The following is a 144,179-nucleotide window of genomic DNA, read 5'->3' on the forward strand; positions in this document are numbered from 1 at the left end:
ATAACTAACATGAATGGGAACTGAATTAATTAACTCTAGTCCAGGTGCATGGCGTCTCGCTTATCTCTTTGGAATTCCAGGTTATTGTTTGACCAAATAACGGAGTTAAAGACAGGCAGGGAAGGAAGTGACTTGATATTGCTTCATAATGAGGAATTTCGGGCAACACCTTTCCAAGTGTAGTGATTATGACGGGGTTCTCTGTCGTTTATTTTCGTCATGGCTGTTTCACTAGTTAGCCATAGGTGATATTATGTTGCTGGCATCTGGGAGAATAGAACAGATCAGTACCAAACTGGAATAGCCCTATAAGCAATGTGGTAAGCGTTCAATTTTTTGCATCATCTTTCTTCTTTAAAGTCAATCACTACTGATCGAAATACGCAATATAATATGACACGTTCCACTGGTAGTTTAGGCAAAGGGAGTTAATGCATGATGCAATGATAAATGTGCTACCATTGATTTTAGAGACGTCATTGTGGTGTGGTACTGGTGATGGTAAGGGAACCATAGATTGCTTTTAAAGTAATGAGACAATCATTGGACCTTTGCATCAAGACCGTATTCCCATCTAGAATATAATGCATGTTCGTGCGGCGTTTTTTTTTTTAATCCTGACGTGGACATTTTTTTTTCTTGTTTTTAATTTAAGAATGTTATATCTAAATTTGTTTCTTTCCCCTAACATTTGTTTTTTGTTGAATATAGAGTTAGACGTTCCGTGATCGAGTAGAAGAGCAGCGATTTAGTTACAGTTTCAATGCATCTTGTTTACCATCTTCTCTGACATTAAATTGATGGTTTTTATATTTGACATTGTCTGTCTATTTGCCAGTTTATGCTCATAAACCACTGCTATAACAACTAATACATTTGCTTCACCTGTCACACGCAATGACATGGATTGCAGTTGTGCATGCAGTTTTCCTTTTGCCACCTCTCGTTTTTCTCTCCCCTTTTCCCTCACTTTGGTTTTGTTATACTGCAGATGGGAATGATTACAATAGCATAACCCAACTTAAAGTAGGAATGAGAACTGAATAAATTAACTCTGGGCCAGGTGTATATAGCGTCTCGCTCATCTCTTTGAAATTTCAGGTTGCCATTGTTCGACCAACGGAGTTGAAGACAGGCTTTATGTTGCTATAGAGGTATCTCGCGCCACATGAATGGAATGCATACGCTGTTTAGTATTAGTAATACACTTTTTCATGCCCATCCCTGCCAATAAAAGTGTGTTTGACGGGGTTCTGTGTCATTCTGCCTACGAGAAAGCAAAGTTTTATTTTCGCCATGGCTGTTTCTCTATGCGTAGCCGTGGGTGATGGGTGTTGTTGGCATCTGGGCAGTAAAGAACCGAGTATCATGCTATAATACCCCCCCCCCCCCCCCCGTTAGGTTCTAAGCGTTCAATACGGTGATATATCTTTCTTCTTTATTATATCGATCACTGCTGATGGAATTACAGAATTATGTTATGACACGTTTCACTCAAAGCTTAAAAAACAAAGTTTATGCACGATACAAGTAATGGTGCATGAGTCCTATAGGCCATTGATTTTAGATGAAAAATTATGATATGCCTAAAGTAGTGGTGTCATTGATTAGGAATTAATGACACGATTAAGCACTCCTTCCACTTCTAACTGTCCCCTTTGAATGTGTGTCGATCACGTGAGATCGTCATAAATTATCATTCACGTATAAGCTTACGTTCAAAGTGTACTCTTAGTTGGAGGAGACCTATAGTTACATGGTTAAAGGTGATGTTTTGCCCTTTTCTCTTTAATTGAGGTATCACTTTCGTCCAGGATAAATCACATTCTCATGTAAACAGACTCACTTGCTCTATATCCCCTGTTTTGTATCGGAGGCTTCATTGGTTTTACTGCTGGTAAATCTCACAGGCTTGTATATAGTTGTAAGAGCTCTCTGAACTGATCATTGTGATAGCAAGATTAGAGGGAGTCATATTGGTTATGTAAATAATGGTCAAAGGTCATGTTTTAAAAGGCCACTGTTAAAGCCAGGATGGTTATAAACACTTAATTGTCATGTTTTATTTGTACGTGCCGAGGATCACTTGGACCCCGTTTACAGTGCGAGGCTCGGCCGCGTTCGGTGTAAACGCGCAAAAGGCCAAATGCGGGGCCAAAATTGGCCTCGCATTAGGCCACGCTCTGGAGGTGGTCTCGGCCGCGGCCGAGCCGCGGTCGCGCCCGGCCTTTTTCTCAGTGTAAGCGCAAACTGGGCTAAATGCGCGGCCAATTTTAGTCTGGCTTCCAAACCCTCGCCTGTACTATTTCGCTATTCAGGATATTAACTACTTCAACGTCGAAAACTAGTATAGTTTAAGGTGGTTTTGTCCTGCAAAGGATTTTCTCCTTCGACAAAGGCCTTTGCCCGAACGGCGACTTCGTCGCCACGGAATTCAGTTGGCAAAGGATCTGAAAACCAGACAATTCTTGCGGTCGGCTACACGTCACTTCCGGTTGACTGGAGTGAAAACAAACAGCTTGCACGCGCTAAGCCTGCATAATGCGCATACTGCATGCTGTGCCTGCATGTGCGACGCGTTTTATGTGCAACTCTACGCAGACATGGGGACCGTTTTTCATTACTAGTATTCATTTTGTCATTTATTCATGAGATACATGCATCATGTCTTGCCAGCAATATTCTAAAAATCTGGATCCTGTCGATCGATCGGTCGGATCCCGGTATTTTGCCAAGTTGAAGGCAGCCGGACTGGACCTGTGCCCGTATGAAATCGCGGCAGGACTCTGGATCAACGACCCGAAAATGGCCAGATGTGCAGTAGAACCTCATTGAGTAGGCCGTACCCCGATATCTACGTTTACTTAGTACCTCATAGAAACTTCAGGTAGGTCTATAGGCCTAACGTTAGTACTGTAGTAGGCTTAAGGTAGGGCCTAATTTAGGGTAGGCCTAGGGCCTAATCCTGCTGCCCGCACAGCTACAGTAGTACAGCTTGCGCTAGCGCTATGCTCGCGGGGCGCCCCGGCAGAAAACACGTACAGCGTTACCCCTCCAGGCTCACGCGACTGTTTGTTTTCACTCCACCGCTATCCATGACCCCGTGACACGCAAAATACCCGGATGTCCGACCATGAGAATACCAAATTGCGTTTGTTTAAAAGGGTAGAGCGCCACTACGACAAAATATTGAAAGGTTCGAATCAAAAGCGCGGCCGAGCCCGGCAGTGTAAACGGACTAAATTGCGGGGCTCGGCCTCGCAATTGAGGTTGTCCTTGATTGCAGCTCGGCCGCGGCTCGGCCCAGCCCCGCACCGTAAACGGGGTCTAAGTTTATGCACTGTAAGTACTCAAAAAGTCCGTAAATCGACTTAGTCGCACACGCACAGAATTTCCACTTAGTTTGTGTGACAGAAAAACAAATGTGATCTGAATAATGTAGGCCCAAAAAAGTTCAACTAAGTATCTCATTAGAACTTCAAGGTTCTGTATTACATTCTTTTCTTTGTCGATCACGGATGACCGACATCTGATGACCCCAAGCGTATCACCTAACTCGTCTTCAGTGTGACGAGTTTCACATCTCGTTATTATTGTTGTTGTTATTATCATTACATGTATATATATATATATATATATATATATATATATATATATACGTGTAACGCACAAACGATGGGAGCCCGCAGTCGGCGATGGGAGAGTCGGGAAGCATGTGACTCCTATGCTCAGTTTGCCTTTAAATATAAAACAAAATCAAAGGAACCAATGTCAACTGACATGAATTCAAATTAGGAAGAAGAAAAAATGAAACTATACAACACGTGCCATTGTGGACACAAGCAAACTGGATTCCATGATGTAAGAGTAATGATAAAATACAACCTGGATTGAATATATTGCGAAGATATTGTAGACAGATTATACTGGTAAGAATGCAGAAGATCGGACATACAAAGAAGGAGAGAATATAGACACAATAAAGTACGATAAAATTATCCTACAGGAACATCTGAGGAGGACTTATGTTTGACAGATTTCGTCATCCCTCCCAAGGAGCAAGGGCTTTATAGGGTTAGTCCTAAAATGAATTGATGACACACCACCCGATAGCAGGATGTTTGCAGCCGATGAGAGGTATACAAATAATGTTCATATATTCATATTTTTGTTCTTTGTGTTCGACCAGAGACATAGATCATCATACTGGTGTACTCTATTGATTTCTTCCACATGACAGGATTTGATGGTTAACATGATAAAACTATTTCGTCATCTTTATCGTATTATACTAACATGATCTATACACTATTCTTTTCCCTCTAATGGCCCATTCGAGCCACCAATATCTTGTCATTTTAAATTTTGGTTGCCAAAAAAGAAATGTGTTGGCCCGAAATACAAGGAAAATTAATGTCCATGGTTCAGTCTCTGCCCGATCAAACCGCCAAAAGATATCTGTACATGCATGACATGTGTATATACTATTTAGGGCTCACACCCATAAATATTTCCCCATGCACTGAGGGATGTGTGTTAAAAATCAAATTTCAAAAAATTCTGTAAAATAGCTGGGAGAGATGAGGTATTTCAGCTTCACTAACCTGGATAAGTGAGATATACCCTTTCATCCATCAAATTTTCAGGGTGGATTCTTCAGTCCAAATTCTGTCCAGGGGTCCGTAAAGCCAGACTACGAGTTCTTGTCACTCAAAAAATCACCTATTTTCCGTACACGTATAATTACCCAATGAAATATAGTCCCCTCAAATTCCATCAGAAAAGCTTTCATCTTCCAATTAAAATACAGTTTGTAGAGGAATTCATACTCAATATCTACAGCTATTCATTTTTTTGCCAAACTACATCATTGAACTTTAATCAATTTTTTCCTTCATTTATTTTGGTATCTTTGGTACGAATTTGTGAAGGGGTCTGGGACATTCCATTGAATTCACGGGTGTGAGCCCTATAGAAAAAACCCACCGTATCACCGTGGTTCGGTGCAATATCTAGTGTTAGAGGTAAGAATGTCAGAAGTAAAAATATCAGAAGTAAAAATGTAAGAGATAAAAATATCAGTCGTCTACAGTAACATAATAAATATTGTACCCGCTTTTTCTCCAGCTTAAGAACGGCTGATCCGCTTTGTTTTCACCTCCCTGACAATGAGTTTGGCTTCCAGTTCCCAGCTTGATGACGGGAATAGCTACAAATTGTACACACTGGGCAATTTGTTACCGATTGCCGATATTACCGGTAATATCACACCAAAATTTGACTAAGACCAAATATTACCAATATAATGTATAAATGTCAGAGGTAAAAATGTCAGAAGTAAAAATATCAGAAGTAAAAATGTCAGAAGTAAAGATGTCATAAATCCATAAATTAAAAAAAAATCTAGCATGTGTTATATGTAATTTGAATCTTTTCTGTCTAATTGTTGGACTAGTGCCAGATCAGGACAATGATCTTTTTTTTTTTTCTGGAACAGCTTTAGTGAAAAGTAAGGGGTTTGGAGAAAGTGATCGGGCCTCTGATACATTATTTGTAGTATTTTGAAATGCTAGGCAAGATAGAAATAGGTCGATAGTTGCTAATGTCATGAGGATCACCTTTTTGAGAACAAGGGTGACTTCTGCAACTTTGCCATCCTTTGCATGTTATGACACGTGCAATAAAACCTTTCCGCGTATTTTCTCGCGCATGTACTTTTTTTTTCGTTTTAATGCCAATAATAACGTACATCATTTAGGTCACGTAATGCACTCTTATCTCCTAATAACCCGATGGATATGTTTCGGATATACCAGAAAGAAGCCAGGTGAGGCGATACGCATTCTACCTGTAAGTGTGGAAAACGAGGGAAATATTTTGTACATGTACGTCCTGGTCGTGAAGGAATGCAGTTTTCATTCTGGACAATTTTTGTACCTGTTCCATTTGCAATAGTTTAGAGATGTGGGGGGGGGGGGAGTGTGGGTGGGAGGTTTGGTCCTTTCCATTAAAACACAGAGGGTCTCCGCGAGAAAAAAATGCAGGAAAGTGTAGGGGAGATCGGGGAGAAATGGGGCATTTTTGCATCATCATGAAAGAATCCTTGTAACTTTTAAGAAATCTTGTAATTAATGATTTGTTAACCCTTCAAATTCGGGGGAAATGGGACACCCCGGGGAGAAATGGGACAGCCATCCATGTACAAAAGAATCCGTAAAATTGTCACAAAGTATATAGACTGGTGGCATAAAACAAACACCTTTTAATAAAGATATAAGACAAAAAGGGAATAATTTGTGAACAGGCTTTCTTAGAAGAGACGTATTAGAATAGAATAATAATTTTTTGAAGATGCCTGTATATTATTTACGAGAAAAAAAATGGTATGGAAATGGTAGGTTTGTAAATTGATATTTGGGACAAAAATTAGGCCAACTCCGAGTACCTTAAGCAAGAAAAAAAATCTTATGTGCGCAATATAAGGATTTTCTAAGCTTTTTCTATTTCACAGCAATATAATTTGTATTATATACACAAGTAGGATTTATAATGTGCCGCGGGGAGAAAAATCTAACACTGTCCTATTAAATTTCTCCCAGTGGTAACAGAAACAATAAAAAATCCCTGCCAATTCTTCATATCTGCATGTCTGTTATCAAGCAATTTTATTTTCAGAAGTTTGCACACTTACTAAGTTACCAGTCAGATAGTAGTATAGGACCTACTAACTACACGCGGCGCAGCACAGTGTCTGGTCAGGCTAAGGACCTACCAGATCTATGTAGTAAGTTTGATATTTTACTGACAAGAAAGTAAGAAACAATGAAAAAGTAAAAAAAGGGTCATAAAACAATTGTTTCTTTTTTTCAACTTACCTGTAGAGCTGTATAGTGGCTAATATGTCTATTTTGAGGTGTACCGAGGCTCATCTTTTTACTGATATAATTGGATTGTTGATCGGCCGAGCATTTTTCTAGTTACAAGAGTGTCCCATATTTCTTCCCTTGTCCCATTTCTCCCCGGTCTCCCATGCTTTTAATTAATGGAGAAGGCACGGAAAGCACTTTTTGCGAGAAGGGTGTCAGAAACATCAAAAAGAATTCTCTCGCACTTTTACCTTTACCATTTTCATCTCTGGCATTTTGACAACTGACATTTCGACCACTGACAACTTTACCTCTGACATTTTTGCCTCTGACATATTTGCCTCTGACATATTTACCTCTGACATATTTACCTCTGACATTCTTACCTCTGACATATTTACCTCTGACATTTTTACCTCTGACATTTTTACCTCTGACATTTTTACCTGGCACCATCACGGTTCCAACCATGCAGCGTTAATGTCGAGCCCTGCGTACTACAAAGCTGTGATTTTAGTATCCCAGGGTTTATCAAGGCCTTTGATAATTCATAGAATCAACCATTAAAAAAAAAAATTCATTTTATTTTCCCCATTTGATAATGAACAGTAGTCAACCATTTATATATATATATATATACATATATATATATATATATATATATATATATATATATATATATATATATAATTTTTTTTCCCATTGACCAGCAGTTGGGGATCCTCGATATTCCAAAGCACTTCTTGTCGTTATGTTCTATAATGTCATTAACCAACCTTTCTGATTTGAATGGTGCTTTATTAGGGTTCGTAATACACTAATGAGGTCAGACAAAATGGGTCTTCAACGATTACGAGAGTGTCGAATTTCGAGCATAGTTTCGCTTTGAATTAAAATACATGCAAATGTATACGAGCGTCACAATTTGTTGTTGTTGTGAAAAGCCTTAATTAATTGGTCATCCAGGGCGTATAATAATTGTCTGATAACGTACATTTGGTAACAGGAAATGACCTGGACAGACATAATGTGATTTTTTTTCTTTGAGAGAGAGAGAGAGAGAGAGAGAGAGAGAGAGAGAGAGAGAGAGAGAGAGAGAGAGACAGCTCCTATAGGAGCAGGCCACCCCCCCCCCCCCCCGGCCCTTGCATAAGATTAGATGCTTGTATCTTTCCATCTTCAGACAAAAGGTTTAAACTCTCATTACACATCAAACGTTTTCTTATTCCAGACGTAAAACAAAGATGAGTCATAATGGTATACATGCAAATATTGACAGAGTGAAGCATTTATATACCAATAGTAATATTGCTTGCTTGCGAAGCAGCGGAAAATTCTATAGGTAAAATAGATACTAGTATATGACCCTCATAAGTTGCGTAACTTCAAAAAGAATGCTCAAAACTTCCCGTTCGTATTAAGAACTTAAGAAGACAAAAGATATAAGACATGTTCAGTTTTCAAACACTGTAACTTTTGTGAGCCATAACTGTGGGGCTTCCAAAATAAGAAGAAAATATCATCCGATGCATGCTACCCAGTTGGGTGCATAATACCTGCAATGTCAGTGCATGTTGGGCATATAAAACGAACCATAATTGGTGCACACTGGCGGAATAATCAGCCAATGGGGGGGGGGGGGGGGTGTCATTCACAAGAGAGAGGCTTGCATTATCATAATTGAAATTGAGCGATCTGGGGTATATTACCTTTGTATATTTTCCCCGAATATTTGCATTTGTCCCATCAAAAAGTAGCAAAAATATTCATAAAGAATTAGGCGAATTGCTTAATAATATATATAGTATTTTCACCATCCACGTATTTACTGTATCCCTACATCTTATCGGAGGTGGGCCGAATGGGAAGGGTTTTGGGTATAGGCGTCCCCCTCCCTCACAAAGGAACTTGATTATATTTGTTATTATCGTTCTTCCTTTTGCCATGATTATCACTGTTATTCTTCTTGTAAAAATGTGATATGATTCAAAAGATTTGAGAGATGTGTAACCATTTCAGTCAATTTGCTGATATTGATTCTTTTAATCAACCTTTGAGGCTAACCTCGATTAGCATAGATATACTATTATACAGCACCCTTTACCAAGATTGTATTACTGGGATTTATCAATTTATGTATTATTGAAATTGGTAATAATTCATTCATTCATTCATTCATTCATTCATTCAGATGCCATGAGAATGGCTAAATCATGGTATCAATGTTCTTCACTGTGTCCCTATGTTTATGGAGGTGGACAGAAAGTGGAGGGTGTATATCCCTCCTCCTTATACACGAAGGAGCTTTTCCATTTTTGAAATGTGCACATTTTAGTGGAATATCTGAAATATTTCGATCAATTCTTTTAACCTTTCGAATTCGAGCAGGTGCGCAGATACAAAATCTGTCAAAATGCTGCAAAGAAAAAAAAAGAAGAAAGAAAAGTATTTTTATGAAAGAATAATTAAATATATCTATCAATAGGTTTTTGATCTGCAGCAGTCGACAGCTACCCTCGCCATTAACATGTTTTAGGAATTTGTTATAGACCTCTGGATGATAATGTCAGCTATACCCACATGTTATGAACTTTATACTGGAAAGGCAGTGTAGGCCTACTATGAAGGATCAGCGCAAGCAAGATACACATATCATTTATTTGGAAGAGAGCACCTGAAGATAACTCAACCTTAATTGATGAACAGGCTCTGTCTTATATTTTCATTTCATTTCATTAAGTTTCCACACAAATCATACATTGTTGCGTTTATTACAACATCCATCCATGACAATGTAAAGCAACACATAATTATGTTATAAGTTATAAGTGCAGTAGTGTATATACAAATAGCATTTACGATACTGAAATTGTTCTCAAGTACCGGTACATTACTTTCATGACGAATAAATAAAACTGTGTGTGGTAGGAACTCTAATACATAGAAGCAGGTGCTTGTGAGAGTAGATTCCCCGAAAGAAAGTAGAACACAGGCTTTTACACTGACACATATACACCACTCTGCACGCACGCAAGCACACCTGGACGCGGACACACACACAACACACTCACACACAACAAGGAAAAGAGAATGAGGAGGAAGAGGAGAAAACACCAACAAGACCGTCAAAGGGATATCATCGGTTTAGGAAAATATAAGAATATACAGTATTAAGTGAGTAAATTACTACAATATTATCGTGAGCTTATACTAGTATCCGTGGCGAAAAAAAACAAAAACTTTAGAGCGAGTTGTATGGAGACCGAGTTATTGGGATCCGTAGGATACCCACTCAGCTCCGCTAGCTCGTAGCTCACCATTCCTGCATATACCTATCATAGAGAATAAATTCCAACAAGTCTGAAGTCGACCGAGTGGGCTTCGTAACTAGCAGCGTGCGTGTAAGCAATGCCAGATCTAGATTGCAATTCACTGGACTCAATTTGGCACTCAGTTTATGCAGATACTGATATAGATATGGATCGATCTGGAATCTGTAAGAGTGTGAAAATCTCGTATTGATAGAGAGTTTGTAGGACTTTCCGTACCGTACGTGTGAACATTCTTCATTCTCTGGTGGGTTTCGAAGCTGTTGAGGAGTGTCTGTTGTGTTCTACGCCATTAGCATTACAGTGGCTGTACAGTCGTATAACAGTGATTGCACAGAACCAGACGCAAGTGATGAATACAGGATCAAAGGATTCGCTTGCGCTCGGACCTACGAAGAATAAAGTGAAGTAAGTAAAATATAGATTTCTCGAACACCCCAGCCAGGCCTAGCCGAGCTAACATAAAGTGTTTTCTGGTCGGCAACAGTTCCATTTTAATAGAATGTCGTAGAAAACTGTCGTAGAAAACGAGTTAATTTACCAGCAGTAAAGTCTAGTCTAGTCTAGTCCGTATAAACTAAGTGAAGGTAGAGTCTACACAGGTTACAACATGGTGCCTTCCCTTGCTTGGTGGCTACAACAAGTATTGTAGCTGGTAGATGGTCACATCCACCTCAACTGCACTGCATTTCTCCAATCATTCAAGCCAGACACCAATATGTTGACACCGAGTCGACCACGCAGAATAGTTCACATCAGCAAACTAGACTACTGAGTAATGAGGGTAAACTTTACTAGGGTGTCTGATCGCGCACCGAGTTGTGTCGCCCTAAATCTCTCCCCATAGGTATTGTGTAGCGCTGCGTGTATTATGAATGGCGAGCGCGCGCATCAAAAAGTGGTCACGGTTTTCCGCTAAAAAATCACCTTTCCAGCAATAGGTTGATCCCAATCAACAATCTCGACAAGTTAGGTATCATCTGAAAGGGCAGAGTTTGCTCCATACTACCCTCTGTCAGCATTTCAAAATTCGAAGTATTTCTGGGGAAAATCGCCAAAAGAAACATAAACTTCGCTGTTATTCCGAGACGGATTCGTTATTTGCAATGCTGACTGAGTGTTAAGAGGTTTCGGCTATCCGGAATCCATTGGTACGGTTAGTTTTTTGCTAGCTCCACGGGATCATATTATAAAAGTGTGCTGAAAGTACCCATATCACTCACTCCCTAGCTCAGCGAACGGAGGAGGCGCGGCTTGCATATTCATCACTTCAGCGCGACAACGCGTAAAGCGGACTGATGCATATGCATTTTACGCGAAGTGAACCACAATGACGCTTACACCGCGAAGATTAGGTCCGCACGTGCTTCGCGTAATGCATACAGAGCCGGCCCGCCCGATACGTGTGAAGTACTTGGCATGCATAACATAGTACACGTAGCACTCAAAAGCGTATAAGGTAACGGAGGTTAAATAGTCGCGAAATAAAACATTGAAAAATGAAAGAAAATAATAAATTCATTAATGATTAGAGCATTTCACGTTATTCTGAATACTTGTTCATTCCTCATGACTGCACTTAGCCGATCAACAATAAACTAGCTTTGCCAAGAATTACGTTTTCAAAGTCTTGTTTTCTCAAGTCTTCGTTTCCGCCTGGAATCCCGTAATTTTTCTTTTAAATCAAATATAACATTTTGATATTTGTCAAAATAATATTTTTACAAAGTAGATAATTTCATACATATCTTGTATTTGTCATTTCGCTCTCCCTTATCGGCATACGCGTGACTTTGCGCACAAAAGGTTTGTTTTTGTTTTGTTTTGTGCTATTTTTGAAAGCATTTATAATGCGCTAATGCGAACATTTTTCAACCGCAACTAATAACTAATTGAAAGAAAAAAAAATCAAGGTATTTGTTTTGATTTACGTTTGTAATCTGTGTAATCTTATTCCTTCAACAGAATTCGTCCACAATTGTTTCTTGCGCAAATGTGTTGCTCAATCGCACGAACAGCTCAATGCAGACAAATTTCTGTTGCATTTGCTTTCATGTGTCGGGAAATCGGAAACCTGATGAAATAGGTAAAAAAACAAAACAAAAAAAAAAACTTACCTCTCCACTTCTGTTACATCGAAGTCAAGTTTCACGGTTCCAAACGATGGTTACTATCTGTTCGAAATATACATTTTCCTGCTTTCAGCGGAAGAATGACTGTCGCATATTCTATAAAAAGTCTGAGGCATCAAGTTTTCATGACACACGTGGACGGAGTTGCGATGTCATGTAGCACTGATCAAACATAAACAAATACTAACCAAACACAATAAATCCCCACAAACACACACACACACACACACACACAAACTCACGCCAACTGAAAAATACGCATGAAGGAACGATTATTCTCCGTTTAGATCCGTTCATAATCATCTGCTTCGAACACGTCGCGACGTAAAACAAGAGACAACAAATCAACCGAAAGACGCAACAATTGTTTCTTTCATAGCTATCTGTTCCGTTTTTTTTTGCTTTTATTCTGATTAATTTCCAGTCATAATTATATTTGATATTCTCATTTTTCGACACTCGTTTGTCCGGCGATAACGGTAGTCGATAACAGCGTTCTGTTTCCATAAATGTTGATTCCAGATCTCACAAATTATACCCAAGAGCAAACGAAAATCGAACATCATACTCGATCAGCAACAGTGCGATGATGGACATATTACTGTTCTCACATTATTTCTTTCCACAAATTTATCACTGTACAATATTTTGCAAATTTTCACAAATAGGCGATGAAGTTTGGATGAAAAAAGATGGAAAACAAAATAAGACAAAATTAACATATAATGAATGAAAGGGGGAATACACGTATGAAAAAGCATTACGAGAGCAGTACAGTTTTCACGGGAAAGAATAGTAGACCACTAGAATCAATAAAGTATACTTTTAAACGGAAAGAGGAAAATGTAGAGAAGAGTTTAAAATGACCAAAAAAAAAAAAAAAAAAAAAAAAGGCTGCGCAAAGTTTGTGCTTGCGCTTCCAAATTTCAGTGCAAAAACAGCTAAAATCCTGAGTCGGTACTCGGTACTGCTCTACAGGTACACGTGTTCGCGTACACTGAGCAATGTAGAAGCCGGCCACGTGTGTGAAAGTGGAATCAAAACGCATATCGGTAAGGTAGACACCGCCGACTCTGAATTCTTGATTTTACAATTTAGGTCAAACTCTACTTCAATATCGATCATACTCACTTTACACACCCTTTCCGATCTGATCAGCGCTGATTTCAGGCTCTTCGTAAGTGTTTAATGCCGGCAGTATGCGTTCGACCGGGCGCGATCTGCGGGCCCATCCCTAGCCGGCCCCGGCCCCGGTGATACAGGCCAGGCTGCCGATGGATGGTTACAAATCCGTCATGGCGAGATAGCTCATACAGCTTCCGTGTTTATGTTGAGTATACAGTACACACTGCAGAGCGGAACGTGCGCCGTACGTTATAGTGGGCGGGACTTAACGAGTGCGTATCCAAGCCGGGAATCGCTATGGAAGGTTGCGTATTAATGGCCTCTGTGCGCTCATCAATTGATCGCACGCGAGCCGGGCTGTGCGGGCAAATCTTACGTGCTCGCACTCGCGCTGTGAACCACTTTTTTTACGCGATTCTGGCCAAAATTGTCTAATCTGGCATCAACTTTCGAAGCTTATATCTCGTGATTAAAACATCTATAAGCCTTGATATTTGGCACATTTCGTATTTAGACATATCTCTTAGCAAATATGTAAGCAAAATCTCGGAAAGACATCTCAAAGCAATATTGCAAATTACCTTCAGACACCCTAACTTTACCACCTACTGTTGTATTGTCACCCTAGCCTAGGATCTGCAGCTTGTTTATTCCAAAAGTATAAAACAAATTCGCCAAATTTTTACCTCAAATATGCCATAAATACTGCAGTTTCGAATGTCGTGACCGTCTTCTAGATTCTGAATCTTCGTAGTGAAATAACGCAATTTCAGTGCATGCGATGCATTTTCTTCGCGCGGCTTGAAAGGGTACCTCACGATCGGCACCCCTGCCATCCATAGGCAATACACGTGAATTTCACAGTCATGCGTCGTTACTGAGCGGATGTGTAATTGAAACGCGTTAATTTTGGTTTGTTAGTTTGTTTATGAGTTTGATTTTTGTTTCTTCGTTTTTATTGTTTTCATAGCTAGTGGCACTTAATCCCACGCGTACCTTTTCATTCTAGAATATGCAAAGAGCCATGGCATGATACAGTGTACGCAGCGTCGCAGGGTGCCGATGTCAAGGTACCCTGCCGATAGGTGATACCCTTACCATAAAAGCCTGCAATTGGTATCAAGCAGCAACAAGCTGCTAGCGGCAACCCAAGCCGACTGGCAAGATTTGATTTGATTTGATTTGATTTGATTTATTCATTCTCCTTATGGCAACATTTACATTTTTTTTTCTTTTTTGCCGACTGGTAAGAGAGTGCAGTTCAACCTTGATTTAATGACAAAAGAAAACAAGGTTCAATGAGTATCATGAACAGTGTACAACAGAACAATTACTGTTAAACTCAGTAAATCATTACTTGATAACCATCTGACTGTACAATGTATTCAATGTATTGTATTCAGATACCCCCATATGTTTATACTTGATGTGTACCTTCACTATATGATTTATACACTCTCTACAGATACCTACATTGTACATCTGTATATCAGCAATCATTGTTTGCCTGCATGAGCACACCACTGTCTCTTGTGACTCAAATTATGTATATGAATAAATCACTTCTTTCTTACACTTGTAACATGACTGTGCTGCTTATTATATGTATGTGTCTATAAACTCTATATAAACATCTAAACTGTAATGAGACAGAGTACTGTAATGACCCTGCGACCTACTTTCATACATACAGTACTGTAAGGCTCCTACATATCCAATCACTCTACCGTACTCACGACGTGCACTGTAGGCACGACTTCTCTTATTCATTTATATCTATGACTGTAACTACGGCCAAAACACACACTATAAACCTCCCGACAATTAAGCTACTGTACATACACTTATTTGCAACTTGTTTCATTACAATATACAGCTTATTCATGTGTGTCTACGATGCCTACTCCGTTTGAACGAACGGCCCGCTATCATATAACGTACATGCAATGCAATACACCAACCACGCAATCTTCATACGCAATCAACTGATTTTCCAACACAATTTTCTCACTCACATATAACTGTCATTTAATGTGCTTTGGCATATCGGATCGGGAATACTTGAAATTTCTGGTAATTTACATCATGAGGCTACTTACGACATTGGGCTTATTGAAACTATTGAGAAATACAGCTGGATGCACGACAAGAAGTCATCTCCAACGACATGTGACTGTAAGCATAAAAAATACAACGCCCTCTATGTGTGAAATTATGAAATGCGCCCAGGCCCTCGCTTCTGACGTCATACGTCCCTTACAAGTATATTAAATAGGGTCTCCGGGCATGGCGTGCATTTCTACATGATTACCTCTATGATTAGAAATCTAATGTGCACTTTACGGCCCTAAATTATCGGTATAACGTTGAAGAGTAAATCCCCAATTTTCGGCCAGTCTATAAAGCCGGACACTTACCACTTATCACAAGCCAGCAAATTCTAGTTTCTACAGTCACAACAAGCACATATCACATCGTTTCACATACTGGCACACTCGCGCTTGTTCACTACAGCACAGGAAAGTGCCCGAGTCACCTCCAAAAATCCGTCTAAAGTCCCAAATTTTGCTGTCTAAAATGCAGAATCACCACAACTTTTCGAAAGCGTGCGCAAATTACGTGTAAAGAATCAGGGTTGCAGAAAAAGCGCAAAAAATTGAAAAATTACGCTGTTTGTTGCGAGAGTTTTTGCCTGTCACAAGCTCAGAGTGGGGCGTCTGGTATATTTTTGCAACTGGAGAAATACACGTCATTTCACACATAAACATAGGGTGAGAGCACCAGTATTCGGTCAGCTACCGGTATTCGGTCACTTACGGTATCACTAGTCACCAGCCAGTACCAGGTAAGTTTAACTGTCACAACACACGCAAATCACATCAATTTACATACTTGCACACTCATTCACAACTGGAAACTCCCTTAGCCCCCTCCAAAAATCCATCCAAAATCCCAAATTTTACCGTCAAAAGTGCAGAATCGGCGCTACTTTCCAAAAGCATGCACGGATTGAGCCCAGTTTTAAGAGTACGGGTTGCCGAAAAAGCGCTAAAAATCGAAAAATATGCTGTTCTTTTGCTGGATTTTTTGCTTATTGCAAGCTTGGAGCGTGATGGTATCCTCGAAAACGCAAAAGAAAAACAAAATTTCTGTATGTGCCGATACAGTGTCTCAATGTACAAGGGTTGAATGCAAGTGCCAATACCCCAGTATTCGGTCACCAATGGGCGCCGCAACGTCGCTGATGCAATTTTGCGCCAACAAGGTAGTGCGCGGTGCACTTTTCAGCTGCCTTGAACACGCATTGACTTTGAACGTGGATACCTCATGACCGAATACTGGTCGCGATGACCGTATACTGGGGAATTTTCAAGGTGATATATTTTGGGGTTTTGTGAAATTTTGTGTGATATTTAACAAAATGAAAATTGAGATTAAAGAAATTTGATATGTACATTGCATTTCACATACATTGCTGTAGATATGATGTATGTATTATTTTAGTTTGAAAAATTTTGCAAAAAAGCTTAATTGACCGAATACTGGGGATGTTACCCTATATCCATAATGTCCATAGTTGACATAATACATGTGCAAATTTCTCACCATAATCATAAATAAAGGTGAAGTTATGAGCAAAGAAAAACAGTGTAATTTTCATCCTCACGCTGTTAAAACCTTGGTGAAAAAGTGGGTCGCGAGCGTAGTGAAAAGTCACTGTCAAGCGCACCCCAGTGGGCGGTGCTATTCACTGTGTTTATCACATTCAAAGCGCGCATGTTTCTATTCAAGGCTAAACGCACATCCTTGTCAGCTAGCACACACCTACAACGTGTACCCAGCTAGCTGCGAGGCCCGCTTCGATCCCGCGGTGCGGCACGCACTCACACTGGTTATCTCTGTGATGTCATATCGTGTCTGCATGCCAGCAATACATACATGGTACTGCGCTAACTACCGTACTGCACTTACGGTTATTAAACTTAAATACTAGCACCTGGGCAAATACAACACAGAAAGTTAGCAACGGAGGTCGTATCCAGAAAAATTTGTTGGTCCGGAGGAATTTGTAATAATTTTTGACATTCACGGTTCTCTTCCATGAGAGAGGATTCTGTGAAGCTAGACGTAAGTGTAGTCTCCTCAGAACATATTCCCGACCACAGACCGATTTACGGTCACTTAATATATCACACGGGTTTACGAGACCGATGACCCAGTATGCAGTACATTCGTAAGCGTCGGTCTACAGCACGGCGGAGTAAAAGCGCACGCAGTAGTAGTAGCATTGCTAGCTTTTGGTCTACAGTAGACGAACACAACGCACTCAGTAGCTAATAGAGATTGCATGGAGATGCGCACATGTACTCACATTACGTATCGGCGGTTGCGCTATGTTGTGCGGAGGCTGAACATTGTACCTATACATGCAAAACCGACTCGACTTTTCTGGAGCTTTGCGTAAGTGCGCGCCGTAACCATGAGTCATGGCGTGTATAGATCTACATGTCAAAGACTTGTAAGCCCTGCCTCGCTTCTATAGTTCCCTGATGCTGTTACTATGCTGACAGGGTATCTTAATCGCTATTTTGCGGGTTGATCACGTTGAATACGCGAAAAACCAATGCTATTTTTGGATTCGGCACCATCGAATCCTTCTACACCAGCCTGGCGAGTTACACAATCGACGGAACAGCCGAGTTATAGCCATGCTTAGGCTTAACTCTGAATTTAGGTAGCAATACGTCTTGATACAATGTATGTGAACTCAACATAGGACGAGAAGAATGAGACCACCACAAGCTTTCATATGATACCAAATTTATGGGGATTTGTTCCTCAGATGAACCCGCAAAAAATGCCTGAAAGGTGACTTTAAGCCAAAATTGTGGGTCCACTTTTCGACCAAACGTGCGCCCTACGTTTGCCCATTGCTCAACATGCACTGAACACATCTGGTAGTCGTAAGTTTATTTGAAAATGCTAGCGCTTTTGTAACCCAAATGTGACTTCCATGATATCATATGTATAGAAAATAATATGATAGATTCCTTTTATTGTAAACAAATGTTTTAAAGTAGCTTTATGCTCTGTAAATGCATAGAGACCTAGGTCAAAGATGACTTGTGAACTTGCGACTTGTGCGTGAATTTTGAAGGGGATGGCAAAGCGCATCGCGCTACCGATGCCCTACTCAGAGTATGACGGTATCCCAAAAAATATGGTAAAACCACACAAAAAACAAAATCTCCGTATGTGCCGATACAGTGAATAGAATGTACAGGGGCTGAATGCAAGTGCAGAGTCCCCAAAATTCGGACACGAACAGGCACTGCAATGTTCCCAATGCAACCTTGCGCCAACAAGGTGTGGTGCGCGCTAATTTTTCAGCAGCCTTGTATGTGTAGCAATTGACATTGCATCCATGTCCGAATTTTGGGGAATTGACAAGGTGATAATATTTGGGGATTCTGTGAAATTTTATGATGTATTTAACAAAATCAATATAGGGAAAAAGTATGTTGATATATTTAACATACATTATTATAGATTTGATTTTGTAAAGTATTATTTGAGTTGAACAAATATTGCAAAAAAGCTTAAAGGGACTGTACAGTACTTGTTGAGGTGGGGAATCATGTTTTGAACATTCCTTAGTGAGATAATGAGAAACCTCTTATGAAATATGAAAGAGCATGTAATTTTAAGAAGGATTCAACGTTTATTTGATAAAAATTGGTTTTCAAATGGCTGAGATATCCAAAAAAGTGATAATACTAAAAGGCGACAGGCCACTCCTTTTATTAGGATCTCTTTGTTTTACCTTGTTTTTGGATATCTCAGCCATTTCAAAAACCGATTTTCGTCAAATAAACTTTTGATACCCCTTAGAATGGTATGCTCTTTGACATCTCATAGAGTGGTTTCTGAATATCTGGCAAAACGTTAAAAGCTAAATCCTCACCTTGACCAGAACTATACACACCCTTTAGGTGTCCGAAAATTGGGGTTTTTACTCTAGTCAGGTATCCTATTACCGAACGAGTGCATTGTCAACGGAAGCCTGTAAAATGGCTTGTATGTATACGCTTCCATTGCACTACGGCTCTACGCACTATTATCTCACAAGGGAAGCCAGTGCAGAAAATTGCTAAACTGCAGCAAAAAACTTAAACTGCAAATTTACCTCAAAGTGTATTAACTAATAACCGCTAAAATTTCGATGTTCCTTATTCTGCAGCAATAACATTGACCGAAAATACAATGGATTCACAATGCATAAATTTCCCCATACAGAGAGCACGTTCGGTAATACAATGTGAATTGCGTCGGTAAAAAGAAACGGCTTTTGTGGAAGGTTATTTGAAATGCAGATTTTGTGTAGTGTGTAGCTTAGTTTTCAAATAATACCGTTACAGCTAAACTCATCAGCATTTCAATTATCTACTAGGAGATCTTTAGCTGAATTAATGCATTGAATTATACTGTTTCCCGTTTGGAGAAATCAAATAAAAATCGTTCGGTAATAGCATACACCTCCATACCTCATTCCCCGTCAAAGAAAGCCTTTTCCCCTGTATTAAAAGTACTAGAAGCATGTCTAGCTAGAGTGCGGAGTATGCATATGCCTAACTGCGAAACACAGCCCGAATACCGGCATTCGGGCTGTGTAGGGAAGGATATTAAGTCACAGTAAGGAGTAGTATCGCAGGTAGATTCCAACTTAAATATTTACATTTTCTTGTAAATTTGAATGCTTACAGATTTGGTCCAATTATTGATAACACTCGCCTGGAATCTGTGAGAATGACAACTGCCCTATCGACGGATTTGAAACCTGTGCGCATGCGCTATTGAACCGGAATGCAATGTAGCCTTTTCACAAGGCCTTCTGGCTGTATTGGGTTGCTTTCTGGGCGAATGAAGAAGCGATATCTCACCCGAGCGCAACAGCGTGAGAGCGAGAGGGCTCCGAAGGCGAAAAACATTGCGCTTTTCATGCATAGTTCATATTGCCAATGCGCTATGTGCCTATGCAAAGGTTGTTTAAAAAAACGAAGGGAGGAACGGGAAGAATGGAGATGGACTAGTAGAAAAACGTCTTTTCAAGATCGTAGGATCAGTAGGATCAAAGTACTGTGAAAGTGGATACTTTCGCACAACTAATTTTTCGCGCTTGGCCGGGTAAGAAGAGTTTCGCGTGTTTTTAATTCTGCGGAATCAAGACATAACACACAGGCACATATAGCAAGCAAAAATATTTGTATGCTTTTATTTTTGCGCTACAAACTGTAGTTTCTGGTTGCGCGAATCACGCGAAAATTTCAACACCGCGAAAATGTCCACTTTTACAGTATGCAAGTGAATGGCAAGTATGAATTAGATAAGAAACACATGTGGAGTATAAAAGTAAGCCTTTTGCTGGTGAAATACGTATCTTATAGAGCTGCGAAAATTTGGGGTTGTCTTCCAACCTTCAATGACAGCACTTTTACAATTCGTTGCGCTCCCACAGTATAACTATGTACAAGGAGCACCCTGGGGTTAGCATATGCCCTGTAGATATCCTCTACTATTGTTTTGTTAGCACACAGGAAGCACTGGAAGATGAAGAGGGGGTAGGCTCACCCCCCATGCTAACAGCACACGCTAGCAAATGAGCAACCGAGGAGTAGCCAAATCTTCAAGCATGTACTCGCGTTAAAGTTAAAAAGTTCAAATACGCGTTGTAGAAATGTTACTTCTGTGCGCATAGTCCGCCACGCCATTACTGAGTGGATAATGGCAGCCCCCATGAAATCTCAGACTCCATTGTATGGTTCGCCCTCTAGTGGTGGAGAGGAGAAAAATATCTTTGTTTCCCGTACGCCAAGGTGATATCCCATGAACCACTACGCACTGAGCAGCAGGTGAGCTTCTCTTACTGTATGGAACGCTGTTTGACAAGTGATAAGGTCACGAAAAGCCCGCCTCACTCAATGTGCTTCTAGCTGCTAGTAGCTGACACCAAAGATCCTACACGGTACATCAAACACTATGCGATCGCAATATCGCGTGACTTTGCTATCCGCAACAGGATTATCAAGCTTTACATTTGTAATGTTACATCGCAGGAAATTGCAATGATCATGGCGCAAAATGTGAGAAAGATGGCAGTATGTCTGTGATATACAATGTAGCTTCCATTTCTGAACATCCTGCCTAGCCACAACAGTGAATACGTGAATATTTTTATGCCTGCGTCATCCATCCTGACCTCATCACAAATCACGCAAACCACCTATGCGGGCGAGGCTTGTGTGTGTGTGATGCACAGCCCTGACGCTGTACACAACTGTGTGCTTCGCACGGCGTCTGGTCGAGGCCGATCGGGCGAGTAAATTGGTAACTGTGTAGATGATATAAACACAAACTGATGAATCGGGATAAGATTTTGGATTTTCTTTTCATTATTTCACAGAAAAATTTCGCCAAGGCAGTGGACATAATGTCCTCTGCAATAGGTTAATTACTGAGTATAGATAATAACGCAGCGTCCATTCATTTAAAATCATGAATGAAGGTCGAAAGTTTACCACTGGTTGTGTTCCTTTGTGTGCCAATTCACAGCACCCTGTTTGTCTCTTCTCAATCGCGCCGCGCAGGGAAGGGCGTTAGAGCAACCATGTGGCGTACTATAAAGTGCTTTCATTGCGCAAACTGACATGACTACAACAGACAGACACTCACACACACACACCCACACCCACACATTTCTCGTGCAATAACCGACTTAATTTTAGCTTTTTTTGATCATTGCAGAATGAATTTTAGCGCCCATGGTAAGTTCTAGTTTGTATTGAGCGGCGCTTCCCCTCAAACGATTTCGTTCAAATTCATGTTTTTTACCTGTTGTGTATATTTCTATGGGGAATGATCTCCGAGTGTTCTGCCGCTGACGTCATAGGACGCCATAATCAATTGCGATTTAGAAGGGGCATTCCTAGGACACTCAGTTACTATCAAATAACTCCAGAACTGATTGATTTTAAGGGAAATAGCTGCCATATTCATTTTCTGGCAGAAAAGTTGTACAAATTGAGCTGGATTATAAAATTTGGGCCATTTAGGCGCTATAGTTCCTTTAAGAATCATTTATCATTTTCAATAGCAAGTACAGGTAAAAGGCTTTTTAAAATTTGTAACAGAAACAAACAATACACATATAAAACCAACAAAAGACTTAAATTTAACAGATTTTTGTACTCTGCGAAATGAAACAATAACAAGCAAAACCAGGGTAGTTGAGGTTATTGAAAGATACAGTGTTAAACCACATGAATTTGGTTTCTGGTAATGGGGCAATAATGCCTAGATCAGCTATTAGATTTCTTAGACAGTGTCAGATAGTTTCTACTCTCTCGGTTTTGACTTTTAATAACAAAGCCCGCGAGTGTGATTTCTGCCCATCATTTTTTAAAAGTTGCTATTATAACGTCAAGTATGGAAAAATCAGTGGTACAAAGTTGTATTCTCAAGCTCTGACGTTGTTTTATAATATATTCTGTAATCCTATAAGCCCTATTTCAACCAACATTATCATTGATGTCACTCCCCTTCACATGTAATTTAAAAGTTCTTGTGATAGTCTGTTGGAGTCTGTTGTGCTAGTGTACTCCAAGGTGGTTCTGCACACTATTTTAGGAAGGAGGAGTTCTAAGAAGATTTAAACTTCTTTGGTATTTCCGCAGTTCAAGTTAATCAGTGCACAGAATGAGTGCATCGTATCAAGAGCATTAGTAGTATCCAACATACACTTGTACAAACTGGTGCATCCTATAGAAGCTCATGTTAAGGCTGTGCATGAATACAGCTTCCTAGTTTCGTCACAGTGAATCACGAGTTCATGTTGTATCAGTCATTGAACAGCTGCCCCCCCCCCTATTTTTTTTTTTTTTTTTTTTAATGCCATTGTTGGTATTGTAGCTCCTAGGTTTGATTTCACGAACTGTGTGTTACTGGTATTCCTCTTTTCATCCTGTTGAGAAGGAAAGATAGAACATCAATGCATATCATGTCGTGGGTTTTTCCCCTGTACGACTATTTATAGCCAAATACTCTATGCATGTCAATACATGTCTTGTCCAATTCGTATGCTGCGATGTGTTTAACATTGAACTATTAGACGTACTGAGACACCACACAGTAAGTTGTTTGTCATATTATACCAGCTTCTACAAGGTAGATTTACGTATTCTGTATTTAGCTGTATCAATAAATCATTTGGATCTGTACTGTATCAGTTGTTTTGAGACTGTAGAGACAGTATGGAACTACAAGTGTGGTGACTAGGGGTATCATGTTATGAAGACTATTAACTGATGATGAAATATTAGTATCACAAATCCGTTTGTAAAGCCGTGACGTATCTGGAGGCAGTTTTTGTGTTCTTTTTGTTTTTGTTTTCAAATGCCATTGAGCAGCACATGTTGATCAAAAATATTTGATATAATTCACCAGTTGAGATCTCTGGCTAAAAAGTGTGTCCTAGGCCAGGGCGAAATGAGTGAGCACTTTGAAATAGAGCCCGAGGTGATTATTTTAACACACATTATATGTTTTATGACTGCTACTCCCTGGAGTATAGTGCCGGAATATGATGTCATAAGCCGCATTTACACCTACTAACAGCGCGATTTTTAAAATCGCGATATTTTGGTTCCACCGTTTACACTTGCGCAAAAGCATGCGAAGTTTGAGCTTCACGAAACAGCATGATTTTTTGGTCAGTAGTGTGCATGTGTAATTTACCTCTCTTCAACGCGGCAGATGAGTGGAAGCGTGGGCTATTCGTATTCACTGCAGTGCAGTCTATTTCGCTCACAGCTAGCTAGCTGGTTGGAACGTTGAGCCAGGGCTTTTTATAAGTCCAATGCACACATAAATTTGTGTTTCTCGAGAGTGTAAACTTACGGTAAAACTATATAGCTTGCTATATTAGATCACATACGTAGCAGGTGTGTAAAACTTCAGCTTAGTATGGGAAAGTTGATAAAAGTAGCATTCATGAGGATCCTGAAATTTCGCTGATATGACGAATTGTAAGAAGTAGGACTTGGAAGTTTGGACTGGTATTTCATTAGGCGACAGCAAGAACTCACACTTGTTTTTCAACACTTGTTACGTACTCCTGTATACCACAATGTCAACGTATACCGAAAGCAGTATAATGGGCATTCCCAAAATCAACGCATTTCTGGGAGAACATTATTTTGTTAAGTCGTTATCAGAGGCCGCGCAAGCGGGGGGGCTGGGGCGGCTACAGCCCCCCCCCCCCCCCACATTTTTTGATCGTGAAAAAAAAGATAAGAGATAAAAAGAAAGAATGGGGAAAAATCGGGGGAAAAGTCACAGTACCCGAAATTCTCACAAAAAGTGCTTCAGATCACTTTATCTTGATTTCAAAAACGCAAAAGCTCCGTACCTCCCCTTCTACCTCTAGACTTTGTACATACACACACATGATGAACACGCGGAATAAGAGCTAAATGTCGTGATTTTGCCATTACTATACACTTTCCTGAAAAAAGTCCAAATTATTTCCATAAATATTTTTTTTGGGGGGGGTGGGGGAGCTAGAAAAATATCAAAGTATTGCACAAAAAGTTTGCACCAGATCGCTGAATGTCAGGTCTGAAAATGTAAAATCACCTTCGTGTGGGAGGAGAAATATCCCTTTTGCATCCTATATACACCCTCGTGAGCATTCCTTTTCTGTTTGATTGCTTAACAGACAACGTTCATGAAATTAATTGTGACAATAAATCAATACAAGAGGTTTATGCTACCACTTTATAGGCAAATTGTTCAATAACAATCCCCGTCAAAATATCCTGCTACCTTAAACAAGTGGGGCCGTTTCAAGTTGATAAAAGACGGAAAAACATGCAGCAAATTGTACCATTTACAACATAAAAATGAAAAAAAAAATTCTCATCGTGGGAGGGGGAACACCCACCTCCCATGCCCTCCCCCCCCCTGTTCCCTCCATGCTCGGGCTCGGTCGCTTCGCTCCCTCGCATAGTAACCACCGCCCCTCCCAATATCACAAGATCATTATCCAGACTACGCCGGTGCATCTAAGCGGGGGTTTCAAGTCGATAAAAGATGCAAAAAAATGCAGCAAATTGCACCATTTACAACATCAAAATGCAAAAAGTTCTCCCCGTGGGAGGGGGGAACATCCCCCTCCCCCTCGCATAGTAACCACCGCCCTCCCATCCTCCCAAGATGACAAGATCATTATCCAGGCTATGCCAGTGCGTCTAAGAGGGGGGGGGGGGTTTGACCTTGATACCCTCCCCCCCCCCCCCCAACTGAAAAACGTTCCGCAGCCCCTGGTTATGGGGTGATGATACGTGGTTGGAAAACTTCAGGTTTGTCACTAGTTTCCATGTATATAGTTTCGTCAGGGAGGTGAGAGACCACGAGCCGAGGATCGTCCCGTTTACCTGTATAGCATGTACCCTGTACTCTGGCCAGCGGCCGACGTACTCTCTACATGTTCCACAGAGGGATCAGGAGTGCGCGAAAACCCCCGTTGCAATCCGATACCGAAAGTCACGTGATGAAAAATCGCGATATTTCTGCAGCTTGGGTTTACACTCGCTAAACTTCGCCTCAAACATCGCAATGTTTCAAAAAATCGCACTCCGGCTGGCGATTTTTCTGGCGATGTTTCGAGGGCGTTTGGGTGTAGTTGCTTAGCGACTTGCCCCCAATTGTCGCGATTTTAGAAAAATCACTTTTTTTCCAAGCAAGTGTAAATGAGCCTATACAGGTGATATAAGTTGATGCTCATTGAACATGGAAATATGTCAAATCAAGCTATTCATAATTGTGCATATACATGTCCATTTTCCCTTGAGCTATGACCCCGTTTACAGTGCAGGACTGGGCCGAGCCGCAGCCGAGCCACGGCCGAGCCCAGCCTCAATTGCGAGGCCGGGCCCCGCAATTTTGTCCGTTTACACTGCCGGGCTCAGCCGCGCTTTTGATTCAAACCTTTCAATATTTTGTCGTAGTGCCGCTCTGCTTGTAAACAAAGGCAATTTGGTATTGTCTGGTTTTCAGACCCTTTGCCAACTAAATTCCGTGGCGACGAAATCGCCGTTTGGGCAAAGGCCTTTGCCGAAGGAAAAAATTCTTTACAGGACAAAATCACCTTAAACTATACTAGTTTTCGACGTTGAGGGGGTTAATATCCTGAACAGCGAAATAGTACAGGCAGAGGGTTTGGAAGCCAGACTAAAATTGGCCATGCATTAGGCCCAGTTTACGCTTACAGTGAGAAAAGGCCGGGCTCGGCCGTGGCTTGGCCGTGGCCGAGACCACCTCCAGAGCGTGGCCGAGACCACCTCCAGAGCGTGGCCAAATGCGAGGCCAATTTTGGTTTCGCATTTGGCCTTTTGCGTGTTTACACTGAAGCGGGGCTGGGCTGAGCCGCGGCCGAGCCTCGCACTGTAAACGGGGTCTAGGATAGCTAAATGCTAACTGCACTACCACAGTCTCACATCCTATTTCATGCTATTCACTGGGGGGTTTGCCTAGAAGATTCAACTGGGAATCAAACCGAGAACACTTGTAGCCTATGAAAGATTTCTTTGATACTAGCAAATGAGGTCCCACTTGAACTTTTTTTTTTGGTTTGGTCTAAGCTTCTGCAGTGCAAGAATATGTTATCATGCATACCACTATGTGCGAAATGGCTCGCAAAACGTTGTTGGTATGCTGACCCGGTCCTGAGCATTTGCTCATGCATGTTCTATTTCATCGAAGCTTTAAATTTGGGTAAATAGTAACTCCATGGATGAGTGAAGGAAACGTAAAAAAAAATGCCCTAAACCCATTGAGAACGGTTTAATTTTGCTACAACACACATTTCCCATAGACACTTGCCTGAGTATACTCGGTACCCGTACTCGTCCTCAATGGGTTAAAGCTCTCTCTAGCTACGGGAAAAATTTGCTCTGCCTAGAGTGTATGACATTAAACCAAATATTCCTTTTTCATGTCTTGAACTAGAAGAAATGAATGTACAGTAGATTAAAGTGTATACAGTGTGTGTTTAGCTCACCTGAGCTGATTAAAAAAAATGCATTGATATGAAGTTTTATTCTTCTAGAATGGAATATATGTGCTTCAGTTTGTTAAACACAGAAAATTGTCTGAGCAGACTGTATCAGCAGGAATGTGTCAGTATTGAGAGGAAAAGGCAGATTTTCAAACTACATGTAGAGCTACACCCACACACAGGCAAAATTCACTTACTGTAAAAGTGGTTTCTTTCACGGTGGTTTTATTTTCACGCTTTGACGTTGAACCGCGAATTTAACATCACGCGTAAATGTTTTGAAAAGTTGCGCGAAATTAACCACGCAAGGAAATGTTTTGAACTCGCCGCTTGTTACAACGCTATTGCGCACATGCACACACGAAGATTCCGTGCATTGAGTGGATTGATGGTCAACACACACACACAGCGATACCGCGCAATGTACATTGTAGGCACAAGCATGTTATAAAGTACTCGAGAGACGGGATTTCAGGTAAGCCTGCATTTAATTTTAATTTCTATTTGATAAATAAAAGAATAATTGGATTATAGTTTAGGTTTTCATGTGCAAAATAGAACAGTTTTTGCCGACTGTGAATTCACAGATTTTGCCGACCGCGAATTTAAACACATGCAAAAAAGTCGGCACCGACGGAAACCATGAAAGTATCTGTACGCGAAAGAAACCACTTTTACAGTACATACCATCCTTGCAGTGACCCCTCTTTTCCTTTATCATAATGTAATTCTCATGACTCATTCTACTTCAAGACTTGAATATTAACCCGTTAAGGACGGTTTGATATTGCTACAACACGCATTTCCCATAGAAGCTTGGCCGAGTATACTCGGGACCCGTCGTCAACCACTGGCGCAGCAAAACCACTAAATTTGAGGGGGGAAGTTTTGGTGAAATCCAGCCAAATTTAAAACTTCAGTGAAATAGGATGTGCAGGAGCAAATGCTTAGGACCATTTCAAATGAAATCTCAATGTCTGCCCACTTTGATGACAATGGTAAAACACATTTCATTGAAAAAATGTCAGTATGTGTACTTGTATTTATATATGATATTCATACCTCATCCATCGATGCATGTATCTCTCGCAAGTAGCAGTCTCTTCGTTATGACATAAAGTACCCATGCATGGGTCGTTGAATACTTCGCAGCCAGTAAATGCCAAAATCACCAATCTGTTCCTAGATATTGTGCTCCTTGCATTACAAGGACTACCTTAAAGTGTCCACGCAGCACAGGAGTATGAAACCTCAAAGTTTGTGGAGGGGCATTGCCAGTTGTAATCATTTGTGATAATAGAAGTGCTAATGTGGGGGGGGGGGGTTAAGGTGGATTACTTTTTTGTGTATAAACCTCTGAGCCGCTGACAATTCCTTATCCCTCCCCTACGATGCCCTTTTTAGTGTCATCAATCCATTTTGAACAGATTTGACAGACGTCATTTCAAACTTTAAAGGTACATTTAGCGTGATACCTGAAGGAATTGAAAGCTAAACGTGCGTACATCCTACATGCATCATAAACTGTACATGTTTTCAGGTATATGTGTGCATACAAAATCTACAGTATACTGGTACAGTAGCCATTCATTAACTGATGTCATCAGTGAATTGTGTAGCACTTGGGGGAATCAGGACTCTGGCTATTGCACAATGTCTTGAGTGTACATGTATCCTTTGACAGGTATTCACATACTATGTCACAACTGTGCATGATTTGTGTTCCTACACACACTTACTGTTTGCACTGTCTGCAGCAGTTCTCTTTGTTTACACTATATACAAATACATGGCTGCACTGTATGACGTGTTTGAGGTTCATATTACATGTATCTACTGTTGTGTATGACAATCGGTGTTTTACTCTATAAATTATAAATTGCAATTAAAAAGTTGACTTTTGACTTGATAACATTTTACCATTGGCATTTTGTCAAATGCATCCTTTTTGTTATGCATGACTTCATAAAAGGTAGGGCTCGACACTAACTCCTTTCTCAGGTGGCCTGTTTGGAACCCCAAAATTTTAAAATCTAAAATTTTTATGGCCTGAAAAAAACAAAAATGTATTGGTTCGGAATAAAAGGAAACTTAATAGCGGTTCATTTTGAATCTTAGTTGCCCGATCATTCAACCAAAATATAACCTTTTTTGTGACAATTTTGGTGGCCAAACATCCCTTTAGTGGCCCTAGGCCACCTGGTCACCCCTAAATGTATAGACCTCACTTTAACACACTGTACATGTAGGTATGTGGAGAGGTTGTTATCTCAAATCTTTTCTCTATTTTTGATTGCACAAGAGCATTACTCCAACATGGCACGCTGCTGTTGTTGACTGAATACCAGTCCAGTATTTTTTTTTTCTGTTGCTCATTACGTTATGTGACCAGCACATAGGCCTACATTGTAGTATCTCTGCCCTGTATTTGACCAATATATATTTTGTGAATGCGTGAAAAATCAGACAAATTTGTGATGTGTACTGTGTAGAGCTACAAATGTACTGTAAAACTGCCATTTCCTGACGCAGACCGAAAACTACTGTGGGACATGAGGGCCTTTATTACAGGAATTGGGCAAGATAGCTTTTTTCTTCATCGTGCAAGCCCATCCATGTTAGAAGGCAGCGAATTGGTCCAATCGTACATGTTTGATGATACAAAAACAGGACTGATTATTAGAACTTGACTGGGGCTGACTCAGATTTCTGTGCCAGAATGTATGCTTTCAGTTTCATTTGTGTAAAAGCAGTATGTTTTTCTTTTTAATAGTTTTGCAATATTGGACACAAAACTATGAGAGAGAGTGACTGTTTAGATTTGTCTTTCTGTGACTGAAAAGCCAGTGCAGAACAGCAACAGTACAATGTAGTTACATTTACATGTTGTTCCTAAACTTAAAGTTTAGGCTGAAAACTTAACTCTCGATGTTGGTGTGGACGCACTCGAAATTTAGCAATCTTAAAGTTTAGTCAATGATTATAACCACTAAACATCTTAGGGTTTGCGCTCTATCCATGAGCCAAGGGGGGTCCCCACTCATAGTTTCGCTCCGTGTGGACACCAGTCAACGAACTGTGAGTTGGCATGAATCTTGCCTCTCGTTTGCTTCAGGGTCAACCTCCAACTGTGCTAATTTGTATGAGTATAAGGTCATAAATGAAGACTGTGCACTTCCGGTATGATTATTGAGGGAGATTCACTTATAATTTGTACAATGTATTTTAAAGTTTAGGTGTGCATGTGAACCCGTGTTGTGCATGTGAACCCGCGTTGTGCATTCACAAGTGGAGCTAATCATGGACTGTTAAGTTCGACAACTGCGTATAAACGTAACTGGTGTACACATTGCCTTTCCTTTCCTTTTTTTTTCCATTGGGTATTGTTCATGACAGGATTATCATGTGTTGGTAGCTGGAAGGCCTATCAGATAAAAGAACTGCCAGTTTGTGTATCATTATACAAATCTTGACTTGGTTTGCTGCCATTCACTAGTGCCAAGGGAATAACTCCCCCCCCCCTCCAAAAACAAAAAAACAAAAAACAAAAACAGCAAACAACAAACCAAACAAACAAACAAACAAAAACAAAAAAATCTCTGAGCTTGGCTGCAAACTATGCATGCCTAAACAGTGATTGGAGCATGACCCTAAGCACTTTTCCCAGGGTTTCATGTGACAAGTTGGATCATGAGATTTGAAATTTAGAAAAAATAAATAATAATTCATGCACCACACACACATTGTGCAAATTATTGATTAAATAAAAAACAAAAAATCAAGACAAGCTATTTCTAATGTGATGCAGATAGCAATTATAAGGGACCATAGTGTGTGTGTGTGTCCTCAAACAAGATTTATCTGTTTTTGCATCGCATTTCAAAATTCAAAAGTTGCATTTTATAAACTGTTCGATTTGGGTGTGTGCGAATGGGCCTGAAGACATGTAAAATATCAGTTGATGGCAGATGCAAAATGTCTGTGGTCTGTGTGATTCACAGTTAGATAACAATAGTTACGTTCAGACGGGAGCCCTTAACCTCGAAGTTAGGAAACTTCGAGGTTAGAGCTTGTAGTTAGGGACCGTGAAGACGCACTCGTAGTTAGCAAACCTCGAGGTTTGCTCGATGTTTCGAGCCACGAGAAATCTTATGGTTAGCGCTCTAACCACGAGCCGCGGGGGGTCCCCACTCGTAGTTAAGCACCGTGTGGACACAAAAAACAACGAACTCGAAGTTAAGAGTGACCTCGCCGTAAACTTCAGCCCCCACAATTTCCCTCTGCTTCCGGGTCAATCTCCCAAACGTACACCACAAATACGCTACACGTGAAAAACCTATGACGCACGACACAACAACATCATCTTTTCTTCCCATGCGCTTGATCTCTGAAACTGAACACGTCGAACTCGCTACTGTATTTTATATTCTTCTCCGACGCTAAAAAAATGTTTTCGACGAATATCTTCATAAAGGCATAAAGTCATCAGTGCAGTGCTATCTCTGCATACCATGACAGAGAAAAAGAGTACCTGTAGTGTAAGCGAGTCCGACAGGGTTGGACTAAAGAATAAATAGACGCCTTGTTAGCAGTGTGGGCTGAAACTTCCGGTTTTATGGTTTTCAACATCGAGTGGGACCCACTCGTAGTTACGGGGGGCAGAAGCTTAACCTCGAGGTTTCGTAACCTCGAGGTTAAGATTCGTCGTGTGGACACACGTCGTAGTTAGGGGGCAAGAGCTAAACCTCGAGGTTTCCTAACCTCGAGGTTAGGGCCTGCCGTCTGAACGTAGCTAATGCCTACAGAAGAAATTGTAATATCCTCCAGGTGCTGCCATAATCTACCCAGACACTTTTTTTTTTCACAGCTCCAGGACAGTCTTATGATTTTCATGATCTCATTGTTAACTGGAATGTGATGACGCACCTCTAGACACCAGGCAAGCTCTTCGATATCTTGAAAATCTAGCACTAAAATCTTGTCTTTCCTGTTTACCTTGATTCTAGGAAAGCTGAAGTCAGTAGGGTAACAAAAATTAAATGGCTGGTTGAGGAGTACAAAGCCCATGATGGCACAGTGTTCCCATCTTGCAGTGAGAATCGAAGGGGTTCAAACTGGGTGGATGACAGTCGCAGCGGATGGGTACAATTATCTCGCCGTTTTCATTTGATATTTGCTACTTTGTATGACCTCACTTTCCCCCTGAGTGAACGCGTTGCAACGAGTAACCACTGGAAAAGTGTCACAGCAAAATTGCCGTAACTCTGCTCTAAGTTCATATTTTGTAATGATTTTTACTTTTAATTGAGTAGGAAAAACCTCATTTTGACTCATTATTACATTACATTTTTTGAATAATGATGAAAAAATATTCAAAAGTGGAGCAAAACTTTATTTTCAAAAAGGAAAATGATTGTCAGAAATAGTTGCTAGAACTTCACATTTTTATGATGTTAACAACAAAATTCTCACAAGTATGTTACTAAGTATGTATTTCTTTACGCAGCTCTTAAGAAATCATATTTGAGAAGTCATGCGTCCAGATATGTCTGGAAAAGAACGCCGCGCCAATATCCCCAGCGTTGCTACGGCGCAAGGTCTCGCATGCGATTGGCTGGTGCGTCGCACACATTTACATAATTCGGCTTTCGGAGACACCGGTTGCAGCGTTTGGGGAATGCTTTGTCCACGCGTGCATGATTACATGCTCCATTGTTCTTGCTATAGTGGTTTATACGCTGTAGTGCGTGCTCTTCGTTTGGCTTTCTATCCAAACTATTCTACCGCAATGTTCGACAACGGAAGTGAAACAAATATCATTTAGCACGACATAATTGTGTGAAAAGAAAAAAACAATAGTCTATTTGTACATGTAGTAAAAATTATGACAGCAGACTGACTCAAGGGAAGGTAGATGAGAGGAAAGGAGAGGTCACATGAAACCAGTTATATTCAAATACTACACATCAAGATCGCACGAAACTAACGAGTCGTGTTTGTTTGTTTGTTTTAATATAATTAACACCACCGAACAAGGCAACATATGCACGGCTTGTAAAAGCAAAACAAACAGGAAGCGTGACCTTTGCCAGCACTGGCATTTTTCTGCCTACAAAAGGGTCGCCAATGATAAAGTCAAATCAGCAACAATGAAAACGCGATTTGTAAATGTGTGGATTCGCCACCTGCTCCTGTTACATGCACATGGTCATGGCGTGTGGATGCCATTGCGTAATGCGTGCACCCATACACATGTACACCATACATACAATTATCGTATCCGCCATCTTGAAAGACGTAATGGTAAAACAAAGCGAACCGCATCGTTTTTCGGCTCCATACGATGAGCTCCTAGGAAGGGTGCCCGGGAAATTTGACTCTCTCAGTGAGCCAATCAGAAGGCGATGTGGTTGCTAGAGGTGGAGCTTAACATCGATTGGCACCATCGTACGGATGGGTGATTCTCACCTCGCATCGCCGCTCAGACATTGTCTTTGAGAAACAGGTGAATCTTCAAAGCCCGTTTTCTCGCAATTTTGTCAGGCTAACAACTTAAAAAGTGCATTTTATTTCGCTTTCCATGCCCACTTATGGTGCCAAAGAATGCAAGTGTTTTATATCAATGCAAAGCTTAGGAAATGGGCAATGTGATTCAGTGAAAAAATGAATTTTCAAAATGCCCGACTTTTGCCTGAAACCGTTATCGCCGGTCACATATTATGAATACACCTGTACTATGATCATAACTCGGACCGGGAACTCATAGTCATATTATTAGTGCGGTAAAATCTGTGTGAAGTCAGAATGATCCAATGTCATGACTTTACAAGTGGTATCATAGCTGGTGGATATTCTCATTTTTTCTTCTATTTTTAGGCCAGTTCTGATAAATTAAGTGCTTGTTTATGAGGTGTGAAGTACTCGGTTGTACTCTGCTACTACATTGACACCCTGCAGCCCGCACTGAATATACTGTATACTACAGTAGGCACTCGCATCGCACAGTAAGTGGCATTGACCGGTCAGCTCGCTGGATCGGTCGGTGTGGCATTGAAAGTCCATTCATTGCGCAAGCACAAATCAATTTTTCATAGAATATGACATCATTCTCGTTTGCTGCTTCCGCACGATTTGAGATTTCTGACAAAATACCTTATTTATTTTCACTTGTAACTTCAACAATAGGTCTTCGGCAAAGCGAACAGCACTCTGCTAACATCCGCACATGTCTTATGAATATGTATGTTAAGTTTCATGAATATTTAGTGGTGCAACCAGATGTGTCTGGAAATAATCGGAGGGTAGTTTTCTCAGACAGTGAAACATAAAATGTTAAATAACAAAAAATACTTTTATCGTTTCACATTATATACATCAATACTGAAAGTTCCAGCGATTTTGGTCAGCATATAGTGGAGATATGAGAAGGTGAAATTTTGGTGAAAATATGAACGGCCGATTCGGAGTGCCTCGATGACGGTTGTAAATTCAAAACGTTTTTTTGGGTTTGGGGGAGAGTTAATTATAGTTGTTCGCTGCGTCTGGATGAGATGAGCTGAGGGAAACCACTTGGCACTGTTTGAAATGATATTAGCGGGCAACTTCCACACAATTAAAAGAAACAAAAAACAAATTAAATAAACATAATTGACCATTGCAGCAAGACTTCTAAACTCTTATCGGTAGATGCATTCACTTTTATAGTATGTTGTACTGTAGTATTGAATATCATGGTTAATTCGTTAGCATCATTATCATTTTAATAGATGCTGCAGTAATTTAGTTAGTATCATTCTCATTTTGGTAGGCACTGCGCATTTCGCATATTTTCTACCAGGAGAAGACAAAGTGTGTCAAGTCACATGAGAAATATGAAGAAATAGAAGCATTGATAGAGTTTTGGCTGAATGGTAAATGAGTAATGAAATACCAAATCAATGTCTTTTCTGTTTCCGTACACAATCACTTGTGTGCACACACAATACTAGCATTGCACTGACTTCTAGACAGGCTTTGCACACATCAGGCCTGGCAACCAAACACTGCCGAAATTTATCTTTTACCTGTTTGTGTATCCCTAACTTTTGACACATTCCGTTGTGAAAAAAGGTTTGCCGGAAACGGGACTTTGTGGAACATCTTATACTGTCAAACCATGAAGTTTCCTGGCATTAGACTTTCATGGATTGGGGCCGACAGCCTTTTTGGTAGCATAAAACTCTTGCAAATTGCTGACCATGCAAGAAATTGTGAGTACTGGTAGGCCCTATGTACATGTACTAGTAATACAGAAATTAATCTAACTTTTGCAAATCTGGGCTCCTCACAAAATTTGTAAAAGTTTCACGCACACAAAAATTTCTGGTTTTACAGTATTTAGTGATGACATCTTCATGTCCCTAAACTTCCACTTGCACATGTGATTGCAATTAAAGGGAGTCGGTTGTCACTTATTATGGTTCTTCGATTGATTTGATCTTAGTTCACTGTCCACGTTATTGGTATTCAAAAACCACAACTAGTGCAGACCTGCTGGAATAGAATTGCCTGTCAAGGAATATGCATAATGGTAAACTCCAATCAAGAGAGTTTCTTCGGCTACATGTGTATAAAGCTGCACACAATTCGTTTGAAATGGGGATTATGAGCCAAGCACAATTATACACTTGTACCTATTAAATCGAGATGTACGCACAATGCTCAGGATCCAGCTGAGCAATTTCCACACCAGGTACAGGCAGTTCGAATCTGACAGTAAACCATTTGTTATTCCCTGCAAGCTTTGAACACATTTAGTTTTACAAACTTCAGTATCCTACTAGTTTACTACTATTTGAAGCAAGGGAATGAATAAATGTTTGTTCATTGTAATATTCACAATTGACAGTCTTTGATATCATTGTTTTTGTGAAAAATTCCATGAATCTTTTATTTTTAGGTCCAATTTTTGCTGAATTATCTGGTTTCATATTTGGCTTTTTGTTATTCATAGCCAACGTAAGAATATTTTAGAATTACACTTTTGAGTTCATAGAAAGAGTTGCAATTTTGAAATCAATACTTTAGTATCAAAGACTATATCAGATCATGTCTGTCTGTGTTTATTTTCAGTATCCTCTTTGGCCATTTCTGACTTCCACCTTCGTATGTTTATACCTTTTTTTTTTACAAAGCAGGTAGTGTTGAAAATGTCTCTTCAGTAATCCAAACTATCATGTTCCTTCCTGTTTGATTTGAGATATCAGTTTTGCTTGATTGCACTTCTGTCCACCCACTCAAGGCTGTTTCATGACTGCACAGTTCCCAGTTATTTTTAGGTACCACATGCACCAAATACAGTCTAACCTCATTTATGTTGCCATCTCCCAATCTCTCTATTCTTCAGACATGCAAGAGCATGTGATTGTCTTGATACTCTAAGACTTATAAATACTAGGCAGTAAGAAAGTCTGGGGTGTAAAATGCCAAACTCTATTGATTCATATTTGATTTCATGTCCACATCATTTGAGCTATAAAACATGCAAATATCATGCAAATCTTTAGGCCATTTTCACACGGGTTGAGAGATGTAATGCGATGCTAAATTACAATTACAATCAGAATTATTGTCTTTACACGTGGCCAGGGAAGAGTTCGCAGAATCTGCGGTTTTGAATTTCTGAGCCAAGAAAGGAGGTGTGGCTTCTTTCCAAGTTCCCGTCAATCTTTGAGTGGTAAGTAGTGCTTTGACTGCTTGTCTCATTTTCTCTCTTTGCTTTGCCAAGTCAGTCAGGATCACACAGTTCTGCTTTAGCTTCATGGGCATTTAAGGAGTGCGATCTTTCTGCAGAAGTGGTTGAGAGGTCACTGTATGCACTACCCCCCAAAAATTTTCAAATTTTCAAATTTCAACTTTAGCTATTAAAAATTAAAATGATTAGGAAATCCACTTGTCTTGCCATATTGAAGTTGTTCGTAAAGTTTTGCGTAACTTCACAAACAGCTTTATGAAACAGGCCCTAGTTAGTAGTACTTACAGATGTATGCTCGGCAGAACATGGTCCCAATGTAGCCAAACCACCAATGAAGATATGATCGACTGAGAACCAGAAGGGCTTTATCGCAATTTTGGTGGGCATTGAGTTATTATGCCTCTGCCAACGAAGTGGCCGGAGGCATTATGTTTTCAGGTCGTCCGTCCGTCCGTACGTACGTCCGTCCCGTTTTGTTTTTGTCGATATCTCAAGAACCGTGTGGTGGTTTTACATCAAACTTGGTATGAGGGTATATCCTGGGGGGATAATACTTTGTTTGGATTTTAGGGTCACGGGGTCAAAGGTCAAAGGTCACAGGTTATTTTGTGAAAAAAAGGTTGAAAATTCATGTTTTTCTCCATATCTCGCAAATGGTTCAAGGTATCTTCATGGAACTTAGTATATATGCTTGTTCCAATGGGCAGTGATTATCTAGGGAAGTTGGGGGTCATGGTTCAAAGGTCAAGGTCAACTCCTCAAAATATCACTACTTTCCTTATATTTATGCAATGCCTGAAGATTTTTTTTTTTTAACTTGATGTATACATGTATTACCCAATATATATTCTGTGGGAAGTTCTTGCCAAAAGGTCAAAGGTCAAAAGGTCAAAGGTCAAGTGAAAGTGCTGAATTGCACTTTTTCCTCCATATCTCAAAAGTAACTCAAGGTATCATCATGAAACTTACATATTTATGCATGTTCAACCTAACAGTGATTCTCTTGGAACTGTGAGGTCAAAGGTCAAAGGCCAGGTTTAGATAATGCTATTTTCCCATTTGATACTGAAGTTATACTTTTTCTCAATACCTTGAAAATTACTCAATGCATAAACTTATAAAAGGGTCAAAAGTCAAGTAAATATCATCAGTTCCACAAATACCTGCACTCTGACATTTTAATCATTCATCCAATTGAACCTAGTTCTAGGAAAGTGAACATTCAGCACATTTGTGTCAAACCTGTCATTTTAATATTTTGCCAATTGTGTGAAACTGTCATCACACATTGTCAAGACATTGTACTATAGACCTATGGAGAACCATGCATTATGGCGGAGGCATATCAGTCGCCGTAGCGATACATCTAGTAGGTATTATGTTGTAGAGCTCGATCTCTTTCTACATTATGGTGTTGATTTTGAATTATTTTAATTTTTAGTAAATGATGCAGATTGATACTTTGTACCACAAGGGTGCTATTTTGCCCTGTACAATGTATTTAGACTAAACAGGGTTCGAAATTGGCGATGGTCCGCTGGCCATTGGCCACCCAAAATCATGTCGGACTAGCTAAAAATCATAAAATTCTGAAGTTACTAGTCCGTCTGGCGAGCCAAAATATTGCTTCAGTGTCAAAATTGATTCTAAGTAGTCCGCCTGGCTAGTTAAAAAAAAAAGTTAAGTGCGACCCCTGCTAATGCTTATTAAAAAATACCTACTGATTTTTATGCCTCCGCAACGAAGTGGCCGGAGGCATTATGTTTTCGGGTCGTCCGTCCCGTTTTGTTTTTGTCGATATCTCAAGAACCGTGTGGTGGTTTTACATCAAACTTGGTATGAGGGTATATCCTTGGGGGATAATACTTTGTGTGGATTTTAGGGTCACAGGGTCAAAGGTCAAAGGTCACAGGTTTATTTTGTGAAAAAAAAAAAATTGAAATTTCATGTTTTTCTCCATATCTCGCAAATGGTTCAAGGTATCTTCATGGAACTTAGTATATATGCTTGTACTGATGGGCAGTGATTATCTAGGGAAGTTGGGGGTCATGGGTCAAAGGTCAGGGGTCAAAGGTCAAGGTCAACTCCTCAAAATATCACTACTTTCCTTAAAATGCAATAGGCTGAAGGTTTTTTTTTTTTAAAACTTGATGTATGGCATGTATTACCCAATATATATTTTTGGGGAAGTTTCTTGCCAAAAGGTCAAAGGTTAAAAGGTAAAAGGTCAAGTGAAAGTGCTAAATTGCACTTTTTCCTCCATATCTCGAAAGTAACTCAAGGTATCATCATGAAACTTACATATTTATGCGTGTTCAACCTAACAGTGATTCTCTTTGGAACTGTCAGGTCAAAGGTCAAAGGCCAGGTTTAGATAATGCTAAATTATACTTTTTCTCAATACCTTGAAAATTACTCAATGCATAAACTTATAAAAGGGTCAAAAGTCAAGTAAAAATTATCAGTTCCCCAAATACCTGCACTCTGACATTTTAATCATTCATCCAATTGAACCTAGTTCTAGGAAAGTGAACATTCAGCACATTTGTGTCAAACCTGTCATTTTAATATTTTGCCAATTGTGTGAAACTGTCATCACACATTGTCAAGACATTGTACTATAGACCTATTAGGAGAACCATGCATTATGGCGGAGGCATATCAGTAGCCGTAGCGATATATCTAGTTATTTCATGAAAATTGATTATTTCATTTTTATTTATGCTCAAATCTGGGAACGCGATAGCGCCTTTCTGGTCCTTAGCTGGCGATAAAATGATACTGTTGATAATGATAAAAATAATAGTCATGCTTGTCTATGTTGCATTATACAACACCTATTTAGAATGTAGCTATCCGATTGGTCGATTGCCCATCATGTGACATTTAGTGAAAGGTTCTATTGCACGCTCTGGCTGTCTCAGCGTGCAATTTTGGTTCGATCAAAATGTTCTATTGCACGCGCTCTGATGTCACAATAAACAAACATGTGCCGCGCGCACTCAACAACTACAAGCGCGCTTACAAGCGCATACTTTTGTCACTCATTTTTTGTAAACAACTTAGTTTCGCATACGTACGTACGTACATGTTAACATACACGGTGACTGCGACTGTGAGGCTACTCATTCGTCTTTCATGGAAAATGGTTGCCATTTCTGTGCTAAATTCAAGAATCTGTGAGTACCAAATCCGTTGACATTCGAGGTGTTGTATAAAACAAATAGTGTATGGTCTTTACTCGTGCAATGGAACGAGATTTCGCACTCGGTGAAAGATGAGGCGCACTATCCAACTCGGCTTTGCCTCGTTGAATAGAGCGCCTCTATCTTTCACCTCGTGCGAAATCTCGTACCATTGCACTCGTGACCATTCACTATTTGTATATTATATTTTATGGTGTCTTTGTTTTTGCAAATTTTTGTAGTTGACTGATACTCTCAAAACAAAGTGTGAAGATACATTGCATGTATTGCCTCCTGTATTCTGAACACAAACGTGCTGTATATCATCTCCAAGATTGGATATCTCCAAATTTTCCTTTGAAAAGGGATATGAGAGTACTTACCTCTCACTCTGTTACTGGTTCTTGATTGAAAAATAAACCACTCGCAAATTGTGTTACAAGTCCTAATTAGCAAAATTTATATGGCACATCCATGTGCTCTGCTAACCGTTCAATCATACTGTAATCTGTGTGGCCATGTGCAGCTAAAACTCTGTCACCATTTGAATAAAAGATTGGTCTACCTGAAAGGATTAATTATTCTTAATGCATTATAATATTTGCTGTGATATTTTAGGTTGAGATAATGATTTCAATGCATGCATACCAAATGAATGGAAATTGCTATGATGTGTACAGCATACACTGTATCATTAAGTATTCAATGAATTTATCAATAAAGTTTTATGTGATTTTAAAAGGGAAGAAAAAGAGACCCCCTTAATCACTTGCTATTGATTATTTCCTGATCTTCTTTGTTGAAGAATATACACTGTACTTTTAGTAAAAGATCATTCTTCCTGAGGGGGTATTGGAGAATATTTAAAAAGTTAGACATGTAAGTGGTTGCAGTTGCTTATTTCACAACTGATGTGGCAAACCTGGGCCCCGTCTTATAAAGACTTGTGATTGATTCAAATCAATCACAACTTTACGATTGAATGCAAATCCATCTTATAAAAAAGTTATGATTGAAATTTAGATGGAGAACTGCAATCAGTCAATCACAGGTTTCAAGAGATTTGTGATTGATTGATTTCTATCACAAGTTTATAAGACAGGGCCCAGGCACACATTTTACATATCGCGAGTTACAAGATTTTGAAACTTCTGGCTGCAGTGTACTTATAGATAAGTCTTCTTTAACTCTTCATGTGCCATGGTGGAAACCCCCTGTGTGCCATATTATTTTGAGACACGAAGGTAGTCATGCTTTGAGAAAGAATTCTGTTTTTCCAATCTATACAAGTAACTTCTACAAAGTTCTGTTAAGCTGGACATAATAGTGAGCAAAGTTGAAGAGGAATGCCTAGCTTTGCTTTGATATAGATTGTATGGCAAATCTATATTTATTTTTTTAATGACCAGTTGCTACATTATACCATAAAGGCATGACTTTTGCACATGAAACCGTGAAAGAAACTTATAATTTACACGCAAATTTAGTTGGGAACACCGCTTGATAATCAATCACTACATAGAATGCAAACTGTATGGAAAAGGAACAAAAGTGCGAGAAAAGCTTTCATTGTACCACGGGATTAGATGATTTATCGTTCGGTTTAAGTGGATTAGTACGTTTGAGCGGAATATGCGAAGTTGGCATGCCGTCGACGGAACGGGACGTGCGAACATGGCACATGTCTAGTGTTAAGCATTTTGGTTTAAACAATCAGAAAATTTTGAATTCTGCTGACTGAGGTAGGCTATGTAAATTTTATATGCCTGAAGAAATAGTCTTTTTTTTTGGACAAATTCTTGAAATCATGTTGTCACTCTCATGTTATTTAAATGAGTAAATGCCACTATACTATTAGATAATTTTCTTTTCTCCCCCTTTTTTCCATGACTTCATTTCAGTCCAGTACACTAGCCCCTACTTGATTGGGAGGGGTAGGGCAACAAACTTTTCTCCTGTTTATGAGAGGGTTCCCCACTCAGTCAGTGGCTAGCATTGGCCCTTGTAAGTTGCCCTATGTCTATGAAACCCAGTACCGGTACTATGCACAGTTCAGTTGTTACCAATTGACATGTTTGATACAGCACTTTAAAAAGTATTGGTACACAGGCGGAAAGACACCCAGACATAAAATAGCAATAAGAAATGACACACCTACGTATCTCAAAGTTTGGTGGTATTCATCGTCTAAGAACCTTATTCATTTTCTGCGTAATAATCCTCTTCAGAGATTACAATACGCATCATGTTATGATTCATATCATGTGTATGACCCTGCTGATACCAGGAAATGGGCCTACATGTTCAACACTGTTACCCTGAAAGTTTTTGTTACATTTTTGGGGTGAACAACATTAACACTGTGAAACCTAGCGACAAACACATTTTTTTTTTTCCCTGATCAGTACCATTTTCGTTCTCTATCATACACACAACACACACATCCACAAACACACTCACAATGCATACGGATGCACACACAGGAAGATATAGGACGCATGTCGGGTTCAAAGGTGACTCTCCGATTGCGTTGAAGTGCATGTATGAATAGAAGCTGATGGCACTCCTTGTGACTGCAAGTACATAAGTGCCACCCTAATGTAGTCTTACAAAGTATGTATGTATACAGTAAACATAACATGTCCTGCTGCCCAACTGTGTATTCAGCAGAATCTGTCCAGAATTGGTTAGAAAACATATTTTGATATGAAGGAAATTAAATCCTTGTGTTAATATCTAATTTAGTATTCTAGCTAAAAAGGATGTCCTAATTCTGCTTGTATTCTGAGTGAAAATGATGTCACATCAAAGTTTGTTACACTTTATACGCAGTGTTCCTGCTTAGCAAAGGAATGGGAAGTGGGCTTCCCATTCCTTTGGTGAGCTCTGCATGACATTCATGCAAGACAATTTTTGTTTTCTCCAAATGTAATGCAATGCCTAGCTTTTTATGCTCTTTTTGAACTTGTGCACTGCACAGTAAAATCACTTTTGATACCAAAGTTGGTGAAACTTGCCTCAGGAGCAATGGATGATGTTCAGGCAAAATCTGTCTTACTACCGTGCCAGAACTTGCTATTGCATTACAGAGGTGGCCATTACCCTTATGCCCCCCAAGTTTCTAGTTTTTACTGCAGCACCAGAATTCAGGAAGCAGAGCACGGGGTCTGGCAAGCTTCTATTTCTGGACGTCTTTATTTTGGGATTTTCCCCAGTCAACAGTTGGCTGAAATTAAACTAACTCTCAGGAATAATATTGCCTCTTCTGAAACAAGTGTGCAGTGAATTGTCTCCAAGCTTGGAAATCATTACCTCTTCTCCTGGAAAAACAAATGTTCATTTTTTTTAAAATGAAAAGTACCTATTCTGCAATGCATTTTCTACTTCCTGCATTATGAAAGAGGTAAGTCAAGTGCTCTTTTGTTGTGAAAAATGAAATATATGTTGAATTCTCTTTTTATTCTCTTTATAGCATTGTCCTTTGGTGATGTCATGAACTGTTGTAGTCATCTCATCCAGCTTAAAAAAAAATTAAAAATTCAAAACTTTTGAATGGATCATGTGATTTTTTTTTTCTAACTTCAATGACGTGTTCTTCTAACATTGCTGCATTCACTCAAACCACAGATGTGTATAATTCGTCGCTTGGGCGACAAGACCTTGTATCTACAAAATGTCAAATGTTCAGGAGAGCCAAAAAACATGGCGGCCAAAGCACTACAGTGAATGGGACAGCCTTTCCTTTGACATGCCGTGGTGGCTTCATTTTTGGAGTAAGACAGTTGGGATTTGGACGGGACATCACTTAACCCATTATTTGACCATTAATCCAAAAAGGTCATTTTCACCAAAATTGCAGATACAAGGTATTGTCACCCCAGCGACGAAATGTATCATCCCCTTTAAAATTCAACAGAATTCAATGAAACAAACTTAAAAAAAAAACCCCAAAAACCACAAACTGTTATTGTGGCTGAAACACTTCCATTTTCCCAAATTGATGTCTAAAAATGCTAACTAAATCCATGGAAATAAAATTACAAGTACAGAGATTTCATTCCCACATGAAAATGGTTATCTCCTATTAAGCAATCATGGACAGATTTCACAGACTGCGCACAGTTGGAACACTTGCTGTTCGGTTGTCAAAAGGGAAGTACTTATTGTAGTAGGTGGTAGAACTCAGTAGGTTGGCATTGTATGGCTGTTGCATCGAGTGACGTCAGCTTCTACTCCGTCATGCCATGGACTTAGGAAGCATGTAGGTCCATGGTCATACATACCTCTGTGTGGGTTTGTACTTGTAGTATGTGTTGGGATCCTATATGATGTGAGAAAATGCTTTCAAGTTAGCAGTGCTGCATACCATTTCCTGGCTTTGACAAGGTCATGTTCATTTTAACATGATAAGTATTGTCATCTCTGAAGAGGATCACTGTGTCGGACTAATTAATGAGGTTTGTTTCTGTGATGAATTTTGCTATGACACTGCTGTGTCATTTTTGTTCTTTTTCTTTCCACTTTGTCTCAGTGTTGTACACTGTAGCACGTGTTTACTTGGGGTGCTGTTCGTTACTCCGAAGGTTCGCTGTTCCGAAGGTTCGTTATTCCGACGGGTCGTTAATCCGAAACACGCAAATTCCCTATACCTAGAGGTTCGTTAATCCGAAAATGAAAAAGGGTTCGTTAATCCAAAAATTTGTGGCGTTATTCCGAAAATTTGTGGCGTTATTCCGAAGGTTCGTTATTCCGAAGATTGGTTAATCCGAAAATGAAATTCGGAACAATGAACCTTCGGAATAACGAATCTTAGGAATAAAGAGCTTTCGGAATAACGAACCTTCGGAATAACGAGCTGTAACCGTTTACTTGTTGCCATGGATATCAATGGGTGAAATAAGTGGGTATCCTGTGGGGTGAATTGCATGGGCTAATACCAGCCAAAGCTTAAAGGTAAAGCAATTTCCATGTGACTGCAGAAACTGCCAATATTTACTGTAAAGTGGGGACAAAATGCACAAGAAATGTGTGAAGTAATGGTGTAGTAATACAAATTCAGTTTGGTAACAAAAAAAAGAGCAATATTACCCAAAAAGTATGCCGGAAGTAATGCAATCTTAGGGCATACCAGATTGTTGTTGCTAGTGATGTTTTACAGTGTGTATTCGATTGCATCGATTACCGTTTATCAGGCCATTGGAAAAAACTTTGGGAAAAAATGTAACACTGAATATTTTGAATAATATTTCACTTCAACCAATATACTGTTACTGGATTTGCCCATCATATCAGGCCATTGGAAAAAACTTTGGGAAAAAATGTAACACTGAATATTTTGAATAATATTTCACTTCAACCAATATACTGTTACTGGATTTGCCCATCATTTGTCCGTACAGAATGTGTGTATTTAAAATGTAGGAGTTTCTTCCAACAGAGCTCTGCTGATCCGTCATGATTTTCGCTACCAAACACCAGTGGCTGATTTTTGTAATTCAAAGGGCTAAATGCCTGTTTCACGATAGTCATTTGGGTGATAGCCCAGAAGATTCAATGGAGTATCAAACAGGGAACACCTGTGAGAAATTTTTTTCATACTAGGAAGGGAGCTTCCACTGGAATTTCTCTCGCCAGCTCTTCTGCAGTGCAAGTACACAGTGTGGTGCATGCACTAACGGCCAGCAAGACATTATTGGTGTGCTGACCTTCGCTTTTCACCCAAGAGTTTTATCGTGATGCCTTTCATGCTATGTCCAGCATCACCTGAGAGTTCTCAAGAAGTCTCGGGTGAAATTTGCAAAGCACAAAAGGTTCGTTTGTTAAGAAATATGGGGTGTGTTTATGCTCAATTTGCGAAGGCAGAATCAGCGTTTTGAAACACTGATTCAAAACGCTGATTCAAAATGCCGTTCACGGGAGCACTGTTTATGCTCACTTTCTTCGAGCCTTGGCAGAGCGTTTGCGATTGCTTCGCTGACCTCAGCAGAGGCAGGTCAAATTGGGGCGCGCGCTGGCCTGGGAGAGCAGCTGGGAAAGACATGCGTATACACAGTACATGGGAAAATTGCACAGGCCAGGGTAGCTGGCTGGCTGGGCGCGCGCTTTTTCACGTGAACAGGAAAGGCGTTTCGATGACGTCACTCTAAACGCGTATAGAAACGCTGTTGCGTTTATGCTTCCCCGTCAAATGTGATTAGTCAGAAACGCTGATCGTAAACGTACATTTTTGTGCGTTTTGGATCGGCGTTTTGAATCGGCATTTCTATCGAAATGAGCATGAATGCAATGGCGTTTTGCACTAATCATGTTTCAAAAGCCTGATTTTGGCCCCCAAAATGGAAGCATAAACGCACCCTCGGATGGGTCTCCAAAGGCTCTTTTCCTTGGGCTTATCTCTCTCTACTAGTGGCTTGATTTCATCCTATGCGACGACCCTCTGTTCATTTTTCTTGCAGTTGTAAACTGCACAGTACAGCAAGAAGGCCTTTGACAAAGGCTAAGGGCCAACATGTCTGACCATTTGTATCTAGCCGTGCAGTTTCGCTTATGGCTGGCCCCTAACACATCGTTTGTACTGCACCTACTGAATTACAATTCAGTGTGGCCAGTCAGCAGCACATGAGCAGCTCACATTCTGGTACTTTTTCCATCAAGTGGACTGGATTCATTTAGTTTACTAGCAGCTTTATTAACATTTATTTGATTATCATCAAAATACATAAAGTTGTATCTTTATTGTAAATCTTATGATTTTTTTTTTTGCACATATAATGAATGCATAGATATTTAGTGTTTTAAATACAATAATTACTGTATCAATAGTCAACCTTGCCTGAAGTCAAATCCATTTGGACTGACGAAATAGCTTTGACTTAAGAGAAAATTAGATTTATGAGGAATTAAAATCTCAAGACTATAAAGAGAAGAGGACTTGAAAAGACCGTCGACTTAGGTGATTATTCGACTTATGCAAGGTTGACTTAACCTGTTGCCTCCCAAGTGATGCATACCCCATAGAACACCGAGAGCAACACACACACACTTCCTGAAGCTATAGGTTAAGCATGGTTGACTGTATTTTGCTTCATTTTGCTTCATTTTGCTAAACAGAAATATGTTTTCTCTGGATAATGATTTTCCCCCGTCAATGTGAACAGTGTGCCAATTTGGGGTTTTTTGGGTGAAATCGCCATGAAGTCCAGTCCAAACAAGGAGTTGTAACTTAAAAAGTTGGTGTGTATATTCAAGTGTCATCTTTGAAGTAGTTAATATCCCCCGAGAGATATTTGTAGTACTTATGGTGGACTCCCACGATAGAAGACTACAAGTGAAGACTGCACTAGACTTCATCAGCTGTTGACTATTCACATTTTTCTGTTGATATTGCTAAGAATATGATGTGAGTAATCGTGGTTGTCAAAACTGTTGGGTCTTAAAGTGATTTTGTCGTCCGAAATCCACCTGTGCTCGTTGTCAACTGATACCATGCATGTTACGAGTGTAGAAGGAAGTTTCGGGCTTGTTGTTCCGGTTTTTACAACTTGGCACGTTTGTTTGCTTTAAAGGAATCCATCCCATGTCAATATCGCTGGTGTGCTTTGTCAAGAAAGGAGAATGCCATTGTTTCATTCATGCCAGGTATTTGTCACTTTCCATCAAAACGTGCAATCTGAGAAGTTTCAGTTTTCAATCTGCCGGTTAGTCATGTCGTGTGTGCATCTATGTACAACGTGTATGTGAGCATCGCAGTCAAATTGTCCACGGTGATCAGTGCCACAGCTCTCGTTTAGGTAATAGATGGATGTACTGAAATGCTCAGCCTGATTTTAATATCTCTGCCTGCAGCATACTGGAGACACTTAAATACCTTTTAATTGTTGCACACTCCACCTTTGTTACTTATATTTAGGCCATGATTACGACCTGTCACTCACCTTGTGGCCTGCACCTCTGAGAAATGGTAAACTTGTTAACTTTTCGTTTTAGTCGTGTGTCAATGTAAATTATTTTCTTTTTACACCATGGTCTGCCGATTTGTAAAAACTGAATGCAACATTAGTTTGTAACCCTATAAAAGTGTACATTTAGTTTATCGACCTTGTATCGTGGGGACACCATGCAATGGAAAGGATGGCGCGACTTTCTAGATATTCATATTCGGGAATTCCCATAATGAACTGTGCACGGTTTTATCATGGATCTCTATGTGAGTACACAGGCTGCTGTAGACAGAAGTTGAACGTTGCTGATGAGCCACCTTGTGGCCTTCACCTCTGAGACATGGTAAACTTGTTAACTTTTCGTTTTAGTCGTGTGTCAATGTAAATCATTTTCTTTTTACACCATGGTCTGCCGATTTGTAAAAACTGAATGCAACATTAGTTTGTAACTCTATAAAAGTGTGCATGAGAATTTACTTTATCGACCTTGTATCGTGGGGACACCATGCAATGGAAAGACTGGCGCGACTTTCTAGATATTCATATTCGGGAATTCCCGTAATGAACTGTGCACGGTTTTATCATGGATCTCTATGTGAGTACACAGGCTGCTGTAGACAGAAGTTGAACATTGCTGATGAGCCACCTTGTGGCCTGCACCTTTGAGACATGGTAAACTTGTTAACTTTTCTTTTCAGTCTTTGGTCAATGTAAATCATTTTCTTTTTACACCATGGTCTGATGATTTGTAAAAACTGAATGCAACATTAGTTTGTAACCCTATAAAAGTGTACATTTAGTTTATCGACCTTGTATTGTGGGGATACCGTGCAATGGGAAGACTGGCGCGACTTTTTAGATATTTATATTCGGGAATTCCCGTAATGAATTGTGCACAGTTTTTATCACAGATCTCTATTTGAGTACACAGGCTGCTGTAGAATCTTGACTGAAGTTGAACGTTGCTGATGAGCCACCTTGTGGCCTGCACCTTTGAGACATGGTAAACTTGTTAACTTTTCTTTTCAGTCTTTGGTCAATGTAAATCATTTTCTTTTTGCACCATGGTGTGCCGATAAAACCAATTATGCAACATTAGTTTGTAACCCTATAAAAGTGTACATGTCCTGATAGACCTTGTAGCGTGGGGACACCATGCAATGGGAAGGCTGGCGCGACTTTCTAGATATTTATATTCGGGAATTCCCGTTATGAATTGTGCACGGTTTTATCCCTGATCTCTGTATATTAAGTACACAGGCTGCTGTAGAATCTTGACTGAAGTTGAACATTGCTGATGAGCGTACGCTAAAATGTATGTACGCTAAAATGAGCGTACGCTAAAATGTCATTATCGCTGACAGGCAATATATGTACTGTTCTCATAGGCCTGCACTATTCATAGTTTTGGAATATCCCTTGTGGGCAGTGAAATAAGATTGATTCAGTCGGGCCACCATTGTCGCCGCACACTACCAGGTGCCTGTCTCTTTATAGATAAAAACGTTACTGTACTGTTAAAGTGGAAATTTTCGCGGTGCTGAAATTTTCGCGCATTTTGCGCATCTAGAAGCTAGTGCAAAAATAAAAGCACGCAAATATTTTTGCGTGCCATATGTTCCAGTTATTGATGTCTTGATTCCGCGGAATTTAAAACTCAGGAAACTCTTCTTACCTGGCCAATCGCAAAAAAATTAGTCACGCGAAAATATCCACTTTTACAGTAACGTGTGTTCTCCATGGCTTCGGGATGAGCTACGTCAAGCGCTGTTTTGATGTTGCTTGACTTTATGAATTTTTGTGGAATTCATTATTTCATGATGTTTACATTGGTCTTCATACTGCCATGACTTCAATATAAGGAAGTTCCGGTCATGTTAAAAGTTTGATAAAGATGAGTAAAATCTTATTAGTACAACACTGAAAATTTGATCGAAAGTGGATAAAGATTAAGAAAATTATGAAATTCTCAAGCTTTGCTAATTTTCACAAAATTCTTGTCAAACAGTCTGTATGAATATATGCAAGTGAATGAGTTGATGAAGTCTTTCCCTTGCAACTTGCCATATACTATACTGGTAATTAGTTAACAAAGTCTTGAAATTTTCGCCCTTTTTTTGCAATTATGCATCAAAGTTAAATCTAATATCAGATTGATGTCATAATTCTGAAGTTATACAGCCAGGTAGGATATTATGTTTTTTAACTTTATAGCAGATAAATTGAATTCTCATCATTTTTTTTTTTCAATTGATCAATGGAAAATTGTGAGGAAATGTCATATTCAGCTCACTCATATGCATGGAGATTGTCCAGGAACTGGTTTGCAAAAATGTTGTATTAAATTTCCCCAATTTTTATCTAATTTTGATCAAATTTGCACTGTTCTGCTTTTAAAATTTTACTCTTTCTTGTCCAACTTACTTTTAACTGGGCTGGAATTCCCCTTTTTATCAGTGTGAAGTTTTATGAAGAGAGGGCAGCACATGAATACAAATTTGTAACTGTTGCATGGATTGTTAAATTTTCCTAAAGATTTCATTAATTGTTTCACCAGCGTGTCTACATTTGCTGAATTGACATACCTGTACATTTTAAGGAAAATCCTTTAATTGTTAACTTTCATTGTGAAACCATTTATGTATACTATGTACACGTTGGTGACAATGACATGTACAAAATATTGAAAAAGATTAGGGGAGTACCCCACAACACTCACATGATTTGCAAATAAACATTTCCTTTTGTTTTTCAAATACAAAAACAAAAATTTGTAGCTTTTACATCAAATTTTTTGAAGGGGTTATTGTGGGAGCTTGGGATTTTTTTTTTTTTTTTTAATAATATGTTCACACTGATAGCTGAGTTGTGAGGACTAATAGCATTATCAAATCTAATTTGTTTTGATGATGTGCTTGGTATCAACTGTTTTGTGAAGCATGGGAAACTTTGCCTATTTACTGTAAAACAAGAAATGTTCATGTTCATGTTAATTTCGCAAATTTCATGAGAGCCAAGATTCACGAAATCAAAATGCACTCAAAAGTTCTTATCTACACTATTGCACTGTATGCCAGTGGTGATTTGCACAAATGCTGTGAAAAAGGCTGTTGGCTCCAATTCATGAAGATTTCATGCCGTGAAGTTTTTGGCTACTTCTCATGAGATTTTTGCTGTTCATTTGGCTTTTACGTTCTGTATAAAATCATGTTAACTTGAATATACTTAAGTAGAGTTTTCCTTTAAAACCAGCATCCTCTCTGTGTTACATTTTGTGACCCCCAATTTCCAGCTGAATAGCATCTAAAGCCTGGCTTTGTGATACAGTATAGTGGTGCAGCACCGAGTGTTCTGTGTACATTGCATGGACTACACGAGGCACGACCTGGTAACCCATTCCTCTCACAGCATCTATATGAATGATGATGCTATTGCCTATTTGCAGCACAACATGCTTTTGTTTTTATAATATAGCAGAACATGCTATGTGAGCACTGAGATTGCGCAGGACATTTATTTTGAGTGATAAGCGCACAAATACTGTATGAGTGCTGGGTAATACATGTATAGTGATGCCTACTGTCATTATCAAATTGCCTTCCAAGGTGCTACTCTACCATGTTTATGAGGAAGGGAATTCCCTACAATGATTCAGTAAACTGGCAATAAGCTACGACATGCTATGTGATACGGTGTGTGCAGTGAATGTACTGTGTGGTACCAGTATTCAATGCATGAACATAGGCCTAACTTTCTCAGGATGTGGCCAGACAGTGTGACATTCTCAATTGCGCATGTACATGTAGTGCCTATTTGCAACAACCCGTGTGGAACACTGCTATTGTGATGTGAAGGATCTAATATGGAACCCTGGCCCTCTTTGGTTAATTTGGAGGACTGGTATCTGGATGACGGGTGTCATTTATGTCGCTGGATTTCTCTGAGGTGTAATTCAGGAACCTGTTTCACAACCCAGTGCCCACTGTCGGTGGCATCCATAGTGTGTGGATGGCTGCTCTTTGGTGTAGGTGGCAGTTTACAAAGAAACAAGAATGTGATAACACGTAACAGGCAAGTGTGTATGTATGATGAAAGTGCAGTGTACTCTGTAGTAATGCCACTATTGTATGTGGTCATGGTGTGTTGTTGTGGCTGCTCATGTCTGCCAGCATGCAGGACATAAATCAATTCCTTTATTTGCTCAAGGTTGTTGACAGCTTTCCAAGGAGATCGAGCTCAGGGAAAAACAGGGCTAGGAAACATAATCTGATCCACTCATGAGTTGGCTGTGTTAGCAGACCTTTTTAGACCTTTTGGCCATTAGTTCGGCTTATGTAGTAATCTTTAGAAGTGTTCTGTTATAAAGAGACAGGACATGGAATTTTATGAAAAACTAAAAACATTATGCAGAGCTACCAAGTCTCACGCATTCTGCGTGAGACTCAAGTATTTAGGGTCTGTCTCACGATCTCACGCATGGCACCCATTTTTCTCACGCATCTGGTGAAGTCTGCAATTTGGGCCAAAAATAAGGAGCATAGCTCAAAGGATTAGAGTGATAGTTGCAATTGAAGGTATATTTCCCTTTTGCCTTTCTAGTCACTTAAGTATGCACCAGATCGCATCATTAAGAGCTAATAATTTTAAAAAGCTCCCTACCATGGGAGGGGGACACCCTCCTCGTTTTGCGCGCGAGCGCCGAGACTCCGAGTCATAAAAATCTCACTCATAAAAGTTTTTTGAACTTGGCATCTCTGCATTATGCTGGATTTGCCATGGCTTGTTGATTGTTGATGATGCACGTACAAATGTATGTGTAGCTACTCGTGTTCACTGTGATCCAGAATTCTGCAAAGTAGAAGTGATTACTATGTATAATGGTATTGACAGTGATCTACTGTACAAATGGAGAATTGACCTTACTTGTACTAGTGTGTAACTAATACACATGGTGTTGTGAGCATGCGATTTGTGTGGGTATTAGTATGGTAGGTGTGCAACACACCGACTGGGTCCATATGAACCGACCGCGCTCTATAATGGCATTGCGCGTACAGAAAGAAAATGTACGCATGGGATTACGCAACGGTGTTCGATTCTTCACTGGGTGCTACCGAGTTGAGGCAAAAACATTCGATTCTTCACTGGGCTACGCTACCGAGTAAAATGAGGCAAAAACAAATAAGTATTCCCTCTAAATTACCAAAATTTAGCAAAATTGAATGAGATTTATCGTGTAACTACATATAAGTAGGCCTACCTTTGCTGACTTGTTGTTAGATGTAAAGTATCCTTCCGTATAAATTTGACGATTTTGACCGCAAAATTGTCATTATGCCGCTCTCTAAAACTCCGCTGCTTGTACGATCGTGCACACACGTTACACATACACATGACATAATTATTTTGTCGCCCGTTACGACCGTACGAGTTGAAGCAGAAACGAGAAATGAATGTGAAAAGACAAACCGACTCATCTAATTTATTTCAATTACGATGAAAAGTTTCCTAATGAAAATCAATTCAAATTCATCAAACAATCCTTCAAAAGTACTATCGAAGGATTCAAAATATATTCAAATATTATTGGGGAAAAAATGACAGCTAGAAAAAAAACAGCAGCTTGTCGAAAAAAACGCATTTAAGTGCGCTTTATAAGTATTGTCAGGGTGGTCGGTTTAAATGTACAGGGCAACTGAGTGCGGAAAAAATGACACCCCACGCGTTCGAAGCCGCCATCTAGAGCGCGTACCTCAGATCGCATTTTCAGTGCACGCTTGTGAATCCGGAGTATTTTCTCCACACGTGAATAAAATTTCAGGCAAATTGTGAGAATTTTCACGTTTCTATTGATAGAAAAACGTTAGGTGGTCGGTGTGATGAACACCCAACCATACCACCTCCCTACCAGTGTGTTTATGGTGGACACGAGGTGTGTGTGACGACGTGAAGATGTGATCGTGTTGCGCGGCGGGTGGAGACAACCAAGCGTGATTCCCACTCCTATTCCTCCCGTGCCTGGCCCGCTAGCCAGCGCTGATCCCCGTGGTGTGTTTCGGTAGCGTCGTGCAATTATTTAGAGCTCTGCAAATCTGCCATCAGTAATCATCGCAAGTTTGTGTGGATTCTCATTTCCAATGGATTTACTCGCATGATCTAGAGAACCTGATCTTTTAAAGGGAATTAGTTTTGGACATCGCTGTGCTCGCATTTGTAACTGCCATGTGCAAAAGTTTAAATCAGGATTGACTTTGGATTATTCACCTGTTCACCATGTTGTTCGCACCCCTTCTATCTGACTATGTACTTCAGCTATACACTTGGAGTCGTGGCATTTGGGTAATCCTCACTATCATCCTCAGTGACTGGATTCATTTTAGATCTACATTGCATTAATGTAGCAACTGTTTGTTACTGTTTCTCCAAAATCCAAATGGCTATACATTTCTTTAAACTGTTTGTTCAAAGATGTGTCGTACTATACTAGAGGTACATACCGTACATTTATTATGAAGCTAAAAATCTTTTTACAGAATGGTCCAGATTGCATGATTTTGAACCCCCAAATTAAAGAAAGTCCACACTATTAGAGGGGTCTAGCCCCCCTCCCCCTCCCCCTCTTTCTTCGTCACATGTAAATTGGTGACTGCAACAGCTAGCCCATTTGTGCATGCAAAATAGTATGCAAAAGTCAGTTTTGTTTTCCATTGTTCACCCATCAGCTAAAACCTAAACTCAGCGGTGAGCTAAAAAAGTGTTATTGCAAACAAGTTTGAGATAGAAACGCGTTTCTGTGGAGATGATAAAAGCAAAATCATTTTGAAACACGTTATAGCTTGGACCTGTCCATGCCAACCACTGCCAGCTACACATCTTCGCTCCTCAGGTCAAACTGCGCAGTGACAAGGCCTCAATCTCAACTCATGATAGAGATCGTAAATGCATAACAACCTGAGAAATGAAATCCGAAAGGCCTTGCAAATGTGTTTTGATAGTGAGTATTGAAACATGCTTCAAACATGAGAAAGATGATACATGCTGACAGTTGTGGGAGTACAGTATTAAACAGAAAAATGCGTGTGTGCATGTCACAATCCTGTCGAGATCAGAGTGAATATTTTCGTGTGTCTTTAAATTTCCGAATAGCACCTGACTCAGGGAAATTCACGAAAATGACAACCTCGCAAAATATTTGACACGTACAGACATACAGTAGTTCAAGTGTTAAAGGGGAAGGCTAGTAACTGATCAGTGGGAATCAGTGGAAATGCTGGGAGATGATTGCTCCAATCCTTATGGGATTCATTGAAGAGTTCATTGTATATCTATTGTTGTGTGAAAGTGATTTGCTTCAGAACGGTCTCATATTCAAGTAATGTGCAGATTAATGTTCCGTCACTGACCAGGGACGCTAACCTGGAAGCATTAAACTGCACATTACTTGAATATGAGACCATTCTGAAGCAAATCATTTTCACACAACAATAGATATACAATAAACTCTTGAATGAATCCCATAAGGATTGGAACAATCATCTCCCAGCATTTCCACTGATTCCCACTGATCAGTTACTAGCCTTCCCCTTTAAGCTTTTAAAAGCAAACTAAATTGTGCACAAATGTGGGCAAAATGACTAAGCATACATTTTATATGAGTTACTGATACCCCTCTCCCTTTTTTTTTTCTTTTTTTTTGTCATAGGAAATTAATAACAAGGAGATTGGAAATGCAAACTGAAAGGATTTTTTCCATACCATAATGCCACCAAGTTCAATTCAGGATTTCAGCATTTCCTCTGAAATATGATCTCTTATGTTTTAAGCAAGAACCTCTTATTTGGTCCCCTTTTTTAAACTCTTTGGCCTGAATTCACGAAGGTGGTACAAATGAAGCCTTGGTTTAAACCATGGACAAAAACCATGGAGCACCAAGTGTTGCACGGAATATTTCGTTACGAAATTTGTCATATCGTCGGCAAAATGACCGTTTCGTTAACGAAATTATTATTTCGTGGACAAAATGTTCATTTGGTTACAAAATGTTGTCATTTCGTTACAAAATAATCATTTCATCGACGAAATGACTGATTTCATAATGAAATATTCCATGCGACACTTGGCGCTCCATGGTTTTTGTCCATTGTTTAAACCATGGTTTCATTTGTACCACCTTCGTGAATTCGGGCCTTTGGGAGAGCAGCTTGGAGCATGGACCGTCAAAATCGCTGGACTGCTAAGCATCCAGATGTCATGTGATAGAGGCTACACATAATTTGCTCAAATTGCAAAGAGATTTGACTCATTCTCTGACACCTCCCTAGTTGAATTGTGGAAAAAAAAAAGGCTGTTCATGAAAGTTTAAGTGGAGCCCATGTCACTTTTGTATTGCCCAAAATAAGAGCCACATTAAAGAAGGCCAGCTTTTCTTGATGCATACTTACATGTATGTCCAACAAAGTTTGACCAATTCAAAGTTACAGTGTTGAATATCATACTGTTAGTCACAGGAAAAATCGTGTCTTTTTATTAATCCTGAATTGAGAAATCAATGGCGTATTACACCAACCAATCTTGAAATGTTGTTTCATCATTTGTTTGCTAGACACTAAGTGGGTGAGTCTTGTTCTACTTAACATTAAAACGCAAGTATCAGAGTCTTCCTGTAAATCTCACAATACAAACTTGTATCACATTACGTTGACGACTCCCGATGCACTCTTCCTCGTTATTCTGCATACATGTCTCCTCACCACATGGGTGTATGCAAGGGGGGGTCGGGAGGGTCGTACGACCCCCCCAAATTTTCAAAAGGTCCACTTTTTGTAAAAGACATTTTTGTTTTTCGAGGGCTTTTTACCCATTATACAACAGGAAAAAAAAGTGACCAGGTGGTGTTCCAGCAAATTGGCAAAAACCTCGTAGATTTCATAACTTAGTTTTAATATGCCATACCTTATTTCTATTAAAGCCGCACTGCCATGCCAAAAAAGTCACTTTTGTATGCACCAAATGGCCCCATTTTAAGATATAAAATTCAAAAACTCTCTACCGTGGGAGGGGGGACACCCCCCTCCCACACCCTCCCCCCGCTCGGTCGCTTCGCTCCCTCGCAAAGGTAAAGGTCCAAAAAATTGGATTACGACCCCCCCAGAAAAAATCCTGGATACACCCCTGTGATGTGTGCGGTTTTTATGCAGTGTGACTAGTATAAAGTGCTTATTCAAAGCCAGAGAAGTTTCAGTGTGGGTGTATGTATATATTCATATGTCATGGTATAGATAAATGAGTGGTGTTTACATACTGCAGCATAACAACGTGGATAGTATTCGGTGTCTTTCTCTGGCATCTACTTGTATAATTCTCTGAATTTTGATGATTTAATGAAAACAACAGAGTTTAGATGACTGTGGTGACTATTGCACTTTCTGTATCCCTGAAGAATTTTGCCTCGTGTGAATTATACATAGACATCTAAGAGATACAAATGAAAGTGAATGATAAACTTTACCTATCATATTGTCAAATTAAAAAGGGAGCAAAATGTCAGACTCCGTAGTGTACTGCAACAATCTGTACCAGCAATTTCAGCAATGTAAGTGTCAATAAAACCACAGAAGCACATACCACAGTGATATTTGCATTGTATGTGGGCAGAGATTGAAAGTGCTTCTAATGTCGCACCGCAATGCACAAATGGTAATTTTATGACCGAGATTAGACCATAAAGTGGAATCATACATGTACCTGTACTGGGTACATTTGTATGTCTGTAGATGAAAGATCAGGACCAGTAATGTCTTTTGAGAAGTGATTCAGAGAGATTTAAAACTGTTTTTTCAACGTGTGAAGTTTACTTTCATTTACATTGGATTGAGTAAATGTAGCAATATCCATAGAAGACATTTATAAAGTGAAAGTTAGGGGAAAAGTGGGCAATCTGTTCACAACTATATGAATTTATTACATTTCTGTGCAGTCACTGCTGGATGTTTTCTAATCCAGCGATGACATCACTGAAACTTCAAAAATTGATAGCTTTTAAATGGATTGTCAGATTTTCCTTAGACTCTCACTGATATTTTCTGCTGATATTGCTGCGTTCTCTCAATCCACTCGTATTAACTTAGGTGAACTTGTCCGTAGAGACTGGACTCCCTACACGTAAGTTTCATTCATATTATGGCATCACAGCTTGAAAGCTGAAGAAAATGTAGATCAATCTAAATATAGGCAGGGTTTATCAACTTTCCTGTGTTTGAATTCATTTTCAATACCCACTATCAAAAGGCATAGATTTGTAAATGCCTTCAAATCACATTTCTCTGGTTATTGCATTTATCACCTCTGTCTTGTGAGTTGCTTTGGAGGCCTTATCACTGTGCAGCTCCATTGCGCGTGTTGAGCCTGAGGAGTGGAGATGGATACTGTGTGTAAATGTCAATATATTTAGCAAGTCTAATTTTTCACGAATGGGGACTTTCGGACAATTTTGCGAGTGGTTAAATGCATGATTATAGTGTACAGTACTGATGGAGAAATGTATGCATGCACATCACATTCATGTCTGAATCAGGGTAAATATTCTCTCGTGTTTTTAGATTTGCGAATAGCACCCAATTTGGGAAATTCGCGAAAATAAAAAACCTTGCAATGTAATCGACATATACATTTGTACAGTAGTTGGCAGTGGGTGGCTTACAGTAGGCAGATCCGAGCTATAGACACATCTACACTGTATCAACTCTACACAAGCACATTTGCGATCGCACTTTTTTCGAATGCCACAATCATGGTGTGGAACCTGGTCACCAATGGCAACTGATAGACAATACGATGCAGAATGCTAACCCATTTGCTGTGCCAGCCAGGGGCAAGTAAAACTCACTGTCAAGCGAGGGATATGAAAGGGCATTTTTGCACAGTTCTCTGTGTGGTCCGTGTCTTAATGTCCGTTTGGTCAAGGTAGAACAATATTTCCTGTAATGCCCTCCGGTTATGAGCTATCTAGGTAGATATCATGTTGCACTAACATCATCCGGCTCGGCACTTCAATAACAAATGGGGCGTGGAATTGATAGTTGCTATACGGATATCGTGCCAGCAAATTCTTACAAATACATTGTACCTTTAGATCATTGGAATGTAGCTCTAATGGAGATGTATGTTCATTTATGGTCAAAGAGAACAAGGATCACTCTACAGTATAATGAAAAAAGACATTTCTAGTGTACATAGAATATGATGTCATGCTTCTCAATTTGAATGACTAGATTGTTCTAGTGCATTATGGATGAATCTCTCTCATGAAGGAAATTGCTTATTTTCACTCAAAACATTGTTAGACTGCACTCATCTGACAGGAGAAAGGGAAATTACCCAAATAAATTTTCATTGACATCTAGCTGTCTGTGCTATGTGAAGAGGCAGCAACGTTGCACTAAAAATATACCGCTGTTTCAGCGAAAAAAAGACAACAATAATCAACAAAACATCAGAAAATCCCCCAGCGGTGTTGTTTTTTGGATACCTTACAGTAGCGGTGCCGATTACTAGAATTTTGTCCACATGTTACATTGCATTGTCCAGAGTTGCTTCGTACATAAAATGTATCAGTATATGTACGTAGCTACAATACATTGATATTCTCAGAGAGAGGGATGTGACCAATAATACGTGAAGTTACATTCAGCATAACCAATATCATTTGCATGTTTGAAAGCATAATTTGATAGATTGTTAGATGTATTTATATTCATGTGCAGGCGTTCGGAATTTGCAATTCATGTTGCATACATAACACTGATTTTGTTCGCATGGCCAGATGTTAATATTGTTTTGGATCACAGCTGGGTTGGTGGCCCAGTCCAACGCTGAAAAATAGGTGTCAACGATTGACTGGAAAATACCAGTGGGTAGGGCCTACATTCTCTGATAGATGCATTATATTGATCTTTTACACATATTTCTATGATGATTGTCTTGATAACACTTAATTAGTCATCCAAAGTGGTATAGAGTCATTGATTTTTGATTGCTGGTATTTGTGATGTTTTGGCTTTGATACACAAACAAGAGTGACTCATCTTATTCAAACTGAAATGTTGCAATAATCCATGTCATGGCAGCAGGCATTAGCTTGGAATGCATAGTGTGTACAATGTAGGCTGGACATGAGTAAAGTGAAACTGTCTCTATTGATCATGCCTTGTCCTTTAAAACACACACCACACACGACAAACACACACACACACACACACATACACACTCACATGCACGCACGCACACACACACGCACGCACGCAAAGAAAGAGAAAAAATAAGTCAAACTAAATCTTCTTGAAGGCTGAGACAACCACCAGTTGTACTATCATTGTTATCACTGGTTCTGAAAGTTGAAAGTCATATAGAGCATCCACTAGTGCAGTACACTTTCAGATCTTTATGTCTAATCCAACACTTGAAGATCTTGGTCTAAAATATAGCATTATGAAAAAGAAAGAGTTAAAAAAAAAACAACAACAGAAGTATCCCCTCTGTAGTCCATGGGCCAGGTCAGATATTGGTACCACCTGAGGTGGCAATACCTTTTTGGTGTCATTTTGTTTGTCGGGCATGGATATGCTTATCAAGCTATGATAGCATTTCCAAATGAGTAGCTTAGTCATATTAAATGAATTTTAAACCAATTTGGTCTGGTTGTTATATCCCTATACTTCTGAATTGAGACCAACCGCTATACAAAGAAGAGCACTGTCTTCTGTATGTTCACAGGTGTTCTGTTGTAAACGCGGCGCGCTTAGTCTTTATTCAAGGCAGCGAAGGGAACATCCAAGGGTTATGATGTCCACAGCGTTTAGTCTAATATTCAAGACGGCGAAGGGAATATCCAAAGCTTATAATACCGTGTATATCCCTTTATCTAAAAACAACAACAACAAAAAAGCAATTCCTCGTGAATTTTACTGTATTTTTCAATTATTTATCATTTTCCGGTGAAAACGCTGCGGGGAAAATGCTAATACCACGCCAATGTCGCTTTATTTCCATCCAACAATGAAATATAATGCAAAAACAATGTACCGGTACACTACAATACATTATAATAAATAATATTGTAAATGAACAGAGTGATTTTTGTTTAAAACTGATCGTCTACAACAGAACACCTGTGGACATACAGAAGACAGTGCTCTTCTTTGTATAGCGGTTTAGTTTCGATTCAGAAGTATAAGAATATAAAAACGAGACCAAATTGGTTAAAAATTCATTTATTATGACTAAGCTACTCATTTGGAAATGCTATCATAGCTTGATAAGCATATCTATGTCCGACAAACAAAATGACACCAAAAAGGTTTTGCCACCTCAGGTGGTACCAATAACTCATTTTTCGGGTCTTGGCCCATGGACTACTGAGCTGAATGTTAAAGGGATTGTACAGTTTCGTTTGAGACCTAACTTCAGATTTATAACATTTTTTGGTGAGATAATGAAAAACCTCTTATGAAATATGAAAGAGCATGTAATTTTATGAGGAATTCAACGTTTATTTGATGAAAATTGGTTTTGAAATAGCTGAGATATCCAAAAAGAGCAATTCTAATAAAGTGTGGGACCCACACTTTCACACAATCGCTTTGTTTTACCTTGTTTTTGGATGTTTCCGTCATTCCAAACCCGATTTCCATCAAGTAAACTTCGAATTCATCATGATGGTATGTTCTGTACTATTTCATAAGTGTTTTCTTGGTATCTCGCAAAAAGTTAAAAGCGCAATTCTCACCTCCACCAAAACTGTACTATCCCTTTAAGTTTTCCTACTTGTCCAGCTCAATTATCCAGCGATATTGGGACCAACAGCAATCTGTATAATTGATATTGCCAGATTGAGATATCTATGTACAGTGAGATATGCCCACCCACAACACTTCCTAGCAAGTTGTGTTGGGATTATGTATCAATTATTAAACAGCACTGTTGATTTAGTGCATGTAAGTAGGGCCTTTTCACTACTAGTGATTTACATGATATTTGCATACATGTCGTAATTCAAATGATGTTGAAATGTAAAAGTATGAGTGAAAATACACTATCCTCTTGGTCTTTGTTCCTTCTAGCAATGTATAGTTGAGGTAAAAGCATACATTGTCTTGTATTGTATACAGTAATCAACATTTATGTCCCGCCTGTCTTTACAATATTTCTTTTAGTATTTGTTAGAGGGTCAATGCTTCTTTAAACTTGTGCTTTAGATAGTAAAGTTTCACACAATATGCCAAATGCAAATTGCAATTGAGTCCCAATCCATGTCCATAAGATAGCGAGATTTGGGAAAGAGATCAATGAGGTTGGACGGTATAGAGAGCTGATGGTGGGTTTTGAATGTGAAATGCAATGATACTTGGTAGGGAAACTCTAGATATGAGCGACAATACTCAGAGCATGGAATTACAGTAGTGACCTACAAATGTATGCATTAGTACTATTATTTTGTATTCTTTGTTTGTTTGTTTGTAAGAAGGCTGTGTGCACAACTTTCCGTTTCATTTTTTTTGGCCTCATCACGTGATGATGGTACCTTTCACTACCGGTATGCACAATTCCTACAGGTATTGAATATTAGGTGTCTTTCACGCCTGAATTCGGCCTTGAGCTGAACAGCACTATGAAACTTCCTTCACAAATTGGGAGTCAGGCGTGATGTAGTCAACCAAACAAAGCCACTTACAACATACAGTTTAGGACACTTGTGTCTGGGTTTTTCATTGCAATTGAAGCTCAACTATTTACCACACAGGTACGTGGTAGTGTGAAATGTTTGTTTAGCTGTTGACTTAATCAAGAAATGTAGGACCTCTGATATACAAATGTATTTAGAAGCTAGCAGCAGACCCCGCAACCTTTGTGCACATGTGTGCAAGGAAGCTACAGGAGGAAGTTGGCTGCATAGGATTTTGTCTGTACGCTGTATTGTGTAATGGTATAGCAACCAGTTTCAATAGGTAGGCCTACAATCGCGTAATATGCTAGGCACCTTTTTCATTAGTATTGAGTCATGCATTATCCTGGTTATGGCACATTTCCATAAAATTTGTTTTTCAATAAAAAGCATACAAAAACATTGTACACTTGTAGATAGAGCTAACTCCCTTGTTTGAACGTTTGACCTGAAATTTAGCATGTGAGCCAACATATTTTTTAGATGTGCAAGGAGCATCTTCTTTGAATTTTGGAACAGTGGATTGTCATTTCTTTTCTTTTTTTTTTCAATGAAAGGCATACAAAAATATTGTGGATTGAGCTAACTTCCTCAGTTCTTAGTGGGGGTAAAAATAACGTTCAGTAATATTTATAGTTTGGATTTTTTTTTTTCAATGACTAGCAGTAGTATGTCCATATTGATAACCAAGATCAGGTGTCAGGTTTCCTGCAAGGAAACCAATTCCCTCGCCGCCACCCCCAGTCACTGTGCCCCTCCACTTCTAGAATCAAGAGACCCATGGTTGTTGTGCTTTATAGGGGTTGCATACATTTGTACTTTGAGAAACATATGACCCTACACATCATAATAATACCACATGATTTGTTTCAGGGACACTTTAATGAGTTTGAAGGATATTTTCTTGATTCAGCTCTCTTTACTCTCGTTTCTCTGCACCATGAGCCATTAAATGAATTACCGATTTTTGATTGCTTCCTGTGTAATTCATAGAACAATCTTTAGCTGTGCTGTCGGAAAATTTCTGCAGTGCATAAACATAACATTGTAAGTCCATGCAGATAGTGTTTAGCAGAGATCTGTGTGAATGCAATGACCCTCATTATTTTTTTGACGACTTCTTTTGTGATGTGGAGTGCTGCACTTGCCATTAGATTTCCTCAATGTGTTCTGCCAGCTACATTGATGGATTTTATATCAATTTGCTGTGGAGGCATATATACATGTATCTTTAGAAAATATGGCAGCCTCTTAATTGATGGTTACAGCGCCCTCAGTCTTTTGACTTCTGTGGGCAAGCAGATTCATTTAGAAGGTTGTATTGTGTATGCTCAGACCGCTTCAATTTTTTCTTTTTGTTGATAGATTTTTTTTTTCAAATTAATGTGTCTTCCTGTAGTGTGCTTGGGGTAAGGAAAAGACATGTAGTTGGGTTTTGGTGTCATTGACTTCTCATTGATTCACCTACCTCTTACAGGTCAAAGGTCACCTTGACCAGATGAACCTGTGCAAAAATGCCTACTTCATGTATGGATGCAACAACTTGGTTGTTAGTCAGTGAGTTTGATCTTTCAAATTATTTAAGACCTGGTAGCATGGAGAAAACAGTAGTTACGTTCAGACGACAAGCCTTAACCTTGAGGTTAAAGGGGATGGCTAGTAGCTGATCAGTGGGAATCAGTGGGAATTCTGGAGGATGATTGTTCCAATCCTTGTGGGATTCATTTAAGAGTACATTGCATATATATTGTTGTGTGAAAATTATTTGCTTCAGAATGGTCTCATATTCAAGTAATGTGCAGTTTAATGTTTCCAGGTTAGCGTGCCTGGTCAGTGACGGGGCATTAATCTGCACATTACTTGAATATGAGACCGTTCTGAAGCAAATAATTTTCACACAACAGTAGTTATATAATGCACTCTTAAATGAATCCCACAAGGATTGGAACAATCATCCCTCAGCATTCCCACTGATTCCCACTGATCGGTTACTAGCCATCCCCTTTAAGCTTGTAGTTAGGGACCGTGAAGACGCAGTCGTAGTTAGCTATTAACCTCGAGGTTAGTCGATGTTAAGAGCCACGAGAAATCTTATGGTTAGTGCTCTATTTAAACCACGAGCCGCGGGGGGGTCCCCACTCGTAGTTAAGCACCGTGTGGACACAAAAATCAACGCACTCAAAGGGGCAGGAATTTAACCTTGAGGTTTCGTAACCTCGAGGTTAAGATTCGTCGTGTGGACGCACGTCAAAGTTAGGGGGCAAGAGCTTAACCTCGAGGTTAGGGCTTGTCGTCTGAATGTAACTAATTGAGTGGGAAGACTGGCCTGGCACAGATACTTGAGAATCCCTGTAACAACTATGTACGGCTCTATCTCCGATCTCTTTCTACTATAGCCAAAGAATATCAACTGGAGTCGACCATTGCCGATGAGCTTACTGTTCGATGCATGCGCATCTTCGCCGACTAGGGCTATTTGTTATATTCGAATGTATCCCAGTAGGCAGCGAATGAATCGGGCCACCCCTGAATTCCGAGTTCCCGACACCCACGAATCCTGCCGCCCATGGTTTGAAATTGAATCATGTCGCTTCCGTGTCTTCTCTGAGTGTGGAGGTGTGTGGTTGGTAGATCCAGGTTCCCCATGTTTCAACATTTTTTGGCTTTTTTTTATGTCACATTTCTTGTGTGACCTAATCTTTACTGGCCACATTTCTCAAGTCAAATTTCAGGAAATTTTTTTTTTGAATGGAGGTTTACAAGTACTACGCCAAATGTAGCAGACTGTCATTTTTTATGATAACTATAGTGCTCTCATTTGTGCCATGGATGCTTCCTTTTTTCTTTTCTTTTTTCTTTTTCTTTTTTTTTTGCAACTGTGTGTGGGAATATTCTTCTTGGTCCTGGGGACACAGTAGTGCTTCGCTTTGTTCAGCAACGAACATTTCTAGTTTTTAGTGCTTGGGTGTTGAATGATTAATCTGCCAGAATACCTTCCGATTCTTCTTCATTCAGGTACTTGAAGCTACCTATTAATAATCAATTCTGTCGCTGTGTCTTCTAAGTAGTTCCATTAGTGTGCTTCGTGTACCATTGACTCCATATGATTTCCTGGCTCATCACACAATTTATAGCTATTACAGCAGGATGGGTGTTGCGACAGGTTGATGACTTCACTTAAGTCAACAGGGGTAGGATAGGTATTTTTATACGGGAGGCATCTAAGAGGATGAAAAATATCAAGGAGCTTCAGAGGCTCCTTGAAAATATGAAGCATATTGCAGGGTGCTACGCAACTTTTTTATACCACTTGCCCAGTCAGGCATGCACATTTTCGAATTGATGCAGACCACTTGCCCAGACATGAATTTCACTTGCCGGAAAGGAAAGCCCAAAGATATTAAAAAATTATAAAGAAAATCGCTTGTTAGTCGAGGGCTTCATAAAACACAACTGTTTGAATAAACAGCACATGTTGATTTGCATGCTTGAATACATTGGAGTAACAAATTTGGTTCGATTGAGTGTTTGTGTTGCATTTCATTGGGACTTCTTTACATAAGTGTTGGAAAGTTGCAGAAATAAGATTATGAGTGTACCAATAATACCTTGGAAATCAAATTTGTGTACAGCTAGAATACACAAACACACACAAAAAAAAACAGCCCTAATTCACCTGTGATAGCCCATGAAAGTATACCTATTTTGATAAATCACATCATATCTCTACACAACAATTTTAGACTGGTGCTCCATGCATTTAATATCTGCTCCCTAAGCCGTGGTACGTGTGAGCTTGCTGGCCATATGCATACACTTTTACGGATAATATCAAGATTCTATGTCGATTGGATAGCAGATTGCATGCATGCATTGCTTATCACTATCATTGAAAATGTATTTGGAAAAAAAAATGTTGATAAGCACGATTGTTCGATTGAAAGAATGGGATGATCGACTGGTCCATTTCAAGTTGTTTTTGTTTTTTGTACTCTCTAAAATTCACATTTACACCACTGAATGAAAATCGGAGTGGCAAAAAAAAATCTAATATTTTGCAGAGGGCATGTCTGAAGTATATTCTACAAATATTTCAAATGTGTAATTTTTTTTCTCTGTTTTCAAAAGTAGCATGCTGGAATATTTTTGTCCCTTCCTACGTAGTTTCCATGGAAAGTGCAGATTCATGCACTGCCCGGATTTGGATCACAAGGAACCCTTCCATCAGCATGTCATACTGTGCATTCTCTGTTGAGTTCTGTTTGTAAGGGTCAAAGAATTGGATGGAATTGGAAAGGGTGTGTTGGTAATCATTTGTAACAGAATATTGAACAACAAACATTGTAAACATAATATGAAAAACAAAGCATTCATATTGGAGATGGTTTGATGCCAATTCCTATGAAACATTTGCAGTTATAGTCATACAGATTGTAAAACAGTAACGTATTAAAAGCACAGAGACACAGAAAATGTGTGGTTTTTTTGTTTTGTTTTGTTTGTTTGTTTGTTTGTGTGTTTGTTGTTGTGTGTGTGTGTGTGTTTTTTTTGTTGTTGTTTTTTTTTTGTTTTTTTGGGGGGGACATGTGTTTAAAGGAAGACAAATCTTTTTGTCATCCTCCCCCTCCCCCTCCCATCAAATGCTGTCTAGTCTTACTTGTTTGGAGAGGAACAACAACAACAAGAGTAGAAATGTGGCACTCTGTGTCTGTTTTGTCCCATTGTCACAAGTCTTGTGTTTTCCTTCCTGCAAGACTCCCGGATGTCAGAGTTACTAGTACTCACCTCGCCTGCCACTGCCACACTCCCATTGTATCCGGCAAGGCTGTGCGTGATGGCACTCTAGATCTGTGGCAATAGGGTGCAGCGCACTGGTGGCTTGCCAAACTGCCCACTGCCTGATATCGTTGAGGAACTGCGCGTGAAAAATAATTTTTCAGTCATAACCAAAGCTTGGTTTAATGATTGAGTGCTATGTGGGGGATGTGAGATTCATGCTGTTTGTTTTCTGCTCTTGGACTGTGCCACACTATTCTGTGTGCTGTGCCCACTCTATGAATTGTCTTGGTTTCAAGTACATGTACAAGTGTAGGCCCTACAGTGTATCCATTGTGATTAGCAATGGCCTTCATCATCGTATTGTCCATGGGAACATAATTGGAATATGAGGTATGGTTTTGCATTGTATGACATCTTGAATGCTACGTGAGCTGCGTCACTAAATGCATGCCACCTTCGCGTCAAGATCATGAGGCTTGCAGCCATTAGTAGTGAGTAATGCACTAGTCATAAAACTTTTCATTCTTTAGGCACTTGGTATTAAAGACACACAAATTAAGCTAATGCATGTTCTGATTCTCTAGGATATTTCCCTACAGTCTAGGTTTGACACTAATCATGTTTTTTCCTTCCTGTCTTTTCATAGAATGGAGTCTACTATCAAGTACGTTTTGTTGTGTGGGACAGTACTGCTCTGCTTCATTACTTCGGTAAGTTTCTTTCTTTATAGGAAATTGTATAGACAGGAGATAGTCATAACTTCATCAAGGTCTAATTTGGAATTAGTTTTCTTCTTCATTTCTAATGTGATTTTGGGCAGATATGACTGGTATGCACACATTTTTGCGTGAATGTTGATGATAATTCACAACAGACAGCTTGATGTTTATTTAGGTTCCTAATGGAGGCTTCTTACTACAGTAGAATACCATTCCTCTTTGAATATAAAAAAACACAGTATCCTCAACATAAATTTGCTTCATTTTTTTTCCCTAGCAAAAATTCATTTTTTTTTACATTTTAGCATCAACTGACTATGATATCACATATTTCCTCTTACAGTGCTATTAAATAGAAATGTAGCATAATTTTGAAATATTAATTTCCTATGTAAACAGTAAAAATAGACCAAGAATATTTCTGCGTCATACCCCCATTCCACAGAGATTTTCTCTCATTGGTCACTCACCGGAAGCAAAGTTTATCGCTTCCGGCCAACCGCCGAAGTGTACTGGATTGCAGTCCGATAGATCCGACTTGAGTTGGTTGACTATCTGGGGGGTGTTTCATCAACGTTTGTCAGTGCTAAAAGTTGTCATTGCTGACAATCACCATAGTAACAGTCAGTGACCAGAGCATCTCATCCAATCAAAACCACAGATTTTGCTGAAATTGTCAGCGCTGACAATTTGTCAGCGCTGACAAACGTTGATGAAACACCCCCCAGGTCAGTGTCAGACATGTCAGGCATGATCCGATCAGGCAAGATTGTCTGATGAGGATCACGCACGACATGTCTGACACTAACTAGATAGTCGACCAAGCAAATCAGATTCGTCAGCCTGTGATCTGGAGGGCGTTTCATCAACGAGTTCATCGGAGGTTTTCACCGACAAATTTGCTATCAGCCAATTAGATGCAAGGATTTCAGTAGCTCCTTGCGTCTGATTGGGGAGGAGGGAGCTGTATGTCACAGGAAGAAATAACCTATAAAGTTTTGAACACTTCCTCAAATAGCATACATTTTGATGTTGAATGCATTCCAATTGTACACAGTAGTGTACCATGGTACGTCAATTGTGTTTAGTGTCCATGGTAACAACCATTGTAAACCAACGTTAGAACTCCTCTTGTTTCTGAAGCCATAGTGTTTGTTTCTCTTTCAGTGTTTATAATGGTGGATTTAGTCAAATTTATTCCTTTTCTCTGCAGAAATATTGCTTTTCTTTACTGTTAAGGATGATTTCTGATGTCTTTTAGTGCTTGGTCACATATGTGTGACACAAAGCCTTTGAGTTGGACACATCAGTTATTATTACTGTATACCGATGAATAACTCCTGTATATGATGTTTGTGGCCTATTGATAACCTGTATCACACAAAGTGAGTTCCACTAATGCTATTGGAGGATGTCACACAGGGAGGATGATCCACTAAATTTTACTGTATATGTATGCTATGTGCAGGTTAGCGGGCAATGTCGGCCTCCAGACTGTTACCTAAATGAGGCCGGTGAGCCAACATCCTGCCACACATGTGGCATTGGCCGTGGAGTTGCTGTGCGGGGCACGGAGTTCCAGGAGTGCCAGTCATCACCAGTACCACGCAATACAGAGTGCGAGTCATGTATACCAGGTACATCATATAAAAGTGTGCATTAAACGATAGATTTCATTTAAAAATGAACATTAAAAAAGAAAAGGACAACCAGCAGTTGAATATCAGATTGTGTGGCAAAGATCCTCCTAGTCATAAACATTAAAGGGTGTGTACAGTTCTGGTCGAGGTGAAGATTTAGCTTTTAACGTTTTGTGAGATATTCAGAAACCACTCTATGAGATGTCAAAGAGCATGCGGTTCTAAGGGGTATCAAAAGTTTATTCGATGAAAATAGGTTTTGAAATGGCTGAGATATCCAAAAACAAGGTGAAACAAAGAGATACTTATAAAGTTGGGGCATGTCGCCTTTTATTATTAGCACTTTTTGGGATGTCTCAGCCATTTGAAAACCAATTTTCATCAAATAAACGTTGAATCCGTCTTAAAATTACATGCTCTTTCATATTTCATAAGAGGCTTTTCATCATCACACTTACGAATGTTCAAAACATGAATCTCTACCTCAACCAGTACTGTACAGTCCCTTTAAAGTGTTTGCTGTCTGTGCACCATTGCATCTTCAGATGTGCATGAGTTGAAGGGGATTTTGTGAAATTCAAAGTGAAGAAAAAAATCCAAATTAACAAAAAGAGAGTCATATTGTCCCATAGTACAATGTATGCAATACTCAGTTAGTGAGCAGTACCAATGAATATTGCATGTAACATGATAGGTCTCCAAATGTAGATCTAATAAAAAATGCAAACATGCAGTAGGTCAGAACAATTCTCTATGTATGTAGATGAATAATTTCTGATCTCTTATTATGGAACAGTTGCTTAATTGGGACAAAGTTCTTACTCACTAGTTGTCTGAACTATGTGGTAGTGACTGCAGTTGGTTTTCATTTGCTGTGGGTCTACATTTGATAATCATGAGTTGGTAAGCACTACAAAATTGTTTTACAAATCCCCATTGGGAGAAAAACAAAACAAAACACAACAAAACAAAAACTTGTCCACAGAATATGATATGGTTATGCAGTTTCCACTATAGCAATTAAGCATGATGTTACTATCAGTCAAACAATTGGACATAATAATCTAATTTTTGTGATGAAAATTCACCAAGCAGTAGTACATTGTCCAGAGGGAAACAATTGACAAAGCATGCATGCTATACTTATGTAGTGTTAATAGATTAAACTTATAGTATAGAAATGCAGAGTTTTGAACAGAAAAGCTCATCCATTGAGAGATATCTCGGTTAAAGCATGACTGTTCAGTGAGCCGCCCCCCCCCCCCCCCCCCCCTCGACGTTTTATGCAGTGTGTCGCCATCGCAAAAAGCTGTTGCCACAATGTTTCATGACTTTTTTCTTTCAAGTCTCCCACATCTTTTGACACCAAATTTGTGACCCCTGGACTTGTAGTTCCGCAGTTATGCATGAATATGTACCTGCGTGTCAGACCAAAAATTTTTCAAAAGCGTGTTACTGAATTCTTGTGCAATATCAAATTGTGCTTACTCAAGTTACTGTTAAATTTCATAAAAGCATGATTAATTTTTGCTTTTATTGATCAAAATCAATTTATAACAATATTTTCATGACTGCAACAATGTTGCGAACAAATTTCATTAAAAAAAGCAATGAAAAACAGAAAGGCATAAAACAAGGAAATACATGAGAAATTCGGAAAAACAATGAAAAACTTCAAAAAATTTGATGGCACAATGTTTTTTACTTACATTTGTTAAGGACACTAGACAGAATATTTACACAAAAATGTGCCTGATTGGAGCTTTATTTAGTGATTTATAGCAAATAATCTGATTTTATGCATAAATTAGCATAACTTAGCATGAATGACAATTAGAAAAGAAATCAACTTCACATTTGTTTAGATTACTGTAAAAGTGGAAATTTTCGCGCATTTCGCGCAACCAGAAACTAGCGCGAAAATAAAAGCACGCAAATATTTTTGCTTGCCATATGTGCCCGTGCGTGATGTCTTGATTCCGCGGAATTAAAAACACGCGAAACTCTTCCAACCCGGCCAAGCGCGAAAAATTAGTCACGCGAAAATATCCACTTTTACAGTACATCAGAGGCAATGTGTGTGTCAATTTTCGTCGTGATCGCGCAGTCGATGGCCGAGATCTGAAAGGGGAGCCTGGAAGGTCCCCCTCCGACTCTATCATCTACCAGATAGCACGGCCTAGTTAGGGTTAACAATAAATGTTTGCAGTGTTTGCATGGCAGCAATATCCATCAGTATTTCTGGTCTCATCCTACCTCGATCGCAGGTGTGAATTATTCTGACGTAGATGATGGCCGAAACAAGTGCCGGAAATGCGTCCCATGTAACGAGGAGACACAGGACACTGTGGAGGAATGCACCGTTGAAAAAAACACTGTCTGCGAGTGCAAGCCAGGGATAGCGTACTATGATGAGGAGAGGGGCACCTGTGCCCTTTGCCATGAGTGTCTTCAGGGCGAGGAAGAAATCAGTCCCTGCAACAAGACCCATGACCGGCGGTGTGCAAGGATAATTATCAATCCACCTGAAGAAACCACCACGGAAGCAGATAATACCACCACGCCATGTGTGTCCTCGACTTCAGGTAGTAAGAGTCTTGTAGAAATTATCAAATCAAGAAATGCATAAGTGAGCCAGTGGCAGGGTAGCTGTAATTCACGATAAACCTTATTTGATTTTTCACAATCATACACCTCCGCCTGCAGTGGGCGCTTGAAGTAAAATGACATCTGAGGAACCTTGTGAAATGTCATGTAAATGTGGTGACCTCCTTGTGAACAGAAGAGTCTTTATGATTCTCCTCGTATTGCATTCTCTGAATTGTGCCAGTGAGCCTCACAACCACATGTATTTCTAGCTTATTTTAACTAATTGTCATCACACACAGCAAAATTTTTCCAACAGCAAACAACATCTCCATGTGTTTGATGGTTTTTAAGTAGGATATTACTGTAAACATCATTAGGCGCGGTCAGACTGGCAAAAGATCGAGAAGTTTAAGATCACAAAGTTTGGGCCATTCGTACGCGCACAAGAAAGAGTGCACCGTCCGATGGCTAGTGATTGTGACGTAACAATGCACATCTGTGCATGACAATGGCCTTGCGCTTCGGAGACATCGCCCGCAAACAGATCGAGAAGTTTCGCGGGAAGTTTTGCAGGAGGTTTGCGGTCACACTGGCAAAACTTCGAGATCTTAAAGATTGCGATCTTAAACTTCTCGATCTTTTGCCAGTCTGACCGCACCTAATGATTAATTTTTCCTGCTGACTGGCTCAAAAACATATCCGTGGGTTCTTGAATTTTGCGCTGCTCAATTGTCAACTTGTTCAAATATGCAGAGAAACTTATGAAGATATTTATGCAGTGTTTGAATTTGCGCTAGCTAAAAGTACTTGTGAAACACGCCAAAATTAACGTACTGCAAATATTTCTGCGTTTACAGTAGTCAGTTACAAGTTGGTATCCATCAGAAAGTAAATATGCTTTGGATCCAACTACAAAGTTTGAACTGGAATAATTTGCATAAACTGAATCATGTGAATGTTGTATGGAAAAGTGATGAGTAAGCTGAAAATGTACAATGCGAACAAGAAGTGCTGAAAAGTATAAGGCTTTATGGTACCCTTTTCTGCACATTCAATCCTCATGCCACAAACTATCACTTTGCCAGCCAAATCTAGTCCAGCCTGATTTCTTCTCGGTCTCCTTGTCATGATGTGTGAACGTGTTTTTATCATACTTGCTGCTTTTCCATGTGAAATGTCCCTACAATTTGTCATCCCTTTATGTTACTTGTTGAAATAATCCCAAAACTGCAGCTCTGTTGAAGCTATGTGAAGAGGACAAATTTAAGGGGAAACACGAACTTGGTGACGGTGGAAGTCCCAGAAATGAAGGTTTAAATTAACAATTCACCATGTGCAGTGAGTTAGTTAGTTGTGATACATGCAAATCAGTGTGAATGGGAGAACGGGACTACCAGTAGAGCAAGTGTCTGTCTGCAAGATAGACATGCATACCTTCTTATGCAGGGCTGAACATTAGCAGTTAACCTTGAGTCCACTAAAAATTGATGGTAGGCCACCAAATTTCCAAAAAGGCTTTCTTGTGATGATTCGATTGGGCAGTTAAATGTTGAAATGCATAATAATTTTTCTTTTTTAAATCAGACTACCACATTTCTTTTTGGGGCCACCTAAATTTCAAATTCAATTTCAGTTGCCCAAATAGGCCCTCAAAGAAAAAGTTAGTGTTGAGCCCTGCATATATAGTGGGTGTGTGTGTTTGTGTGTGTGTGTGTGTGTGTGTGTGTGTCACTGCAGTACTTTAGCTCATACCATACTATTGAAAGAAGTATTACATCTATAATGTGTACTGCTTGCAGATAAATGCATGAGAATTTGTGGTTACTGTTACAAATACATTAATTGATACATCTTGTTATGCATGTAGAAAGACACTACCTTTTACCTTCTTTTTGCTTCTGAACTCATCCTTGCTTTTTTTTTGTATCATTTAGACATGCCTACTCCAGTACCACCTTCTGAGACAGGTGGAGAAGACAATACAAAGGAAGATGGGAAAATCATCAATATTTTAGTACCTGTTGTTGGTAAGGCCACCCTCAATCCTGGAAATATCATTGGTTGAGAAAGATGAAGGTGTTAAGGTGCCACTATTAAAGCCATGGGGTTAGTGGCACCAATGCCCTTATCTTTCTCAAGCGACTTTATGTTCACTTGCCATACAGGACCATTAGTTGTACATCAGATAATTGTAATTGTATACTGTAGAGATATGTGTTTAATATCAACATTCAAACCAGACTATTTCAGAGGCTTGCAAAGTTTTTTGTAAGGTTGATTTTTTTTTTCTTTTTGTTGCAAAGTGGAAATATTTCTACAATTTTTGTAGAAATCTTAATGTAAACCAATCCTTCATACAGTGCCAGATTGGAAGTTACTACTTTACTCATTTACTCTTTTTTAGTAGAGGAAAAAGATTGAAATTATCTTTAATTTGATAAATGTAGGTGAGGGCAAGCTTCAGTTGATGCACTAGTTGCAGTGGCTGCTAATATGAAAATATATGTGTGAATTGGAGTATGTAGATAAAGTGGATTTTCATGTAATGTTGATCTAGCACCTTTATTAATGAGTCGTGATGACATTCAGTGCCTTGTCCATAGTCCTGTCAAAGGATATTTTGTTTCTAAGACATGTGTAGTTACTTTCAAGTATGAGTAATAGAATTGTAATTGTCTCTTTGTTACAGTTGCAGCGTTAGTTGCAGCGTTAGTTGCAGTCTTCTGTGCAATGTACCGCAGAGCAAGGCAGGTCAACCGTTCTGGTGAGGAGTTCTCATATATTTTACAATTTTTAGTATCGACAGAAAATTGACACAATAAATACTGAAAGTGCCCCAAGTTGCAGAGAATTTCATCCATGTAACCTGATATTGTGTTCCCTTCGCTGCCCTTGGCAGACTCTTCTCAAACCTACTAGAGTAGCGGACCCAGTTAGCGGCAGGTTAAGGCCTTTTCAAGGGTATTTAGTGGTATTCTGGTAAAACGGGCAACAGAAATTAATTTTTTTTTTTTTTTCTAATTGGAAGAGGTACCAAAGACCTCTTGACACTGTATGACAAGTTTGCATGGTAGACAATTACCCTAATCATGATAATCAAGTTTATGCAGAAAATTTGCAACCACCAAGAGGACCCGGTTTGCAGCAGGGGGGTCCAGTTTGCAGCACCCCACAATAAAATGTCCCCTGATTTCTTCAAACATTAAAATTTTGCAAAAACCAAGTATTTTTTGATGGTCCAACTAGTTTTCAGCTTGTTAGAACACTTTATTTGGATTCATTATCTTGATCCTTCACGATTTCATAGTTTTTCAAGGTCACATGTATTTCATTAATTTCCACCCATTATTGTCGAGCCCACCGGAGGTGAGGGGAGACTAAGGGATCGCCTGTGGCGTCTGTCTGTCCATCGTCCGTCCGTCCGTGGTCTGTCCGTAATGCTACAAAAACTTCAATAACTCTTTACTCTGGGCTTCAATTGCAATCAAACTTCAAGGGAAGAGGGGCCATACAAAGTTTCATATTTTACTATGCATGAAGGTCACCTCAAGGTCAAAGCTCACAGGCAGGGGTCAATGAACTTTTAGGGCCCAATGTTAAGTTTTTATGGCACGTTTCTATTATGGGTCATAACTTTTGATCCATAGGTCCGTTTGTGACTTATCTTGGATAGTAGATGTCCCTTGGGGAGTGGATGGTCACCACAAGGTCAAAGGTCACAGGCAGGGGTCAATGAACTTTAAGGGCCCAATGTTAAGTTTTTATGGCACATTTCTTTTTTGCCATAAATTTTTACCCATTTATATCTCTTTTTATCTGTTATATCTCTTTTTTTAATCTGTTATATCCCATTACCGTTCAATTTCTTGTACGTGAATGGGCGAGACACATCATGGCACTTGCCTTGTGACATGTAAAATAGCGCTATTTGTGTAAATCCCATAGGGGTGCCGCAAACTGGTCCTATCCCGGACATTTTGGTCACTGTTGCAATCCTCAAAACTGACAGAGGAAATGAATTTTTGAATATTTATCACAGTTACACAAGGTATCCTTACCATGCCAGGCCTCTTTTCATAGTAAGATTTTGTATAAAGATACAAACAAGGGATGATGGTGGTTGCCTAGCAACAGAACAAAATCTTAATGTTTTGTTAAAGAAAGTCATACTTTTTTCAAAACAGCTTGGCACAGACGATTTAAATTAGAATTATGAAGGCCATCATCCGAGTTATTTCATGATTCTGGTATCAAAAGAAAGCTCTTCATTTGCTCTTCAAATAAAACAATTTAGAAAAAAAAAATACCCTTCTACTTTTGAAGATGTGGTTAGATATTTCTAGGAATGCGGCAAACTGGACCCCTGCAGCAAACTTGTGCCCCGACTCTACTCTAAATTTTTGTCGTTTTTTTATTTCTTTGTGCACACGCGCACGTTTCGGGACACCTGACACTATCTTGAAAATAAAAGCACACAAATAATGTTTGCTTGCCATGTGCTTCTGTTTTTGATGTCTTGATTCTGGGGAATTAAAAACGCAGAAAACCTGTCTCACGCAGCTGAGCACGAAAAATCATTTACAGCCCCTTTTACAGTGTACTTCTAGCAAATTCTGATAGGAATCAACTGACATACGCAGTCACCTTTTCCACTATTTTTCACATGGATGCAATTCTGCAACACTTAACCATGACTCCTGTGAAGATATATAATTTATCCAACGGCTAATCACTAAGAGTAAATTGTCTTTGTTGTCCATGCGTCCTTATATCCTTACCAGGGTATGCAAAATCATGAGTTCATTTGCGAGCATGTTTGCTCTATTTGAACTATTGACTTTATTCCATTCATATTTTGTGTTTAAATGCTCTTCTCCCACAGGCCATCGGAGGCTCATCTGATTCCCAAAATGCAAAAATGTCAGTGTTAATGAGTTCGCTAATGAGCTCTGAGCCGACAAGCTTCAGAGACTCACATCAGTACTCTCCAAGGGTGATACCAATGCCAGAAGAGCCCTAGACAAGGCTCTTGTCCTCTTTTTTTTTTCTTTTTTAGTCCTTATCGGCCTCTCATGTCGCCCTCTTGTGTTCACTATCTGCATAAGCTCACACAAAAAAGGGCAAGGCAACTTTGGTACTGCCGCTGGTTCTAATGAGGTTCATTGTCCCCGCCCACTGGCCTGTCAGTTACACGCTTTGGGTTCAAATTTGGCTTATACGCGTGAGTGACATCGTCTCATCTCCGTACACATGCTGGAGCAACCTCAGCGCTTCTGACGGAGTTTTCTCCAACTGTACCAGAAACGTCAAGTTTGTTCGTTGCTCTGTGCTCATTGCTGAACGACCTGAAACAGTGGATGTGTGTATCAAATCATGCAGAAAAAAATCTGATGGCTGCAGAGAGCTAGGATCACAGTTACATACTCCAAATAAATTGCTTTGAAGGTGAAACCTATTAGTTTGAAGTTTGGGTTTGAAATAAATCTTTTATGACTCCAATCCTGGAACTTTTCTAACACACCTCATATATTAGCCTGTCCACTGACACTTGGCAGACTGTTATAGGACATCGGCTGGACATGCCTGATATTACACTGCCTGCATCATCATTTACCTGTCTTTCCCCTCTCACTCTTTTTATCTCCCTCTCTCCTCCTATTGCTGTTGCTACTGCAGGACAAGATGGACGTACATCAGCTTTTTCCGTGGAATGTGGTTTCGTCAACTGCTGTGGAAAAGGTAAAGGCTGATGCTGCTTTGTTGTCACTCATTCATGGTTTCAAGGCACACATCTGCTATCGCTCAGAGTACCTTTCCAGAGGATTGAGGCCTCTGACAGAGAGAAATCTTTTTCATTTAACACTTTGGCAGAAAGAACAACTTTGCTGCCCCCTTCCTCGCTCTCCTCCTGTCAGAAAACCTAAAATGTGATGATGATGTCCAATAAGTTGTGTTCTCGTCTGTTATCCGAAGAGAGCCAACAGCTTTGTGGGCATCTGAAGTGTATGCAAATGTCTTGCAGAGGGTACAACAGCTTTCTTGAACCCGATCAAGTTCAACTTAGAATATAGTGACACGCATCCTAAATTTTGATGTGTTGGTGTACAGTGACAAGAGTAGAAATAGTTCTGAGTGATACTGTTTAGTGTTTGTTTTGTTTTTCTTAAGAATTTTTTCATGTTGAATCTAGTGAGTATTTAGCTGTGCTGTACGTGTACACTAGGCCCTCCCATGCCTGTTTTATGTTGTGCCTTGTGTTTGCTCCTCAGTTGTTACCAGACCAGACACGACACGACAGGTGTCAACCGTCAGCTCACAGACCCCAAGTCCCACAACCTCGACTCCGAATGGGACCCAGTTGGAACAAATACCTTTTCTACAAAATGGAGGAGTTGCCAACGGAGGGCTTGCCAACGGAAGGGTTGCAAACGGGGGACCACATGCACCCAACAGTGCAGAGCACCATGAAATAGTCATGAATGGACATGGAGCACTGCCCACGGCACCTCAACCGATGAGCCACCAGATGGTTAGAAATTTTCCTGCAATTAATTTTTTTGTTCTCGACAGGGTAAGGTGACTGTCACAATTCGCATGTTTTTGATATCACCAATAATTGAGCAAACACTTAACAGTACAACTCACTGCCTGCCATAGCAGTTAAAGGGTTTTGACAGCATATTTGACCACCCAGCTCAAATCGCACAAAAAGTGGGCAAAAATGAATTTCCACTCTTCTGCATAGTTTCGAAGATGAAGCTCTAGGCTTTGAAATGAAGTAGGGTAACTTAGGGATTATCAATCAAAATGTATTTCATTTTGCAGCGTAAATATAATGTTAAAAAATAGGATCCAAAGAAAACTTGATATCTTAGATTGATTGTATGGTATTTGTTGAGATGAGAATTCAGCCTTTAACTTTTTGAGAGATACTTAGAAACCACTATACGAAGTGTTAAAAAAAAATACAATTCTAAAAGGAATTCTAAGTATCTTTGATGAAAATTGAATTTGAAATGGCAGAGATATCCAAAAACAAATGATGTGTAAAACTCAGAGCTCAAAAATCTTGAAAGGCTGGGGCAAAACCTTTGACTGCTTTAAAACTATTGTGGAAAAATAAAATCGGGGTGGGGGGGATTTGATTCAGACCCCCCTCCCCTCCCGAGCCATTTTAGCGTTAAATTAAATTGTGTGAAGCAAATCACTAAAGTTTGTGTCTGGTGTCTCTTCACAGGAGGAAGTCTTCCCCGCAAGAATACGCAGTGATCTTATCACAGCGCTCAATGCACCAGACACTGATCATAGAGATTGGAGAGTGATAGCCCAAGACTGCCTGGGGGTGACTACTCGGGATTGCACTGCATGGGAACAATCCAATCCCGGTGAACGTCTGCTGCACACGTGGGAGTCGGCTGGCAAAACACTGCAAGAGTTCAAGGACAAGCTGCACAGTATGCACAGAGATGATATCATGGAAATTTGTGAGAGAGTAGAAGGTGAGTTTGTGGTGTACAGATATGGACTGCTTTTCGGGGCATTGTTGATATTACTGTAAAACCAGAAATTTTTGTGTTTAATGCTAGTGGCAATATTCGCAAAAGTTTCATGCTGCCAAGATTATTGAAGGTAAAATGCATGTGCTTGTTTTTGTCTGCACAGTGCATTTAATGCCAGTGGCAATATTCATAAAGTGTCATGCTGCCAGAAAGGCTGTCGCCTCAAATCCACAAAAAGTTTTATTCCATGACTGTTTCTGGTTTTACAGAATTGCCCCAAGGGCATAGCATGGAGTTGAGATCTTGAGGTGTAACAGTATCATTAGTGCCCCAAATAATATCAGCCCATATTTGTTTTATATATAATGTATATATTTATACACACACACACACACACACAATGAAATTCTGCTTGGTCTATCGCAGTTGCGCTCGCCATTTCACACATCTGCACTGCCATTAACATTTGCATTGTGATAGCATAGTGCAAGAGTCGCCTCTTGTACCATTGGAAGCCAAGTATTTATATAAGATGTACATATGTGCAACTACACACCACAATAGGGTGGAGCACTTTGGGTACAATGGGGCTGAAGCCAAATGTTGAATATATGCCTCCAATTTCAATCGATCAGAATTGAGGATTCATCACAAGAGGTATACAAACTGAAAATGTGGACAAAAAAAAAAACTTCCTCAGTATGTACCCTCTCCACTTCCCTCTCTGCTACCCTTTGTTCCCCATCTCCTCCTCTCCACTCTAGACAGCTCAGCTTGGGACAAATAACTTTCCAAAAGTAACTCAAATTGTGACCAAAGTTGGGTCAGAGGTGCACCTGGGGATTTCCTAGACCGATAAATCCATCTCCCATTTGGTAGCCTCTTGTTTAAAAATCTACGGTCTGCAATACAGTTGCAGACAGGTATCTTCCATTCACTTTTGCTGTGCAGATTGTGCGATCTATCTGCGCACATGTATTTACACGCCGGTTCAGCGATTTCTCGCCGATGTAAATGAGCAGAGTTTGAAGGCTGTTCTACGCGATAAAGCACGCAAAATGGCATATGAGATGGATAAATCATGAAATTAGAGAGCTTGACTGGTTTCTTGAGTACATATAGGTATGTATTCCCATTTTTCGTGCTCTTTTCTAGCGGAAAAAGGGAAATTCTACCCTGTTTCCTACTTGCTGCTTTTGGTAAGTCCGCACAGCAGAGTGAATGAAGAATATAGATGTGTTGTTTGGGGCCGACTGTATTACCGACCACACAGTTAACAAGAGGCAGATGTATCGGTCTAGGGATCTCCATGTTATAGTGCTGTCTAAAAGTCACACTAAGGTCAAAAGGAATTTCATGTGCCATGTTAAAGGACAAGTTCACCTTCATAAACATAAGGATTGAGCGAATGCAACAATATTAGTAGAACACATCAGTGAAAGTTTGAGGAAAATTGGACAATCGATGCAAAAGTTATGAATTTTTAAAATTTTTGTGTTGGAACCGCTGGATGAGGAGACTACTACAGCTTGTGAGTCATATGCGTACAACAGTATAAAGAAAATGTAAAGAAAATTCAACATATTGTCACTTTTTTCGCATAATAAAAGAGCACTTGACTTGCCTCTTTTTAAAGGCAGGGGGGATAATATTACCCATAACATTTGTCGGTAACGAGTCGGGGGAATGTGTACTTTTTTCAAAACATGACATTTTGTGAAATTCTCTTTATATTTTCCTTATATTGTTGTACGCATGTGACATCTAAGTTATTCACAGACTGCAGTAGTCTTCTCATCCAGCGGTTACTGCACAAAAACTTCAAAAATTCGTAACTTTTGAACGGATTGTCCGATTTTCCTCAAACTTTCAATGATGTGGTCTACTAATATTGCTACATTCTCTCAATCCTTATGTTTATGAAGGTGAACTTGTCCTTTAACTTCCAACACTCAATAGGCGTGTGTTCATCAGACCAAAAATAGCCAATATTATGAATGTGTGTCTTATTAGTTCAAAAACATGCCCAGGGGGGAAATTAGCCTCAAATTGACACATTATGTACTTTACATCAACACTCAGCTCAGTATGCTGTTCAAAAGTAGTTTCTCCAGTATGATGGGATTGAGAAAGTTACGGGCTGATGGAGACACAACCCAAATATGACCTAGACTAAGATTTGTGGGGAAATTTTCCCTATTACATAGCTCACTATTTGCATCTTCATTCCACATCTATAGGGTTAGTTTGACATCGGACTAATTTCCTAGGCACAAACATGCTGTTTCTAAACTTCGGTCTGACGAAGACTGGCGTAATGGTAGCAAATGATTATACAACCTGGGAACCATTACCCCAGGTGTGATGAAATTTGCATCAGAGATGCATGTGGGATCATCACGTTATGGTGGTATCCATGGTCAGATGCTTGGGTCAAAGGTCATTAAAATTCACCCGAAAGATTCTCTTGCTTTTAGCTTTTCATTGCAGTGACCAGTGGCAACAATATCATACGTGTTATAACATTCCCTCGCAGTGGCGTATTGTTGTAATGAATGTAATTTTCCTGCATTAATTCGAGATTTTGTGTACAAGTCAGAACTTATACCTTGTTTCACTGTTTGTATTGTTCATATTTTGCTTTTTTCTTTTTTGCATATGTCATTCATTCATATTACTTTCCTGTGTGATTAAAGAATTGTCTCAAGTGGGCAAGACACAATGTTCCCAAATACTTATGAAGGAAGTGGAAAGAAGTCAGACACCAGACAGAGTTGTGGGGAAAAAAGACAAGAACAAAACCAAACAAGTCAAAAGATGGCTGTAAAATTTACTCCATGCTTTTTTTGAGATCAGTATTTTGTGCATTGTGTAGACACTGAATGAAAGAATGAACACCTCTCCCACCAGTAACACATTAACTTATTCTCTTTGTGATTTCTTCCCCAAGGCCATCAGCACTTAAACGGAAATGCCGTCTGAACAGAGGGAATGGGTCATTTTGGTTCCTCAAGAGGGAACTTTGAATTGAACTGATGCAACCTGTTCTTTTGAACATCCCTGCCATTTTTAAACAGACTTTTGGCCGTGCAGCAGCACTCATGTGACATTTTCATCAGGAGATGCAGGTGATAAACACAACGCCAGTGACTGCATTGCGAACGTGTCGTGCCAAGCTTGGCTCAGGCTGCAACAGCATTGGGTTTTGCAACTGCAGAGGCTAGAAATGGGTTTTTCTGACCATAAGAACAAAGAAATAAACCTCAGTGATGCATCAGCCATGCATCAGCCTTGCATGTGATTTGCAGCGATGCGTTCTCATAAAGGAGGGAATCCTTTGCGAGTTGGGTCAAATCATGCAGGATGCCAATCTCAAAGCTTGCGCCTGACTTTTCAAGAGACTCCATAAACCTTGTGGCCAGTAACGTGCAAAAAAGAACAGAAAAAGAAAAGAGGAGAGCATTCTGTACGGGTTGGTCCTGTTCCTGAAGCTTGAGTTGAGATGGATCCACATGGACATGGCAGGAGGGTGCCATCATGCCTACCTGGAGATTGAAGAGGCAATTGTCAGGACCCCAACACAGCAAAGAGACTGCCTACAGTCCAGACAACTTTGCTGAGTGTCACTGGGATGGACCCCCAGGGATTTTGGTGCTAGATGCCAAGGAGTGGAGCCCATGGAAGAATGTTTGGTACACTTGTCCAGGTAGTGATTGGAATGTTAAGTCTCCATCCTCCATGCACAGCTGATGGCGGTGCGCAAGTCCTGTTGCCAGGAGTCCACTGACGGTCAAGTTGAACTTTCTGGCCGCCAAGATAGAACTCACTGCCAGAATCACAGACTGAGCATACTGCAATAATTTTGGGGTTGGCAACAATGAAATATCGAATATATCATGTCAGTGATTCACAAAGTGTGGTTATTTTGATCTTTTATTTTTTTGGATGAAAACCACTTTGTTTTGTTCATGTGACTTCTTTTATTTTTCAATATGATTTCATGTATATTGATTTACTGGGATGAAAAGATGAAAATCTGTACTGCTGTATCCATACATGTAGCAGCATGTGATAGTGGTATGATTCTGATGGCTGGTAGGAAGATACCGCGCTGGATGACCCTGTCAGCTGTGGCTATGGGATGTTGCCATGTCCGAGGAAGGGGCAAATCCCTTTACTGTAATTCTGCAACATTCTTTTCTGCCAGTTGCAGCATGGTAGATGCTTGACCTCTCAAATCCTGTGGTAATTTCGCAGCAAAAAATGTTCATCTTTTCCTGTTTTGATGGGCAACTCTGAATTTTGTGGCATATCCCGTATTGAAGAGAAATTAAATGGAACTGCTTAACGGAATGATATAGATTTGATGAGATTAGGCTCCAGGTTTCCAACTTTTTTTGTGAGATAATGAGAAACCACTAATGCAGTATGAATGAGCACACAATTTTAAGAGTAATTAAAGGTTTATTTGATCAAAATTGGTTTTGAAATGGCTGAGATATCCAAAAACAAAAGATGAGACCCACCATTTACGACCACCTCGTTTTACTTTGTTTTTGGATATCTCAGCTCTTTGGAAGTCAATTTTCATCAAGTAACTTTGAATTGCACTGTAAAAGTGGATATTTTCGCGCTTGGCGGAGTCTGAAGAGTTTCGCGTGTTTTTAATTCCGCAGAATCGAGACATCAAGCACAGGAACATATGGCAAGGAAAATATTCACATGCTTTTATTTTCGCGCTAGTTTCTGGTTGCGCGAAATGCGCGAGAATTTCAACACCGCGAAAATTTCCACTTTTACAGTATTCTCTTTGAGTTGTATGCTCTTTAACATTTCATAAAGTGGTTTCTGAGTATGTAAGTCAACAGCTAAATCCTCATCTCAGCCAGTACTATATATCCCTTTAAGTTGTGAAACTTGCACAAATGGGGAAAAAGACAATATCTTTAAAAATCTGCCAATTTAGAAAACAAATATTGGCTGTATTATTCTCAAATGTGATGCCAATTTGAAGGTCAGCTATGCAATTAGAAGCTTTGGATAATTCTGCAATGAAAAAAGGCACTGGAATATGACCAAAATATGACAATTTCGTATGTCAGCTTCTGAAATACTACAATGAATGATAGCAATTATGAAAGAAAGGTATATAAATATGTGGGGAGGTTTTCTTTCTCTCTCTCTCTCTCTCTCTCTTTTATTATTTTGTTTCATACACATCACTCTACATAAATCTCCTACAATAGATTTGAGAAGGGGTACAATGATATATAAAACCTGCTATGAATTGGTGAATCAAATCATATACATGTATATCCTTTTATATATTCACCAACTCCTGTACAAAGCATGAGTAGAGCATCATGTTATCATATTCTTTGTATGACAATAACACTTGCAGTAGTATCTACTTTTTCATATGCATTTAGAAGTGAGTGCATGTATATTTTCATACTTCTGAGATAGATTTCTTATCATACAGTAGGTGTCATGATCCTTTTGTAGTGGACAGCTCAGTGTGAGTTTTGTGCGAGGGAATTTTCATGGCAAAGAGCATGGTGCATTAATTCCCTGGACAGTGGTCGATACAACACAAAGAAACACACTCACGCAGGGAAAGACAGGTGCATGATGGTGAACTGCACTTGGTTTACACCAGATGGTTAGTGGTATTGGAGTAACAGGCATCAACCAGGCACATTGTGCCATGGGGGAGAAGAATATAATTTCAAAAGTTCTTCCACAAAGGGGCTTTCAATTTTCTTAGAATTACAAAAGTTTGCATACTGTCTGTCTGTCTGTCTGTCTCTCTCTCTCTCTCTTTCTCTCTCTCTCTCTCTCCTTATGTACTCATACACATATTATTCACATGTGTGCATATTTTTCTGTAGAATTTTGACGTCTGGCTTGTATATTGTGCAAACTATTCTTCTGGGCATTCGTGTAAAAATCTTTAACTGGTGCTGTCCTTTACTCTTTTGTGTCTCAACTCATTGTAAAATGTAGTGACTGCTATCAACTTTTTTTTTTCCTCCCATCACGTTCATCTTTTCCTTATGCTTTAGTTTCTTATCATTGTCAACATTTCATCATTATCTTCGTTCAGACTGATTAATCATGTGCTGTATGTACAATAACATTGCTTGTTCCAGTATTTTATGATAACTCGACAGTCTGGAGCATAGAATGTAATAGATCAGCTATCACCACAGGGTGATTGAAATTTCAAGAATTTGCTGTGTTGCCGTGGTGACCAAGTGATCACCTTGCTGCTGTTGCTTCTGTTGCTTGTGGGTCGAGTGTTGCAAGACAAGCATGAATGGAATTGCATAATGTTTAGATTGTGCCAACAGTAGTTAGATGGTTAGTCCAACTATTGCTACTTGAACTGGAGCAGCTGTCTAGTCAGACCCTATTGTACAGAGTCAAAGAGCTGATCGTATTGTGCGTACTCTCATAAAATCTTTCTAATGCCAATTTAAATCTTTTCCTATGTTTTTTTTTTTTAATGATTTTTGTACATGCTTGTGCAAGTGTATTTACAAATTTATTTGTGATATAGTTAGCAAGTATATATTTACAAACAGAGGCTATTTGTACATTTGCCCATCGCAGACTAGACATGAATAGTCCAGATAGTCCAAAACCTGTAGACCAGCATGATATACAGGGGAAACTCGGTATAACGAACACTGCTATAACGAGATATCGGTTATAACGAGGAAATTTTCTCGGTCCCAAATTTCCTTCCACACAAGTCTATGTAAAATGCTACTCTTATAGCGAGATCGGCTATAACGAAATAACTGCTATAACGAGATAAATTTTGTGACTTCCAAACAAAGAAAAACATAGTAAATCAAACCTGCTATAGCGAGGTAAAGCAAAATGCCTTCGGTAAAGCTTTATTTCGCCTGTGCTATCATCTTCCGAGATTGTAAAGCTTGATGCGCCAAAAACTGTCTTGTACACACATAATCATTTTCTTCAGTGCACTCCAGCTAGCACTGCATGTTGTACGTGTGAAGTGTGTGTGTGCACGCACACTGATACATGCAGAAAGTGTGGTGGGACGGCCATATGTATACATGACATCATCATGACGTTTAGCAGGTGTGAAGCAATCTGATGCTGTGATTGGCCTTCTACTTAGGGAATTCCCCGTCTTCACACACACACACACGCAGTCATAATGTACATGCAGAATGTGTCACATACACACACAGCATTGTGCAGACCATTTTCAAGCTTTCCACACAACACACACCCATACGATAACCACATACCAATCCACAGACGATCTTGATACAATCGCAAGCTATATAAATTTACAAATTCAAACATCTACTATTAATAAGAAACACATTCTTGATATTGGATTTCCTTGGCAAAAAACATCTTCTTACCCATAAAGGTGAGTAATTCCCTCACACACAATATCAAGTTATCAGTATTGATTGAAATATGATGGGTATAGTCCCACATGTGCAAATTAATGTCTTTATTTTATGCCTTCTTTTATGCCTACTGATATAACGAGATATCGGCTATAACGAGGAAAATGACTCGGTCCCGACCATCTCGTTATATCGAGTTTCCACTGTAATAAACTCTGTGAAATAATTGTTTCTACTAAAGGAGCACTAGAGCAAATTTGTGTAACATGCTGGTGTTTGCAAGACACCCAAACTTTTCTTGCGGTTGCAGTTTGTTGCATTGTTTGTTTGTCAGTGCTTGTTTGCTTTAGATTTCGTTTAAAAATACTTTAGGGGAAATTCTTTGTGAAGAGGTCCTTGATGCTGGGGAATTGTTTTCTTTATGAGAGGAATTTTTATGACAACAGTAGCCAAAGACAAGTTTTGAATAAAGAAAAAAGATACATTGGGTATGCAAATGGTTTACAGAAGAGGCTATTTTCTATTCTCCATGTTCTGGTCTGCAGATCGTGTGCAAAGAGCTATCATACAGGAAAATGCTGTGTATTTTCAGTTGCTAGTCATGAGAAGTTTCTAATGAGTTGTCTTAACATGTGGTAATGCAGGAATTCATCAGATTGTGAATGTTGTAAATCATAGTGTACATATCTATATCAAAGATTAGCCCATTATTGACCTTGATGGCAAATGGTTGAGCAGAGAAATGGTACATTGTACATCTGATACTCTTTGACCTTATACTCAATTTTGTATCTTTTTAAAGCTTGACAGAAACTGTAGTTTTCAACCCAAATATGGCATTCTAAAGCTTCCACCTCTTGTCATTTAGAGGACTCGTGTTGTAACAGTCATCTGCCCTTGCTGAAGATCTTTTTTCTTTCTTGATTGCTTAATAGGGAATTCCATTCCTTGATGGCAAATGGTTGAGCAGAGAAATGGTATAGCAGAGAAATGGTATTTGATGATATGTGCCTAAAATTCAAATTTTGTACATTGCTCATTGTGGTCTCTGTGTACATGTACATTGTACATCTGATACACTTTAACCTCATACTCAATTTTGTATCTTTTTAAAGCTTGACAGAAACTGTAGTTTTCAACCCAAATATGGCATTCTAAAGCTTCCACCTTTTGTCATTTAGAGGACTCTTGTTGTAACAGTCATCTGCCCTTGCTGAAGATCTTTTTTCTTTCTTGATTGCTTAATAGGGAATTCTACTCCAATTAGTATGATAAGGGAGAGTAATATATCACAAGCGCATCGGTGAAAATTTGATCAAAATGGATGCAAACTACTGGTAGAAAAGTTACGACATTATAAAATGAAATTTTGCTAAATTCTGCGGAACAGTTCTCATACTGTTGACATGAATATGCAAATGAGTGAGCTGATGATGTCATCACCTCGCAGTCTTCCATTGATCATGTGAAAAAAAAGGATGAAAATTGTATAAATTTTCTGCTTTTAAAGTGTTAGACATAATGTTATTCCTGGCTCACTACAGTACTCTCAAGATAATAATCAGTCAGATATATCAGGATTTGAGACTAGGCTATAATTAGCATTTGATTAAAAAAGAAAAAAAAAATGATTCTATGTGCATTCTGTATGGCAAATTGTAAGGGGGATGACATCACCAATCCACTTCTTGCATATTCATATTGACTGTTCAAGAACTATTTCATGCGATTATTAGTGAAACTTCATAATTTTATAACTTCCTTAATTATCATCCAATTTTGATCAAACTTTCACTGTTGTGCTTGTTAGATTTTACTTCTTCATTACAGATATCTGGTGTAAAAAAAAAAAAAAAAAAAAATTCCTATATGAGCCTAACTTTAAAAGAAATGGAAACAGTGTAGCTGAATGATTCAGCAACTCTCAAGGTAACGCCACCTCTATTCTGTCTGAAAATGTTTCTACATGTTCAAATTACTCTTGTGTGATATTTGTATAACTGTTAGCAAATTTAAACAAATCTGCTGTTTCTTTGCTGAAGGAGGGAAAAAAAAGAGCATTAAGTGTGATCAAGAGCCTGCCTTTGGACTGCCCTTTGCTTTCTTTTTCTTTGTGTGTGTGTGTGTGTGTGTGTGTGTGTGTGTGTGAATGGAAAATAAGACAGCAGTCCAGTATTCTCTTTCATGTCAGAGGTACCAAGGTCAGAGAGGTCAGAGAGCAGCTAGTTCATGGATGTTAAATGTGGGTCCTAGATGGGGCGGCCGTTCCATGGTAAAAGTTTCTATCTTGAGAAATGTTACTTCGGAGAATAACGGGTATAAAGTTTCGTGTATTTGTATGTCTGCCTCTGGTGTTTGTAACGAGAATGGCTTGTGAGTGTTATGTATTATGAAAATATAAAAAATGAAATCTGAAAAATACACCAAACTTTAAACCCGTTTTTCTCCGAAGTAACATTTCTCAACATAGTATTTCAGGGGATTTGGGACAAGAATGATGATAGAGGTAGACTGCTACATGAATGGCAAACTGTTTGCATATGTTGCATTTAGCTATGAAAACTTATCAAATGCTTCACAATTGAGTGCACCCGATCATGTTATTTCAATTACAAATAAGGGATGAGAAGGACTCTATTAAAGGCATAAGACTTGGCAGGTCTGTTATGTGACTGTGTACTTAGTTGCCTTTGTGATCCTCGGCAAGTTTTTAATGATGCCACTAGTTTGCTTCAGTGCATGCAAATAATTAATTTGCTCAGTCATTTTTGCCCCTCGAGTCTCTCTTAAAATGTAGCCAGATTCTGTGTGAGAAGACTTTGTCACAAGGGTATGTTCAGCTTTAATAAAGTCGACACAGTTTAGTAGAGTGCACTCCTGTTGTAATGAAGTCCTTGGGACCAGCATTTTTGTTTGTTTGTTTGTTTGTTTTTGTTTTTTGTTATATCTCAATTTTGTTATAACAGGATATGAAGATGTGTAGACAATGATTTTTGAACCCGAATTTTTACTTTGTTGTAGCAAGAATTTTGTTGATAACTGCGTTCATTATAATGGAAGTGCGCTTTACCATTGTAGACTCTCTTGCCTTGTGGGTTTTACCAAGTTCAATGCAAAGTGAAGCATGGGCCCAATGATGGTGTGAAAGATGCATTGTAATTAGATGGAAACTGTGTGAGGAAACTATGATAGGGTGTTCATATTGATTATGGTCTCACTGTCCATGCGTGTGCAGCATTAGGCTATTGATGTGTCACGGTGATGGATCTTCTAACCATTGATTGACATTTATCTGTGCACCTGCATGGGCACATTTTTTTTTTTGTTAAGAAGCACTGTTTTGATAATGTTGAATTTCCTGTCCATAATCAGCTGAGGAGAGTTTGTGAAATAATAAATCTGGCAAAGAGCATGTGCTGCTCATAAAAATGATGTAACTGTGGATTCCTTGTGTCCTGTCATTTTGTGTGGGTCTGTGTGCACTTAAAGGAAACAACAAACCCAAATGTAAACTTGGATTTGGAGAAAAGAGCAATATCAGTGAAACACATTAACACAGGTTGGAGGAAATCAAAAGTTATGAATTTGTAAAATTTTGGTGGCATAGTTAGTGGATTAAGGAGACTACTACAGTTCATGACATTATGGATAATACATTATAAAAGAAAATATAAAGAGCATTTTACATATTTTCACTTTTGTAGCATAATTAAGGATCACTTGACATATCTCTTTCAGAAATCTGGGGAAATATTAGTACTCTTATGACATGTCAGCAATAAGTTGATGGAATGTGTACTTTTTGTGAAAAAAAAAGTAAATTTTGGATTGCTCTAGACATCACTTTGTATCCTGAAATTAATCAATTCAATTCAAATCATTTAATTCAATTCAATTCATTCAATTCAATACAATACAATTCAATTCAATTCAATTCAATTCAATACAATACAATTTATTTTTCATATTTCTCAAGAAGGAATGTACTTCAAATATAATTAAAGGAAGTGAATCACAATATCCGGCTATAGGATGCACAGTAAATTAATGTAAACATATAAAACATGCCGGTCAATCTTCGTAAGTTTGGCTCTATGTATAAATGCTGGAGAATATGGCTGAAAATCCTCCGTAATTATTCAGTCACAGTTCAATAACCTCTGATATTTTACCATGAGGGCGTGAATTGTAGCGGATATTCCTCAAATTTTACCGAGTACTCCACGAGTCTTTTTATGTTCGCTCAATGTAAGTTGGGGGAAAAATCAGAAGGCTAAATACCTACCGGTAGATCAGCTGGCAGTGCAGTCATCGATCTGCGCTCTATCGGCAAGCGAGCAAATCGCGCGAAACTGAGTCGAGGTCTTGGAGATATCAAGGTATATCAGTCAGAAACAAGCCCCTGTGATGCTCCCCTCGGTTTCTCTCGCAATTATTGTCGACGATTACTAAAGTGAGAGGGCTTCCGAAAAAAAGGCTATCCGGAAAGGTGCACGATACGTGAAGAGTTCAAACCCCAGAATGATTCGTCCTTGTCACTTTGTCTTTAATGCTGATCGAACAGTACAATTTTCCGTAACATTCGATGTAGAATCTTTCATTTTATGTAGAATCAGAATCAGAATCAGAATCACGGCATCGACATATGAATAAACTGATGACTGTAAGATCCTGACAACGACGATGCCAATAATTAAAGAAGAAGGAGAAGAAGAAGAATGATAATGATAATAATAATGAATAACATTTATATAGCGCTTAATACTGACGTTTCTAAGCGCATCAATCCGGGAAAAAAAAATATATAACGTAAAAATAAAATACAGCATTATGTACATATTATGATAAAACAACAGCAACAACAACAGCAGCAGAATTAAGGTTGTGTAAACAGATAAGTTTTCAACAATGACTTAAACCTATCAACATTTTCAGCGTTACGAATATAGAAAGGGAGTTTATTCCAAAGAAGTGGGGAAATAACAGAAAAGGCCCTATCACCATAACGGTAATAGAAGGCATATTGTTATCAATATTATGGATGATAGAAATCATTACTATGTATATATATGACTGTGATTTCATTTTTCAACACTGCTTCTGAATCTGTGACAACTGCTGGTCCTTTCTAAACTGCTAAGTCCTTCTACAGTCAGATTACGGCTTCAGTCACAGTTTGAACTGTAACATTACAACATGGCAATACACTGTATCAATACAAGAGAGTTTTTTTTTTTTCTTTTGAGCAAAAATTAGAGGGAAATCGTTTGGCTGATATAACAATATATTTGAGAGCTTCTAATGTACAAGTTTCCGGGCGAGGGGCGTGGCTGTCGAAAAGAAATCGACGTGTCAGTCGGAATTCTCAAAGGTAGTTCAAATCAGATCTATTGCAGAGGATTTAGACCATGGACACTAAACAGGAAATACATTTGTTTTGTCATGCGACACCTGAGCATTTTCAATGCCCTCACCAATTTTTCTTTCTCAATAGAAGAAGAGGAGGCGGAGGAGGAGGAGGGAGAAGAAGAAGAAGAAGAAGAAGAAGAAGAAGAAGAAGAAGAAGAAGAAGACGAAGAAGAAGAAGAAGAAGAAGAAGACCCCATCCAATTTCATATTGAAGATTCATTCATCACTATAAATAAAAGTCATTGATATTTGAAAGAGACATCAACAAAAGAGTAATATAAATCTTGCTGTGATACTACATGTATAGATATAATCATTAATGCAGGAACTAAGCAAAGAATAATTGTTTATATAGTAACATTGTTCTCCAGTGTATCAATCAAAGCATGTTTTGTATGTTTCTGAGGTTTGTTGGTTTGTTGCTGTTGTTGTTGTTGTTTTTGTTTTTTTTTTGGGGGGGGGGATGAAGTTATTGCAAAAGATGTCGTAATTTGGCTTGATTGGCTTCTACAGTACCTCATTGTTTGAATTTTATTTGACGCAACAAAGTTGACTGAAATATCCAACAGTCACAGTACGATAGATTTTCGGCACAAAAATCTTCTGTAAAGTGACGTGAGGAACAAGAGCAGGAATGAAAAAAAAAAAACCTTCAAAGTTACGTATTACAAACGAAAAAGTGTCATCCCCACTGAGTTGTAAGTGCGTTTAAGGACACGAGATTTATTTTTCCCTTTTAGTTGTATTAAGGGGGTTGTTAAATATTACGTGAAATTTCGTGTAGATAGAAAGGTCATCATCTTCAGCACCTGACACTAAGTAAGGTGAAACGTTTTCTCTCGTCATTTCTCAGCTATGTATAACTGCGCTCTGGACAGAGTGGACGCAGAATAGTAATTGGAATAATTGGTTCGTAAGTGGGCAACAGTGATTATTCCATGGGGATAAAAGGGGGAAAAAAAGAACCAGAGTGAGTGCCAGACACGGAAGTGACAATTTCAGTTGAACCCGGCGGTGAATTTTGCCAACGTAATCGCGGTGGGGGAGAACAAAAAACGAACAAGAAGAAAAAGAAGCGAGGATCAGTGGGATGTAAGACGAAATGATAACCTTCAGGACAATTTACGTAAGCTGAAAGACCCAGCGAAGTTTGAGTATATAAAAGATCATTGCACTTCGAATCTCACTCCGTGTCATTCCTGCCTGAATCGCGTCGACTGCGCCTGTACCTTCCTCTGCCGCGAAAATCCGAGACGATCCCTTGATCCCTTCCTCGCGACGCCACGCCATATAGGACACACGTGAAATCGTAAAAAAAGGCGCCGCGTGTGTCAAGTTGTCCGTCCTCTTTGCAGCGGAGGAGAAGAAAAAGGAAGAGGAAGAAATCACGCCAGTTGAATTCCGTTAAGTCCCACAGGCTGTCTCAAACATAACATCCGTCCAAAATGCTGCAGTACTTGACTATGTTAATCTGCGGTCTCCTCGTGTGTCAACAAGGTACGTGACAGATCATGTTGCTTTGCATGATATTCAAAGTTGCTGTTTATGTTGTTTTCTCTTTTATCTGCGCACTTATTTCCTCCCATCCCATCTGTTGGTTTTTCTTTTTTTAAGTTCTTCATGAAACAAAGCAAATGATTTGTATGCACATGAATGTATAGGCAACAAAGGCCTATTTTACACACCTCTAGTTTTTTTTTAGTTTTTTTTTTTTACGACAGACTAATATTGCCAATCACTGCCAATGAAGAAGAATAATGGTCCCTTGTAAATCTTTCGTCCAAGGTTTAGATTAAGCAGAAGCAATATCGTAATTTCTTTCTTTCTCAACTCCCAAGAATATCTTAGTCTGTGCATGTTCCATGGTCAGCGGCATGGCTTGAGAGGGAAAAAAACTGCTACAATCAATGAAAAAAAGAAAAAGAAAACGATTTCTTACGCCACCTCCGATGACGGTCAAGATTCTTTGATTCCCTAACGCCGCCATCTGGGGATCAATAATATACAGTTATTGAAATTAACAGAGCTCTTTCATGCGTACTTATGCGAAACAATAACGAAAGAATATTGATTGTTGTACAGAGTTTGAAATTTTGTATACGTCACGCTGAGTTTTAGAAATCCCACTCACAAAGAAAGTATATTGCGACAACTATTAGGCTGCTTCGATCACCTCGAGTTTGAAATCAAATACTGAATTTGGTTATCATCGACACTACTCGAGAGATAATAACTTCACATTGGCGTGATTATAAAGGTGAATTATTGAATGTTCTTTGTTTAATCTCTGGATTGCATAATTATCATTATCCGAAATGAAAATTTCATAAAATTGATACATTATCGAGGCTTTTAATTTGAATGCGTTTCGATTTAAGAATTTCTGACAATCATCCTGCCGTAAAACATGGCGATTTGCATCAGATCCAAAGCGATTTTTTTCTTTTTAGAATTACCTTCGAGTTATTTTTCGACTCCTCATTTTCTATAATCTGTTCAAGGGGGAAGTTTTCTCAAAAATATCTATTGCGTGCATGTAGTAATAACAATTAGGTAGTATACACATCAGTGAAGTTTAAGGACAATCCGTTGAAAAGTTATTAATTTTGAAAGTTTTTGGGCCTCAATCGCCTCATAAGATGACTGCAACAGAACAGCGACATAAAGAAAATATAAAAAGAATTTCACAAAATGTATTCCTTTTTATGAAAACTAGACATTCCTTTGGCTTGTCACTTATATTATTATGTAAAGGGTGATATTATTCCCCTGTTTACTAAAAGGGGTAACTCAATTAGTCTCCTATTATTGGAGAAAAAAAAAGGAAATATTTTGCCAAAATCTCTTTGTTTTCTGTATATCGTTATTCTGTTTTATGCAATGATTGCATCAACACTGTACAAAATTACTAATTTCTGAATGGGTTATCAGATTTTCTTCAAACTTTACTGATAAAGTGTTATACAATAATATTCATATTACTTTCATTCAATCCTAAAGTGCATTTGGGGAAATTCCACCTTAAAAAAAACCCAACAAGATCGTCAAAGTTGTGTCGTGTTTTGGTGTGTCTCATGGCCAGTAAACGTTGAATTGTTATGCATTTTCCATCGCTTTATTTATTCTTTGCTACTGTTGCTAAGCATGCATTGATTTCCCGCTGCTTGAATATCCGTACATAATATTTCGTACATGTTTCGTGACTTGTACTTTTTTTTTTAATTGCTCAACAATATTGGTTGGCAAATTTGTATACTCTGTATTTTGCATTGTACTTTTCTTTTACGGAAATAAAGTATAATTGAATGGAATGGAATTGAACTGAATAATATTTGCATGAGCATATCAAAATGAACATCAATGAATGCCACTTTTTATTTCACGGAAATTTTCCGTTAATTGGTGTTATATTTCGGTATAATTTCAGGCTTTGATTGGTGATGTAAATGATGTCTTGATTATAACATATAAAATGGTTATAACATATAAAATAAAAGAAAGAATTCTCTTCCGACAAGATCACTACAACAAAATAAAGATCTCAGTGATGGTAATGATCACAAGATAAGATGATTGCAGAGTCTGCGCGTAAGTCGTAAAGCACGGCTCAACATTATAGCGGTGGCTCTAGCCACTAAAAATTCATCTTTTGATGGCCCGAACGGGCAACTAAGATTCAAAATGGATTGCCACTTTTGCTTTTATATCGGGTCATAATGAGATTTCAGATTTCAAATCATAGTGGGGAAAAAAATAAGTGTCGATCCGTGTGTAAAATTTTCTTTGAAAGAAATGTTTGTTAATGTAGATTTCTTACGTCTGATCAGATAATTGCACTACAGAAGTTTTATATCCCCTTTTTTCAACGTGGAAGAAAGAAAATCGTCGCATGGACTGTGTTTTCCCAAACACAGTCGTCTTCGGTTGTTGTGTACTCCCCTATTGTCGTAGACGTATATCGCCGCTTATTTTATTTCACAAAAAGAAAAAGATCGCTCTGTTTTAATATTCGTGATAGAGCCTACGGTATGTGTGACATTAAATGTATTTATCTTACGGAGGTCTCTGGTGTCAGGTTCTTTTCAGATCGAAAATTGAGTTAGTTTCAAGCATGTTTTCAGTGATATATTTCATTTTAGGGCACATCATTTTCTCCGATTATTTTATAGGAACCTAAGTGCCTCAACATTATTTCCACTCCTGAATCGCCGAGTTCTTTTTTCTCTCTTTGACCTTGTAAAGTGCTTTCATCTATTGTAAATCAGTTACGTCGGGAAACTGCAGCTAATGGATTAACAAGGACGGGGTGAACGAAAGGGTACTCGGGAGGGGGATAAGAATAAAACGAGCGCAGTCGTTGAGCTCTCCTGATTTTTCTGGGTTTTTTTTTCTCTCTCACTCTTTTCAAGTCACAGTTTGAGATCTTCACCATTATAATAAAGGAGCTTCTGAAGCTCCTGGATTGTATAGTCGACAGCTTGCTGATTAAGCGTGTATAATGTGACCAATCTAATAAAACATTCTTTCTACAGGCATGATTATTTCACATTTTGGTTACAGCTCTACATAGATATTCAGATTGTTGTTGTTGTTGTTGTTGTTGTTGTTGTTGTTGTTGTTGTTGTTGTTGTTGTTGTTGTGTTTGCCTTTTAGGATGACTTCCAAGACGTTAGTCTGATCTTACGTGCTCACGTTTGTTGTACACACTGTTTTTGCGCCATTCTGCAGGATACGCCAATCAGCTCCAGCAATACACGCGCAACACATACGGTTACGACATCTTAAAGGTACTACATGTACTGTATACGCTATAATTTTCGCGTACATAAATTTTCGCGAATTGCCGCTGTCACACATTTTCGCGAGTGGTTAAATTCGCGATTGGGGGACCAGAGAAAATATGAAGTGACAAAGAAAGTGTGAATTTTCAACTTACTAGCAAATAAGAATGATACTAGTTATACACTGCATGAAAAAAACTTACCAAACTCTGCGAACTAGTAGGTTAGAATTCAACATTTTTGAAGTGGTTAAGTCCATCACGCTAGATTTCTGACGAGTGGTCCCCTTGCGATAATGGATTGGCTCTCTACAGTATTCATAAGTAGACGTGGACGTGCGTAAACAAGCTTAGCCAGTATGGTCTGTACGGTAAGCCGTGACATGGTATACTAGTACAGTGTACTGAAATGTTCGTATCATCAAGGCAAGGGATTCATTTTGAAAGGTAATATTTTCGCGTGTTGTTAATTTCGCGAATAGCTCCCGACTCGCGAAATTCGCGAAAATAAAACCCCCACGAAATATATAGCGTATACAGTATTATGTTTGTGATCTTTCTTTGTATGAAGTGTTTACACTTGCTACCCTTTTGATGATATTGTGAATTGAACAGCCGGGATACTTTATAACATTACCTGCTCCCCTTAAAGGGACTGTGCAGTACTGGTATGGGGATTCATGTTTTTAACATATAAGAGAGATACTGGGAAACCTCTTATGAAATATTAAAGAGCATGTATTCAATGTTTATTATTTTGATGAAAATTGGTTTTCAAATGGCTGGAATATCCAAAAAAGTGATGATAATGAAAGACTACAGGCCACGCCTTTTATTAGGATCCCTTTGTTTCACCTCGTTTTTGGATATCTCAGCCATTTGACACCCCTAAGAATCGCATGCTCTTTGATATCTCATAGAGTGGTTTCTGAATATCTCGCAAAACGTTAAAAGCTAAATCCTCACCTCGACCGGAACTATACACACCCTTTAAGATATAATGTACAGTAATTTTATCTACTCGGATACTTTTTATAAAAGATGTTAGCTTGTTACGATAACAACTTAATGTAGTAACAGAGAAAAAGAAGCTGGATTTTTGTCTTGTCATTACTATAACTTGCCTTTGCAGCAAGACTTGCTATCATAATCATCAACTCTTCAAAGAAAGGGGAGAACACTTTCATTGCATATACATTGGAAGTATATATGAAAATGGATACATTTATCAAAGCATACCAATGATAGAAATATTACATTGAAATACAAGATCTAAAATTTAAAATAATTCTCCAATTTCTCAAATGTTTTACTCAACTAACCTCACTCAAATTTCACCTTCATTCAATTTAACACACACACACACAAAAAAAAAGATTAATTGCCCAACAATTTGGTCATAGTAATGTACAAGTTCAACATTTACAACTTATCATTAAAAAGATCACAAACCATTAGGAGAGTTGTGAATAAATGTATTGATATCATCATCTCAAAATAATTTGCACAGCCCAATTGCGGTTGTGACTAAAATGAGTATTGCGCATTAAAAATATAAAATCTTTAACCTATACATCTGATACCGATGAGACTTTTATAAAGGACGGATGCGTCTTCACTTGAGATAAAAAAAAAGACAATGGAAAGGAGAAAAAAAAGTGAGAGAGCGAGAGAGAGAAAAAGTACACAAACAAAATGAATGGACGCAACATCAACTGCAGGTGTTATAGTGCAATAAGATCACTAATCATGATGACAAACTAGAAAGATTTGGAATACAGGTAGTAGGTAACAGAGAGTGAAAATATTGTAGCGACTGTTTTCACGTCTTATCAATGCCAAGTACATGAATTGGACATTTGGTTTACGGACCGGGAAAATTAGATGTGATTTAAAGACCCAATTTCTTCAGGAAGGTGAATTATTAACTTTCACTTCACAGTCCGTTGCAGGATCGACTAACCGTCGATGCGGTAGTCTTGGAAAATGATGATGCTGGCATCTTCAAGGCAGAAAACTATGCTAAAGTTCCGGTGATATATAGGTTAAAGAAACAACACACGCACACACACGAAATTTTCGAGCCACAAACCCTTAGTTAGGGATTCTCTTGTAAGTTCGTTGGAGAGGTTGGCTTTTCCGTGATGCTTGTTCACTCCATTTCCTTTGTTTCTTCTTTGTCGTTGTTGCCCCCCCCCCCCCCCCCCCCCCCATCCCCTCCCTCCAGTATCTAGCCGAAACACTTGGTGATCAGACGCGGAAACTGGAGTCCATCCCCGAGGAGGGGGAATCCCTGAACGATGTAGTTAAGGAAACCGAACTGGAGCCCAGTAACGATAGCGACAGAAAGGTATATATACATTACCTTCAAAATAGTATTATTTTATGTAGCAATGCTCCTATCTTTTCTTTGTTTAAAGGTTCGATGATTGGCATGGTTGTTTGCATAGCGTAACTTCTATCAAGCGCACTGCGACCTGTACATGCAATTCCTACATTACGTTTGCCACTGCCACCTCCAGCCAGTATCGCAGGGGAGGCGAACGTGATAAAATGACCGGTTGAACCGGTGGTTTGGATAGTTCTTTCTCATAACATTAACCAGGTCAATAATGGATATGCTTTTTACAGGCATAGTGGAGGTATCTGACGTATTAATTAACATATTTTCATTAAGTCGTACATCAAAAATTAGAAGATGATATCAGTGATGTGGCCGCCGTGCGTGCTATCTACAGAAGATATCAAAATAACATCTTGTCACAATGACTTGATTGTTCTATATTGTCATTTGTACTGAATTTTCAAAAGAGATATCTAATGTCAGAGGATATATGCATGACACGGTTTCAAAATCACAAAGTTATGCACGAAAAAGAGTCGTCATATCATAACATTTCGTACTAGAATCTTATTAATTGCGATTTCACAAACACATGTCACAATTACAATAATATGCAAATATAGAATGAGAAAATGACGTCACGACCTCGCGACTTTCCCAGCGCATATTCCTTTGTGTATAAACAAAAGAAGCTCTTGTTGATCTAACTATTTGGCAGCCTTCGCTTTGGAAAAAGTCATATTGCTAACTCTTTGATCATACTGTAAAAGAATGGAAGCATAAATACCAGTAGAAGGTGCTTATGGAATACAATACTTGGGATTGAATTAAACTTTTGACTTTTCTGGTTGATTTGATTTCATATTATTTCTGTCAATTTTGGCATAGTCACGGAGTTTCACTTTAAAAGACTGTGGAGTTTCTCTCTAATAGTAAAACTCCGAGCAGTCGGTGAAGGACAAAAGAAATGCGAGGAGTACACATGCACACACTCACTTCCTGTATGTTATGTCTGTCTGGTTTTTTTTTCTCTCTCTCTCTCATTGATTCAAAGTCCGTAATTACCTTACGCATTGACACGAGTGTTATTCTTTTGAAGGCTTTGCAGGAATTCGTGAACGAGAAGCGGACGGGGGACGCCGCCCTGGCCGACCCCTGCGTGGAGGTCATCGACCACGGACGGCTGGTCAACATCCGCAACAAGGAAAACCAGCTCAGGGACTTCGCGCCCGATTTCAGAACGGACGTCCACCGCTGCTTGTCCGTCGGATCGCCCTGCAATCACTTGCAAGGCAAGTTTGTGACATGATTTTGTAATTCGTCTCCCTCTATCTACTCGAAAGTACATTGTATGATAGAAGAAAGCAGTATTGATAATGCTGAAGGTATTAGAGATCAAGTAATGTAATCGATGATTTCATTAGCGAAAAAAAAAACCTTTAAACTTCCTAACACGTCTCTCTCCGTCTACTTTTTTAACTGTACAAAAGATAGGGATAAATCGTCAGTTTATGTATATTGAGAGAAATTTATTGATACAATGCCTGAGTGATGACAAGAATACTAAATCATATACGTGAAGTGAACATGTGCTGGGCCATGCTAACTTCAGGATAGTCCGCCAGCATCCTGTATTATCTACTTAATCTATAGAGAGCTTTAATTTCATCACCTCTCGCTTCTTAAATCCAATTTCCTCTTAATTCCTCCCCTTTATGGTTTGATTAATCTCATCGTATAGTCGCACCTGGCGCCCCGTTTTTCATGGCCGAATGCCAGCAGCGTCAGTCTTGGATCTTGGCGAGGGTCGTTCCGGCGGCTTCGACCCTCAAGAAGGGTGCTCTGAAGACGGTGTCCTACGAGATGGTAGGGGTGCCCCGTGGGTGTTTCTGCAGCCTTCGACCCCTTTACAGGCCCGCCTCCAGGCTATAGTAGGTGATATCGCCACCGCCTGAGCCCCTCCACCCAAGAAGTACCGTATGCACGGACTGCCGCTGATGGCCGGATTTGACTTAGTAGGGAAGAAGTGCGTTCCCCTCTGGTGAACACCTCAACTACTTTCAGTCTTTAGACTACGGACTAACTGTGAACGAATGCACAAAGTTACAGCTCAACTGAAACTTGACGCGCTGATTGAGGGATGCCTATGCGACGTAGTGAAAATAGTCCAACAGCAACGTTGTATTTCTAAAGCTAATTATAGTGAATGAATGGCCTTTTTTGTTTAACGTCCCCCATGAAATACATGTATTCGTCACTGGTTGATCTTCTTCTTTTTTTTTTTTTTTTGGTCTTCTGCCTTATATGAAAGTACTGTACCATAATCAAACATGAAACACTGTTCCACTGCTGTACAGACAGAATTATATTATTGGTGGAACGATAGCTTGGGGAACACTTTATTTGAGTGAATAAAAAAAAGTGAACATCATAAAATTATTCCTTTGATCTCTCTCTCTCCGTGTTGTTGGAACTGTTTGAAGTTGTGCGGTTTGTGGACAAGTACATATGTGCATGGTATGTCTGGAGATGTGTATTTTTCTTTCTCGATATCTGTATTTTTCCCCCTTTTTTTATGGGGCGGGGGGAGGCTATCATCTGTAGAACTTTACATTAAAACAGATACTATTGCCAGCAAATAGTAAATGAAGCCTGTATTGTCAGTAAATTGCTTTTAAAAAAATCATATTTTGCTTCAGTGGACACAGGAACCAATGAAATATGAAAACAACATAAGGGATGTTTATTTAGCTTCAGGACATGTCAAAATGGTCATACACACACTACTACCAAAAAGCCAAAGCACACAATTTCAATAATGTAAGTGTGTCATTAATGTTCTCTGACAATTATTCAGTTCATTGACTGAATATCTGCTCAGTGAACTGATGTTCTACTTGCACTCAACAACCATGAGTAGAAACGCTTCACTTAAAATGATAAATACAGTACAAACACAAATCACTGAAAAATACTGTTACATGTGCTGCCGATGAAAAACTACCACAAGGCATAAAACATCCAGATGTCTCTCCTCTTAATCACGATGAACTCAGTAGGCATATGTGCTGAATTCTATTGAAAATGGATAGACTGACATTGTCAGTGGGTCAATGTACTTTATCATCAAAATCTACATATCTCAATGAAATACATGTACACACTCGAAGTAAGGCCAAACAATGAAAGTGCTGGGGTACCAGTTTCTGAGATGCAATTCGAGTCCAATACAGCGCACTCCTGTTTTAACCCATGATTAAAACGAAATTCCAGTTATAATGAAGTAAAAATTCAGGCTGCAACATTAACCACTCTATGAATTTTTATTGTCTATTTGTTTAGTTATATCAAAATTTCTATATAACGAAAGAAAACTGCTGGTCCCGAGGACTTCGCTATAATGGGAGTCCACTGTACCCTTTAGTTTCATCAGCTGGTGCTGCTGGTAATGCACAAGGAAATGTACATTAAAGGAACTATGTAATGCAAATACATGTTGTCTTGTGTTGATTTATGATAGCCTAAACATCACTTATATGGCCAAATGAATATCTAAAGATGTGCCATATATTCTATGATATTTCTACTATCTTTCTTCACATTACTTGGATACACCCCCCCCCCAAAAAAAAAAAAAAGGAAAAAGAAAGAAGAAGAAGAAAAAAAAAAAACTTCCACATCAAGATTCTGCCAATGTCAACTTCTGTCAGTCATTGTTAAAGTACTGCATGTCATATGATTAATGAACAGCATGGGAATGCACCTTTCCCTAGACTGAGAAATTCTTGCATATTTTCATGTTGTACAGCATGATGGGGTGGGACATTGCTGGTAAAAATTCAGGTATTTTTTGTGAGCATATCCAAGTATTCTGAAGAAAAAAAATAGAAATATTAAAAAAATGGATGGCACATATTTAGATATTCATTTGGCCACATAATTGCTTATTAGGATAACATGAATCAATACAAATCAACATGCATTTGTACTGCATACTGCAGTCCCTTTAATAATCACCTGATCTACAGGTGAAAGGGATTGAAGATTTATTTCTGTGAAAATTCACCGATTTCTGAAATTTAAAATCCTAAATTTGATCTTTTTCTACACACACTCAAACACACACCCTCAATATAATTTACATGTATGCATGAATGTATAACTGTTGACACACCTTTACAAACATGTTCATAGAGATTACAACAATAATGTAAATATACAGTATGTGCTTTGGTGTATTCAAAATGACAAATAATATTAGTCTGAGCTCCAGATTGATTTTAGTACATTTATTTCCAGCATAATCACATATTGTAACAAGGTTCAAGATGAGAAAATCTATGACAATAATGTGAGAACTTTTGTTCAGAATACACATTCTCTTTAACCCTAATCAGGCAAGGCTTTTTTGGCTATGCTAAAACTGGAGGGGGAGATCGATTTTAGTACATTTATTTCCAGCATAATCACATATTTTAACAAGGTTCAAGATGAGAAAAATCTATGACAATAATTTGATAACTTTTGTGCTGAATACACATTCTCTTTAATCTTAATCAGGCTGGGCTTTTTTTTGGCTATGCTAAAACCAGAGGGCGCAGATTCCGTCCCCCTACAATCTCGGCCATCAGTGGTGAGTTGCGACAAAATTTGGCATGCATGACACCCACATCGCAATCTACAAGATGGTGTCATAATATTTTTTTCTTCAAATAATTAATTTCTAATTTTAATTATCTCATTATGTAAATCAAGCCCAAGAACATATTTTAGCCTAATCAAAAGCACTGAGAGTCTACTTTTTACTTTGGTTTGTAAATCTGTTTGAACATATTCAACATTTGTAAATGATAACAAGAGACCCTGGGGTCGTGCGCTCACCCGAGTATCGCAAGTTCACCTTTCACGCAGTCACTAATCTAAATTACACGCAGCTCTATCAAAATTTGACCAGGCATTCTCAAGTAGAAGATGGAAATGCACAATTAGGGCCCAAATCTGCACCCTCCCCCCCCCCCCCCCCCAATCATAGAATCAATTTTAGCTCTATCACTTCTGGTTCTAGAGAAGATCTTGTTAAGATTCCTTAATTTCGGGGGATTAGGGGCCCCCTGGGGCCACCTTGATTGGGGCATGGTGCCTTGGATGCCAGTGGCAATTTGAACAAATTTCATGCCACAAAAATTACTGTTGCCTCCAAAAATTCCATGCCATGAATATTTCTTGCTTTATGGTAAATTGATGTGGTCTACAAGCTGAGTTTTGCAGGGTCTCTGGAGAAGCTCTTATGAAATGAACCCTGAGATAATACCATACTTATAATGTCCATTCAGGAACCTCAGTCAACAAGATCAGTCCCATTTCTTCTCTCCTGCATTTCATCCACCGAGATTCTTTCTGTCTTGAAACAGATGTAGACATTCTGACTGCACCCTTTCTCATTCCTGAAGGCATCAACTCTTCATAAGAGACTTTGTGGTTTTGTTTCAAACTCCGTGCCGACATGACAAATGCTAGAAACGCATTCACACTGAAGGGGTGACAGAGAATGAACTTTCACCAGGGTCTAAGTTGGAGATCACTCGTTCCGGCTGCCAACAGCCTAGTTCAGACTTCCTTGGGGCAGAAGCTGCCATTGTAGCTGTCGGTCAGTACACCAAAGCTTTGCCTTTCAGCACCGTCAGGTGTAGGAGAGTAGATTGACCTCATAGCTTCCATCCACCTGGCATGCAGAAATATGTACCAAGGAAGCACACAGTTGAGAACAGTACAGAATTGGAATATTTACTGAAAATCTGTCCAAGTACATAATTTAGGTCACCCTCCATCATTGACATATATATATACATGTATATAAATAATAATGATAGATCAATTAAAAAGAAATAATACATATTTACTCTTAAGACGAAAATATTTAACATACAATGATTTCTATTCATTGATAAGAACTCCTATATTTCCTAAAAAGCAGAAAAATGGGGTTCCACTTCATTAAATACTAACAATTTGTAAAAGATATAATAAAAAGAGACAGTATCAAACCACAAAAATGTGTTTTTGGAAGGACAAAATTGGTTAAGCCTCTAAAGAAATGTGCCGCAGTAATGTAACTCCATCACATGAATCAATAGTTATAGTAAATGTGTACACAAGATGTTTATCATGAAGACAGACTTTTTTTTTTTTAATCTCTGCATTGATGCGACAGATGACAAAATACACAGATAAAGGGGTATGCATTTTTTTTTGTGGCTATTTTGGGGCAGAGTACAATTTAACCACTGGTAGTAGAGAGGACCTCTAGATCAGACAAGCCATTGGATGTCTTTGGATTAAAAAACAAACAAACAAACAAATAAACAAATCCACCATATCCCACAAACATTCCCTTGTTAATGCTGTTTCTATTAATCATAAGTTGTATCATTTACTACTAGTATTTCATTAAGTAGAATAAAAACTTCTCATCCATTTCAGCCCCATTTTGGTCATTTGCTCGAGGGCAGATATTATCTAAAGCCTCTACATCTCTCAATCTAGAGATGATTCTGAAACTGGCAACATATTTTAGATGAATAAAGTTCATGTTTCTGTCTCTAATTTGCTAATTTTTGTACCTTTTTCTGATTTTGTGATGATTCAATGAATTCAACAATGCCCATCTAATCTTTCTCTGGTGTAGGACATGCAGTAAACTTGCCAATTTAATAAGGTTGCCAATCTAATAAGGATGAATAAGGAGTGAATAAGGAGTTGCCAATTCAATGAGTATTATTTTCACAACAAAATTAACCCAGGAATTGATGAGCAACTCCACACTTTGTTCACACTGAGAGTAAACTTAAAGCACAGAAATCTTTGACATACACTTCAGAAAAAAAAATTTGCCGTTGTACGCCTTCCATAAAATTCTATACTTTTATTTTATAAATAATTAGAAGTGACTTTTCCACTGGGGATATAAAGGCCTTTGTTTCCACACAAATAAACTTTGTATTGTAATAATTCGTAAATGCATATCAAAGAGAATCGTAAGGGGATGACACTGCCAACTGTCTAATTTGCGTATGTGATTGTAATTTACATCAAAATTTCACATACACACAAAATGAAAAGATCTTTAATTTTCAACAACTTTCTTTTTCTTTGTGTCACCTCAGTGAAATTTAACTGTGTTGTGCGCTTCACTTTAAAATTAGTAATCTTGTCAAAGTCAGCTAAGAAAATAATGTGTGTGGTATTTCATGTGGCATATTTTGCTTGACTTACATCAAATCTGCCAAGAGAGGTCTCTGTCTGCTCTCCCTGAACCTTGGTGGTCAGGGCCCACAGTCTCTGCAAGCCTGCTGCTATCTCATCTGCTGGTAGGGAGCTCTGCAGCAAAGTGAATGAATGAATGAATGAATGAATGAATGAATGAATGAATGAATGAATGAATGAATGAGTGAATGAATGAATGAATGAATGAATAATGAATGAATAATGAATGAATGAATGAATAAAATAAAATAAAATAAAATAAAGGGCATGCCTTCATTCAATGAATAAACGATGTTTCAAACCAGAGCTGGTGGTATCAACTTACAAACTTACAAATTATGACCCATTTTCAGTTTTTGAATTGACTTGTCTTGTGGACATGAGGTGCAACCCGACAGCTGTTTGGATTTCTTTGGTTTATTGCTGTTGGATGCAACCAGTCAGCAAAAGGCATTGGCAAAGATGGAATATCCAGAATCTGCACAAACTACTGTATATATGCTTTATATTGCTTTTTATTTGTCTTTATTTTTGCAAATCTTGCAAGTTGAATAGTATTGGCAAAATTAACGTTTGGCAAGATGAAATGAAATGCTAAGGTGGGAAATCACTATATTGTTTCTTTCAAAGGGATGATAGTCATTTTTATTTCTGTCAATGTGGCTCTTGTCAATGGTCCACGGGGGGGGGGGGGGGGGGGGGGGCACCCCATATCCATCATGAACAAACATGAAACTAAAGTTACCTAACAGCACTATTTAACTAAGCTCTTTCACTTCTGGTTCTAGAGAAGAAAATTTTGCAAAATTACATAATTTGGGGATATGGGGTCCCTTGTACTAGCTCACGTATTTCAGATGTAATGTACAGCTGTGGCATGTTTCAGGTTAAGGTTGATGAAGTTGGGTCATATGGGGGTTTGAACTTTTACTAGGAGAGTTAAGGACAGTAAAAATACCAGTTGGATTATCTCATTACTTGGATGCCCCTAGCACAGCCAGATGTTCCCATCTACAAAGGTTTTGTACAAGCAGCACACTTCAAAACCAATTCCACTTTATGAATTCCAGGTTACTCACCTGGGCCCCTGGTTGCAGTCTCTCTGCCATCGTGTGTTGGTGCTTTTCAAGCCATTCTACCACAGGAGGTACAGCAACTTTCTGTGTGACAGCAGACCAGCAGCAAGAATTATACGACATACAAAAACTAGATATATCGCTATGGCGACTGATATGCCTCCGCAATAATTCATGGTTCTCCTAATAGGTCTATAGTACAATGTCTTGACAATGTGTGATGACAGTTTCACACAATTGACAAAATATCAAAATGACCGGTTTGACACATTTAATGTGCTGAATGTTCACTTTCCTAGAACTAGGTTCAATTGGATGAATGATTAAAATGTCAGAGTGCAGGTATTTGGGGAACTGATGATTTTTACTTGACTTTTGGCCCTTTTATAAGTTTAAATGCATTTAGTTTCAAGGTATTGAGAAAAAATATAATTTCAGTATCAAATGGGAAAATAGCATTATCTAAACCTGGCCTTTGACCTTTGACCTCACAGTTCCAAAGAAAATCACTGTTAGGTTGAACATGCATAAATATGTAAGTTTCATGATTATACCTCAGTTACTTTTGAGATATGGAGGAAAAAGTGCAATTCAGCACTTTCACTTAACCTTTGACCTTTTGACCTTTGGGCAAGAAACTTCCCACAGAATATATATTGGGTAATACATGTATACATCAAGTTCAAAAAAAAAAAAACCTTTAGGCATTGCATAAATATAAGGAAAGTAGTGATATTTTGAGGAGTTGACCTTGACCTTTGACCCCTGACCTTTGACCCATGACCCCCAACTTCCCTAGATAATCACTGCCCATCGGTACAAGCATATATACTAAGTTCCATGAAGATACCTTGAACCATTTGCGAGATATGGAGAAAAACATGAAATGTCAATTTTTTTCACAAAATAACCTGTGACCTTTGACCTTTGACCCTGTGACCCTAAAATCTACACAAAGTATCATCCCCCAAGGATATACCCTCATACCAAGTTTGATGTAAAACCACCACACGGTTCTTGAGATATCGACAAAAACAAAACGGGACGGACGGACGGACGTACGGACGTACGGACGGACGGACGGACGGACGGACGGACGGACGACCCGAAAACATAATGCCTCCGGCCACTTCGTTGGCGGAGGCATAATAAAAGGATCCATTCTTGAGGTAAAATATACAATTGATGCAAACACAATCACAGCAACACAAATGCACATATTCAAGACAAACATTGTAGGATCACTGCCACAACCACACTATCCTATTCTATGCACACTATACAGTACGCAGATAACTCTCGCAGAGAATAAATGACATGTTGAAATCAAATTACCGGTACATGATTTAAGACATATCATTAATATTACCATCAGTAAGTTTGGGCAGTGAATTGAGTATCTATATTACCTTTTGAAAACAGTGGGAATATTCAAAGATTTTAGTTGTTTTTTATTCCTTTTTGGCATCCTGCAAATTGGCTTTCAAATATTCTAGCATTAGTTTGACAGCATTTGAATACATGTAAGTATTCCTTTTCCAATGAACCTTCCACTCATTGTCTCAATGAGCACTCAGGTTCTGCATTTGTCCAAGGCACATACATAGCAAGCAAACACTGAAAAATATGTCAGTCTATGAATTAACAAAAAACTGATTTGTATAACTGCATTAAACTCACAGATTCATGGACAAGTATACAGGGTCACTGACATAATAAATCCTCTAACGTTTTATGGATGAGAATTCAATTCCACTCAAGGGTATTATAATTTATGACTTGGGGGAAAACAATCCTGCCTAAGTAAGACTCATAAAGATTAGCAATCATTTTCAGAGAGAAACTACCTTTCTTACCCCTCCTCTGGCTTCTGCAATGTAAAGGGTAATGTACGAAGACTTACGTTTCAAATTTTGAAGGTTTATTGGGACAAAATTTCTAATCAACTCACAGGAATTCATAACTTTCAATAAAACCACATCGACAAGATGGTTACAGTTCGTTATTCCAAAGGTTCGTTATTCCAAAGATTTGTTATTCTGAAGGTTTGTTAATCCGAAAATGTGATAAGGTTTGTTATTCCGAAGGTTCATTAATCCGAAAATGAAATACGATGTACTAGTAAGGTTGGTTATTCCGAAGGTTGGTTCATCCGAAAATGAAACAAAGCTCGTTATTCCAAAGGTTTGTTACGGACCCTATTTCATTTCGAATCAACGAACCTTTGAAATAACAAACCCTATTTCATTTTAGGATAAAGGAGCCTTCAGAATAGCGAACCCTATTTCATTTTTGGATTTAGGAACCTTGGGAATGACGAATCTTCGGAATAACACCACAAATGTTCGGATTAACAAACCCTTTTTCATTTTCGGATTAACGAACCTCTAGGTATAGAGAATTTGTGTGTTTTGGATTAAAGAACCTTTGGAATAACGAACCTTTTGGAATAACGAACAACACCCTGACAAGATACGCCTTAGAATTCACAAATAAGCCAGTTTGGAGTTCCAGTTTGAGCATGAGCAGAAAAAAGTCATTTGTACCGAGGCAGATTGGTTTTTAATTTCACTGAGATAAGCATCTGTAATGCTATGATTATTCATGGAATACTTATAAATGGTGCCTGCCAGTACATCCACCTGACAGCAAGCCTGGTATTTGGCAATGTTAACACAAAAAGTTTGTTAATGTATTCAAAACAGCACAATGAAATAGATGCTTCCCAAAGTGTTGACTGACGAATCATTCTGGTCACTTCATCTACACAGGTTCATTCTTTGTTTACAGAATACGAGTTCCATAAATTGCTATGTTGGGCATGCTGCTGCATTATGTCGCTTTGAATTGAGTTGAGGTGCCTAACCAACTGAGAAAATGAAAGGTCATTTGTACCCATATGCACATGAGCTATCTCCAAACTGGCTTATTCTGTTCTGGACCATTTTCAAGAGCTAAGAGGGAAAGAACGAGGAAGAAACAGAGGCAGAGAGATAATACAGTTCAAGCCAAGCAGCCATCTTGCCTCTTCATTGTACTCTGTGATTGTGATGTTGTCCACCCCGAAGCTCGCCCACACCGTCGATGGCTGCTGGAGAATCAGACGCAAAGCTGTCACTCGGTCTGGGGTCACCAGCATCTGTAGGTTGACACGACAACATGGGGTTGAGGAGAGAAAAACAGAGCATAATGTATTACATTTGCATGCACATTCACCTTGTTTGGATCATGCTTTTCATATGGAGTGGACCAATTTCCTTCACCATTTTCATTTTTCAAAACCTAACTTTATCCCACTTTTCCTTCATCTAATGTCATTCTTCCCTTCACTATGGAGTTGTCAATATTCTTCCACGTTCTGAAATATTGAGAAAAAGGTTATCTGACCAATATCTGTGTTCCATCATCCACTTCCTAATTCCTACAGTTGTCTTGGTTTCTCATTACTTCTCGCCATCATGCATGGTACCATCAATTTCTAGCAACAGCAGTGAGTCAACTTTTGAAAAATCTTTTTTATGTCAAACTTTTCACAAAACGGTCAAATAAAACTTACCAGTATATTTACCCTTTCTATTAAAGCATAAAATGCTAATAGACTTTTACCCGCAAACTATTATTGGAATACCAATGCCAGGAATTCCATGTGGTAATTCATAGGGCAGATTTTAAATTCATGCAAACAGAGAAGTCAAGAGATGAGAGGGTAGGTAGCTTTGCGGGGGGGGGGGGGGGGGGGGGGGGGGGGGGGGGGGGGGGACTGAGATAACATTTATGGACCCTTTTACAAGCTGTTGTCTTACCTGTTCCCTGGAGATAGTGAAGTAGTCTTGAGAACAGACATCACAATGGACATCTGGCATCAACTGCACAGGTTTGACACAGGTCAGCCATTTTGATTCGCCTTTTGGTTGTAAGAAGGGAGAAATTTGGACGAAATATTACCATTTTGTGTTTACAACAATGCAAAAATAAATTGATGAGGAATGTAATTTATCAACTTCTGCAGTACAATGTACTTAAAGGTCACATTGCATCTAATTCAGTGATCTGTTGCCATTTCCCCAAGTGTTTATTTAGCTCTTACTGGTAAGATAAGGGCTGCCACCAGTCTGCAAAATGGCAGAAAATAAGTTGTTGACTTTACTACTTCATGAACTGGAACTAAGCCCTCCCGACATTGCCATACATTACATATACTGTCACAATAACAGCTAGCATTCAGGTACATGCATGCAGATGCATCTGATCTGAGCAAGATTTCTTCTGACACTTTTAAGGATACTTCCATTCTTCAATACATCTACAATTAAGAAATCAACATCCTACTGTTTTTGTAATTGTAGGAGAACAGTGTCTTGATATCTGATGACATTTAGTTATTATATGACATAATTTACCAACTAATGATGAAATTAAAAAGACAATCCATTCAGGACAATTGTTGCCAAAGAAAACGAGAATGGATTTTTTGGAGTTACCCTTTACTCATGCATTATAGCTCAAATATTAACATGTTGAGGACCAGTCCCTAGTATGTATACTCGGACAGGCGTCTATGGGAAACGTGTGTCGTAGCAAACTCAGTCCGTCCTTAATGGGTGAATTATCGTACCTTGTGTCTCCTTGGAACACTTCAGCTTCATGGACAGAAAGCCAGTGTAGTTGTTCCTAAAGGTAATTTCTCCAATCTGCACACAAAGATAGTTAATTTTAGTGAACAGAAAATCAAATTTGAAAGTACTGGTACCTGCAAAATGAAAGAAACCATTTTCATTAATTTTGATTGTTTCATTGTTGTTGTTTGATTTTGTTTTGTTTTCCTCAAAAGAATAACTTTTTAATACAGTAGTCATCTCTACAAAAATTTCCCATGCACAAAATTGTAAACAGTTTTGGCATAGTAAACAACATTTGTGTGTGTGTGTGTGTGTGTGTGTGCGCGTGTGTGGGGGGGGGGGAATTAGGGATAGTTGATTCCAGCAAATTACACTGAGTACTATAAACTGCAATCATTAACACAAACAATCAATGTACAATACATTGGTCAAAATGCTTGAATCTGGTACTTGAAAAACAACAGTTAATCAAATTCAATTTCAGGATATCAATACATAGAGATGCCAAGATCTTTACCCAAGATTTGTCTGTTGTTAATAGGAGGAATGTACCAGTAATTGTTACTTAAAACAATCTGTACATGAAAATATTGATAATTCTCATTAACATGACATTTTCTTCTGCACTGGATTACAAAATAATAATAATAATAATAATAATAATAATAATAATAATAATAATAATAATAATAATAATAATTATGATGATAATAATGATAATAATAATAATAACAATAATAATAATAATAGTAACTAGAGAAGCACTCAGAGAGCGCAGACCTCCGCCAAGCAAGCAGCTCATTTCCACCACTGATCTTGTTTTTCCATAGAGGTATCAGTGATTTCCACCCATACGTACTTATAGCATTGTGTGATGATAGTCGGCCGATTTCCCAATATAGAAGCCTTTGTTAAGTCATAAACCCTCAGCTGCACGGCATGCCTCGCCCTAGCAGAAACTAGAGCACGCACTTTAGTGCGCGCATGCAAACCTCAAATACGCGCAGCCTGAACTTCCAAGTTCGTTGACCCTACCTGCCAAAATATCAAAAATCCTTCATAAATTCCCCCAAAATTGTTGGATCACTACCAAAGTTTAATCATTTGTTACTGGTATCATTCTATTAAACCTTTCCTGCAAGTTTCATCCAAATCCGTCAATTCCTTTTTGAGTTATTTTGCACACGGACAAACTAACTAACGAACAAACTAACCAACGGTAACGAAAACATAACCTCCTCCCTTGGCGGGGTAATGATAATACTACTACTACTACTAATAATAATAATAAATAAACAAATAAATAACAATGATAATAATAATAATAATGAATTATGTGGATGCAAACTGTTAAAAAGGCTTTTCAGCTACCATGTGGTTGCCTAGCATTCTTGATTATTACAAGCAAGAGAGAACATTCTTTTGTCATCTATTTATTTTTCTTTACTATGCTAATATAATTTCTTTTATTTTGTGCTGATGATCGATCAGTACGTTTGGAAACTTTAAGAAGAAAATTCCAGAGTTGAACGCATCCCTTTCAAGAGTAAAAGGACACATCAGTGTTCAGAGAGCTTATAAGTACACATAAAAACCATGTCAGACAAATGGCAATGGGTGAGAGGGTATGACGATATTAATCACATAGACCAATGCAATAGATCACTTCAGTTTGTGCTACACAATATCAACTGTTATTGCTGTGGCTTTTATACTACTAGTACCGGTATACTGTAGTATGGTAGGTGTTCAACCCACCGACCGGGTCCATAACGACCGACCGCGCATTATAATGGCATTGCGCGTACAGAAAGAAAATGTACGCATGGGACTACGCGCAACGGTGTTCGATTCTTCACTGGGCTACGCTACCGAGTAAAATGTGGCGAAAACAACTAAGTATTCCCTCTAAATTACCGAAATTTAGCAAAATCGAATAAGGTTTATCGTGTAACTACATATAACTAGGCCGGCAGTGGCTTACCTTTGCTGACTCGCGTTGTTAGATGTAGAGTATCCTTCCGTAATAAATTTGACGATTTTGACCGCAAAATTGTCACCGCCGCTTGTACGATCGTGCACACACGTTACACGTACGTACACATACACATGACATAAACATTTTGTCACCCGCGCGCTACGACCGTACTGGATGCAGAAACGAGAAATGAATGTGAAAAAACAAACCGACTCATCTAATTTATTTCAATTACGATGAAAAGTTTCCTAATGTAAATCAAGTCAAATTCATCAAACAGTCCTTCAAAAGTAATATCGAAGGATTCTAAATATATTCAAATATTATTGGGGAAAAAATGACGGCTAGAAAAAAACAGCGGCCTGTCGAAAAAACGCATTTAAGTGCCCTTTATACGTATTGTCAGGGTGGCCGGTTGAAATGAGCAGGGCAACTGAGTGCGGAAAAAATGACACCCCACGCGTTCGAAGCCGCCATCTAAGAGCGCGTACCTCAGATCGCATTTTCAGTGCGCGCTTGTGAATCCGGAGTATTTTCTCCACACGTGAGTAAAATTTCAGGCAAATTGTGAGATTTTTCACATTTCTATTGATAGAAAAACGTTAGGTGTCCGGTATTATGAACACCCAACCATACTGTATATAGTATTGACATCAAAATATGAATTAAGTAAATGATGGGGTTATTGTTGACTGTAGATATTCTTCATGTTAATTTCTGTCCAAAGTCGGACTCATAATAAAATCAGAGCATTGACAGCAAGACCGAGCTCTATATTTGTCACTGTGTTATCATATTTGACAGTGTACTGCGCGTGTCACTGTCAGTGCCATCAACAAGACACAGCTACAGGGCTGCCAACTCTCACGCATTGAGCGTGAGACTCACGCATTTTGGTCCTTTCTCACTCTAAAACTTTATTTCATTTGCATGCATTTCTATTGATCTCACTTATTTTGACTCCTAAATTATAGCATTGGCCAATGGGAGTCTCACTCTCAACTAGTTTCCAGTGTTAATCGGCAGCCCTGCAGCTATCAAGAACATTCTTCTAATATCAACTCTCCTGATCCTGTGTGTCAAATGTGGTGTTGACATTTGTTGCCAATACATGGCATGGTACTTCATCTAGTCTGTCTTTATAATACTGAAAAACATGTAGATATGAAGGACATTTTTTTTTAAAACTCCTCAAGCCTTCAATCATTACTATTATGATACTAACCATGTTAAAGATAATTCTAATGTAAAAGACAGACCCATCAATTGAGGTATTTTTGGGTGAAGGTGCATGCTTGGGGTTGGAGTCTCTGCTACAATTATAGTACCAGTCAAAAAAAAAAAAAAAAAAAATCTTCAAAGATGTAGATCTAGACCAAAGACTGGTTGGGCTGGTTCTCGTTCAAGCACAGTATGCCTGCAAATGCATGACCAGCGATGACACTTACATCAACACTATTGAAGTTAGGGAATGTGATGTCAACCACCGAAACACCACATGTTGCTGATGAATTTCTGTCAGATGGCGGTTTTGCGATCAGATCAACTGGTTTCTTCACAGTGCAACTGAGCGTAGTTCCACAGGCACTTCGATTTTGACTTGTTCGATGCTTCATAAACATTGTTGTGTCTGTCCTGCCCTCTCTGAACTCTGTAAGAGTAAGAGTAAGACTGTGCCCTGTGGCAACAATCAATGTCAATCTAAGAAAGACCGCCACACGTCAGTCTGCTAGTTTTATTACTCGATTATCAGTCAGCAGCTCTACTTTCAAATAGCAGTTAACGATACAGAAGCTATAGTGCAGGCCTATCTGCTGTGATGAGGCGGCATCATGCATCACGTCCACCGTGTCGCGGGATGGCACCCGGCTGAAGGACCGGGAGCGGAGGAGCTCGAGGAGCAGCGCCGACGCGCCGGCGGCGAAGGCAAGTCAAGTTTCCACCAAATTCCACTACCGGCTGCCGGTATTCTGTAATTTACCCCACGACCGCACTGAGCTACTATTACGCCGTTCGTCCGATCCGAGGTTGACGGACATCGCGAAAGTAAAAATAGATATAGAATACTAATTGTCATCATAAAGGAATTTTCGAAATGCATATAAGTTAAAATTTGTATATTTATTTATTTTGTAAAAAAATAAATTATCATGCATTCAGTTCTCAATATATCATTACAGACATACTTGTCATCATCGCTATTATATTTAGATTGGCAATGCAGCACTGGCGCTGTACTTGCTTCCGGCTTTTGTAGATGTGGACGGGTGCTTAGCAACAAGGAAAACTCCCTATTGTCGCTGTCAACATCATTCATCTACGTAGCAGCATAATAGCATACTGTATACACACTGTATCACATCGCACCGAACTGGCGTGTCGACCGGACCGAATCTTGCGCATTCAATCTAGTCTATAGATAGTCAGCATTTGAACACTTGTCACAAGGCTAAGTGACTACCGAGTCACTTCAGGGAAACAGACGATAGTTCTTACTTAGCTACTTTCTAATTTTTAGCTAGTAGACCGTAGAAATTCGAGATCTACAATGGAAAACCAAACGTCAACTCAAGCCCAGCAGGCCCAGGTATGTTAATAGGTTCTACTGTCTATAGTCTAGTACAATTGACACTGGAACTTGAATCAGGAGTGAGTGTAACAACTCAAGTTAGAAACTAACACTATACTAGTATAGTAACAGTAGTTAGAAGTAACGTTAGAACTCTATTATTAGTACTATAGTAGGCTACAGTGTATTAAAGTAGTAGTAAAGTACAGTGTATTTAACTGTTAAAAAGTTATTCACATGTGTAGGGTCTACGTAGATTCTACTTTCTAGAACTTTTCTAACGTTAGACTCCAGACTTCTGGAGTCAAGAGGAAGATCATTTGTAACGTTAGAGCTAACGGTTAGGTTCTAGAGGTCTAAAAAGTGTCTAACATACAATATGTTGGAGCTTTTCTAGGAAAATATTGAAGTGCAGCCTGATCTGAAAACGGATTGTTGTTTTTTTTCCCATAACCAACAGATGGACACTGAGAGGACAGAGCCCAGTCAGCTTCTTGCCACATCGACCCTAGAGAAAACTTCAGGAGAAAAAACATCAGAGTTCTACCGTACTGAAAATCTTCCTCATAGATTTGAAAACCCTGGTAAGTTTTGCCATTGGCAATGATGGTAGAGTTTCTATTTGGCAATGAGTGCAGCTGAATCAGAATAATAATAATAATAAAAAACACCACAAGACTAAAACTGCCTCTTGTTGAGGACCTGCCAGACTTACACAAACTGTAGGCCCTACTTTGTAACACTAAAATTTTTAACACAATTTTTAAATTTGTTATTCGTGGTGGAATTGAACAAATAAATTGAAATTGAATAAATTGAATATTTTATTAAGATGAGGTATATCTACATGTAGGTACGTGTACTGACAGTACACGTACCTGCATGGATACCTCATCTTAATGAAATATTCAATTTATTCAATTTCAATTTATTTGTTCAATTCCACCACGAATAAAAAACTAAAAGTCTGTATCTCTATGGTATATCTAGAAGCTCTACTACAGTTCACAGTGACAGTGTTTTTATTTTCGACAATTTTGCACATCAACAAATATTTGTTTGTCACAATGAATTTTGAAAAAAATGTTTAAAGGACAAGTTCACCTTCATAAACATAAGGATTGAGAGAATGTAGCAATATTAGTAGAACACATCATTGAAAGTTTGAGGAAAATCAGACAATCCGTTCAAAAGTTATGCATTTTTGAAGTTTTTGTGCAGTACCCGCTGGATGAGAAGACTACTGCAGTGTATGAATAACTTAGATGTCACATGCGTACAACAATATACACAGTAAGGAAAATATAAAGAGAATTTCACAAACTTCCATCTTTTGAAAAAAGTACACATTCCCCTGACTCGTTACCGACAAATGTTATGGGTAATATTATTCCCCCTGCCTTTAGAAAGAGGCAAGTCAAGTGCTCTTTTATTATGCAAAAAAAGTGAAAATATGTTGAATTTTCTTTTACATTTTCTTTATACTGTTGTACGCATATGACTCACAAGCTGTAGTAGTCTCCTCATCCAGCGGTTCCAACACAAAAATTTAAAAAATTAATAACTTTTGCATCGATTGTCCAATTTTTCTCAAACTTTCACTGATGTGTTCTACTAATATTGTTGCATTTTCTCAATCCTTATGTTTATGAAGGTGAACTTGTCCTTTAAGGAAATATAGCCTCCCAAATGACAAATGAAAAATGTGTTGTAAACCCAGGCCTCTATCATGTACCCAAGATGGAAATTCCATACTTACAACAGATGTCTATGTCGTTCTTACTTATTTGCAAAATTGTTTTACAACTCCTGATTCACACATTGTACTTGCAAAAGAGACTCTGTATCATTAGGACCAGGGGTGTATCCAGGATTTTTTCTGGGGGGGTCGTAATCACAATTTTTGGACCTTTTGCGAGGGAGCGGACCGACCAAGGGGGGGGGGGAGAGGGTGTGGGAGGGGGGTGTCCCCCCTCCCACGGTAGGGAGTTTTTGAATTTTATATCTTAAAATGGGGCCATTTGGTGCATACAAAAGTGACTTTTTCGGCATACTTAGAAAAGAACCCATTTATGTTAAAACTGGTGATAAAACCCGAGTTGGTCCAGGGGTGTAGCCAGGATTTTTTCTTGGGGGTCGTAATCACAATTTTTGAACCTTTACCTTTGCGAGGGAGCGGAGCGACCAAGCGGGGGAGGGTGTGGGAGGGGGCCCCTCCCACGGTGGGGAGTTTTGAATTTTATATCTTAAAATGGGGCCATTTGGTGCATACAAAAGTGACTTTTTCGGCATGCTTAGAAAAACTCATTTATGTTAAAACTGGTGATAAAACCTGAGTTGGTCACTTACAAGTTTGTCAATCGGTAAGTTGAAAACTGCATTTAAAAAAAGTTGCTGACTAGCTACACCTTCCTTTTAAATCCTAGAGCATATAGTAAAAAGTTTTGCGGACCATTTAATACAAGTATTCCAGAGTTGACGATACTCCCAGAGCTAGTCAATCCTGCCTAACTTTGCCTCCAAATGTAGTAAGAAAGTAGAATATGCACTTCAATCTCAATCCAAAAGGACAGGAATTGAAAACACGAGTATGAATTATAACATTCTCCTTACAGGACAATATAGGTTAGGCCATAATTCAAAGGGCCGCGGTTGTCATAGGGTAAGGCGCGAGTAATAAGGCCGGCTGTAAGTGTGTAGTCTAGGCAACTAGTTCGATGAGTTGCTGATGGGAGACAGGAAAATCAATAAACATGGCAGCGCGGCTTAAGCCTAAGAAATAAGTTATGGCAGATTAAAACTAAGTTACGAATTTTACGACGTTTTTGACAATTTGCTAGAACACCACCTGGTCACTTTTTTCCCCTGTTGTATACAGGGTAAAAAGCCCTCGAAAAACATAAATGTCTGTCACAAAAAGTGGACCTTTTGAAAATTTGGGGGGGTCGTACGACCCTCCCGACCCCCCCTTGCATACACCCATGAGGACTGCATGACATATATATGCAATCGTTGACAGGTGACTTTCTTTTGATAAAACTGAAAATAATTCTCACCTTAATTCCTTCGTTTTATAGGAAAATAAAATAATAATACATGTAACAGCAAAAAGGAAGCATCAAACCACATAATTAGAGGATATTGTATGCCTAAGATACATTAACTCTTAGGATGGCATAACACCAGGGTAAAAGAAGAGTGCAGCTTTATTTATGGGGGGTTAATATGGGAGTGTGCCAATATTTTATCTGCATGATTATTATTGATATGGAAGGGCTGTATATTGTTTTTAAAATGACAAGAAGTGGAGCCAATTATATGCTGTTACTTACCCTCTTACCTGTATAGCAAAGGAAAACTTATGAAGGATTCTTGTATACCTTTTCAGTTCTCCTAAGATTTCTGAGGGTGAAATAACAGTTAACTGTTTTATTCTTCACCTTTTGTTTATTTAGATGTCTTTGAAGGCTACAACTCCAAGCCCCAGAATCCATTGTACTACACCACAAACATGAGCTACGGAAGCATACCACCTTCTGTCCATACCGTACCAACATGCTTTCATGCAAGAACCAACAAATTCACAGAGGTGAGTAAATTAATGGCAACTGATCTTCAGTCAGAGTACTCATATGATGATGTTTTCATTTGTTCAATTTTCTCTTTCATCCCTAGCTTTTAAATACCAGGGCCCCATTTCATAAAGAGTTGATTTGATGACAACTCTTTGCTGGAATGACAATTGTCATGGTAACGATAAGAATACAGCTTCCTGATTGGCTGTTTGCTGTGGGAAGTTGTCATCCTAACACCTAGCATTCATAAGCAAGGCATAGTACTCTACAAATGTGACTGTGTTGTTATAAGATATTATACGAAAATGGAAAAAAGTATCATGAAAATTTATTGGTATGACTTCCATGCAACTGTATGATAGGTATGATCATGTCAGAATTCTTTTTACTATGTTTTGTAATGCAGCATTAAAGAGTACAAATACCGAACTAAAGATTATTAATACAAACTCTTTATTTCCTTCACTTGCAGCCACTGCTTAAGGTTGGCATGGTCCGATATGAGGGTGTCAACACCAGCACAAACCCAAGCTGTTTATGATGTAACAAAAAGGAACGACTCTGCTGCAAGCATCAAAACAAACAAGACCAGCATCCTGTCCCGTTCATCTGCAGACACCCTCCTCATCTGCATATCTTCAAGCCACATGTCCTTCACGCAGCATCTGCGGTGACCCAAGACAGTTCTAGGGATTATTCACAAATTTTTCACATGGCAGGAAATCTTTATCAGCTACTACAGGGATATATATGCAGTGTAGACAGCTGCTGTTTTGAAACATGAACTGGAAGTTGCTGGCAGCATTTGAGTGTTTTGTAAAATTGACTCCGTGTAAATTTGTACATAGCTGAAATATATTAGAAGTGTAAAAATTAAAAGTGGACATTACTCTCTTATCTTGATTTGATATTGAGTGTTAAAGTCATATTCATACATGTATTTCTTTTTTTTTTTAGGCACATGGAAACCACTCCAGGACATTCATACAATGTATCTGTATTCCATTTTGTTATTTTCAAACTTAAATGCAATGCAAATCTTTGTGATATAATGCATTTTTAATGTCAAGGAAGAATGATCATCACCTGCATGTGCTTGTGTAACATGGTCTGTAATCATTTGAGATTTTGTAGATAAAGCTCAAGTCCTGTAGATTCTATGCATCGAGACTGGATCAATGACTACATACAATGGTTATGGCAGAAATGATCAAATTGAATGTTTTCATGGCTTCTACAAGATATTTGTAACTAAATCTGCTTGAGAAAGAAGTTAGGGGCATTAAATTCATTTGCATGTGTACCTGGTAATAGAATTCAGTGTTATACTATGCTTTTGTCTGGATGCACTCAATATATGTATGTTACTGCATGTAGCAACAGTGTGTGAATTATTTGGCCAATGAGAGTCGTTATAAGCTTTCAAAGGATCTTTGGCTACTTTAACACATGCTAACCTGACAGATGTGTTTCAATAATTACTGAAGTCTGAAGGATTTGATAACAGGAGAAAACACCTGTGACTGAATATCAATTGGTATCTACAGTACACAACGGTATTCAAACCAGTTGGGAAATAAAAAGCACTGAAGGTGTTGTATGAATACAACTTACATGTATCTTCTATTGTGCCTGAAATGTTTTGCATTAATCCAAACATCAGAACTCATTTGGGTCAAGTATATCTCATGCATATGATCAATTTGTGTTTTCTCTTATGTTGTGCATGTCTTAAATTTAAAGAAGTAATAAAACTTGTATGGATGTATGAATTGCAATGAACTGGTGTGATGCACTTAAGTGTTTAGACTGATGTACAAGTACAATTGTGTGAATCATTGTGCGGTAAGAAGTGTGTACTGAAAATGTGTTTATAGCTCAAACCAGTGACAAAGTCATGTGTGGAATGTGCTATGCAACTGGTGTTTGGGAACTTATTGAGCAGTGTTAATACATTTAACTATATCATTATCCACGGTAGTGTGAAACAAGGGGGTGAAACAAGGCAAGTTCTTTTCACATAGTGTAGACATTCACATACTTATAGTAATTTGTTTCTTACGAGTCTCATTCATTGATATACAATATTTACACAAACTGGATAAAGCACAGTATACATTGCTACATGTATACACACAACGTTGAAGCCACGAGAAGTAGCCAAAAGTATATGGACACACTGTACTGTACGCATGTGCTGGAAATCAACAAACTTATTAGGGTACCATAACACACAAATAATGCACATTGACACATATGCATTTCTATGAAGACAGCTAGATTTGTCAGATGATTATAAGTGTATGTACATAATATTATGTATGTGTGTGTGTGTGTGTGTGTGTATGCCTGCAAATATTTTTTGAGAAAAACTACTGTGGTTCATAGAAAAAAACTAGATATATCGCTACGGCTACTGATATGCCTCCGCCACAATGCATGGTTCTCCTAATAGGTCTATAGTACAATGTCTTGACAATGTGTGATGACAGTTTCACACAATTGGCAAAATATTAAAATGACAGGTTTGACACAAATGTGCTGAATGTTCACTTTCCTAGAACTACTGTAGGTTCAATTGGATGAATGATTAAAATGTCAGAGTGCAGGTATTTGGGGAACTGATGATTTTTACTTGACTTTTGACCCTTTTATAAGTTTATGCATTGAGTAATTTTCAAGGTATTGAGAAAAAGTATAATTTCAGTATCAAATGTGGATATAGCATTATCTAAACCTGGCCTTTGACCTTTGACCTCACAGTTCCAAAGAGAATCACTGTTAGGTTGAACATGCATAAATATAAGTTTCATGAAGATACCTTGAGTTACTTTCAAGATATGGAGGAAAAAGTGCAATTTAGCACTTTCACTTGACCTTTTGACCTTTGACCTTTTGGCAAGAAACTTCCCCCAAAATATATATTGGGTAATACACGCCATACATCAAGTTTAAAAAAAAAAACAACCTTCAGGCATATTGCATTTTAAGGAAAGTAGTGATATTTTGAGGAGTTGACCTTGACCTTTGACCCCCTGACCTTTGACCCATGACCCCCAACTTCCCTAGATAATCACTGCCCATCGGTACAAGCATATATACTAAGTTCCATGAAGATACCTTGAACCATTTGCGAGATATGGAGAAAAACATGAAATTTCAATTATTTTTTCACAAAATTATCTGTGACCTTTGACCTTTGACCCTGTGACCCTAAAATCCACACAAAGTATTATCCTCCAAGGATATACCCTCATACCAAGTTTGATGTAAAACCACCACACGGTTCTTGAGATATCGACAAAAACAAAAAGGGACGGACGGACGGACGACCCGAAAACATAATGCCTCCGGCCACTTCGTAGCGGAGGCATAAAAAGTGATTGCTAAGGATTTGCCTGCAATCATGGTAAGCACTTGTACACAAACCAAAACAAGGGGATAATGAACTCTCAAAGTACATGTGTAGGCTAGGCTATCAGAAATATATAAAAATCTGCAAGGGAGTGGGTAACACTTGGTTATAGTCTGAAGTCTCATGCGTAGTGTGTTGAGATTAGTTGTGCACGATTTTTGTGAAATAGCCCTGACATGTCATGTAATGATTGATCAAACTGACACTGCACACATCACTACAAAGTACACTTCTTTTAGTGCCGACCACATCCCATTCTGAAATGGCTTTATTGCACAAATAATATTCACATAGATACAATGATGGACAGAGCTCATACAGGCAGTACATCAATAAATGCTGTCCATGGAAAAATAGCACTTGACAATTACTATGAACGCCTCATGCAGTGATAATTCACCATGTGTACACTGACATGGATACAAGTACATGTAGTACATTCCATATTTCATACTCTGCTTTAATACATACATGTATAATTATGAGTTACTGTTTGTTACATATCCATTTCAACTTTATTGTACTGTTTACAATTAGCTTTTATATATTTCACCCAATATCTCAATAAATAAATATACTTTACACACATACACAGATAAATCAATAACAATTAAAGCCCTTGCTGTACATGTTTGTGATGAAATAGATTCTTGAGGTTCATTCACATGCTGGTATGTTTTACTGACTTCAGAAACGGCAGAATAATGCACAGATAAACAAAAAACTGCACATACCTGATAATGCCCAGTACTGGGCATTGAAAAAAGTGAATAAATGGTGATCTATGTGGGATTTAATTACATCAGTAAATCCACATAACCGACACTTTTTATATTGCTGTGGATAAACATGATCCATCATGGATAAAGTTTGATCAATTTGCAACGTGACAGACTTGTCACATCACATATTTGACAGCTAGACACTGGGATAAAATACGCAGCCATGATGAATTCACTACTACAGAGAGGACACAGGTTTTGAATCTTAGACTGAATGAGCCTACCTTGTGTACATTCATGAGGGTTTAATTTTCATGAATTTCGCGAATCACAGTTGGTCTGTGAATTTAGCAACATGCAAAAATGTTGCCATGCGCTAGGGGGAATAGTGCACTTATGATAGCCTCTGCGTCAATTCACGAAAAACATCATCTTGCAAGCATGTCCATGACTTGCTCATTCGCGAAAATATCTGCACGCAAAAATAATAGCTTGTACAGAATCATGGCAGCAGACCTGTGAAGAAAGAATATGTACAGTCAAACTAAAGTATGCCAACCACTACAAAGGATATTATCAGGGTGGCCTTTACACACAGATGGCCACTACAGACAAGTTGGCAGTCCATTTAGCTTTCTTACACGTTCTCACAGATATTTGTCCATATCACAAATGTCGACAACACAAATGGCAGAGGAAATTTACACAAGACTACAGTAGTTGTATCTCAAAAGTATTATAGTGAGTGTAAGAAGATATTTTCATGTATTCATGGCTTACCATTTCAGTTGGCCCTCATAAGCCTGCTTTGTGAGATTCAGAAACACTTGCCGAATGAAAGGTAAAATGTACTTTAATTGAAGATACTAGCAGGTAGGGATAAACCTGTATTGTAATCTGCGACTGCTATACACACTGAAATATTACCCACAGGTGAGAAAGTAGATGGCTGCTAAATGTTCAACTCTGGTGGCCACATCCAGGCAAAATTTTCTCTGCACATCATTCATGTCTGGGGAAGTTTGTACTGGCTGCTATAGCAGGTTTAACTTGGATTACTGACTTGACACTGTACGAGGAGTAATATCCATCCAGTGAACATGTTGGAATAACCATTTAATTGCCTCCTAGTCGATAACAATATCACTCAAACACACAAGCACAATCTCTCCTGAACAAAACAAAACAAAACAAAGATAAGTTATGAAAGGAAAAACTTCAGGAATTTCATAAGAATATTACCACTCTTTCCAAAGCAAAATAGTAAATCAAAAAGAAGATAGTGGAAAATTTGGTCATAAAAACATCACCAGAAATGTTAGGTTTGTGTAGGTAAACATCCCTTCACCTTATATCTGATATGTAATGCAAGATTTTGCTCTAATCTATCCAAATACCCTCTAAAAATGAAAATGCAACATAAGGTACATAAATACTATGAAGAAAAAAAATAGATATGTGCCCTTACAAGTGTTTCTTGTTCATTTTACCAATTTCCAAACTAAGCTAGGTGATTGTCTTGGCAATTTTGCTTCATCTGTCTTCAGCATATAGTGCCCAAAATGTTAAAACTGAGGAAAAGCACACATGCACAGGATTATTTTGTCCATAGACTGTCTTACAGACAAGTTTGGGCAACTAAAAAAAAAAATCAACTTTTGAAGTTATAAGATTTGCTTTCATCCCCCCCCCCCCCCCCCACCTCTCTCTTATTTTCGGTCTACTTATCTTGATCCTTCCAGATCTAGTTCTATTCCTTTAATAGTTCCAATGATGTCTTGTCATATTTTCACCTTGAATTCTGTCTTTGAATCTGTATTGAGACAGTAAGACTCATATTTATCAAGTGATTTATCTCTTTCTGTTATCATAATGATGCTTTTACTGACTCAGAATGGATCTGCCTAATGTTTTTAATTTCTTTTTCAGCATCTTTGGTACAACACATAAGAGCAATATGGCTTGAATAGTATCATTTTATTTACAGGGGATGAGGCCATGTAGAAAGCATTTGTCACTTCTTTTTCTGTCTGTTTACAAATGAGAAGGTTCAGAGGAAAAACAAATACTACACCTGTACAAGAACTGATTTCAGGGCCTCAATATCTTATCACCCTTTTGATCCATCTTTGAGACATTTCAAAGTCATGACTACCTACCTAATTTGCTGCTATGTATTTTTGCAAGGAATTTAAATCCAACCACAGACAGACAGACAAAGAACCCTGGGACATCCCCTCTCAGGCACTACCACAATGCAGCGATTAATCAGGGATTTCACAATGTCCCACACTGACCAAAAGGTGTGGTTAACTGTACAATAAACTTGTAGTTTAGATCGTAAACTGAATTGTCGATGATTAGCTCTACTTGTGAATTCACAACGCGGGTTCACATGCGCACCTAAACTTTAAGACACAACTTACAAGCGAATCTTGCTCAATGATTACAGCAAAAGTGCAGTCTTCTCTGTGACCGATAAAATGACCACACAAAATAGTGCAGCTGGAGGTTGACCCGGAAGCGAACAAGAAGCAAGGTTCATGCTAATCATTGAGAGTTAAGTTTTGGACCTAAACTAAGTTTAGGAACCAGTGGTGGATCCAGTTACAACAAAAGAAAAAAAAAGGGAGTTGAATGCACCATGCCCCCCCCCTTTAATTTTGTAAAGGCACCCCCCCCCCCCCCCTTTATGGAATTCCTGGATCCGCCCCTGGGAACAGCGTGTGAACATGACAATTGTATCAACTTTCTCTAAGAGGCCAGATGAAAGGGCCAGGGAAAGAGGGTCAAGGTACTTGTAGTACTTTTTGTTTGATTTATCACATCAGTAGTTTCTACAACACAAAATATACAATCAGGCTTCAATAATATGGACTGCAAATACTACACGTAGCACTTCTGAAGTGCTCACCAATGCGCATTCAAGTAAAACAAAAGACATTTCATGAATACAAACAGCGATATACATAATAAATTTCAATGTATACACTACATTCACCGCTACTTACTCTTGCCTTGTTAATCTATGACATTTTCAGGATTCATCACATAGACACCATGAACAAGGGATCTCATAAACGCCGGTAATACACTTTATCGGCCATGAAGAATACCGATACACAAGTTTGCCTGAAACATGCATTTGTACTACAGCACAGCCATTTTGCACATTTGTGCTATTAAACTAATGATATTTGGATGAATATCACACATCGACATGTACACCCTGTGTGAGGGTCACTACTTGTGTCAGAGCTCACCTTACGCCGTTGTTTGCATTGCACCGATTTGCAACCTTACCCACGGTGGTTAATCACCCTACATTACACATGGTGTATACCGATGATATAACAGTGCTTAGCAGTCCTATGCTGACTTATACATGTCACATATTCCATGGCAAGGGTTTTGTAATGCCCTACACACTGCACATCCACCAAACTTAGTGCTAATTGTACAATGTGAAAAATGTGCATTCCATTTAAAGCAGGGATGCCAAGTTCAAAAAATTTTTATGAGTGAGATTTTCATGACTCAACGTCTTGGCGCGCGCACATGCCCACGGGCGAGGGTGTGGGAGGGGTTAGTAGGGAGCTTTTTCAATTTTTAGCTCTTAATGGTGTGATGAGGTGCATACTTAAGTGACTATTTTTTACTTATTTTGAAAGACAAAAGGGAAATATACCTTCAATTGCAACAATCACTTTAATCCTTTGAGCTACGCTCATTATTAATAGGCCCAAGTTGCAGACTTCACCCAATACGTGAGAAAAATGGGTGCCATGTGTGAGATCGTGAGACGGACTCTAAATGCTTGAGTCTCACGCAAAATGCGTGAGACTTGGTAGCTCTGTTAAAGAGGCTGGTAAGAAAGAGTTTGACAAAAAAAAAATCTGAGAAAGGAACATATTGATGTTGATCAATTGGTCTCCTCTTACCATTCCTTTTCCATCCGTTTATTTTGAAACGTCTGGTTCTGCCTGTATTCAAAAGCCTCAACCTAACCAAGAAAGTGTTGTCCATTGCACCTTTTTTAAATTTGATCTATGACTTTTGAGCCAGCAAACCTCAAATGTTTTCAGTGGTCCTAGTTTTAAACATGTTATAACACCATTTATGCTGACAAATATCATTCATAGGTAGATCCTACCATGGCCACACACAGTGGCAGAGACCTGAATTCACTTGAGCATCAACCGTCACAATATACTGACTTACAAATATATGATTTAAAAAATGTTACACTTGGGCAATTAATTTGGCAACTAACTGTAATTCTAGCAGGCTGACTGTATCTCAAGGACAAACTTTCACGATTCATTAGGAATTCATTTGCGAATTACATTAACAAAGCTGTGCGAGTGTGTGTGTGCATGGGGGGGGGGGGGTCAGTACTTAATTACAGCATTGCACTGATGCAAATTGAGTGAGGTGAAGTGGCAACATCAAAGCCATTTTCTGCCACAGGTAGTTGTCGGTATTTGATGACATAGGGCCTGTGGGGAGCAGGCCTGGCAGTGTAGGGCCTACGTACTGTTTTCCCATAAATTAGCCTCACAACTGAGTAAAAAGGTAATCACAGTAACATAGGTGACCAGTTCCCATGAATTAGAACTTCACATACATACACTTAAATACCCACTAATAAAAAGAAAAGAAGAAAAAAAGAAGAAAGTAACCAATTTCCACCTGATATACTTTCTCACTGAAAGAGTTAAAATTGTACATTACTTGGGTAAGCCATAATCAGGCCTGATACCATATCTAGCAGTACGAAGGTCCTTTTGGTGATATCAATCATGGGGGAGAATGGCATTTGCAAATAAATCCATATGCTTTTCATGTTTTCACAGACAGAATGCCATGTGAAAACTCATTATCATGATAGTGGCCTGCCACTGTTTAAAAGGAATGAAAACAAAAACAAAAGCTTTCGCAAGACAACACTGCACTTGTCTAACTGTGACTGGTGCAATACATTCCTAACTCAAGCAATTTTGAATGTCCCATCCCCCCCCCCCCACCCCCACTACAAGCTAACATCATGTTCCTCAGTGTTTGTCTGAAAATTGCACAAGATGTTCCTGGTGCGGGCAATATATTTCTATATCCCTCTCACAACCAGCCAATATCATATTCTTATCAATATAGGCATCATGCTATGTGTAAAATCTCATATAATTTTGTTTTTATGGCTTAGCCTCAATAACATGAACACAACAATCACTTACAAAAGCAAAAGGAGCACTTTTAATAATGAAAGTCCAAGTGATATGCTCAACATAACAAAACCCACATACAAGATACTACCCGAGAGCAATCATGAATGTGATCATATTTGCTCACAAACTGTCTATACCCTGCAGTAACATCATGCCCCATTTGCAATCTGTGATGTCATATTACTAACTTTTTTTCAAAAATGGATAAAGAGTATAAATTTTTATCTGACAATGGTAAAAAGTTCGAATTTGCATGTTAGGTTTGGGGCATGTCAAAAAGGATCAAATATCCAATATGATTCAACATGGGTACAATTTGTCTGCAGTCTTATCGCAACCAGGTGGAAAGTTGTGTGTGGGCTGAGTTGTGGCTAATGACATCACGTATCTTTTTATACAGTTATTGTATGTCAATCTATGATGACTACAGTGCTTCAAGCATGTAACAGATAATTGCTGAAACAAGATCCTATTGAACCATAACTTAACAAAAACAAAGAACTGCAAAAATATCCGTACTTTAGACTAGAAAGAGAAAACATCTAACAGACGGTCCACTTGCAAAACCGTAATCATATCTCAACTTGTTTGCTCAATAAACGTTCACAATGCTTCCACATGTAAATACAATGTCAGTACTTTTTTACAAAATCCACCGAGAAACAATACATCTATAGAGCAAAAGCAATGCACTTTGCCTCAGTAGATACATTATCTATGCTGAATACACACAATATCAACACATCTATACAGCTCACTGGTGTCTGCTTAGTCCCACATATACACTCTGAGGATGGGAGAGGGGACACTGGGCATGCTGACAAAACATGGCAACTTTTTCTCTATCACAACAAAAGACAGAGAAAAAAGTGGTACAGCTATCATGGTAATAAAAAAAGAGGGAAATATGAATGGCAATGGCAGTGTTAAACTATGTGCTTCTGCATTCATGGCAAGATGTAAATACAACAATTTTGTCACTTTTGAGGAAAAGAACTATTACTGGTTACTTAAAAAGTAACGTATTATGTATGTGTTGTCAGTTAATGACAGCCATTCTGAGTTTGCTCTTCTGAGGGGAGTAGAAATTATCAAAACCTCATGCAAACAGGCTAGCAACACCACAATGAGGATGATGACACAGCTCCTCCCCCGCCCCCCATATGTGCTGCTCATCAATCCTAAAGGAAATGGAATGTACAGTTGAATCCAATCTTTCTCAAAATGAAAATCTATGATAATGATGGAGAAATGTCACATGATATCTTAAGTCCAAAACCACAAGGGTGTCAATACTGTATGTTCGAGGGAGTTATCCCACCCATCTGCTAATAACCTGACTCTATCCAATCCCCCATCCAAAATGTTACATAACTGAACAATCTCTACCAGGAAAGTTGAGCAGTTTCACCAAAAAAAAAAACCCCAACAAAACAAAACAAATAATCAAAGAAACAAAAAACAGACGAACGAGAAACCCAATCTACCCCAAACATAAATGTAAATGTCACTACAGTAAGTGCGCATCACTACGTCTGCTTCAGCTATATCCAGTTCAGCACAAGTGTTAAAAATGTAAAACTAAACATAAAAAAAAAAAGGAATAACACCACTATGACACATTTGGCAAAAGATAGAAGGAGTGGAACAGCTGTGCAACCACCAGCTTTTGCTGATCACAAAGCGGAGAATCTCTGGCCAGTCACATGCTCAAAAGGAATGCAGATCAATAACATTGAATTACTACCCAGCAAAGGATTATCACCATACACGCTTGCTATGCATGTGCTAAAAGTGCAGTGGGTTTTTTTTTTCTCTCTCTCTCATTCTTTCTTGTCAGCATGTAATACTCAACGATATGATCATACCAGCATTTATTCCCAAACCACATGATCTAGTGAATATGTAAGTTGTTTGTGTAAATTTTCTGCTCTGACAGCCAGCCATAAAGAATTATGGCACTACACTTTCAACATGAGTAGTCTTACATCACAAATGAAAAAAAAAAGAATGTACATGAAAAGTAGTACGCTATAGATTGTTACAGTTATTCTAATATATCAGTGAGATTCATCTCTACAGGGAGGGGCCTTTGCACATAACAGACAGTGTGTCACAGCCAAAAGAAATAGTATAATGATATGAATAATGAAACATATCAGATGAGAAGTCGCTTGAGTTTTGAGGGAGGATTTCACATATGCCAGGGGCTGTCAAACTTGGTGTACTAAAAGGACAGAGTAAATCTGCATCATTCTACTATCCCACATTCAAAATGTAGTCTTCAGAAATCTGGTCATTGCCCATGCCTGGAGTGTAAATAATGTAGTACTGATTTGATCAATGCTGCATTTAAATCAATGGTTAGTACTATTTCCTGTAGGACTGCACATATATATGTACACATACGGTATACAATGTATTATGTCATCACTTGATACAACAATGAAGTACATGTATAAGAGTACCAGTCATGTGACTTTGACCTCGCAGCAGAACACAACTGAGCCAATCACTACACAACATGTATCTAATTTAAAATGTCCGCAATTCAGCCTGCGGGCTGCAATGGATGTCATCCAATAAAAACCTCTCAATTCAAAATCTGCAGTGTGCAGGTGAAAAAAAAAAAATGAAATCTGTCACAATGTGAACACCACTTGCCCAAACTGAACAAAAGTTCTTGTATGTGAGGAGGCCCCCATTTCAATACAAGAATTGTGATGTCAAGAAAGCGGGCTCACAATGAATGTTTTGCAACCATATCATGAATCCATACAAAGCAGACCCACTTGCATGGCACAAAGTGGAGCATAGCATGAAAAGATTTTACTATTTGTAGATAATGCCCAATCACTGCACCATTTGGAAAAAAGTGCACAGTCATGACAGATGCCTAAGCACCCTACGCGGTGCATCAACTTGTATTACAGTCATCTCTTCTATACATGTTATAGGTTATTGTATTGGTTATATTTCATCTACAGGAGTTAGTTTCATGTTGTTCTTCTACCTACGCTCCTCTCTACAACATAGGCCTCTCAAAATTACAGCAAACAGGAATTGTTAGGAACCACACTGAAGCAAATTGACGGGAAATAAATGACTTAGCATGTAACAAAATTTAAACCATACATTTTACAACCAGAAATAATACTTTCAATGAGAAGGTTGGCTTAAATACATGGAACAAAACATATCATAAGACAAGTCAGGACAAAAAGTATTACAGACAGCGAGATATGTGCCGTGATCAGCTTGAGAATACTTAGCAGGAGCCTTGGAAAGTGGCAGCAGCTGACCCATTGAGACCCGACACCCCTCCAGGACCATCCTTGCCCATGTCCTTGGTACCTACAACTTGGACCTGGGGCTTTGCTGCCTCTGAGAGCAGGTACTCTAAGTAGAGTGCCCTGGAGTGATGGAGAACCTTGCCCAGGTGGTGTTTCCGAACCATGCGGTCAAACAGCATGGCCATTTCATTGTAGTCCATCCGGTTGGCCATGATTCGCCTGCTCTGTCCCAGCAAGAGGGCTGCACACACAAACATCATGAAAGGATTCCCTCCCCCAAAGTCTTGCGGTGCGGGCAAGCCCCGATAGGGACTGTGAGAGGGGGAGGTAGGGGACTTTCCAGGTGACTTGATGGGTGACGATATGGGTCGAGCTTTCTGGGGAGACTTGGGAGGGGGAGACAATGGGTGAGAAGACAACAGAGGCGAACTCTCACTTCCGGGAGACGTCATCTCATCACTGGATTTCTGGTAAAAGGCAAGGCTTGTCGGGGGGCTCTTTCTCGCTGTGTCCAAAGGGTGCTCAGAAGCATGCTGGTCTGGACAGTTTGCATTCCTGCAAATCTTGCTGCTCTCTGAATTCTGGCTTATTTCAATGTGGAGTTCAGTTCTATAACCTTTGGGCTGTGATGGCTTAGCCTTCTTTTCAGCCGGTTCTGATTTTCCCCCAGACTGGCTGCCTGGATTATCCTCATCATGGTGATTACCATCAGATCCTGAGTGCTCCCTTTCTGTGTGCTTCACTTCAGATCCTTTGTCTTGATCCTCTTCCTTGAGGTGGTCCATGGAACTGCTATCAGTGCGTCCTGCCAGCGAGTGCTGAGATTTGTTCAGGCTACTCTGGCTGCCAAGACTGTCTTTAGAGGAGCTTCTCAGGCGTGAGAAACGGAAGCGGACTCTATCTATAGCATATGCAGATGGTGAGTTCCCAGTGGAAGGACCATTAAGACAAACGCCATCAGCCGGGGGATCTGGTGGAAGAGAGCTCCACATGATCTCCAACATCCTAAGGGCATCCTGGAAAGCAAATTCTCTCTTCAGTTCCAGGAGCAGCCACCTGTAGCAGAAGTACAGGTCATCAGCATTCTGCTCCTTGAGGTACTCGTAGAAGTCCGGAGCCAGACACCGGATGAGCTCTGTCAGGTGCAGGAATTTGACTGACATGGCGTGGCCATCTGGCATGAAATTTCCTTTCACACGTTTCATCAGACTGCAGAAACAGATGTAGGCTTGTGCCTCGTCTTTCATAACATAGAGAATGGGCGAGGCCAGGTCACTCATCCCCTGGCAGTAAGACACATCAGGATGTGCAAGAGAGTAGGTCGTCAACACATTGAACAGCTTTTTCCCATTTGGGTTCTCATCGCCATCAGCGTAAAACTTTTCGAGGCGGTCAGTCCGAACAACGTCCTTGCGAACCATATTCTTGATGTTCTTGAAGTCGTCACGGGGGTCATTGAGAAGCCTGTCTCGGAGCCTCTCGTACTCCTGTGACTTGGTGCGAATGTACTCCAGCCTCTCATTGCCCGTCATGCCCTCAGGGTATATATTCAGCAGATGGCGCCAGACAACCTTGCGCAGCGATGACTCCACCCCTCCCTTGTACACCCTGATGCGGAGCTCATGGGGCCTCTCTAGACGGCCCAGGGGATCGAGGAATGACCAGAACTCCTGGTCGTCCAGGGGTCGCATAGGCATCTCATACTTCTCCTCGGGAGTGTCGTCATTGGTGGTGAAGATACGCTGAAATCGATTGAATGTCTTCCCCACCTGATCCATGAATGCGCCGACGAGCGGCACAGAGTGGCTGCGATCGTTGGAATTGTGCATTGGTGCTTCCATCCCCGTAATGACATCCCAGTCCTCCAAGAGTCCTGCCAACCAAATGACAATACCATTATCATTATCAATTCTTTGGCAATCTCCTAGCCTGGCATGGCAGCAAAAAGTCAACTTACTGACTGTGACCCCTGGTTCTCACCACTCAGGTATTTCAAAACTTCACTAACACACTGACTACAACAAAGGTCTTTGATGTAAATAGTGGCATTACAGGTACAATGTGTAGATGTTGGCATTTCACTGTCACTGTACAATGTAGCTGGCATCACTTACAAAATGTATCTGAGAAACCCCCATTTTCACACCACAATACTGTATATTTCTATACTGGTGACTACTGTATACACCAAATATTTTGTGAGGTTTTTATTTTCGTGAATTTCGCAAGAATTTAAAAACACATGAAAATATTAACTCTGATCACGACATGAATGTGATGAGCAAGGAGTACATTTCATCGTTCCAGACTGTACTCCACAATCGCAAATTTAACCACTCGCCAAATTGTTGCGAAGTCCTGTTATTGTGAAAAAATTAGACTCACTAAATATATGACGCACAATTGTACACAGTATTCTCCACATTAACAGTTTGTATATATACCTGGTAAGCATTGCTTTTGCTACAGTTAGATCACAGGCAAGATAAGATGAGTATTTTTGATGAAAATCTGAGCATAACTGACGCTACAGAAGTAGCTGCTCCTACATAACAGAAAATACCAGAAACTTCAAGCATATACACTTCGTAGATTTGGTGAACGGTTAGAATAGAACCGCATGATAGCACATCAAAACATTTGCTACGATAATCCCATATGAAATGTGATAATCCCATATGAAATGTGATAATCCAATATGAAATGCACAATTTCAAACAACCAGTTTTCCTTGGCACACTATTTTTTGAGGGTGGATTAACATAATATTTCATGTAGTAATCAGATCTTTCTACAAGTTATCTTGCTTTGAAGTGAGTGAAGCAAACTTGGCAACAAGCACAGTATTGAAATAGAAGGAGAACATGTACTTGATGACAGGAAGTGGTCCCATCCCAGGAAGTTATCCTGGTTGCAGTGGTCTCACTGTAATCAAGCAAAACAAGGAAGTACTATATTGTTTTATGTGACCATTGCGGGCAAGCCCTGACCTCTGGGTGTCTTACCTGGTCCCTCGAATGGCTTGGCATCCACCTTAAGTCTCAGGCAGGGGTCGGAAGCCCCACAGATGGCTGCGTCTAGGTCCCAGTCAGACAGCATAGAAAGGTAGACCTCATGACCGCTATCATCATGGGACAGATACGTGATGGTGAAACCCCTGCAAGAGAATAGTATCGAGATACATCAAAACACTGTATCTCTCTGCAAAAAACAAACAAACAAACAAACAAACAAAACACACACACAACACAATCAATACTATTTGTACCTGCATCCTTTTGGTGATTCTCTCAGGTCAGTCACAGAGGGAAGTTTTCATTCATGACCATGCACAGTCTGTGTACAATTCCTTTTGGATTTTGGCGTTTTCTCGACAGCTAGAACTCCTCCCAACACAATGTGGCATAAGCTATGATAACATGCATTGGATAAAGTGTAGGATCTGTGGTACCTAATCTGCAAGGGACTAGAGATAGCCCCTAGAGGCCTTCCTAACTGTTTGTTATCTTCCTGGTGTCCTCCTGAACCAAGCCACTTCCAATACTTCCTGCTCGGGCACTTCCTGTAAAAGGATGTGCCACAGTGTCTATAAACAACACACAGCATCAAAACTTTTTTTTTGATACAGAATGTGGTAATAGAATAGCAGCATCAACATCATTGCAATGCTGTATCAAGGAAATAGTATTCATAAACTTCCCCCTAATCCTGATCTGCTCAAATCAAGCTCTCACAGACATATTAAAGGGTGTGTACAGTTCTGGTCGAGGTGAGGATTTAGCTTTGAACGTTTTGCGAGATATTCAGAAACCACTCTATGAGATGTCAAAGAGCATGCAATTCTAAAGGGTATCAAAAGTTTATTTGATGAAAATCGGTTTTGAAATAGTCGAGATATCCCAAAACAAAGTGAAACAAAGAGATCCTAATAAAGTTGTGGCCTGTCGCCTTTTATTATAATCACTTTTTTTTTATATCTCAGTCATTTAAAAACCAATTTTCATCAAATAAACGTTGAATCCTTCTTAAAATTACATGCTCTTTCATATTTCATGAGAGGTTTTTCATTATCTCACTTAGGAATGTAAAAAACATGAATCCCCACCTCACCCAGTACTGTACAGCCCCTTTAACACCACTTGAAATCAAAATTCTTACCACAAAGAAAAAGAAGAAGAGAACAACCAGTCTTTTAACAACTCTTTTGAATCGCAATAATATATTAAGTTTAACTGCGGTGTCACAGCACAATGAAATTGTCATCCCTGATGAATGGCCAGTAGGGCAAATTAAAACTCAAGCTTCCTGAAACGGTACATGGCAGAGCCTTTAATAAGAACAATGGCGTACAGTCACACATATCTGGCACACAAATCAAACACAGCCATATTTGAGATTTAAATGGTTGCTGCGAACATAAGCAGTAAAGTTAAAACACATGCTCAAACAGACAAACATGCAACACATTTCCGTATTATGCAACTTACATCTTGAGTTGGAAGGCTTGCATGAGGAGCAGCTGCAGCATATCAAAGCTGGTGATTTCTGGGTCAATGCTAAAGCTCTTGTACTCTGGCTGATGGAGCCCTGAGCATTTCTGTTAACAAGACCAAAAGGAAAACAAAACAAAACAAAACAAAAACGATAATATGTATGTTCCGTGTAAAATGTACTGCATGGTAAACATAATGCAAGCAGTCATGCAAAAGAAATGATAAGAATAGACAGACAACAGCAACACTTGAGTCACAGTTGCCTTGCACTCCTGTTGTGGGAAAATATAGTGCTCATTGCATGCATATTACAAGCAGTTTATGACCCCGTTTACTGTGCGGGGCTGGGCCGAGCCAAGGCCGAGCCCAGCCTCAATTGTGGGGCCGAGCCCCGCAATTTTGTCCGTTTACACTACTGGGCTCGGCCGCGCTTTTCATTCAAACCTTTCAATATTTTGTCGCAGTGGCGCTCTGCTTGTAAACAAATGCAATTTGGTATAGTCTGGTTTTCAGACCCTTTGCCAAATGAATTCCGTGGCGACGAAGTCGCCGTTCTGGCAAAGGCCTTTGCCGAAGGAAAAATCCTTTGCAGGACAAAACCACCTTAAACTACTGTATACTAGTTTTCGACGTTGAGGGGGTTAATATCCTGAGTAACGAAATAGTACAGGCAGAGGGTTTGGAAGCCACACTAAAATTGGCCACGCATTTAGCCCAGTTTGCGTTTACAGTGAGAAAAGGCCGGGCTCGGCCGCGGCTCAGCCGCGGCCAAGACCACCTCCAGAGCGTGGCCAAATGCGCGGCCAATTTTGGCCCCGCATTTGGCCTTTTGTGCGTTTACACTGAAATGAAGGCGGGCTCGGCCGCGGCTCAGCCCCTCGCACTGTAAACGGGGTCTAACTGTTTCTAAAAGAAACAAAGACTGCCCTCTCCCTCCTCTCCCATGAAGTCTGATATTCCTGAGAAAAGCATTTGAATGTATCAAAATGTTGCTCTTTCTTATACCATCCTGCACCTCATCTTCACATTTTGAAGTACTCATAGAACATTCCACATTTTGTCTATCACTCCGGACGGTAAAAGTCTAATCCAAGTCAAATATGTCCTTGATGTCAGGATTTGACCCTATCCTTTCAATCCTACCCTCACACACATGAAGCTTAAAGGGATGGTATAATGTTAGTTGACATGAGGATTGGGCTTTTAATGTTTTGTAAGATACCATGAAACCACTTATGAAATAGTATAGAGCACACCATTCTAAGAGAAATTCAAAGTTTATTCCATGAAAATCTGTTTTGGAATTGCTGAGACCTTCAAAAACAAAGTGAAACGAGACATGAAACTCCTCACTGAAGACGAGTTGGTGATACGCTGGGTTGATATTAGATACTGATCATCCGTGGTCGACAACGAAAAGAATGTGAATATGAAACGTTATCTGAAAAGAGTTAAACAATAATCAAAAATAAAAGTGTCCTGCGAGCATCGATCCCTCAAATGCGTGCATGCGAAACCGTTACTCTAACCACTCGGCCACGGAACATCCATGGAAATGGTAAGACAAAAAAACAATGTATAGATATAACAGGGGGAAAAGTCAATGCCCAACTTGACACCAGTGCATTCCTTTGTTATAGGTCAAAATTGATCGGAAATCAATGGATATTGTTACTCAATGTATCAGGAATGTGCATTTTCAAGTTGCTGATGCCCTGTGCGCTCGAAAACGTGCGCGGACGGACGCGAACGGGCGGAATTGTTTGGAACGCTTATAATTGTCTGAAACTTCGAGATTTCCCATTGGGAAGTCATTTTGAGCATTTTAAAATTTTGACGCGCGCGTCATGATGACCTGGGTAATTAGCATAGTAATGAACGATCAGGCATGACCTAAACGAAAATGATATAGAAATGACATTTAGTTATGAACTTATGATCGATCATGTGACATTGTCTGACAATCACAAAATGGCGCCTAGATGACGTCAGAGATATGTTATTGTCATGAACATGTTATTGTGGCTAGATATTGTCATGAATGTTGACTGAAAATTTCATGTCATTCCGTAATGTCATTGTTGAGATATTGTTCACGACACAAAATGTGCCAGAAAGAAAGAAGAATTTAAAAAAAAGACAGATTTTGACAATCACAATAGGTGATACGCTAAAGGTGGGTCCCATCTTTTAGTAGGATTGTTCTGTTTTGGATATCTCAGCCATTTCAAAACCAATTTTCACCAAAGAAACATTGAATTCCTCTTGGAATTACAATGTACACTGTCCATGTACACTTGTGTGTACACCATGTACAGTACATGCTCTTTCACATTTTAAAAGAGGTTTCTCATTATCTCAGCAAAAAATGTTAGAAACCCCTAGTTAGGTTTCAACCAAAACTATATGATCCCTTTAAGATTACCTTCAAGCACTCTGTTGCATAATATCAATGCAGCTTATACAGTACAATGTTTTTGTGCATACTGAGTTAAAATCCTAATAGCATTTACAACGTTTGCCCTTGACTACTAATTGCTATAAGATTTTTGTTGTTGATACCACATGGAATGACCATACACATATCTGCACATACATGTATCTTTGACCATCTCCTTGTATGGACTTTGATTCCATTTCATCATTCAGTTCCCAACTTCAATGAATAAATTGTACCATTTTAGAATATTACCTTCATCTTCAATGAAACAAGAAAAAAAAAAAAAACTTTACCATAAATCCAAGAAGTAATTAGCTGATTCATAACCTATCACTCAAAATCTAAATCTGTTCAGTTTGCTTTTGTATAATACAAAAGGTAAGTGACATACATGTACGTGACAAGGTATTAGAAAACCACAAAATCACTCTGGATTTTTCTTTAATAAAAAAAGCTATCATTCAAACAAATGATATGTAGACTGTATGATCTGATTTACAGCATGCTACATATCCACTCCCATGCTTGACATAGCAAACTAGAACTCGGTATTGGGCACATAAAATGGATAAAGAAGATGCTTGCCTGTCAACAGCAGTTTTGTAAGTGGGCTCATACCCACACACTCATTCAGGCAAGTTAGAGAAAATATAATTACATACCTCCTCCAAGGGAGGAGGTTATGTTTTCATTACCGTTGGTTTGTTTGTTTGTTTGTTTGTCTGTGTGCAAAATAACTCAAAAATTTGTGCACAGATTTAGATGAAACTTGCAGGAAAGGTTGAAAATGACACAAGGAACAGACGATTAAATTTTGGCAGTGATCCGGAAATTTTTATGGATTTTATGAAGGATTTTTTTATATTAAGGCAGGTAGGGTCAATGAACTTGGGAGTTCAAGCTGCGCATTTTTTAGGTTTTTATACGTGCACTGAAGTGCGTGCTCTAGTTTCTGTTAGGGCAAGGTGCGCTGCGCAGCTGAAGGTTTATGACGTAACAAAGGCTTCTATATTGGGAAATTGGGCAATTTTTCAGCATGTAATGGTACGTGTATGAGTGGAAATCACTGATCTCTGTGGAAGAGCAAAATCATCGGTGGAAATGAAGTAGCTGCTTGGCGGAGGTCTACGCTCTCAGAGTGCTTTTCTAGTTTGTAAAGTCATGATGATGTCTTTGCGCCTTTCGTGTCAGTACCCTTGATAAAAACAGGGTCAAATAATGTTTAAAAAGTGCACTCATCCATGCTGACATGCACGTATGCTTACTCAACGGGGAGACCATGTTATGCATACCAGCAGAGGACATTTGCCCAAGCCTGAATTTTAAACGATCAGGAGGGAGCGGGCTGCCCATCCATCTGGAACTGATGTGATGGCCTGCATTTTATCATCGCACAGGTACTAATAGCCAGTCATTAGTTGTTTGGCTAGTGTCAAGTTTCACACACTCCCAGGGTCTGGGCCCTGTATGGGCAGCTGATGGCCAAAAAAGAGCTTTGAGTGTACAGTAGATTCTTTTCTTTTTTTTTTTACTTTCTCATGACAGAGGTGATTGCTATCAATTGGTACACTCCCAGCACAGTACAGCATGGCAGTGCAGCACACCCTTTTTAAACCTCTCCATCCAGATTATTGAAACATCAACTTACAATTTACATGAACATCCACTATTTTCAGGATGGCTATTTCTCGTGATGAACACGTCACAAAATTGTGAGATATAATGCATGATATAATGCATAGGACAAGAGTACAATGACCTTATATGCTGCTCTTTTACCACTATCATTTCATGGAAATAATTGTCTACATGTTATTTCTACTCTGCTGAGAAAATTATTTTACCACTGGATATAACCACATGAAGTGAAAGCTGAAAATAGGGAGCTCTCGATTGAGGACGCCGACGTTAATTTTTGCGTGTCATGTGCAAATTTCTGCTATTGGCATATGTAGTTACAAGCTTGATTGATTACCCTAGAACATTATGCTTCCAGCACCCTTTAGGGTTGAAACATACTTTTTGTGAAAAGTACCAGTAATCTTAGTGAAGATATACATTTTGTATGTATACGTACAGTTTTAAAATATCAGTGACTAGTGAGACTGTGAAATTATCTCCTCCAATATGCACATATTGTACAGTATGTTACTGCAACTGATACTACTGTGTTGTGGCAATACATGACAACTTGGAATTCCATTACTTTCATTGTAGTTTACATAGGTACAATGTAGGTCAAAGTTACATGAGCCTGTATCATTCTGTTGATCTAATTTCCCCTAGATACTTCTTGAAGCAAACTTCACGATGGTGTGCATTGCACTCTTAGGCTACAAAATGCCTATCAACTGGTCAATTTTCTTTTCAGATCACTGGTGAATTCAAATTGAAATACCATGCAGCTGATATGTCTGTATCTTGCAACTCAAAAAAGAACAGTTGAAAGAGTATTTGTATCTGGCTGATTAAACCTGCAGGTTTTCATGTACACAGTGCACCCCTGTTATAACGAAATGCTCGAGACTTGCAGTTTTCTTTATTTCTTATAATGGAATTTCGTTATAACCAAACAAATACAATATAATAATAAAAACAAGGAAGCCACGCATATATGATATTCTGTTTGTTGAATACTTGATGTCATACACTGGAAAGCTGTGTGAACAGTAAAACGAATAGTTATTCAATTTCAGCTTATTGTATTACAATAACGCAAGTTCAACTCGGAAACTGTGCATGACACACCAAGCGAACACACAGTGATGTGACGCTTTCTCCCATGCAGAGACACATACACAAATGCTTGTTCCGCTACTTATTTTGAAAAGCGATCCTCAGTTCATTATAACGGAGCACATTTCTTTTGTTTTTCTTTGTCAGTGGTGCTCAGAAAAGACTTCGTTATAACGAAAATTTCCCTATAACCGTGTTCGTTATAAAGTTCTGTAAGCAATTATTGTACCATAGACTTTAATGGCGATAATTTTGGGACTAGAAGTTTTACTTCGTTTTAACGAAATTTCGTTATAACCGTGTTCGTTGTAATGGGACTGCACTGTACAAGAATATTTTCCAGAAACATGAACATCCTCTTAGAATTGTATGCTCTTTAACATCTCATAAAGAGGTTTCTACATCTCATGTAAGTATCTTGTAAAAAGTTAAAAGCTAAATTCCCGCCTCAACCAATACTCTACCATGGTACCATCG

General features: G+C 39.0%; 4 protein-coding genes across 10 annotated transcripts in view; 2 read left to right on the top strand and 2 right to left on the bottom strand.

Moving 5' to 3' along the window:
* The first annotated feature begins 10,289 nt into the window (after positions 1 to 10,289).
* On the top strand, positions 10,290 to 86,354 carry LOC139717321 (uncharacterized). 7 transcript variants are annotated; one of them, XM_071628821.1, is made up of 10 exons: positions 10,290 to 10,603; positions 68,568 to 68,631; positions 70,109 to 70,277; positions 72,548 to 72,865; positions 74,804 to 74,896; positions 75,559 to 75,633; positions 78,546 to 78,608; positions 79,139 to 79,398; positions 80,107 to 80,368; positions 83,319 to 86,354. In XM_071628821.1, exons 1-10 carry the CDS (start codon positions 10,548 to 10,550, stop codon positions 83,348 to 83,350), a joined length of 1,392 nt encoding a protein of 463 aa, XP_071484922.1. In that variant the 5' UTR covers positions 10,290 to 10,547; the 3' UTR covers positions 83,351 to 86,354. The 7 variants fall into 7 exon arrangements, with proteins under 7 accessions (XP_071484922.1, XP_071484926.1, XP_071484927.1 ...); XM_071628825.1 differs by lacking the exon at positions 10,290 to 10,603 and adding an exon at positions 36,857 to 37,280; XM_071628826.1 differs by lacking the exon at positions 10,290 to 10,603 and adding an exon at positions 43,502 to 43,886.
* A 19,624-nt stretch (positions 86,355 to 105,978) lies between these two features.
* Positions 105,979 to 116,856, bottom strand: LOC139717373 (nicolin-1-like). The gene is made up of 7 exons (XM_071628876.1): positions 116,683 to 116,856; positions 113,253 to 113,328; positions 112,441 to 112,541; positions 111,663 to 111,776; positions 108,641 to 108,721; positions 107,571 to 107,675; positions 105,979 to 106,020 (listed from the first exon to the last, which is right to left on the bottom strand). The coding sequence occupies exons 1-7, from the start codon at positions 116,854 to 116,856 to the stop codon at positions 105,979 to 105,981; spliced, it is 693 nt and encodes a 230-aa protein (XP_071484977.1).
* Positions 116,857 to 117,600: 744 nt separating this feature from the next.
* On the top strand, positions 117,601 to 123,091 carry LOC139717295 (piercer of microtubule wall 2 protein-like). The gene is made up of 4 exons (XM_071628787.1): positions 117,601 to 117,821; positions 118,264 to 118,387; positions 121,259 to 121,392; positions 121,851 to 123,091. The coding sequence occupies exons 1-4, from the start codon at positions 117,783 to 117,785 to the stop codon at positions 121,917 to 121,919; spliced, it is 366 nt and encodes a 121-aa protein (XP_071484888.1). The 5' UTR covers positions 117,601 to 117,782; the 3' UTR covers positions 121,920 to 123,091.
* Positions 123,092 to 133,176: 10,085 nt separating this feature from the next.
* Positions 133,177 to 144,179, bottom strand: part of LOC139717296 (TBC1 domain family member 25-like) — a 16,537-nt gene continuing 5,534 nt past the window's right edge. Inside the window, exons 2-4 of the mRNA XM_071628788.1 lie at positions 138,521 to 138,630; positions 137,039 to 137,190; positions 133,177 to 135,906 (exon numbers count right to left, since the gene is read on the bottom strand). Coding sequence (XP_071484889.1) covers positions 134,009 to 135,906; positions 137,039 to 137,190; positions 138,521 to 138,630 — 2,160 coding nt within the window. The 3' untranslated portion in view covers positions 133,177 to 134,008. The remainder of the gene's footprint in view (positions 135,907 to 137,038; positions 137,191 to 138,520; positions 138,631 to 144,179) is intronic.

The sequence above is a fragment of the Diadema antillarum genome, unplaced genomic scaffold (genome assembly GCF_040938485.1).
Source record: "Diadema antillarum isolate AM-2024a unplaced genomic scaffold, OU_Dant_1.0 scf00000074, whole genome shotgun sequence".
In the NCBI taxonomy this organism is placed as follows: domain Eukaryota; kingdom Metazoa; phylum Echinodermata; class Echinoidea; order Diadematoida; family Diadematidae; genus Diadema; species Diadema antillarum.

Excerpts from the sequence above, each read along its gene's own strand:
- LOC139717321 (XM_071628820.1), top strand. The coding sequence starts at position 52,286 with ATGGAACCCTGGCCCTCTTTGGTTAATTTGGAGGACTGGTATCTGGAT. Across the intron at positions 70,278-72,547 it reads GTGCGAGTCATGTATACCAG|GTGTGAATTATTCTGACGTA; the intron begins GTACATCATATA and ends CCTCGATCGCAG. Across the intron at positions 78,609-79,138 it reads CGTCAACTGCTGTGGAAAAG|TTGTTACCAGACCAGACACG; the intron begins GTAAAGGCTGAT and ends TTTGCTCCTCAG.
- LOC139717373 (XM_071628876.1), bottom strand. The coding sequence starts at position 116,856 with ATGTTTATGAAGCATCGAACAAGTCAAAATCGAAGTGCCTGTGGAACT. Across the intron at positions 112,542-113,252 it reads GTGTTCCAAGGAGACACAAG|GCGAATCAAAATGGCTGACC; the intron begins GTACGATAATTC and ends TACAACCAAAAG. Across the intron at positions 107,676-108,640 it reads GACTGCAACCAGGGGCCCAG|AGCTCCCTACCAGCAGATGA; the intron begins GTGAGTAACCTG and ends ACTTTGCTGCAG.
- LOC139717295 (XM_071628787.1), top strand. The coding sequence starts at position 117,783 with ATGGAAAACCAAACGTCAACTCAAGCCCAGCAGGCCCAG. Across the intron at positions 118,388-121,258 it reads TCATAGATTTGAAAACCCTG|ATGTCTTTGAAGGCTACAAC; the intron begins GTAAGTTTTGCC and ends TTGTTTATTTAG. Across the intron at positions 121,393-121,850 it reads GAACCAACAAATTCACAGAG|CCACTGCTTAAGGTTGGCAT; the intron begins GTGAGTAAATTA and ends CTTCACTTGCAG.